This window comes from Poecilia reticulata, linkage group LG8, assembly GCF_000633615.1.
Source record: "Poecilia reticulata strain Guanapo linkage group LG8, Guppy_female_1.0+MT, whole genome shotgun sequence".
Taxonomy (NCBI): domain Eukaryota; kingdom Metazoa; phylum Chordata; class Actinopteri; order Cyprinodontiformes; family Poeciliidae; genus Poecilia; species Poecilia reticulata.
The window spans coordinates 15,412,479-15,528,369 of NC_024338.1; the positions used below are offsets into that span (position 1 = coordinate 15,412,479).

The window sequence follows — 115,891 nt, forward strand, 5'->3', positions numbered from 1 at the left end:
GTGTGTGTGTGTGTGCGTGCGTGCGTGCGTGCATGTGTGTGTGTGTGTGTGTGAAAAGGACAGAGAGAGAGAGCAAGAGAGAGAGGATTTGTGTGTAAGGTTTCTCCATAACAATGTTCAATAGTAGGTGTGGAGACCCACAGACCCAACTTCCCAGGACCTGAGGATGGAGGAAGACAAGAACCACAGACATCCATTGGGCCACTGAGCATGTTGTCCCCGGAAGCACTCTTGTAGGGACAACATTGCAACCCAACATATTTTTAGCTAAATATTTTTGCCATAATGAGAAATTATAGTGATTTAGCATGATTCATGTGGAGACCCCCGACAATATGGTGCCCTACGTCCAGTGCAATATGCACATGGACGTGCATAATTCGACGCTGAGCCAATTATGCTGGTCGCTCTGCTGGATGAGGACAAGTGACTGTCATCTCATCACACAAGTTCCATAGGAAATGAATGGAGAGGGACATTTCTATTACAGTTTAAAACAAAATGATTTCATTTAAATGTCGGTAATGTCGTGGATTTAAAAATTCCCACTGTCCAAGCCAAGGGACAGTGGGATCTCTTTCTTCTCCTTATTTTTCTGTTTTAACCATCACCTGAATGTGAGGGGATTGATGAAGACGACACCTGCAGTAAGTGAACACACGGCAACTCAAAACTCAAACATCTATCTCTTTCCCTTCAGCATAACTCTTCATTTCCATCCGAAATTTATTCAAGCACTGCCCTGGTTTGTGAAGTAGAAATAATTTTCCATGCATTTCAGAGTTGAAACTGATGTTGACACAAGAACTGAAGCAACTGTATTAGTCATCACAAAGCCAAAAAATCAAGGGGCTGAAATCATTTTAGAAGCAACTTTCTATTGCACATAGTTCCAGTGGCCTCAGATCAAGAGTTCCTGCCATTTCCACAGATCAGAGTCTTTACTAGAAGTAATCATTTTCATCTAATGCTTCTTCCGGAGTCAGGAACTTCCCCTTTAACCACCTCAGGAGAGGAAAAGCATCCTCTCATAAATCTTGACTCGGTTCTTTCCTCTCCTCTGTGATGGGCAATTTTTCTGTCCCGGCTGCCTGACTGCATTCTCTAGTTGCGACTTTTTTTACACAAAGTATTATTTACAATAGTTTTACTGTCACCTTTGGTGAAGGGGAAGATGAGGATGAGCGACGACGAGGCATATTTAAGATTTATTTAAACTTAAAGACTAAACCTGATTTGACATGGAAATCAGTGTTCACCAAATTACAGACATACAAACACACATGAAATCCACACAAGACAAAGGAATGACTAGAACTTAAATTTAATGTGGGACAAAAAACCAAACATCCAGACATCATGACATTTACAGAGACTCCGATGGATTGTACTTCTAAAGAAGGAAAACCGAGACTTTGGGACTATTTCCCTTATGTATTGGTATCAATAATTTGGTGTTTAGGAATGATCAAAACATTTATTTTTCACACTCATTTTGCAAGAATACAGATGGACCCACCAACAAATTAAAATGCAAAAAAATTCCAGTACACTACAACTAGTATTTTGCATTGTGAAGCTGTGCTGCCAATAACTTAATCACTTGTTGGTTTGAATTTATGTTATTTGTGTTCAAATTCAGGTTCAGTGGATGCACTGGAAGAAATTTAAAGACCCTATTTAAGCAAAGATGGCTTAAAGAGCAAAAAAGATAAATGCATGACGCAGTCCGTATCAGTGCTCACAGTTATCATCTAATAACCAATTAAACGGTAATCAGCAAAAGATAAACATGTTGATAACACAGACCAATAAATTGGGCGTATATAATTAATTTGTGTTTAATGACTGACAGAAAATGGCATTGGCTTTCTAAAATATGCAATGCGGCTTAATCTGGTTGCAACTAAATGCCATTGATCCTGTGTTGTTCCAACAGTTTTATTTTATTAATTCTTATAATACCAGCTACAGTTCCCTTGTTAACCCACTAATGCACACAAAATAATTTGACCTTGTTGCTTCATTATTATTTGTAGTGTTGTGTGTTAATGTAAATAAACACATCATAATCTATGAAGTACTTATGATCTAATTAATAAATGCATCTTCTTTTATTTTTTTCAGAGTACTCAGAATGTCTTTGAACATGCTCATAGCAACAACCAGCCAATGTATATCTCTACTTATATAAAAATAATGATCTGTTCAGTTCTTGCCACAGGCCACACACAGCTGCCTGGAGTCCCAAGTGCTGATGGAGGCGACGCAATGACAGCTAACAAAGAAGACGAACAAACACTGAATGAAAAAATAGTAACCATCTGCCTGTTGCTGTTTTCTGATGCTCTGTTTAAAACCAAAAAAATCAATAAATAAAAGCAATAATCTTACTTTCTATACCTTGTTGTTAAACAGTCTGGTGGACCTCGATCAGCTTTCTGATCAAATGCTAAATAGGAAAATTGAGCATGCCTACCATTGCGCCATAATCAACTGTTCCAACTGGAAAAGGTAAAAAACAAAATGCTTATATGAATTTGTAGTGTCTCAGAATGACTGCTAACCTTTTTAACATGTTCTAGCTCAGCTAAATAACGTTAGCAGGAGAGTTTTTTTATTGTTGTCATGAGCTAAAGTTAGCATATGACTTATATCTTCCTCAAGACCTGTTTTGTTAACGTAATAGTGGAATCGGAAGGAACAAATCAGAAGCTAGTTCAGCGTCACGTTTTCCACCTGAAATCTGATGACGGATATTAGAAGAACTTTCTTTATAGGCTGAATGGTTGTTTGACAGTGTTTCCGCTAGCGAATAAGCCAAGGAGATGTCATATCAGATCAAAAAACAAACAAAAAAAACCAATTGATTATTTTTAAATAAATCTTACAAATATGCTTTACTCTGTAAGCACGTTATGCTTGTACTGTTAGGAAACAGGTCATTGAGAGCTCTCCAGAACACTCACACTGATGAGATTTTTTCCACCTTGCCTTTACAGGAACTAATTAGTACTTATGGGGACAGCATGTTGTTAATAGGTAACTTAAACATGGGCTGGGTTAAAAACCTTTTAAAAAAGTGTTTATTTTTCTATTAGTTTTAGTTAAAAATGATGTTAAAAGTTGTGTATTTATTCTTTTTACACTACTTGACTGAACAAAGGCATGCAAAGAGCAAGAATAAATCTGATATTTCACTATCACAATGGGGAGAAACATTTTCACAGTTACAGGCACTCAGTTCCTGTCCATCGGGAGCTAGTGTCCTGCAGGTGTTTGATCCTCCCTGACAGTTAACAAGCCACACCTGGTCTGTATCTGCTTGGCACAAGTCGTGGCACATTAACCATCAAGGAGGATCAGAGGGAGGATCAAAAACTTTGAGGACACCAGCCCTCCGGGGGAAGTTTGCAAGCTCTGGGCCAAAACAAGCGAAAGGCTAGACTCCTAACATTTCACTGGTGTGAAACTCTTTCTGTAACATCCTCCTCTGTTACTCAGATTGAGATGTATAAAGAGAAAAACAAGTATGAGCACGTATGAGCACTAGGTTTTCATAAAATGTAATATGTCCTTGAACTAGCTTTTAATATATTGCTTCTTAATTATTTCTTTAATTTAAAAAAAGCACATTTATGCCTGTTAATTTCATTATTTTGAAGTCTTTTTAAAAGCAAACTGATGGATTAAGATTTTTCTCAAATTAGCAAAATTCCTATCCAAAGTAAATGTCATTTTAGCTTATGAAAGAAATGTTGCTTCACTCTGGTTGGGAGGATTACTATGCCTTAATGTTTATATAATTTAGAACAAATGTTACATATAACATATGTCATATAATATAGCTTATGTTATGTTAAATAAGTGAGAGTAAAAGAAATATCTGCACTGAGACATGATTTTCAGTATATTTTAATTAGAAAATATTCTATTAAAAGCACTTTTTATGAAATGTGCCTTGCAAACTATTATGCTTGCAGCTGCTGTCTTGAAAACAATGTTGACTGGTAGTCAGCTAGAAGACAAAATCAGCATCAAATAACCATTTCCTGAGGGAAAATGGAGTTCCAACAGCTGAGAGACCAATTACAGAAGCAGTGGAGGTACATTCTGGATAGTTAGGAAACAGTATTTTTCTGGTAACAGTGTGCATGTAAGCATGGCAGGATAATGGTAAAAACAAGCACTTCTATCTAAACGCAGAGAAGTGCCACTTGGAATAATTGCGGCTGGTTCCACGGTTCCACCGTTCTTGCTCAAAACTGAAGTGTCTCCAAGCATTTCTGTCCATTATATAAATTCACAACTTACAAAACTTGGTGGAAAAATAAGGTAAATATCACCAGAATCTTATTTAAATATTGTCAATGACTCTAACAACACATTTTAGGTGTAACATAAATTAAATTACAACGTTTTGCTTATTTATAGACTGAAGGATTATAGAAGCAACTCTATCAACATATTCATGGATAAAATGCAATGGCTCAAAAATGGGGGTCAGAAACATGAAATAAACAATGGACAACTCAAAGCATCTAGAAAAATTATTTCTCATTTAAATTTAATTTAAATTATTTCTCATAAGCAAATTATAATTGGTAGATCAGTTGTCATTTGCATTATTTATTCAGAGACAAATTAATTTCACCATGATCAGTGTTTTTGGGTTGTAAAAGAAACTTAAATATGAAACATGGTGTTACATACATAAGCTAAAAAGTGCAAACATGGTATAGAAGTAAACTAAATGTAAATTTCAAACTAGGAAATCTATAAGATAATTTAATGCAGTTTTTCCAACACAAAGCTGAAAAATATGCACATAAAAAAATGTATAGTGTTGGATTTAAAACTGAAACTGAACGACAATTACTTCTTCCTGAGATACGTCTTTGTCTGTTCTCCCATTCATAACAGCCAATGCAGCTCGTTGGAACTGTTCATTATGAATACAAAGCAGCTTTTGGAAAAAAAAACTAAAGCCATGGGAAGCAACTGAAGTATAATTCTTCCATTACAAACACCGAAAATGCACCCCAGAAATGATATGTACTCATAATTCATAGGAATAATTTGCAAGAAAGTTGACCCTGATTGGGTAATAGCAAGGTGATCATCTGCTTGGTAGTAATGATCTTAGATCTGTTACTCTAAGAGAGCAACAGGTACAGCTGGACCAACACAAAGCTGAAAAATATGCACATAAAAAATTTAGCTTTTAAAGAATTTAGCTTTGAAATCCAATTAGAATAAAAACACTGTCTTTTGAAATCTGTTTCATGTAAACCCAACTTTCTTGTACCACAACAAAAAAAAACACAATGCTTCATTCCAGTCCAAGCAGATCCTTCATTGGCTTTAACCTCCATTACCATGACTTGCTCGGTGCAGGCCATCTGGTCAAGGGCTCTACCAACAGATGCATTATTTTTCTAATCAATACATTCACATCCCAGACAGTCCTGCTTTGAAACACAACTAATTTTGTTATCAATCCATGCAGGTAATGATCTCATTAATTCACTGTTGATTCATTTTCAGCTGAGTGGATATTAACCTTTAGCCAGTAATCATTAATTCTCTGTGGGAGAGGTGTGGTGCGCCGTGATTGGAGCTGCATAAACAAAACAGTTATTAGAATCCCGACAGTAGAGGTCCTTCTTGATGTCCAGCTGACTTCTAACACTCAGATGATTGATTTATTGATCGCAGTACGCTTCAACCACCCGAGTTGCTCATCACTCATTTCACACGGCCAAGTTCTGGCCCAGAAGTGATGAGGGGAATCATTTGTGCTGCTTTGTTCAGCCATGCGTGTGTTTTCAGGACAATTATTATGCTCTGAATATTCATAGCTCTGTAGTTGGGGATTTATCTGGCACCACCTGGTCAACGTATTCCACTTAGTCTAATCACGCAACCTAATTTTTCAAAAACGTGGGGCTCTTTATAAAAAGCCAATAAAAGCTTAACCACGATAACTTTGCTTTCAAACACTGATGTTTTTTTCCTTCAATAAAAACAGCAGAAAAATAAAAATAAATAAATATGGAGAATGCCCTGCAAGTAAAAAACAAAAAAAAGTTACAAGAAAATCATGAAATTAACTTTTCTATCTAAAATCTTGTGAGGAAAGGGAAGCATTTTGTTTTCTTGAAAACAGCAACTATTCACACAGGTGATTAAATGCCTCAACCTTGATGAAATAGGACTGTGTTGCTATCATCAGAATCACTAGAACAAGTATTAGCGATTCTTCTGGGGAAAAAAAAGCAGTTTCTCTGCTCTGCTTCATTTCATGAGGAGTCTAATTTAGCATTTTAGTCTTGGGCTTCTGATATTTTGTGAAATCCTCATGAGTCAGCTACAAACACATCCACATATTTATTTCTGTAAATACATGTAAGTATTATCTTCATTTTCATCAGTTACACCTATCTATACCTTTATAACATGTCAGTGTAGAACAAAATCTCTGAAATCAAAAGTTCTACCAGTGAGTTTGGTTGTAAACATTACCTTTGCCACACTTGGATGCTTTGCAGTCATGCATAAATGCTTAAAACAGCAGCTGCACTTGTTATGAGGAAAACAAAGCGAGTCGCTAATTAAGTATATACAGAGGCTCATTTTGAAGGCAACTATTTTACACATTTACCTGACTTCTTTCTTTGTACACGGGAGAAAACATGCTTCTAATCAATGTTTGGTTAACCAGACCGTGGGCCGTAAACAGCCTTGTACTGAAGCCTGGGCCACAAACTGTAAAGCAGCGAAACATCCACCTAAAATCTGAGCATCAACTTAGATTTGACTTGACACTTTTGATTAATAAGGCCGGTGGTGATAATGTGGTATTCTACATCTGACTCAAGATGAGTTCTGCTCCACTGATTGGCTGATTAATCAGCTATCAACTTTGTAATGCTTCAAATTTATTTTTATTTAAGGAGGCTTTAGATTTTTGATTGACCTGCATCCATGTAGCATATTGGCATACACATTAAATTGGTGCAAATGAGATAAAATAATCGGTGTACTTTTTGTCTAATTTTGAATTATGATTCGGTGGCAGCCACACTATTTGGAAACCTTGGTATATATGAGTAGCATGCAGAACAGGCACAAAACTGTCTGTCCTTGCAATCGTATAATCCCACAAAGAAATTCTTTCAAATTTAGCCATTAATTTGAATCCCGTCATTCAGAGGTGAGAAAAATCCCATTTTAAGAAATGATAGCACTCACACAACTTACTCTTCTTTTATAACACTTTTCAAGTTTGCAGCAGACAGACAGATCTTTGGGCAGTTACCTTTGCACGGTCTCTTATTTTGTCCTAGAGTCGTGGGTCATCTGCACTCCTTTCTTCAGAATACAACTGTTTTTCTACAGTCTGGAGACTGATAGCCATTAAATATGGTTGTGTCTGGTGAACCATTCCTGAGTTAGGTATTTGTTGTGAAACATCATCCCATTGAAAAAGCCAATTATAACATATTTTCAGCTTTTTAACAGAGGTGAAGTTTCTATTTCATAAATCCTAGAATGTGCACTCCATTGGAAGAGAAGCAGGCCCTCAGTGACACTCCACCATGTAGTGGACATGAGATTATTTTATGTAATCTGTCTTGTTGTTGAGGCAAGATGACCAACTTGGATTGTTTAATTTAAAAAAAGACAATCTTAGTCTTATTTGACCAAAGTGCACAGTTCAAGTCAACGTCCAAGTGCAGTTTAACAAACTCACAATGTTTACATTTACTGCATGATGTTGTGAGACAAAAAGCATTTTGATGGCATCCATTAAACATTATTTTAGGTATAAGCATGTATGTTTTTTTTTTTTTTAAATCTCCCTTACCATTTTATTCTGAATGCGTCTGATGAATGTGTAAATACTAAATTTACTCATTAACATTCTTAAGTTGTTTTACGGTAAATGAATTAAATGACTCTACTAAAAGTAGTCATCAACTTCTAAATCCTCCTTTAGGTTTATGTTTTGTTTGGGTTTTTTTCAAATGCTATTCTGAGAAGTAAAGGTAAAATATAACATCAAACAAAGCATGTGGCACGTGGAGCTGCAGTCATTGGATTGGAAAACAGCGCAGAAAAGTAAGACAGTCACAGTGGGCTGGTCTATGAAATATAAATGAAAGACGTGTCAATATGGTTTACCTCGCTCATCTTAAATAAAACCTTGGTCTGAGCTGTATTGGGGAAAAGACTCCTCTTTCATTCCAATATGTTTGATTGCCTGTTGTTACTTTTGGCCATGGCAGCAGTTTGCATTCTCCATCATCGTGGTTTCCCTGCTAATTGCCTCACAATGACACACCTCTGCACCAGCGGTACCTGTCTCAGTCAGGAGATAAAGTTTGAAAGAGTACACTTGACCCCGTAAGTGGCAGCCATAAATCTTACGGTGGAGGAAAGCATCCCAGTTTTGAATGCAAATAAGACCAGAATCGTGATTTGAGGTACAGAGTGGAGCAGAGTCAGACATGCAGCACTTCTCAGAGCAGATGGTTACAGTCTTGATCTAAGATTCAATTTATTCCTCCACCTCAGGGCTTGTTACATCTTCTATAATTTAACGTTTTACTGATGTTGTTTAATGCACTCTATGTGTTCTGGTCCTTTGCCTTGAAAAACCAAGTTGTACAGGCCTTTAATGGTCTTTGCACACGTTCCTAATACATTTAATTGCAAGGAGGAGGCTGAAATCTTGGAATGTAGTCCAATTTTTTTGACAAAACTTTCATTTTGTTTCCCCCAAAAAAACACAAATCAAACAATTGGTTGCGTTTAATCTTTTAGTGTGTAAAGCATCATGTCAATAGGTTTGTTCACTGCTACCCAGTCTGTTGCAAGCACTGCATGCCAATGCTGACAATGCATAAATGATGCAGGAGTCAAAGTCATGTCAGGTTTTAGCCTCGAGCAATCCAACTCCAGAGCAAAATACTGCAGACCAGTGCTAAAGTGAAGAAAAACATGGTTAGACCCAAAAAACATAAAATACGCTTTTTCCCCCCCCTCAAGAAGACTGCATTATGTGTATGTTTCTTGAACCAGTTGGGAATACGGTTTCAGGAAATTTATTATAATGAGCATCCTTGGAATCGTACAACAGCGACCAGGTATTCTTGGCCTGGAGTCCATGGGGTCAAGCAATATGAATGTTAATATATTCAACAAACAAGTGTTTCCTGTTTGCAGGAAGAGCCAATTTGTGGATTTCACACGAGAGAGTATGCATGCAAAGACTGTTTATAATCAAGGAAAAAGAAGTGGATTCCCAGAGATGCAGAGAGATCCTGCAAACTATTGATTAGTCTCTTCTAACTGAGAGGAGCAAACCAGCACAAACCTTCACATAGGTAAAGGCACTGACAAAAGTTTAAAGAGAAATATTTTTGAAAGGAAGATGTAAATTAAAGCATCCCCCCACCCCCTTTTTCTGAAAACTGGTAGGGAAAACACTAATTTGAATATAAAAAAAATCTTATCATTTAATTGAAAACAGTCAGCAGCAGAAATCACAGACAGTAAGATCTGGATGACTTTAATGCAGATTAAAAGGACAAGGCTCACATACGGGACTAATTTAGCAGAAGCTACCCATAGACAAAACCGACAAACATAAAACAAAGCAATAAGTTGTTGAAATATGTTATAACACCTGAGCTAAATTAAATGCTCTGGTTAAGCAAAAATATTTCCGATGGCTTCAAGGCTAAAAATATGTCCCTATTTGATCTCAAATTATTTTGTAAGGATTTAAAAAATAACCCTTCCTCAACAAAGAGAACATTTATTTGCAGAAAGTCAGTCTGCAGAAAACTGAATGCATCTCGCCACTATGACTGAGTGTCCAAAGGCATTTACTGTGTTGTGACTTGAGTCAAGTGGAAGCCCGAGGCCATGCAGACGCTAAAACATTTTGAAAGCCATTACAGCTCCTTAAAACTCCTCACCAACCCACCTTTAAATGCGGTTTGTTTCCTGACCCATTTTCGGAAAAAACAAAACAACTTGACATCGGCGGTTCCCCACGGTTTAGGGAAATATCCACGGAGAAAAGCTTACAAATACGATGTCTAAAATACATCTTTCAGCGTTTGAGACTGATTTTGTAGCAACCAGAAGGTTCCAGCGGATAGGAAAGCACACCTCCTAAAACAACACGCAGCACTTTACCTTTCTATTTTAACACCGGCTCCCAGGCTGGAGCTTCTAATTGTAAAGTGTTTGATTTGGCTTAGAGTCAAACCCCATGAATTCTGCACACAAGCACAGTATGGTCCTGTATATTTTTGTCATCACAGTTTATACTAAGCAAGAGCAACTGCTCAAACACTGTAGAGAGGATCTCATGCCAACATCTCTGCATGTATTAACTCCTCGCACCACTTCCTGATTTAAAAAAAAAAAAAATCCAGAGACTTCCCCATCTCAGCAGAAATGATTGAACTTCAATATGTTTAAAAGAAAAAAGAATTACAAGGACGACAAAGCACTATATGGTTAGTGTATTAAGAATGTATTCATTTAAGTGGATGTTTGCACTATTAAAAATGACATATTGCTTGTAGGTATTCCAGCTTCCCAAGCTGCATTTGCTTTAGAATATTTCAGACATACTCTACAAAAAAAATATCCATGAATAGGTTAATCCACAAAGACTGAACTGAAAATAGGCCGGGGTTCAATGTACCAGAAAAAAAAAAAATCTGGAATTTTTTAAAGATATATCTAGTGTCCTGAATCAAATCTGAAAGAAGAAGATATGGAGGGCCCAATAATGATTGTGTAAACACGATGTGCCTCATAAATCTGGGATATTTGCAGAGCTTTTTGTAGTGTAGAGAGATTAAATATTGTCAAGTAAAAATGTGGCAGACTTTTATAAAGAACACTGAAAGCTGAAACTGAATCAAAAGGTGATTTGACAAAGAATCACCTGGAGTGATAAAATGAACACAACCATGTTTATTGCAACTTCTTATCATGAATTGTGCAAGATATACACAGAACACTAAAGAAGGAGGAAAATAAATATCTTAATATTTTCTGTGGTCTTATTTTTACATTTCAAAAAACCTTCACTCTACTTTGTGGCTCTAATAAACACACACTGATGCTCTAAAGCAATTTTGTTCTGGAGCCAAAAGCAAATGTTTGTGCAGCATGCCCAGACAGTCCCTCTGTTGTTTACAAAGCTTAGAAATAAACTTGAAAGGAACACATTCCATGCAAACCAGAATATCAAGATTCATATTACAAAATATTTTTTTTGTTTCAAGTCAGAACTCTCAATTTTTATATATAGCTATAACAAATTGAGGTTACCCTGTGCCAGTATAAAACATTGTTTAGTTTTTGTGAAAGTACTGTTGCCTGTTTTTGAGGAAGAAGAAGAAGAAGAAGAAAAAAACTTTCCCAGTAGCTGCAGTTGGTGCAGTGAGCCATAGATGACAAGGTCAGAAGGAGATGGCAAAGAAGTCTTAATTAAAAGTCGCTGGTGATGCGACCCAAATTCAGCGTGACCAGTCATTTCTTTACTGACAAAGAATCATTACATTAGATGTCAGAGGCGGATCAATATTCTGACAGGGTGAGGTACCCTCATTCCCATCCCACTCTCAGAACCTATGCATTGACTGCGAACCCAAAGCAACAAGAAGGACGAGGTCAAAGATTTGTTCAAATCAGCACCTCCATCCCCGCAGCTAAGACAGGGGGAATCACTCTTCGTTTGTCGAGGCAGACTGTACCAGCGAGGCATCATTAAATTCCTTCTCACTGCTTATTGTGCATAATTCATATTCAGCCGCTGAAATATAAATGTTGCTGTGTTGCAGAAACTCTGCCAGACCCAGGCACAAGATCAGGGCCAGAACCAGACCCCAAGTGGGAATTCTGGTTCAAGGAAAAAATGTACAGGTGAGCACTACTTTGGCCAGCTCTGAATCGCCTGCAGCAGAATCAATTTTGAATGTTATCATGAGACATGCAGAGAGAAGACAAACTAGGAAAACCATTTAATTGGATGTTATATGATTTATTTTTTTCAATTTTCCATTATGCTTTGCAAAAGATCTCTGTCACAGCCAACTAAGATATTAAATTCTCAGCAGTACCTTATAAAAATGCATTGAAAAGATAGATGTGCGGTGCTCAATTTTCTGTTGAATAGATCAACTACTAAATATTTTGTTCAGGCTTTTAGACCATCTTTCTGTTTCAGACCAAGTAAATAATTCTGTTAATTTTTAAAGCCTAAGTAGGACAGAAAATATATTTTATATTTATTTACAGACATTTAAAAAGAAATGTGATAATTTTATAAAGAAGAGAAAAACATTACATTTCCAAATTTTATTTTATTCCCCCCCAAGACAAAGAAATGGCTCTCCATAGGAACATGCCGTTTGCTGCAGTTCTAACATACAGGTCTATTAGGGAGTGGTTGAAGTTAGCTCAACCAACCAACCAAAAAAAAATAAAATAGATGATCACAAGAGACAAAAGGAAAAATGTGTGGGGGAAAAAAGAAAAATGATGGATGAGAAGCAAAGACAATAGCTGCAGTGGACAAAGTTGCACTTTGATGTATAGTGGCTCCTTCTGCAGGGGAAAGCTATAGGAACAAAAATGTCTTTCTGCAGGTGCAAGGTTAAGAAATAAGAGTGATTTTACCAGCTCAACATATTTTTGTATAAACACCAAAAGCAATAAAAAAGTGGAAATACAGAATTTATAGCTTTTTTATTGTTTACCGTCTACTGGGTATATGCAAAACATTTCTCTATATGCAGTGTCAGAGCAAATGTTGCAATGCATGACTAATACACTTTCAACACAATTCCTTGCCTGAACACCCTGCATTGAGGGACTGTGTTTATACATTTTGCATATAGTATTTTGTTTTAAAAAATAAAAAAAAACATTTTTGTAGTAAATATAAACACTTGATCTCACCTTTGACTCACAAGTACTGTGTTCCTCTAAGTACCTCCAAACAAACAACTTCTTAAGAATATTGTTGCTGTCCTGAATCTGTTATAAACTCATTTATTATGCCCGAAAAGCCTTGGCTCAATATTGGTTGATATGACAAAATGCATCTTGTGGACAGAATCTTTAATGGTTAATTTTAAAATTAGTTTTATATTCTTTTTAATTTTTCTTTTCTAAAAGTGAACATGATTTTTCATTCAGCGGAATAACTGTATGCTGGAAAATTTAAATGTGAAACGGTGTCAGACGTGAGATAGTGTTTTGTCTACAACGACAGCTTGCTTAGTAGAAAAACAGACGACACCAATGTACTTTTTGACTGCTTAGTCAGTAGTCGTCCTCACGACTACCTGATCACGATAGTCGTGATCGGATGTCTTTACCTGTCAGCTGATTTCTGGTACACGAAAAGGAAGATGCATGAGCCAGCAGGAAGCTAGGAAGTTGACTCAGAACCAAGTTTGATCTTTTGCAAGCTTGTCTGTGATAAATGTTTTCTTGGTATTGTACACTTGAGTGTAGACTCACTTTTTTATTGTCCCCAGAGAAAACAATTGATTACTTTTGACCTATTTTTGTGTAAAGTGCCTGAAGGATTTGTTTCCTTTTTCCTCCACAGCTCCTTCATGCTCAATGTCACACAGTGGCTATGTTCGACAGATTCTTTTCCCCTTTGTGTCAATTTCGGGTTCAGAGGGATACAAAGTGGGAAATCACCGACATATACAATGAACTAAACCAGAAAAAAAGGTCGTTCCAGACTGAGTGACCTTTTCAGGTGAAATATCCGGTGTTGTGCTGAGATTTCACCAAAAGCTGAGTTGAGAACAAGGATTGTGAGCGCTGGATGAACTGAAGTCCAAGTTGTTTCTGTGAGTGAGCCATCAGCCTGATTCTGAACTTACTAATTCTGTTTTGTCATTGCAGTTCTGATGCAGTTCACATATTTTGGGTGATTAAGGGACATGAGGCTAACCAAACAATCATGTTTTTGAACTGTGAGAGAACCGGAGCACCCAAACCACCACCCCCCCCCCCCCCCCCCCAAAAAAAAGAAGACCAAGAACATCCAAACTATGTGCAGAAAGACCCCAGGCTGGAATTCAAATCCAGAACTGTCTTGTCTTGCTGAAAGGCATCAGTTCTAACCACTGTCAATGTGATGAAACACTGATTACAGTGAAATTACAGTCATATTCGATAGATTTGAGTATGTCATCTGATGAGCCGTGTTTAATACATAATTTCTTTGGCTTTGTCAATTTTATACATTTTTCTTTTTTTACATTGATTTTGAGATGTATCACTCGTCTTGTCCCAGAACTAGTGAGCAGAGTGATTTTAAAAGCCAGCAGTACTGGGTTTGTAACTAGAGGTGCAGTTAATGGAGACTGCAAACCTGTAAGGTACAAAAACCTTATTTGGACAAGCTTCCTCCTCATTTAGAGGCCCTTATATCTGAAACAGTTTACCAGCTTTCCATTTCCCAGGTGAAACAAAAACACATATGTGAACATTGATATAACAACCTACTTTATCATGGAGAATTTGTCATTTCTAATATGCGGTTTTATGTTGTTTTTTTATTTATAAGCGCAGAAATTCGGCACAGGTGTCTGCGCGTGTGCGTGTATGTGTGACAGGAGCCTTTCATTTTAATTTAGCTGTCATTTAAAACAGGTCCCAGTTAAGGACTAACTTGCATAGAGCAGTATGTCTCATTAAAATGTTCCTCCTATTTTCCAGCAGATACTTCTGTCTCCATGCAGAGACAGAAGGTTGCTGAAGTGCTGCATCTTATGCTCCCTGCAGGACTCTCCAGTGGATCAGCTGGCGTTGAAGTCCCAGCTTTGCTTGCCTTCAGGTGAGCTTCTCCTCTGGTGCTCTGATCCCTTACAGAGTGATTCACTGTGCTGTCAATTGCCTACATCCAACCAAATCCCTCTGAGTTGGCCCACTTTCAAGCCCCTGCTGAAACATTATCAGTCGACAAGTGTCTCGTTCACCATCAAGCCACGAAGCGCCATTTACGGAAACATAACACGTTCCAGCTGTTGCTGCTTTCCTGTACCAAAATGAAAAACTTCCAAGAATGAAGTGCCACCTGTGCCCATGCTGACGGACTGGAATCTAATCTTTTCAGCATATTGTGAACAATAGATTTTAGAAATAAGGTTTTACTTTGGACAAGCTTCCATTTGCTTTTAGCATTAAGCTGCCAAGGCTTAACGTCGACTTTAGAGCGGTCACTGAGCAGTGGCCTTGTGAGAAGGTTATACTCTGGCAACGGCACAGTATTAATGATGAGCGCATCGAGTTTGTGTAGTTGATCCTATCTATGGTGCTTGTTCATTTACCTTTCCTGTCACAACCGTGTGTGGAGAAAGCATGTAATGAATAACATAGCAGAAGATGAACAGCAGGGTAATTACAGGATAATGAATTCACCTGCATTTCACTGTCAATGCGGGAGGGAGGAAAAAAAAATACACACAATTTGTAGTGTGCTGGAAATTGCTGCCTCTCAACCCAATAAACTAATTTATGCCATGTGAAAAACCTACAGGGTTCTTTACTAAATAAATTTACAAGCTTGCATTTTAATAAATGCATTTGGGGAGCGGTCTGTTAAGACAGACTTGTTTTTAGTATTTTGTGATTCAGATTTTTTTATTGCTGTTTTGGTGAATATTCCAACTGAAAAACTTACTCAAAAGTAAAAATTATTCAGAGTCTTGCTGAAAGATACCCAGATATTAGTGTTGAACTGTGTTGTAAATAACTTACAACCTTTTACGAGGGAAATTTAAGTAAAGCATTTTTCACTTTTTTTGCTGGTGTGGTTTTTCACAGGATCTCCTACAATCCCTCCAAAAACTTGGTTACTCTATATGTCTCTTTCCAAAAGATCTCACCAAGAATGGAATCCACCTTCTTCCCAACGACTGGAGAATATAACCATCAGTTCCCGCTGCCAGGATTAGCGATAATAGACAACAGACGGAAGAATGGCTTACCCTGGAATTTGGCAAAGCAAAAAAAAAGAAAAAAAAAACGTTTAGTCTTTTAAAATGTCAGACAGTGATCAGAAAAATATTATGTGTCTTTTTGTACACTGGATGTGAATATTTGAACTCTCAACGTTAATGGTGTTTGAGATTCAATTTTCGCCCTATAAGCTTTAGAAATTCCCCACATCTGTCTATTTTTGAAAACGGGCATTCAGCCGCTGTGTGATGGGGTGTTGTGGGCATTTTGATGCCAGCTGAGAACATCTTGCAGTATAATTTGCAGAAAACATATAGATCTTGAAGGAGAAAATCTCTGCATGCAACCAGTGCTTCATGGATTTCTCTAATAGAGTAAAAGGCATCATCATTACCCACTAGTACAGTTACTGCTGCAGACCAGCCGCATAAAGCTACTGCTGAGAACTTGAGTGTTTTGCTTTGTACTGGAGGCGTAGTGTGCTATTCATGTTTGAAACTCGCATTGATTCAATTCCTGTCAATGAAAAATGTTCTTTTCAGTCTGAGCAGATCATGGTTAGCATTTACTTACTCTCCAAAAATACTGTAGGTAATTGATGTTTGTTCATATCAGAGCAGACTGACAGGACTGTTTTGTGTTTCGCTGTTGGAGTTTTCAAAAAAATCCCACCGATAATGGATTCATAATTGCTCATATTCTTGCCATTCTTTCATGCTCTACCCTTGTATGTCTGTTCTACTTTGCTTCAATGATCTTTCAACATGCAAATTATTTGAATTAATGCGGGGTGGGGGAGAGGAGAGCGAATGTGAGAAAGCAGATCCAAACCAGTGTTAATCAAGCTTTAGAATAAATGTTTGTGACTTAGAAGCAGCGTGTTTTTTCAGAAAATTTTATTTGATAGCGAGTTTATATATAGGGGAATTTAAAACATGACATTTAATGCTTAGTTGGTTGCATTTGTTGACTCTGCCAATTTTATCCTAATCACTGGAGATTCCAGAAAATAAGCAACCCTCATATAGATGTGGTTAAATATTAAATTTATCATATAAATTACAAAGAGCAATTTGGCACATCAGAACTCAAGGTTCTTGATTATTTCTAACATGCTGATTTTTCACCATATATTCATCCTGAAATCTGTTACCATGGTAGCCCAGAAAAAAAGAACCATGCTGCAGAAAGGAGAGATGTGGTTTCAAACAGGTTGTAAAAAAAAAAAACGGCAGTTAAATCTAGCTCTCCCAATCCTCCTAATGTGGAATCAAATCATTAACTGGGGATTTGCCTTTCTCCCTCCCCTTTACCTTATTTTTTAATTATAAATGCAGCTGCATGATGTCTAAGGTTCTGCTGTTAAACGCAGAAAATCATCCGGCTCTCCAATAAAATGTGAATTCTGAGCCAGCACAAGCTCTCATATCACTGTATATCATGTCAGTAGCCAATCATGAGGTGTCTTTCCATTGCAGTAAGTTTTTCCAAGCAACAAGGTTAGTTTTCTGGGCCATTCTTCTACCTCTCTTATTTCCACTGCAGTAGAAGTTCTGCGTCACATTTTTAGAGTGGTCTACACGAGAAACCAACTCCGGTGTAGACCTTGGAGCGTAGTTGACGTTTAGTGGTGGGAGGCAGCTAAATGTTTGTCCCTGGTTATTCCCAGCATTTTGCTTCCTTCAGTCGTCTCCTTCACATTTTTAAATAAATTTTACAACAAGAGTAATTGGTATGTCACTTGTAATGCAAACCATCCACACCCAGTCATTCATCTTTATTATCACAGTGTGATGCACTGCTACAGTACATGCATAAAATAGTTAACCCTAGGGGAAGTTTTAATTAAAAGAAATAAATACAAATCTGGGCTTTCACTCGTCGTCTTCTGCAGAGTGATAGACAGCAAACACTATTGGCAAAGTCAAGATTTGTTACAGACTTGCCTTAAGTCGGAATGAAACAGACATGCTGCAGCTGCATGGATGATTAACCGGGGCTTTGCTTTGGGCCATGCTGTATTAGTGGACTACAATCTTCCTCTAAGTTAGGACACAATTTGGATTCAGTCCTAGAGTGCAAATGGTGTGAATTAATCACAGGTTGTGTCTTGAGATCACAAATTCTGATGTTGCTTTTTCCATCCAATATTGGCTTCTCAATCTAAGGAAGAATAGACACAGAATTCTGCCTGGGTGAATCTCATTCAGGGTGCATTCATGTCAACCCTGTTAATCCGCTTTAGTTGAACTCTAGTTTGTTTGCCTAAAAAGTCGTATTTGTTTGGGGAGGTGTGAATGCGTAACTGAACTCTGATGCTGCCCAAAAAGGCGAACCTTGGTCTGGCTAGAAACCTAGGACTCAGTTGGGACGAAGTGACCTCTGCTGCAGGACGATTACATAGTTGAAGGCCAGGTGAACTGGAGTTTGGTTCAAAAGCAGAAAGTGGATAATAGCAGAGGGAATTCTGGGTAAATACGAGCAACACAAACTCTCAGTCTCTAGCGGGTAGCTTGAGAGATGGCTCGCGGTCTTTTTTGTCAAAACCAACAGAGAAATTCAACAACTGCTAAAATTTGATGCTACTCCATTTTTGTCTACATTTTGTGAGCGCCACCACATACGAGAGGGTAAACATGCTGCTCGAAGTGTTTGGTTCGTTTGACACAGCGCAGTGTCAAAGCAAACCGCATGATGCAAGATTTTAACAAATGTTACAATTTTTGTCTTGAAATCCAACCGATTCTACTGGACTATCAAGTCTTAAAAATGCTCTTTAAGTTTGGAATTAAAGTTTCCTCTAGGTTTAAAGTGACTCTATTCCACCTGTGCACATAGGCACAGTGAGGTCCTCTTTAAAAAGCATGTCACTGGGCCAAAATATTGGTCTTATTTTTGTCATTTCTCTGTAAAAAATTATCATAAGGTGCCGTCCGGCCAGCTGCACAAACAAGAAATGATACAAACCAAAACTTGTCGTTTTATTGTATAGCCTTTGATGAGTAAAGGAGACTGGAATCTTAAGTACTGGCTGCCCTTAGAATTTGCGGATTTAAACTTTTTTGCAAGGTAAGAAGATTAACATTGATATATTTCATAGGTATGCCTAGCTATCAAATATTCCATTATGGAGAAAAAAACAGAACTCAAAGTTTTATCTAATGAGCTACCTGAGGGAGGTAGCGAAGGCTGTTGATTATAATGCACCCGCAAGCATTGGCAGCCAACTGCTAACACTGAGAAGGTGTGCAGACAAATAGAGAACTTTTGTCTGGCTTATCTAGCTAGAAATATATATTTTGAAAAGTTTTCAGCTTTTGTCCCTTTTTTTTGGTACGGTTACAAGCTTCTGCCTTTTAAGCCTTTGTCATGGAGTTCTCTGTTAACCCAGAATCGCAGTGGAATCAAACCATGCGTAAATACCCGCTGGAGGGACTTAGTTTTGTGGCTGGCCTGGGAAGACCGTGGGATACCCCCAGAGGAGCTGGCCTACGTTGCTCTGGGGAGAGGAATCTGGGCCTCCCCACTTAGGCTGCTGCCCTCTGTGATCCAACCCCGATAAGCAAAAGGTAATAATTTAAAAAAAAAAAAAACATATTACAGGTCTTGGTGAGGGTTCATTTCCCAATAGCCCATTACTGGCATGAATCTGGATTATGGAAAATGCTGTATTGTGTTGGTAATGTAAAGTAGCCATGTGTTTCTTTCAAATATTTATCTCATTGGACGTAGCCAATAATATAAGCATTGTATTGTGATGCATGTATATGAGATTAGGAGTTACTCACAAAACGTCTGAGGCTTCAACATAAGATTTAATGACGCCTATATGTTTAGCTAAAGAGGATTTGCTGAACAATTTGTTTATTGTTTATAATAAATAATTTTTAATGATAGCTTGCTTTTCATCTATTGAGATTATTGCATTAAAAGCAGTTTCAGTTGAACAGATCCTCAATTTTTCCTACTTGTTTTGTCTGTTTTTGCAATGTTGCTGCTGTTGCAGACATTTCTATATTGTTACATGATAAATCAACGAGTGAACATCACCCTCAGTAGAATAAATTGGGTCTATAATAGATGGCTGGATGGTTGGATGGAGTGAATGATCACATAGCAGGTAATATTATGTAGAAAACGATTAAAATTGTCAGATTTGATGGGAAGCTGGTGACTCGATGCAACACTGACAATTTAGTTTCTACATTGAATCCCATTAAGGAATAAATTCTCGCATCTCCAAATTTTGTTTTCTGTCAGGAAACATTCTCTTGACACGGCAGCATATATGCAGATAGGTTGCAGACAACAGCTCGGGCTGAGACGTTTAAGGTTTCACTTACTCTTTAGCCTTGCTGCACTATGAGACTTAACAGCAGTGAATAGTCAGGCTTAAGTTGGTGTTTGCTAATGAATCACTTTTTTTTTTTTTGCTTACGATTTCATTGTATCCCCTTTTTTTTTTATTTCCAGAGCTGAGTGTATACAATAACAGACTGAAGCATGAACAACAAATAAATAACTGAGCCCTGTGTTTGTCTGAGCAGAATCTCGTGCCATTTTAGGAGCTCTGCAAACAATTTCCTGTCAGGTCAAACAAACAAAGCTTGGTTTATAGGGCGAGGAGAAAGGAACTGTATCTCAACAATATTATCAGAGTTTCATACTGCTGTCATTTTTACTTGTGGGTATCTCATTAAATAAAGTTAAAAGGGGGTCTTTGTCTACATCTTCCCGAGGACTGTTTGTTCAAATCAAGCTGCCTTGCTGTGACACATAAAAAACATCTTCCTTTAGTGTTTTCCAGCTGCCTGTGGCTTCCCTATGATCACCCGGAAACTACTGGGACACAGTGACTGAGGACTGACCTTGTCCAGGACAATCGTTCAAAGTTATTGAGCTGGGAGGGCAATGACAATTGAGGAATGCTCGGCAACACCAGCGAGAATACATCACTAGCTAAAATTGTCTGGATATTGACCCACACGAAATGAATTGACTCATTTTTGCAGCTGCCACTGCCGAGATCCAAGGGAGGCATACAAGAGAACACATAAGCAGCCATTCTGTGCAGGTTATGCAAAATCCCACTTATTCTATTCCCATTCCTTTGTGACGGAAAGGAATGGGAACATTTGTATATAAACCATAGTCTCTGCAATCATAGTGGGTTTCCTTTATAGCAGTTTTAGGGGGGTTGTGCTGACGGAATGAGCCCTACAGCATTTCTTTCTTTTTTAAGGGACCCTCTATAGCTGGCATGCTGTTGGATGCTTTTTGTTTATAAATTTGCATTTTTCTGACTTGATTACCTGGCCTTTGTAGGTAGATGGTAAGAGCAAACATTTTCCTGAGGAGACTGTTGTTGGACCACAAGTTCACAACAGACAAACTATTAACATAGATAGTTTTAAAGGGCGGTTTTATGTACTTTCCAGGCGCTTAGTAACTGTATTACTGTCAGTTTGTTATAAAAATGCTGTATATGTCAAGCACAACTTATAAGAAAGTTGACTTGGGAATTTGACGCCTTGAAATTGGCCTTTGTCTCTTTAAGAAGCTCCTTCTCTTTGCGACACTCCAGGTATGTTTTTGATGAGGTAATATCATTATAACATGATCTAAGGCTCAAAAAATTCAATTTTACAAAATGTCCCAAAGCCCCCTTGAAGATGGAGATTAGAAGAAAATTTTTTAATTTCTGCACGACTGAAAAAAAAAAAGACAATTCTGAAAATGTTATGCCATCTAGACGCACCACGAATGGGATGAGCATCGACTCAAAGCAAGAAAATAAGATAAGACAGGTTCTCCCTGGAATCTGTCGGCACAGATACACACAACAGGAATGGTCGTAAAATTCATGTTGGATTTACAACGGTAATTGTAAATTACACACAAACATTTATCACTTGCATGTAAATTAACAGTTAATGTAGCAGTAGTTAACTGTAATTTATCAGCACAAACAGCTCTTTCAGTTGAGCAGTAACAAAACACTCACTCACTCTCGTGCAGACACGCACACACACGCACACGCATGCGCGCACGCACCCTACCCCCCCCCCACACACACATCTAAACCCACTCAGCTCAAAGGAAAGGAGGATAACCCATCAACAAAATGTTACCTGTTTGTTTACTGTAGCTTGCAAATGTGGGTGTGAAGCTGTAATAGTAATTTTTAGCAGCAGAGTTTCATAAGAGCAAGGCTCACAAATTCTGAATAAAACATTATAAATGTTGGTTTTGTTCTCTTATATTTCAGTATATTTGGTAATACAACGCTAAATAAAGAAAACAATTTTAGAAAATATACGGTAACACTTTATTTGAAGGGGTGTGCATAAGACTGACATGACACTGTCATAAAGATGACATAACGCCTGTCATGAACATAAATAAGCCTTTATGAATGTTTGACTGTTGTCATGAAGTGTCATTCGGTAAATAATGACACTTTTAATGCAAAGTTGCTCTAAATCTTGCATTGAAAGTCCATTAAAAGTGCCAACTTTGCATTAAATTACCATAATTTACAAAATAATGCAAAGTTGGCACTTTTAATGGACTTTTAATGCAACTTTTAAAGCAACTGCATTAAAAGTGTCATTATTTACCGAATGACACTTCATGACAACTGTCATAAACATTCATAAAGACTTCTTTATGTTCATGACAGGCGTTATGTCATGTTTATAACAGTGTCATGTCAGTCTTATGCACACACCTTCAAAGAAAGTGTTACCGTATATTTTCTAAAATTGTTTTCTTTATTTAGCTTTGTGTGAGATTAGAAGGGACTGCAGTTTGTAGTTGTGTTTCAGTTCTGTTAGTACAGGTGGCTCAGTGCTGAACGCTTTGCCAATCCAAAACTCAAAAACGGACTGAGTAAACAAGCTGGTGCTCCTGAATGCTGCAAATTATTGGGCTCAGCTTCACTGATATTGCCATTGTAGCATTGCAAGAACTAAGATGGTAATTGGAAAATATAAGCTTTAAGAGTAAAAATTAAAGCATACAGTATGTTTGTTGTAAGTTCTGTGGATCATTGTCATCATATTTATTTGATGCAATCAAAAAATAACCCCAAAACAATTTGTTTGAACATTGTTGCCAAGCTCTTACAGAAGCGACTCAATTCATGAACATTTTTTAAAACACATTTTGATCACTCATAGTTGAAATATTTACCTTTCACCTGTGGTCCACTGCTGCGTTGAAATTATGCAATGATAAAATTGCTCCCCAAAATTCCAGTAAACTCAATTTCAATCTCCAATCTTTTTTGTTCGACAGTCTAATCTTTCACGCTCCATGAGTGCTCCTGTTTAGCTGATTGTAAACCTTGTTTTCATCTTTTCCGATGCTGGAAATGTTCAATGCTTTTTGTGTTCTCTGCGCTGGTTGCGCTGGTGCATTGGTTTGCATTGTTGCACATCAAGAAGCTCTCTAAATTCAATTTTTGTCAGGGTTTTTCTGTGATAAGAGTTTGCATGTTTCCCTGCGCAGACATGATTTTCATTCAGGTACACACGCATGCACAGAATGTTTCCAAATGTTTTAAAAACTTGTAAAGGAAACCATTGCAGTGTGTGTTTCCATTAGTGGTGGCTTGTCTCACTTGTTCCTTTACTGTTGCAGTACTCTGACATCATGTTTTATTATTTTTTCTGTGTTGAATATTTTCAAAGCATTATCTAATTCTAATGATAAAATTTCCCCTTTTAACTCTCTAAAATTTAGTGCAAATTTTAGATCAAGCTGTCTGTAGTTAAATGACTTAATTGTCTTCCAGTCTTTCTGCATTATTATATTGGTAATTATTTGTATTTTTTTACACATATTATTAACTAATTAATAAATTATATAAAATTAAATAATTACGTTATTATATTACTATGCAAAAGAGCGTTTTTTTGTTTAGGAATACACTCTGTAAAGTGACCTTTCATGAATTGTTTTAAAATGCTTGGATGAAGTTTAACTCATGAGTTCCTTCTGCATCTATTTACCTTTTTTTCCCTACATTTAAGTCTAAGAGCATTACAGAACCAAATCGAAGTACAAAACTGTCCAGAAAGAATTTTGCATAATCAATCCCCTTTAAATTTAAATTAAAAAAAACAAAACAAAAAAAAAACATAGTTCATGTTTTGTGTTGCCAGATAGCTTAAATTCTGCTCTGTAGTTTGCGTTTTTCCATCCTGATCCTCCAGGCCCATGAACTTCCATGGTTTACATGTTTTACTAATCCAGCTCAGCTGATTTAAATTGGTGGCTGATTAATAGGCCATTTTCTGAATCATCTGAATCAGGTGCGTTAAAGCAGAGAAACCTCTAAAACATGCAGGGCAGTGTGCCTTGAGGATCAGTGTTGAAAAGCACTGCTATAGAGGCTGGAACACCAAATCTACTTTGAGTCCATGGCTACAATTAAGATGCACTGCTTGTCAGGATTTGTTTGTGATAAGGCAAGGGAATCAAGTAAAACTGATGTGAATCCTAATCTAAAGATGAAACCCAAGCTGTTGGATGTGATTGCATTTCAATGTGTCAAATGAAAATGGTGGGAAGGGGTTAATATACTTATCTGAAAAGCAAAAGTAAAAAGAAATAATCTAGTCAAAAGTGGCCGGTTGGATTGAAATTTTCTCAAAACCCTGTTATCTGTCAAAATAAAAACAGGAACAGTTATTTTGAGGCTGAAAAACTTATATAGCACAGGCCATATAAATTGCACTCGGAAACCTTGAATACATTTTGAAGCATTGTCACCTTGCTGCTCACCTTGTCACTGTCTTAGTTACAGAGGTCATAACTGTAAATAGGAAATCATAATAGGCTCTATACAGTATGCTAAATGAAGTGCAACAGAATCCATTAGAGGCTCTAAACTGTTGTCATGAAATTTGGTTTAAAATGAGAACAAACTTTTCTGAGGGGAATTTCTTATTAAACCAGGCTTCCTTTGCACACACACGCACGCACACACACACACACACACACAAATTTGACCTCTACATTTATCCTCTTGGTAAATAGTGAACATCAAACTAAGAGCTATGAGCACTTTCAGCTCAGATACCAAAGGGAGTATAAGCGCATACAGTTTTGCTTCCAACAAAAGAGGTACCCTACAGTTTTTTCGTGGCACAAAATCTGAACCAAAAATATGTCACTTTTTCTGTCATTTAATTTTGGTAAAGGAGATAAATGATAATTACTTTTCAAACTCCAATTGCTAATGATAAAATTTAAAAAAATTAGTTTCATGACACTGCTGTTGCTCGGCAGCTATTTTTAACAACAATAATATGTGCGGTGAATTTCCACCAGAACTTTAATGTAGTCATTGTTAGCACATTCACTTCATATTAAGAGAGAGTAACGGTAAAAATACAGGGCAGCGGCTCCAAGTCCACAGGATGAGGATGGGATACAAAAAATGTATGACATGATGCTTCCAATTTAACCATAAAGATCATTTTTGTTGTGTTAATCAATATAAAATGAATCATTCCCAATGTCAGAAAGTGAGCTAAATGATACTGGCTGGTTCATACAATAATGAGTTACTCTTTTCAGCAAGTGAAGTTGCTGAATGTTGAAGAAACTATGCAAAATGAAATTAATTGCCACACAGCATCAACGTGTTTGATTGCGCCTTATTTACATCCTCATCATTATTATAATTTGTCACGGCTTCTCACTATGCTGGTCATTTTACTACGTCATATATTTCATAATAATTATAAATGTGGATCATCATAGCAGTCAATAGCAGTTCACTGTAATTGCCTGCTTGTAGGAACTTGTTTTTATCTGGTGAAACAGCCAACGTAAAATGGGGAAGTATGCAAAATATGCTCTATAACCATATTACAGAGAACATCTTTCCTTACTATTGTTTTTTTAAAGCCGTCTTTCCCTTCTTAACCATCCCACACACGCTCTGTTTTTTAAAATAATTATTATAAAAACTTTTCTTTTGCTTTGTGGTTTTGGGAACTGGCAAGCTAACAGGACGCCCTCATCACATCACTGACATCTGTCTCGCTCTCCCCAAGCGTCGAGCTACAGGAGGTTTAAGACACTCTTAAGATCATTAACTGTGCTCCTCACTATTCCTAACATTTTGTCACAATAGAAGCTCTCTTAAGACCTAAGATACTTTGTACTTTGTGTACATTGCATTGTATTTACTGTGTGAAATTCAAGCCCATCTATAGCTCATATCTGTAGCATAGTGTTCACTAAAACAAATAAAACCAAATTAAAGGCAAACATGTTAAGTCCTGCACGAAGTCAAAACACACAGCGAATATGAGAAACTGCAAAGTAACTAAAGTGATGGGCTGCAAAATATTGATGCTCAACGTTGTCAAGGGAGTAGCTGTTGTGGAGGTTTAGAGCACAGATGGCAAACATGCGTTCCTTTCTAAATCATAACCTTGTCCTCAGGACAACCAGGCCCTGGAGAGAGGATCAAAGAGCTTTAACATTTTATAGCAGGGCAGAAACAGAAGCATTTGACACTTTACCATTTAGACTCTTGAATTTAGTTACATTCAGCATACCGTGTTTTAATTGTCTGCGCGTCATTGTTTTCTATCTTTTGCAGCTGTTTTTTTTTGCTGTTTATGTCAGAGGGTTTTGAGTTTCAGTTATCATATTGTTTTTTATTGCACCTCTCTTTATTTGGGTCTTCCAGCATCCCATCGTATAAGATTAAGATCAATAGTCTTTATTTTTTATTTCAAAAATGTAAAACCCCTTTTACTTTGCAAAATTATGTTGATTTTTAAGACAGAAATGTAAAAATCTAAATGTGTTAAATCTAAATATGTTTTGAAAGTAAAGTTTCAAAACTGAAAATATGTTGTTTCAACTACATTTTCAGATTTTACCCACAAACCCAAATGGGCATTTAAATAGTTTTTTTCTCTGAAATCCAGGTTGTCAAACTCAACCACCAATGGGCCCAAAAGCTTATATAGGTTGAAAGCAAAATAAGTTTTTTTTTTTTTTGCTTTCTGAGCATTAGTGAAAGTGTTGAGCTCAAATGAGAAAAAAACCCTTATATTCACCGGTTACGTTTCCTTTTCTTGTTTTTTTACACATTGTGTCTGACCACGGAAGAGGCATCTTTTAAATCTCCGGTCTCATTAGGTGTCAGGTCGTTCTGGGTAGCAGGGGAGGCTTGATCAGAACAGTGTAAATCTGATTTGTTGCTTTGATCAGTGGAGCGGGCGAGTGTGTTCAATTTAATTTTTCACTTTGGGATGTATCAATAAAATATGGTGGAGCTGCAGGCCATCAATGTTCTGTCCAAGAAAAACTCTTATAATGAGAAGACAGACATAATGTTTTTTTGTTTTTTTTTGTCACAGCACTGAAGATACTGTCTTATTTCTGCACTGCATTGCCCTGTCAGATACTAAATGCTATTTGCCATGCTTGGTGATGGAAAGCCTTCGAATCTGCCTGTGATAACTCACACATTGTTCAAATAAAGAACTTAACAAATCAATGTTAGATGTCAGGTTTTTTTGGAACTAGGGTGCACTTTCATGACTGTAATTCAAAAACACAAATTTAAGCACATTAGTCATAGGATCAAAGAATCCAGCAGTTAGGTACCTCTGCTTTTTGGGCAACGCAATATTTCGATACAATGCCATCAAACCAATAGATCAAGAGCATCAAACACCATTTCGACATGTTCGTTTCACCTTTTAATAATAATGTACTCCAGTGTAACATTCAGATTCAAGAATATCAATCCAGAATTCTGTGATAGGATAAAAATTAATTAGGAATTATAGAATGATGATTTGTGTCAGTGAGACCTGGATCTCAAGAAATTATTCAGTGACTCTCAGTGCAATATAAAACAATTTGCAATGCAATAGATGTGCTTCTCAACCTTTTAGTGAGTGAGCAGAGAGCAGAAAAAAGACTTTTGTATTTTATAAATATGAAGTCGGCGATTAATTTTTAACAAATGGGTCTTTATAACTGCTTACTAATGGAGCTTTGTAAACTTAGTGTCAGCAACATGATGCAGTCTATAAAAACTGTTGCAGTAATAATAAAGCAGTTTAGCTGAAGTGACAATTGTGCTCAACTAAAGTGTCAGAGCAATTTATGGCATTTCAGAATTGTGCGCATAAAATTACACCATAGTTACCACTGTAGTTACCCCACACCTGCACCTTAAGGATAGACAAAACGATGGGACCATATCAATGTTGTGTAAGTTACAAGTCTTTTCATTGAAGTATCAAGCCTATGATGTACAAGTCCTGAGTAGAATGGTAAGTACTAAACACAAATTTGAGTTTTACACAGAAAACAAGGCCAATAATGTAATTGAATAAAGGAGGAATAGGCAATAAATAAATTCATAATTTTGAGAGTTTCTAGTGATTTAAAAGGCTATTCATTTAGAGGGGACTCATACCACACTTCTGTAGGGTCTGCAGTTGTGGGATGGTGAGCGTTGCACCATGCAGTGCCTCATACCACAGCCTTGGTGCCCGCACCCTCCTCCCTAACTTATGTAAACCATCACACTTCTGTAGGGTCTGCAATCGTGGGAATGATGGGCGTTGCACCATGCAGTGCCAACCCCCCTGCTACTTTGATCCCATCCTGAACTTGAATTTTATTGCACTACAGACAATTCTGCTGTCAGAATCTCTCTTATTCCTTACCTGCACACACCTCAGCCACAACCCCAATTTCAATGCACCTTGAAAAAAAACAAACTTAAGACAGGGAACTGGCAAGCTAACAGGACGCCCTCATCACATCACAATATGAATCCGTATTCATATTGTGATGAATACGGATTCATAATATTACATTTTGCCACACACGCAGATGTAAATAAAGTGGACCGGATGGGCTGGGTTTGATGGGTGGGGTCTTGTTTGTGTGAGCTGGGTTTGATGGGTGGGGTGTTGTTTGTGTGGAAGCTCGGGCTACAGTTGGAGTGATGGGCTCCCGTTGGCGGGATCCAATAATTAGACTTCTGGGGCACAATGAACTCCAAAAGATATTGTTAAAAAGAGGAAAATAAGAGAGTGAGGATTGCATGTGTAGAGGTGGAAAAACAAGCTTTCATAAAGGCCTGGGATTGGCTTGGGAGTAGCTAGGCATGATAGTTTATCCAAATTTTAATTCCACAATTTCTTTGGAAACACTTTCATTTTTAATCCGAACAGATTAGTTTTACTGACACAATTAAAATTCAAAAATACTTTATTGATCACAAAGGGAGATTAAATAAACATTTTTTTATCATAATCCTAATACTATGATTGCGTTCTGGTATTGGCATACAGTAACATAGTGTTCTGTATTTTGTTCACTCTTGTGCGTAAGCCATGAAAATTACTTCTGTTCTGTTCTTTTTGTCTTAGTATTTTCTTAATATTTTTCATTAAGTGGATTCTTTTGTTCTTTTTTAGTTCCCCTTTGTATTCATTCATTGTTCATCATTTACTTCCTCTCAGCTCTATAGTTTATATCCCCACTCATCTGCAATGCAGTTTATTGAACTTACCTGGTTCCCAGGTCAATTGATTACAACATTCCTCTGCATTTTTAAACAGGTATGTTTCTTTCACTCATCATTGGATCTTAAGTTGTGCTCTCATGCTTCGTCTTTCTCCCAAGGTTTTCCTTCTTCTGGTTTTCGTTATTGTTTGTACTTGTACGGTCTGGACTTTCTTCGATGTTTGATGCTTTCACCAAAAGCATCAAACTTCACCATATTTTACACATGTCTCTTATGATACACCTACTTAACCCCTACTTTGGTTTTAAATAATTGCTTCTATGCTTGTTTGGTAACTTAAAAAACACAAGCATTTCTAGCTGACTAAACTGACTCCATGAATGCAGCTTTTGTTGCTTACTAGTTACACAACATTTAATGATACTGCTGGTTCGTTCACCAACATTTAACCCTTGAACACTCACACCTACAGGAACATAAGTGAAATAAAAAGGCTTTGATGGGTTAAGGATGCTAACAACTATCTGTAAACACATTCGCCACCTGAGCCACAGACCTTCATGGGTAAATCTCACTGTGTTAAGAGACCCTTTGCCCTGTATTCAGGGACAATTATGGCACTGAGTCATTTTAGACTTTAGGTCTGTTCTGATGAACCTGCCTGCTAGTTCCGTTAGTGATTCAACATGAACAAAGCAAAAACTATTGTATCATCTTATTAAATGTAAACAATTGCGGCAGACAAAGCGTTTCAAATGCAGCATATTATACATTTTGTAATTAATTTACATTAATGATGTTTTAGATGTACAAAATCTGCATGGCTGAAACATGGGTCATTTTTCATTAGTGTTAAATGTTTAAACCACAGGGAAAGAATTTTTGATATACATTTTAAGCCATGGTTGTATTTATGTGGTCATGCATAGTTACTGTCACTGCATGTCGTACTCGATGCTGCCCCTGGAGGTTGTTAAAATGGTGCATTGAACAGATTCATATTATTTGCTCTTTGTCAGCTCAGACTTAATTTAAAAGTATGATTATAAACTACTCAGAATTACATTGTCATTGCATTTGATAAATATCACTCTCACATTTCTGTGTTATCATTTCATGACAGTTGTAACATGATGTTTCTGTGATGCACATACCAGATAAAGGTGACACATTTCTTGTTAAAATTGCAAAATATTGTAATACAAAACACATATTTAGAAATATTTGTAAAACCAAGAACTCATGGTGCATAGAGTGCAGTTGTGTTCCTGCATTGCAATTTCCTATGTTTTCAAATTGGTTCTTGCAACTTTATTTCTTTTTAGAATAGTCAAATTAGCCATTGTAATCATTTTAAGAACCCTGTGACAATGACAGTTATTTGCTTTCCACAACAACTAAGGCAAACTAGTGATGACAGTACACTCAGGACCTCAGTGTCGCAACCAAACTTCAACTGGTTCAGTGCGTGGGTTTACTGAGGGTTGTAAACTAATCCAAGAAGGTAGTAGAATTTTTCCAGAAGTCAATCTGTGCAACACCCTGTCCACTGCAAGTGAAGCCTGGTGTAAGAAGACACTTAGTGGCTGGCTGTATCTGCTAATTTACCCTTTTGTACTAAAAGTGTGTCGGCCGGTAATGTGATGAAATCAGCCAAGTGCAGAGCACTGTATCATACTGGCAGCGTGCCAGAGATGACAAACTGTGGCCAGCTGAGACACTTACCCCTTTGTAGAATCTCACAAGAAAAAAATGAAACACGCCAAATTTTGCAACACACCCTGTCATGCTGATGACATTTGAGACTTAAATACTGTTGCCTATATGAAAGCACAATTGTAGAATGAAGCAGACAAGACATGTGGAGAATGGGGATGTAAGGGTAAGGTCCCCCTGCTGTCTACTGACAGTCAAATAGCGTTGCTTTGAGGTCTACTGATGCCATTTCCCTTCTCTCCCAGTTTGATGCTGGGTTGAACTTTAATAAGTCGTCTCTGCTATGGCTACATGTCTAAATTAAGCTGCTCCAATTTGATGTGGCTAGACATCACTTTTATCCAGCAGTTGAACAGGTACCTCATGCACTTTTTTCTAAACGCCTTACTTTATGGAACTTATGTATTTGGTGAAAAATACATTATTCAATGTCACACTAAACAGAGGGACACTAAATTAAAAGTGTATCTTTTAATTTAGTGTAAAAGGCACACTAAATTACTACATAAATATCCACCTCCTTTAGTGCAACTGGATGCTCTTTTTGCTTCAATCACAGCACTGAGTTTGTGTGAGTATGTCTCAATTATTGTTTTTCCTCCCTACAAAACAGGTGTACCTCTGTCAGGTTGCTTGGGGAGCAAGTATGAACAATTCTTTTTAAGTCCAGACTCAAATTCTCCATAGCATTGAGAATCAGGCCTTTGATTTGACCACTCCAGAACATCTGTCTTGCTTTCTTTTAACCATTTCTGTGTAGTTTCTGTGTAGAAAATAAATCTCCCATATTTTAGTCTTATGAAAAACTGGATCAAATTATCAGTCAGGATTTAGCAATATCTTTTTTTTATTGAGAAGACCTTTTGCAATTCTTTCATAGCCTGCTACTGAAAAGCATTCTTAGAGTATAATGCTGTCACCACCATGGTTCAAAGTGGAGATAGTATGTTTCTGATGACATGAAGTGTTTGGTGCTTACCAAACATTGCATGTACTAGTGTGACTAAATAGCTAAATTGCTTCCTTTTATTCATTTCCCAATTCACCTTTAGGATCAATAAAGTAGTTTTGAATTTCGTTTCAATTGAACTGAAATGTTTATGTTATCAGATCTTTTGTCTTTGTAGACCTGTCTAAAATATTAATTTCAGATAAATGAGGCTAAAATATAAATACACTACTATTAAAAGTAGTAATTGATGTTATACTAAAAGTGAATTAAAATGCTGTTACTTGTGTTAAATGCACCATAAAATCTAGTTAACTTAATACTTACTAATTTTTCATAGTTTTAAAAATGATTTAAGCCATGAACGGTTTTGTCTTTTATTTTGGGTAAAATACAGTTTATTTGCAGCAAGTTATTTTTAAACTTAAATCTTAAAAAAAGTGTTCTGTTTACAACCTAACTTGTTATGCTGTCAATGTTGTATTTTCTTCTATTTCGTTGGTTGATGTAAATCGAATATCCAATCATATGTTAGAGGGCGGGACCTAAGTCGGGCAAGCGAAAGGTCATTTGAGCCTGCTAGATTCGACTGCCATGCTAAATAAGCGGGAAATGGTCATAAAATACCTGTGGATGCAGAGTCTACAGTCTTGTTTTGGAGTGTTTAACCTTCGGATGTGTGAGTACTTGATGTAAATGATTTCTGTGCATAAATGAAATGCTAGAAGTGCATAACGCTAATCGCGAGTTAGCATTAGCATTTTTTACGCGAGCTATTGTAGACTTTGCAAAGTGTTTACTAACCTTAGCCAGACATATGAAGTTAAATGAAGACCTTTATCACACAGACCGAGAATAATTCTCTGGACACTTCTGCTGTGGGTTGAATGGACGAATTTTCCCAGTGAACTTCATGTGGCCAGTGATGTGAAGTGAATTGCAACTCAGCTGTGGAGTGGGACCTGCATGGTCACGGATAAGGCCTCATCCATCCCTGACATCTAAGCAAACTCCAAAGGATTTGTGAGTAAACTAAAACATGTGCATTTATTTTCTGCTTGGTTTCAAGTGACCTGACCATTTGTGTTTTTGGTCATGACAAACACAAGGTGCATGTCAGGCCTGCAACTGGTTTTTCTTTATTTCAGTAAAATACTATTATTTAAATGGTCGAGTTCTGAACTGAATTTAAAAGGGGAATTATCTTGTCGGAATGTGATATAATGTCTTTCTTTTTTTTATTTTGTATGAATAATTCCTTCATCTTTCCCCTTTGTTGAAACACATTGTAAATTGTATCTAATTTTTATTGTACGTCCTAATGTACTTTATTTACAAATGTTCTTTTTTTACATTAAACATTTTAGTTGTCTTAAGTGTAGTGTACATAAGGTTAAAAGCTGAAATTCATCATTCATCTCACTATGTTTATTTCTTAGAGGCACTGCCATAATTAAAAAATCACAAATGAATACAAAAGATCAAAACTGTTCTCCTGTTAACCAGTAATTGCTTAGTAGTGATGGTACTAACATTCACAGGTCCCCCCCCCCAGAGGACCTTCACTATAACAGGGGGTTAATATCTAGCTACTTGTACTGGGTGCTACATTTGTTGCTTGGAGTATTCCTTTTTTTCTTTTAACTTTTTTTGGACTATAGTTTAATCATAAAAAAACAAATTTTTATAGATGTTAAATCAACAGTTTCAAACTCTCACTAGAAAAAAATACACACTTTCTTTTCAGTTAAAACTTTTACTAATAATTCATTCATGCATGTTTTGGTACTATGCTGAACGTAGTCGAGGAGACAGCGGTAAACATACTGAGAACTCAATTATCCCCTTCTCTTTTGGGAAGACTCCAAAGCATTCCCAAATGTCCCAAAAGGTAACATTTCTCTAGGGATGCCTCAGTCTCACTAGTAGGTCTACTGTGTGCAAAACATCCCGTCCTGACGATGTACTTATCAAATGTTCGAACCACCACAAAACTGGAGGAGCAGCACCTCAGTTCTGTTTTATTTGGAAATTAGCAAGCTCTTCACCCTAATTTATTTCACAAAAATTGTTTCACAAATCAAGAGAAGTTGTTTTTCCCCCTTCCCCCACCTCAAAATAACTTAGTCATTCTTTTTCCACAGGTTTATGCTACACCCTGTGGGCTTGCATAATGCTTTGTAAAATTAATGTGACATTCTTAATGCTGAATATTTTCATTAATTTTGGTTTTGACAATTATTCTGCTTCCCAATGTGACACAGTGGGAAACCAAGAAGGTAAGATTTATTTGGCTATTAAACACATACCAATGCAATGACAATGAATTTATTTCCAGACATAATTAATTTAAACACAACAACAAACCCTGTTAGCATAATTATTGAACTTCATCAGCATGCTTCACATGATAAGATATTGTTTAATGAATGTAAACAAAACACTGCCATCACTGTGTATAACTTTCAACACAGTAATATTTATTACCACAATTAAATTTAGAAAGAGTGAAATATATTCAGACTGGATTGAGAGCGTTGGGCTGTTAATTTGACATCTATGTAAGCCTGTAAAACAAATCAACTCCATACTGAAAGTTTCGATACACTATCTGCAGTTCCTAATTTTTGAGGGGAAAAATAATAAAATATAGCTTTCGGATCCACTGTAGTGTGGAAAATCATTTCAGTTCATTTTAAAATAATTGATATTAACTTTCAGAGATAAACATTTGGATTTTCTTTCAGTGTCTCCCTCATTGGTAGCATTGCCTTTTGTACAAAATGCAATTGCAATGTTGAATGAGATTATCCTCTTTTGCTCAATAACTCTTTAAAGAGCTTAAGTTCTTTACCAAAGTATTCACTCCCTTTGAACTTTTTCTAATATTGTCACACTACAAGCACAATCTTGAATGTATGTATTTATGGATATGGTGTGATAGGTCCATTTGATGGACTTGGGAAATGATCATTATTGCCTAATGATACCTTGAGATAGACACCGATGCCTTCACCCACCCTGCACATACAATGGATTAATGACGTGAATTCACTACAGATAGTCATGGATAACTCTGAGGTGAAAGAAAACGAATAAAAAAACTGCAAACTTTGATACAAATAAATGATTGAAAAGAGCGGCATGCATTTGTGTTCAGCCATTTAGGCATACTACAAGGCAATGTAACTCAAATTCAGTCACAATGGATGGTAAACGTCAATCGACACAGATTTTCCAGAACTGTCATGAGTTCTCATGTGCATTTAGGTCTGCCCTCTTAATGGCCAATAATATGAATCCATTTTAAGTCCTTCCTTTGCTGTTAGGGTTGTTGTTTTAAGATTAACCTCAGTTCTAGTTTCAAGTCTTTGTAATTTTTGCAGTATGTCCCTGTATTAGTTTCATTTGTTTTCCCATCAGCTCTGACAATATTGCTTTGATATCATTCTGAAGTTACTATTTGAAATTAACATATACCGTATTTTCCACACTATAAGGCGCACCGAATTATAAGGCGCATAGAATAGACGCTTCAGTTCGGGTTGCCAATTTGCTCCGTACTCTTATTACACATCCACATCTGTAAAGAAGTGGTCCCCAAGTACTTTATGTAGTAGTCTGCCCCAGTCGTTGTGTCACTCACGGTGTTGGTGCTGCAATATTGTGCCCCACTGCTTTCTGGGTAACACAGACCAACCAACACGCTGCCGCCGCAGTCTTTGTCTCTCTTCCACCACCCCTCCGCCCCCCTGGCTTTAAATGTATTATCAAACTTTATTAACAAACCAGCGTTCTGACAACTATCCCAGCATGCACCGCGCACTTCTTCTACGGGGGAAAATGAAGTCGGCGGCTGCTTACCGTAGTTGCTAGACCTGTTGTGGCTCAATATTGGTCCATATATAAGGTGCACTGTCGGCTTTTGAGGAAATTGAAGGTTTTTAGGTGCGCCTTATAGTGCGGAAAATACGGTAATTAATTACTGCAAAAATKTATTCTTAGTAGGCCACATTAAGTCTGAGTACCAGAGTGTGAGAACCACGTCTTTACTACAGAATTGGTAGTGCTTGATGTAGAACACGCATCAGTCTCTGAGACACTGAAGATGTTCCAACAGTTATAAATAACAAAATGACCAAGCTAGACACTAACTAGGTCGATATGAGTAATTGTATCTCCTGTCAGCCAGGTTCCACTCTGCTAAAACCTTTGAGAAATTTGTCCATTCATGACCCACAAAGATTTCTCATATGTATATTATGCACAGAACTGCCTTGGCAAAAGAAAATTGTTTATCAATTCAGTATGCACCTACTGGCCAATTTATTACACATATTTATTCAATTGCTTGTAAGCACAAATGGCAAATCACCCAATTAGATAGCAGAAACTCCATGCATTTAAGAATGTAGATGAAGTAAAGATCACTTACTGAAATTCAAACGAAGCATCAGAAATTGCTGAACCACTAAGATAGTCAAGTTTATGAAGAATTGTTCAAGAGACTGTCAGTTTAGCTTATGTCGGCGGTCAAACAAAAACTTGCTACAGACGGTTTGTGGCATACCACCTTGGAATATGAAGCATGACATACCCTAACACAGATGTAGAAGACCACACAGGTTGCCATTCCAGTGAGGAACAGAACACTACAGTTCCCACGGGCTCTATAAAATTGGGCAACAGCGGATTGGGAAACATTACCTTGTCCAGTGAGGCTCAGTTTAAAGTGATACATTAATATGTAGGACCAGAATGTGGTTTAGACAACATGAAAGCATTGATATACGAGGGGGTACCCAAAAGTTTCCAGAATGACGCTGGTACTACGAAAACTGCATACGCAGTTTCAGTACGATTCTGCCGCTAGTTATTTGTTCAACCATGCCTTCTCAATCAGTGTGCCAAGCTGCGTTGATGTGGAAGGTTCGTCTACCCGCAGTGAATTTTCTTGTAAGAGCTGTTCTGTCCAGCCGTCGTTTTTCTTCATGGAAAAGTTCTATGAGCAGCGTGCGGCTGAAGCTTTGCTTCCTGCTCGGGGAAAAAGCATCGGAAACCGTTCAAATGTTGAAGACCGCTTACAAGGATGACGCTATGTGTCAAGCTCAAGTTTACTCGTGGTTCACCCGCTTTAAAAATGTTGAAATGTCAATTGATGATCAACCGCTTTTTTCCGGCTTCACAGCGCGGCTGTGAAGTTTTGCTTCCTGCTCAGAATCGTGTACTACGAAAACTGAGCGTGCAGCAGCGTCATTCTGTAAACTTTTGGGTACCCCCTCGTATCCACCCTTACATCAGCAGTTTAGACTGCTAGTGGACATGTTGTGGTGTGGGGGGAAATTCTCTTGACGTACTTTGACCCCTGTATCAGCAGAGTATTGTTTAAAGACCACAAGCAACTTGAGTGGTGTTACTGACCATATCTATCCTTTATCTGACTGCAGTGTAACCATTTTTGGATGCCTGGTAGAAACCAGGTCCTTGTTCTACGCTTTGCTTCAGAACGTTTGGAACTTCAGCTATTTTTCGCGATTCTGCTGGCATCTTTGACTCTGTTGCTCCTTCCATAATTGAAACAATGCAACAGGATTTAATCCTTCCTTCATAAATTAGATCAAAGTCCTAACTCCACAGTTTTAATTTAAATGTTCATTACCTATCATCCATCTCTCATCTGTAACTGATACACCTGTGCAGTGCTTTATTAAACATTTTCATTTTAATTAATGACTTGCTATTTTTCTACCCAAAAGCATGATTATGCAAGTGTGGTTTCAATCACTGTGTTCCCCCTTTGCTTCGCTGATACTTAATTTGTATGCAGCCACTTTCATTGCCTGCCCCTAGGAGAGCAGAGGTCCATATAATGGTTATTTCAAGAGCCTGGCTTTAGATGATTCAAAGGGATGCAACAAAACTCAGAGAAAATTCAGATCAGTACTACGCATTAATCAATGCTTTGGTATTTCATAAAAAAACCAACATTAAGTTCAAAGACAGGGACAATTTTTAGCCAAAGACACAATGAGGTGCAGTATTATCTCCACGTTTACATGTCGTTTTTATAGATCTTTCTTCAGTGATGTGCATAAAATGTGTTTAATTAAAGAAAGGGAATATGATAAAAAATAGAAATGTCACGCCTTGGTTTTCCTCTTTGTCATTAATATCCTAGGACAACAGCTATAAAGCGGAGCGCTAAGTGCTAAAACCCTGTATAGAATATGACATGAGTCTTTTTTTGGATCATCCTCAGAGATTCACCTCTCGGCTCTTAACTGAGATCTTATGCTTAATTATGCATGTAATGTGTTGTCGGAGGAATTTTCTCTAAAGTGTATGATCTGGTTTTTCTCTGTTTGATGATAAGATCCATTAATTCATCTGATGCACACTAATATTTTAACATTCTGTATGTGAAAGAGAACATGGCTGCTGGCTATATTGATCTGATGAATACAACCAACTGAGCTCAAGCACAGTTGCGTATTTTTTGAGAAGGGGGAAAAAGAGAAGGATATATATATTTTATGAGGAATATATGAAGTTAGGTTGAAAACAAATTAACAAAAAACTGTTTGATTTTGATTTTGAATGATGGACAATTATTCCTTCCAGGTTTTTGTGAATTACTGTGGACAGGCTCACCAAGTGATTGGTGATTGTCTCATGACCTCACTGAATTGCATGTTTCTTCTGATATTTGTGCCTCAGATCCAGGACTCAGAATGAATGTTTGTGCTATTCTATGACTGTATCATGGCTGCAGCTATTTTAACTGGCTAGTGTTGGATTAGTTTAGAACACACAAAGTTTAGGAACTAGGTATGTGGCTCTTGTCAGCAAATGCAGGAAATACATTTTTTGTAATAATTTTACATCCAAGGAACTTTGTTATACTTTTGGCACTTCAATACAAACAACTGTGTCCAGCCTGTAAGAGACTTTCATATGTCTCTTATGGATGGCCTGCTAGTAATCTACACAGCTCTCACACCAATCACAGTGCATATCCCATAATTCACAACTACTTGCAGCTAGAGAAAGAAGTGCACAAGCTGCTCTTGGGAGTCGGGCCTGCTGTGTTCCCAAGTTCACATTTCTCCGATAGACTGATCAAGCTACATAATGAGTTCACAAAGGATTTAGCTGACTTTGAAGCCCAATAAAATAATTTAGAGGTGTCATGTAATCTATTCACGTTTGATGTGGAGAGAGCTCCAGCACTTACCCAGATGGAGTTTGTAGGACTGCAGATTAAAACCCCTCACCGTAGGTCCCACACAGTTGTTGCCCTTCTTCCTTAGGATATTGGACCAATTCCACCTTCAAGATGCTCGAATGCTCCAAGTGTTTGGAAGTACAGACAGACGTACTCTGTGATGAAGATGATAAAGTCAGCGCACAGAACCTGTCTTACAGCTGCTCACCTGCAAAGTTTTCTAATGATTTCTGCAGCCCAGAGCTTGACACCCAACAAGAGAGGAACTTGTTGACAAATTACGCCAGGCATGCTTTCTACGTCAAGAATATTTGAGATGAACATCTTGAAAGTTTTTTATATGAGAGAGAGAGAGACAGCCCTGCTGACAGTTCAGTGCCTTACTAGCCAATGAGGATAAAATCAACAAGATATTCATGAATCACTTCGACATAGTGAAAATCAATATTTCATATATGCAGAATGGCATTTTACCATCCACAATGAAAATGTCAGCTATCTCAAACATTATTCTTCCTCAGACAAATGACTTTGCTTTTTTATTTATTTGTATTGGGTTTGCGGCTGTATCTACCCACAAAGGCATTCTTACTATCTAGCGAGAAGGCAAGTTCTTAGTAGGAGAATATCTATTTTAAGTTATCTGTGATTTAAATATGAATACGCAATTGTTGGCACAACATCAAAATAGCTTGCCATGCCCGTAAGCTGATCATACTTGGCAACTTCTTGTGATAACACAGCAAACTAGTAGTGGTTGGATATGCATGATACTGTCCAGGAAGCTTGATTCAATTTCAATTGTGCAGAGGGAAGGTGAACCAAATTAAATTGGTGAAGTAGTGAATATTTTGACATCCTCACCCAATCAAACAGTTTTAGCCAGGCCGACCTGGTGTGAAAGCATCCTTATTTAAAGTAATACAGTTTCCAAAAGAAATGTTGAAAATTGTTCTGATTAATTTGACCTTTCTTCTAGTCACAATCACGGAGAAACTGTATTTTTCTCACCATTTTGTAAATCGTAGGTGAGACTTCTTTGCAATCAGTTCCAATCAATAAACCCCTCATTTGAAGAAAGAAGGGATTTGTTATTAAATGAAGTGCAAATTATGTGTATTCATGACAAGTCAAAGGATCTAACAGCTTTAGAAGTCGTGCATGACGCTCAAAAACACAATCGTGGTGTACCTATGGCGCAGGATCAGCTTTAGTACTCCAAACACGTCATACTGGAGCACAACAAGGATGCTGAGGCTGAATGCTTAATTTGCGGCCAGTGGGATGCTTTATCCAGAGATATAAACAAGTGCAGGCCCTATTGCATGCGTTGTCACGTGGGGCGAGCATGGACTGAATTGTTAAACAGTGCGGGACCTCCTTGTTAACCCCCAGAGTGCAGATTCCAAGCATTCATTCAAGAGAAAGTCCCGACTTTGAAAATCCAGTTGTGCATAGCAATTGGAATTTTAACTCCAACCATCTAGCAGAGGTACGCATCAAAAGCGCTTCATTACATCCAACTCTTCAGAACCACAACAAGTCCTTCTGAATTCAAATAACAAACAACAAAAAAACTGGAGTTTTTGTCCTGCGAGCATCAGATAAAAAAAAAAAAAATCCTGCAAGTAGATTTTTTTATTGTGTTACATGGGGTTGAGGAGAAAGCATCAGCTGAATTCTTGGGGTGAAATGCTGTGCAATTCTTTCAAATTTCATCCTTTTCACAGAACTATTCTGAATTAAAACTGTATTAAAAGATAAATATAACAACTGTAAAAGTTGTTTTATCTTAAATGTCAAAATGAGCTTTTGCGTCCTGTAATTTATTTATTTATTTTTTTAGGATCCATGCATCAGATCCCATGCTGTTATGTGACGACTTGCATGAAAAATTCTTCACAATTGAATCAGTATACTTTTGAACTAACCAGTTGTTTTGAACGCATTTTTACTCGTTTTTCTTTTCCCCATTTTCAATGTTCAAACATCTTTCTAAATACTAAAACAAAATGTAAATCATTATCATATTAATTTATTTATCATTTATTCAGTTGCTGAATAAACCAAGTTATACAGGTGTAAACCTCATGGTTGTCCTATGAAGTTAGAACGTTGTCTAAAGAGAGGTCAAATAAACCTCGTCGGCACCCATGGACACACACATCAGGACATCCTGTGGCATGTTTCAATGACCTTCAAAACATAAGTTGCTTCAGCACCAATTCTCCCGTGGCCCTAAAAAGATTAAGCGGAAATGAAAAGAAAAGTGCTATGGATAATAAAAATTCTCACAATATGACTTATTTGGAGAGCTGTTGCAAGATGCAAAATCTGTCAAGTCATTATGTGAGATGCAGTGAGACTCCCACCAAAGAACACGGTGCTAAAATAGAATCAAATAGTGCTAGCTTAATGTGGAAGGAAGAAACCTCCTGCAGAACATGGCTGAGCCCGAGCATTTAGCAGTAAAATTCTAAGATTTACTAAATGCATCATTTTCTGCAATCAACTCCTTACTGACTGTTTCTCATCATTGCTCATGTTGAGTTAGGTGTGCTCATTGTCTGCCTGAGAATATTGCCAGTCATATTTGTGTGTAAGCGCCTTGTTTTGATGATACACGGGGTATCGGCTGTGATTTGTGACTTTTCAGGATATGATTCCTGGTTATTTTCCCTGCCACTGGTTGAATGAGGTGGTTTGCAATACAATCAAGCCTCACCCTTTAATTTTACCAATCAGCATGCCTTCAACAGGACAATGAGAAGCAATTCATCTGGAGCATGATTTAGTTAAAATCAAAACTTGCTCCTTCAAAGCAAACCATGGATATCGATGACTTGTATGACATCAACTAGTGTGATACAAACTGTACTTTTTACAATTGCACAGGAAATTAAACTTTGTTCTATTACTAAAATTTGGAAACTTTGACGACACTGCATAGTGTTTTAAAATGTAATTTCTATTTCCACAGGGTAGTGAAAGGTAGTAATTTAAATTTGCTCAAATTAAGGCTATTGAAAGGTAGTGAAATGTAACAACTAGAATTTGACTTGGTGGTATCTTGTCTGTATTTTTTCTTTTTCTTTTCAGAAACCCAAGTGTTTTATTATTTAGCACACCGTGTTCCAGTCGGGTCATTATTTGTGTTGTGCAGCGCACTCACTTCCGCCTATGAGTTGTTGACGAAAGCTAAGTGCTCGCAATTCAATTTTCAAGTTCGGTCTGGGAGGATTTTATTGATTCATGATAATGTCTGAGTTTTTGTTGTTTTTCGGGGGACCAATAGGCATCCTTAAATTGACTGGTGCGATGCCTGGAGTACGACAGCCTTTCTCCTCCCGGAACTGCTGCCTGGTGGTGGCGAAGAGCGCTGCAGGTGTATTAATATAGGTAAGTGGATAGATTGAATACTGCGGGCGGCTGTTCTGCAGCTGTTGCATGCTAATTAATGTAAGGGTAGCTTTACAGATGAACTGGAAAATAAATTTCATATCATCCCGGTCTCAACAAAAGTAATTGTTAGGGATGCTCAAATATGAAAAATTGGACTGATGTTGATATCCAATCACACTGCTGTTATGATAGATTTACCAATATTTAATTCTTTCAATTTTTTTTATCCGATTACTCGATTAACCGTAGAATAATCGATAGAATACTCAATTACTAAAATATTTGTTTACTGCAGCCCCACCACAAACTGTGAAACCTCTACTTCCAACTATGCTGGACCCATGATCTGTTTACACCAAAGGCTTCTCCTTCCATCTGGCTAATAAAACTGACATGAAATCTTAAAGGACCAGACAATGTCTTTACAAGTTTTTGGAAAGCTTGTGCTAAATGGAGCCTCAGTTTCCTTAACTGACAGGACACTGTGTGTTCATTTGCACTACAGCCCTTTTATTTCAAGGTTTGACATATTGTTAATTCAGAAATTGATGCAATGATAGCTTAGATAAGCCAGTATGGGTTTTCAATTATCTCAACTACTGTCTCTTTCTCCTCTAACCTCAATGAGGCATTTTCTTATTAATAGAAACTGCTCTCTGGATATTTTCTTATATTTAAACCATTATATGACTAAGAAAATCAACAGTTTCTGAAATACTCAAATCAGTTCTTCTGGCACCAACAACTATACAAAGATCAAAGTCACTTAGGACTCCTTTCATCAACCATTCTGATACTCAAATTGAATTTCAAATGCTATATTTATATGCTTACTAAAGTCAGTTCGTAATCAAAGGTCCTTTGTTGCATAAACTGTGGATCAAGTGTCCATGTGAGAATAAACTATTGCTGTTGAACAAAAAGCAACAAAACTTGTTTGTTGGCATCATATGTCATCACTGACAAAAACGCAATATTTTGCACATTATTTCAACTGGATGCTTCAATAGTAAGACTCAAGAAACAAAGTTAAATTGCCTGATATGTGAGAAGATGCAACTCTTGAGTGAACAAACTCTAATCCCAGTCTTTTGATAAGTGCTGCTGCTGTTGAGCACAAAAAGAAAAACATAGCTCTCAACAATTATCAGTTTCAAGATGTAAACCTTTTGCTTGTCGGTTATCTTAACTGCTTTAAACACTGTTTCAAAAACATGGCTTCTGGTATCTCAAAGTATTCTGTTGCCACCATAATGTATCATGCTGCTCTGATTAGTCTTATAAAGTGTTCTGAGTGCATTACCAAAAAACACATGCAACTAATAATTATCTTGAGCTCCACTTATGGAAGTCTTAGTCAGAAGCAGAGGCCTTTGTTAATCAGGAGACTGTTGATGCCACCGTGATGTGAAAATGCATGGGAATCTTGATAATTTGCAGGGAACGCGTTGCTTTTGTGGGTGCCCCGCTGCCCATAAAGAGCAAGGAATTCATTAAAGTCAACTTACATTTTCTTGATTGTTACTGTGAGGACACAATTACCATGCGAGAACTCTGAGGCTGCCTCAAAGCTAAACAATTATGGAGAGTTGTGCTTGTAATTTATGACTCTGCATCTTTTCACAATTAAACAATGGGAGCCCTGTGAATAAGAGTTCTATTGCGTAAAACTTGTGTTATTTTGTTGAGTGTCTATATGATCCAAAAGGGTCTTGCAGGTCTGCTGTATTGCAGTCTTATGACATCTGACAGGCATAAAAAAAAATCTGTTTACATTATCGCTTGATAACAGCATGCTGACATCTTCATTTCCTGTGTGACCCCATAAAATAACCTTGTCAAAGAAATATTACATCCCATACATAATGACATTTTGTTTGCTTCAGTCACGCAAGGTCATCAGTGTAAGGCTGTCAACACAGTCTGGCCTAAAGTCTTCGGTGCAACTTTAATGACATGAACAATCATTGATGGCGAGACGGTGTCCACTGATTTCTTGAGTTGTATCCGACGTGAGCAGAACAGAATATAGAAATATTTTATTTTCTCCCACTTTCACCTGGAGTCTGAGTATGCATCTCTTGTTGAGCTCGTGCACAAAAAGAAGAAAAAGAAATTTCACCTAACATTTAACATTTTCAGACTCTGTGAGCTTTCAGTCAGTGTGTATTAGATTTATCACTTTCTTGTTCCTACACCTTGTTGATGCCTCCAGAGTACGACTACATTGGTATGGGAGTGGAGGCTTAAGCTACGACTATGACATCCTTCTTGGTGCATTATCTTCACACTCAATCTCCTTGGGGTAGTTGGAGTGCACAGAGGAAGTGCTTCCACCAGTTAAGTCTTAACATGTAACTAGACATTGCTTTTAGGGGTCGGCTGTTAACAGGGTTGACAATGCTCTTTTCTAGCCTTCAGACTGAATATTCCCCATGTCTTCTGCTCTCCTTGATGGTTCCTTTTTTTTGGAAAGAGCTTTCAGGGTAAGCCATCATTGTTAATATATTCAGTGCATATAAGTTCACAAGGTATATTTCTTTAATATTTCGTCAAGAGCTTTTATGGTTCTCTGTGGTTGATTTATTGTTCAAAACCATAAATATCAGTAGTATTATTTGTTTCAGTCTTTTCTGTTGAGATGAAATACCTGTTTGTACATGAAAGTTTTCAAATTTTATATTTAAGCTTCTATAGCTATTATTCCTGGTGAGCTGGTAGGTTTGGTGGCAGTGGGGTAGGCAGGCCCACTTTGTTAAAGCTGTGGCTCCAAACTAAAAAGACACTCATGTTTGAATTAAATTAAATTAAATTATGATGCCAAATTATTATTTTTCATAAGAATTAATTTCATGTACTTTTATATTGGACTAGTTTTCATCTTATTTGTCTGATATTTTATTCATCAGGATAGACCTGTTGTCATTTGATTCTGCCTCTCTAAACTGTGGTAAAGGGTCCATTCTGGTTTTTTTGCATTTTTCCATCAACATCTTGAATCGTTTCTGATTGACCTACCACCTCTAAGCAGATGAAATTGAATAAGTTTAATAAGCTGAATATGCTGTCCATCATATTTCAGTGACCAACAAGGATCAGGGATGGGATCAAGGACTCTCCTGCATTGGTCTAGCTTAAACGATGTAAAAAATAATAACCCAGATTATATCTTGTAACTAATTGCATTCAAATATCAGCCAGGAAGTTGTAAGATAGGTAGGTGTTATACTGTCTGGATATACAAAACTTAAAAAAGTAAGGTTACTTTTTAAAGTTTTGTATATCCAGACTATAGCAGTTTTTTATATGGGCGACAAGGGCGTGAGCCCATAGACATTAATACGTAGACCCCTCATGGAGCGCTGAGTTGTATGTAAAAGCGTCCGCCATCTTCTATGTGGCAGCAGGGCGATCGGAACTCCTTAAGTCCTGTGCTGTGTTTCAACTGTTTTACGAAACAATCCGGATTCATTAGGATTACCTTCCCCAGGTAAGGATGAAAGATCAGAATTACTTGACTTTGCAGCCAGAAATTTGCTTCTCAACAACCAGAAAATATTTCCCATGTAGCTAAATTGGCCCAAAATAACCGCTGATTGTTAGCGTAGCAGCTAACGTTTTCATACTGTTTTCTAATGAGAGAGAGCTGATGAAAAACCGCTGTTAGAGGAGAAGTTAATTAAAAACCAGAGGATTTTGTGAGGAAAGATCAGTCAGGATCAGAGCTGGAACTGCTGTTCTTCAGTCTGTTTCCAGCTCAGCTTCACCATGTCGGTATTTAGCTATGAAGATGCTACGAGCCCAACATCCTGAAAATGTCTTTTTCTGAATGTGAAAGAAACATGTACGAAACATATATTGTATGTATTTTCTATTACACTTTTGGATAATTTCTCTTTTATCCTTGGCTTTAGCCTGTGAACCAGGACGTCTCAGAAGTCATTGAGTTCTCCCAGTGTGACCAGCAGACTGAAGCCCTGCCTGTGATCAGTGTTCCCAGTATAATAAATAAATGTTTTATTCTTTCACTTTTTGTGTATTTTTAAATATCTCAATCTGAAGTAGAGTATGTCCAAGAGTACGTGGTTTTCTTTTGTACCAAAAATTCTTTTTTTTTTTTTTTTAATCTTTGAAAAGCTGTCAACCATCTTCCCAATCTGAGAACGTCCTCTTTATTTCCTTTGTACATCTCAAGGTTGCACGTCCTCTTTTCTGCTCCTTCTCATATTATGTATTATCCAGGCACGTAGTGCCATTTCATAGCACAATCAAGTAACTGTTACATTCAGTTGTCATAAAAGTTCTGTATATGTCTAACATAGTTTAAAAGAGGGCCGGGGGGAACCCATACCTCTACTTCCTGGTTTGCGTTGAAGTTTTAATTGTTACCCAATCGCTAATGTTTGGCCGTGACATGTGTTATGGATCAGTTCGATGATATGAAACTCATCAGAAGTTGTCTGCTCTGTAAACAACCATCCTCCACTGCGAAGACGGAAGTACTGAGCTGAACAAGATGGCTGTTAATGTTAACCCATGGAGGCATGGCCACCATGGACCTAAAGGTCATGTCCTCCGGCATTGCTAAAAAGTGCAAGCAGACTACAACTCTAAAACAGCACAGAAAATATACATTGTTGTTCAAAACTTCTTGTGTTCACTGATTAACCTGGTACAAATTCTACTGGAGAAATCAAAGTAAATAGGAGTAAGCCCAGACTGTCTGAAATGAGATTTTAATCGAGCGGAATTGTATATATATATCATATATGTGTTAGGCACAGTTAGTGAGTTGTGTGTTTTGTGTGAAGTATGGAGACCACACCAAAACCAATGTATTTCTTCAAACATGCAAATTAAAATAATGTTAGAGGTTGAACGCAGACCTTTAGTTTTTATATTCTTCTGTTTTGAGATCTTGACCTACTTGGAAAACATTTAGCACCCCACTCCAAAAATATTCTGGCCTGAGGATGAATACAACTCACAGAAACTGAAGTTTTGAAGATACACAAAATAACAGCAACAACTTGCTTCATAATGATCTCAGTTTTAGACTGTATGCTGAATGTAAAAGTTAGGACTTTTGTAGTTTTGCGCTACATGAGGGCCTTATTTAAGGTACAGAACCTAAATAACTGAGGTACATGATGGAGTAGAGGACTAGATGGCTCACATGGGGTTGAATTGGCCTGATATGCCCCTATTGCCTCTTTTCTCCTGTTTTATTCCTTTTTCTCTCCGTTTTAAATGTATAACCGTAGGAGGAGCGAGACAGCTTCAGGATGTATTCCTGATTATCAACACTCTGCTGGGTTTCTCTCCAACCATCTAATCTGGTAATTTAGCACAGGAGGAATAATTTAAAGAAAAAAGTACTCTGTGCCTCCAGGTTGGAAAAACATACTACATCTCATCAATCAAACCAAAATTACATATTAACTCATTAAATGGCTTAAGGGTACTTTTAAGGCATTTTTGCATGTCAGAAAGAGTATGCACCAATTTGCAAATTAAATAAACCCAATGCTTCAAACTTAAGGTAACATAGTCAAAGGGGTTTGATCAAAATGTTTTGGTGTTTGACTTTAAACTAACTTAAAGTCAGTAGTTATTGCCAATCTCCGACTTGTGGACAGCTGTGATCTTGGATATAAGTGACATTCATAACCTATGACAAAATTGGCTATTAAAGACTCACCTGTCAATATTATCTGCAAACTTTCTTGTTTAACAGCTTTTAGTGTTATGTTGTTTCAACTTTAATAAATAGCAAAATGTACCAAAAACCACAACTCAAATTTTTTTTTCAGCCATATCAATAATTGCATTGTTCTCAGCAAATTTCACAATTCTCTCAAGATCTAAATATATCTCAGCTGGGGTAAAATCCCTGTGTTTCAAGATCCTAACAACTCCTCTAGCTCAGAAATACACCTGAGTTCAGACTCAAAGAATCTCATTTCTCTTTTATGCTTTGTACTAATGTTATTCAGTGATAGAGTAGCTTCTGAATTGTTAACGCAACCATCAAAAAATTATCACTAGCAATAAACCAGCACACTTTAACAGCAAAGCTGAACATATTCTGCAAGTGCATTTGATTTCTATGAACCTATTTTTTTGTCTACATATTTCACATCACTGCATTCACAAAAAAAAAAAAAAACTGTGAATATGCAAAATTAATGAGGTCCAGGGCTTTGCCAAGGAGACTAAAGTTAGAAAAGTCTCTGACAGTTCAATATGTAGAGTAATTTTCTATTTTAGTAGAGAAACTACTATTAAAGAACTGGGGAAGTTTCACATGAAAGCAGATGCAAATCTCCTCCATGGAGTGTGTGCAGCAGTAGTTGAAGACTTGTCTCCTGCACCCAGGAGGGGTGCGCAAGGAGCAGATCTGAGTGGAAGACTGTGGGTAATAAGACAATTAAGGGGCAACTCACGTGATCTGCAGCTGCACCAATTCATGAAAACTTTGTCAAATCACGCTCCCTGCATGTTAATGTTTTGATATGCATTAGGCTCAGACTATGCAAACATTCGTTTATTTGTTCCAAAATGTGATTTTCTAAATAACTCAATTATTCTACATGGTACAGCCATAAATGTAATCTTTCCAAAGGTATCCTTGCTTAGATGGATTTTTTTATTTTATTTTTTTGGCTTATAAATACTACATTCAACATCAATTTCTATCTCAATTAAGGACTTTAGTTACATTCACACTTGTTTTGCTCAATTGCAGCTCTCTCAATTTTTAAAAGCATTAATATAGGGTTTTTTCCGTATTAGTCATATTTTAAAACGATCAATATCTAAGCGTAATTACATCTATAAAGATGTGAGAGCTAGAATTCAGCAACAAAGAACATAAAATAAAAGGAACAAAAACTTTGCCATGAAAATTATATTATAAACAAGCAGGGTATTTTTTTTGTTTTTTTACCAAGAACTAAGATCGAATGGCTGCATTTCATTGAAAAGCATTATGTGTTGTGCACTTTCTAAGAGGTGAAAGGGCATGGTCCTCTTTTCATACATGCAAATTGCTCTCAGTGAAATTGAAAGCACTTTTGATGAAATGAGGGAAAGCGTGCTGGATGCTACAGATGCTAAATTATTTATTTTTTTCACACTTTAATTCTTTCATTTCTGAAGGTCTTGCATATTTATGTAAAATTAAAATTATTTATTTAGCAGTTGGATCTAACAATCCTCCGTCACATGGTCTAAATCATACATCTACTCTGATTGAAGTATTTTTGAGTTCTTGTGGATGTTTGATAACCTGCATCCCGTGCTGTACACTTTGATGCACACAGTTGGTATGTAGCTGATTTATTCTTGAAATTTGGTTAATAAATTTGTGAGAACATCATTAACAACAAAAATTAGTTCAGGTTTAACCGAAGTCGAGGCATAAATCTTGCTCCATTCTTTCCACTGTTTCACATACAGTTGGTTTCTTGCTCAAAACTTTGTTAGATCATCACTATGTATGTTCACAGGCATGTTTGTACTTGTATGCACGAAGCAGCTATTGACCAACATGTAACCCTAGACACAGTTAACAGATTTACCGTTCTTGAGCATGGACGTTTAGAGTTGCAAAGTCTCTGCCATGCCCAAAATGTCTGTAAATGCTCAGCAGAGACTGGAAAGACTGTGCACACCAACAATGTGTGTGGAAAAAAAACAAAGCTTCCATTCACGAGGTGACACTAAAAACAAAAGAAAGACGACTGCAAACAAAAGCTGAAAAAGCACCATGAATGTTTTGGAAAAAAATGATCTCTTCAGAACTGCAAGGACTCACAAATTACATTAGAATACTGATGAGACTTTACTCAAAATAACTTTCTTTTTAATGGAAAACTGTCAAAACCAGTGTCTCCTTGATGTCCCAATTAAACCATAAAATAGGCTTTCATTTAGTAGATAAACTAACTTAAAATGGTAAATTGCTAAGACAGAATCTCACAGCTTTATGGAAAATGAAAAAATATGAAAACTTACAAAAAAATATATTTCTAACTAGATAAGCCAGACAAATGCTCAATTTTGTCATCACGTCTTCCCTGTAATACCTGTTGACAGTCAGTGAGGGGAGTAGGGATTATTACAAAGTTATGTAAATGAACAGCCTTTAACACCTGATCAGGGTTGGGGAACATTCTTTTGAAACTTTGATGGCTATTTTCTCCCTGATCTTATTTGCAGAGTGCCAACATTCAAATGATCATATTCTTTTCAATTTTTTGTGGGGTTTTTATGTGTTTGAAAGCATTAAAAAGCTTAGTATGCGCATTTGAATCTGTAAATAACTCAACATGCCGAGGGGGAAACTTGTTCCTTTTTTTTGCCATTGCAAGTCACAAAGGCCTACCACATTTTTTCAAAATTTAAATTTTAAATGATTTTAAAATGCCCTCTGCTTTCATTTTACTGTTCTGCACTACTGCATATCAAACAAGAATCCCCATTTTAAAACACTGAAGGCTGTGGTTGTAAACTAACAAAACGTGGAACAGTTGAAATAGCATTAATACTTTTTTCATGGCACTGTATGCATAGACATCAATGAAAGATAATACCCATCTAATGACCTAACTTCACAGTGTTGCTATCTTGCAAGCAGGAGAAAAAAATGACTGCAAAGATGCCATCAGATTTACAAAGTAGTTTATTTCCTCAAGCTGTGAGACTAATTAATTCATCTTTTACACTCTAACGCAAGATCTTAGCTTTTGAATCATGATAATTTATTCACTTGTGAATAAATTTTAAATTTTTGTCAGTTGTGCAATGGGAATAGATATGCAATTTTCTTATTTCTCTAAAGTCATCATTTCATCACAAAATGTTCCTCTCATTTAGGGCAAGTATCAAAGACCTAAAGGGAAATTTACCATTCTCTAGAGTGCTGGGGTTCCAATTTATTCAGCAATAACCAGATTGAGAAGGATAAACATTGGATATGTTCACTACTTACAGAACTTTAAAATTTTTCTAATTAACACCCAACAGCACTAATGTATTTTGAAAATAACGCATTTTCCCTTCAGATTCACTATAAAACATAGCTCTGAGTTCTACTACTGTTTTTCTCCAATTTGATGTCACCAAACACTTAAGTTATCGATGATCAGTGTCTTTCTGAGTTTTATTCCAACCACATTTCTTCCTCAAAGAAGAAGGTTACCAACTGTCCTTCCAATTTCTAATAGATGGTTCTCAAAACATATATTATGTTAGTCTGTTTAAGATGGGTCAAATCATTGGCATCAAGCAGAGAAAACAAATAAGTATATTGCAGAAACTTCTAACATTTATGCAAATGTTAGAAGTTTGCAGAAATGTGATGTGTCTTTCCACATGGCTTTTGAAGAAATGAGACTCATTGTGTCAGTTGAATAACTTATTGCCAGCTGGAAGACGGTTGTCTAAGCAGTAACTATACAATAGGAGATTCATATCCATTTGCTCAGTTAAAGCTGCAGTATGTCTTTTTTTTTTTTTAAATATTTGTTAAAACTGTCTGTCATGACAGTATTGAATGAGACAGATTATATGTGGAAAAAATGGATCTCCTCTTTTCCCAGTGATGGTGCTAATTTGAAACAATCGATCAGAGCCAGGAGGAAGGATTTGTGCTGTCAATCATGCTTGTATGTACGCTGCTCACAACCCTCTCGTCTCCCTCTTTGCCCTCTGCTACACTACAGCTTCTTCTCGATCGCAGAGTCTGTCAGGAATGCTCAAGCTAGTTAGCATGGCCAATAATGACGGTGGATAAACTTTTTCGGAAGCTGCAAGTTGTTTCTCCGCCATTAGCACATTGAGTGGTTCATACATGAGTGATTGACAGCGGTACACCTGGAAGGGGTGGAGGATTCTGATGTTTTCACAGAGTATCTGTCTCTTATTATACTTTCATGACAGTGACTTTTAGTAAATGTGTAATAAAAAAACATACTTTTTTTATCAAAGTTACATACTGCAGCTTTAAATTCAGGTGGCAACGTTTCTCTTGGCTAGAGAGTGTATAATGAAGGGTACACTCCATTGCCACGAGCATAGTTAAGTAAAATATTTGCATGAAAAAAAAAGTCTATATAAAACAAGCAAATCTCCTTAAGCTTAGAATGTTAAAGAAATTTCTTACTGAGGTTTATTTAGAGCAGGTGCACCAACACCTTTGCAAGCAATTCTAACAGCCATATTTTTCTTTTCATTCTCCATGTGTTTGCTAGGCTTCTTTTGTTTTAAATGTAATTGCTGCTGGCAAACACTTTGCACAGACACATAATGGGTTACTTTTCCATCAGAGCTTTTGGCCTCTGTTGTCAGATAAGCTGTGATAATTTGCTCAGCTGCTCTATCTTAAGCACCGTCAAAGCTTTCTACTCTACAAACATTGTTTGGTGGAGTGAACTTTATTTTCATTGCCAGAAAAGTTGAACTTTCTGTGGAGAGGACGGTGCTTTCTGAAAAGGCTGCAAGATTCACCATCATAATTATCCTCTAGCAAAAACTGGGTAATTTAAATTAACATAAATCAAATATATAATTTTTACAGACTGTTTTCAGAGAGAATATTTTATGGCATAAATGGCATAGCACATACCATGATGCTCAAAAGTGTACGCCTGTTAAAATAACAGCTTTTAATGATGTCAAAGAATGAGGTCATTGCAGATCATTAAAAAAAAAAAAAACTTTGTTCCTTAATGCAACAGATGTCCTGTTCAAGTTAACTTATACATTAATAAATCTGCCCAGGCAAGCAAAGTGACAGAAATGCAAAAGTTGCAATAATCTCTTGTTCAAATAATGACATTTATTTTCAGTAAATTCAATTTATTTTTAGCAACTTTCACAAAAAAAGATCTCAGAGTGTCTAACAAAGACAAAACATGAAAATTAAGATTTAAAAAAAAAAAAGAAGCAAAAACATCAAATTATATAAATATAAAGTATAACAATATTTTATCATCACACATCCATTACATGAAGTACAAACAAACAACATTGAACATTACCAAAAAACACTATCTACATGGTGATGCCACTGTCATTTTTGCTGCTGTTGATCTTTGGTTGTTTTTTTGTTTTTGGTTTTTGTCATTATAGATGACAAAAACCATCTATAGCTTCAATTTAGTCTCTGCGAGTGAGAAGACGTTTTTCATAATCATAGTGAGTCCAAGCTTACATCCAATTTTGAAAGCCCGTGTACACGGTACTGACTTAAATGCGAGTGCCTAGTGTTTACTACAATGACAAAGCATTTGAACTAGTGTGCTTCATGGCTGGACTTTCCAAGACAGACTATAATGGAACAGTGTAATACAACAGACTTTAAATCATTGTCACTATTTGTTAGAATGCTTAATTAATCTGTCCTACATTTGCTGTCACAGAAATGAAAGAATAACATTGCTAACCCTGAAGCACAGACTCTTTAATACGAGGGAGGCTGACCAAAAACCCAGTTTCCTGGAAATTTTCGTTTGAATCATCCCTGTTTGTGGCTGCATCTCATCTAAATCGTGTGTCACTTCTGCAGGTGGCTCCTGGCGAAATGCCCACTTTTGACCAATATGCTGATGTCAGATATGCCAGGGGTTTTTTTGTGTGTTATTTAAAGGCAAGCCAAGAGGGAAGTATGTGTCATCAGTGCTGAATCCAGAATCGTTTGCTTCACACCAAACAACAAACCTGCCGCTCCCTGTGGTGTACGTCGACCTGTTACAAAGCCACTTCTTCCCTGCTGAAGCACAGAGGACTTCAAGCGCTGTTTTATGCCGACAGCCATCAGACTTCAGTGTGTACAGAGCTTCCTGCCCCACTGGCCCCAGCCTCAGCCCCAGAGTGTGCTGAAGCAGAATAATGGTAAATGCTATTTCTGCTCTGAGCGATTCTGTAACTTTGCTTGCCTAAGTAATATATGTTTAATGTGTGTAGGTCAATGAATGTTAAATATCCTGCTACGTTAGAATATGATTACATCATTCCTTCGGTACATGTCATTGTCAGAAATGTGTCCAATTAACACTACTGCTTATTTGTATGATTCCTTCAGAGGTAATGAGAATAATGAAAATGTGAACACCTGTGTGATATTTGCCCACAAATGGGCAAAACTGTTTTGACAGTGTTTGTAATGCATTTTACACTTCAGTCCATTAAATACTTCTAAGACATTTTGTTGTCTACTAGATTATTTTATCCACCCACCAGTTAACTATACAATGTTATAGACCATACCCCATGCTTGCAATGTCATGCAGTGGTGCGGTACATTTCTGCACTGGCTGAGTGACGAGCAAACCCTGGTGCCTGTCCATCACCAGGCAGCATTATTTTATGTGGCAGATATTAAAGTTTCCTTATTCAATTTGTCTGTCAAGGTTAGGGGGAAAAAAAAATAACCTCACCCTTCAGTTCTCAAGATAAGCTAAATTTAATGACAAGGAAAATTGATATCTCCACCAAAAGCAACCATCTGCTAACAATAGGAAGTAAGCAATGAGGAGCACGATGAAAAATGTATCAACCTTTTGTGCTATCAGTCATATTTGCGGTCCTATTCCCCAAGCGGATGCAATTCGGTCCTCTTGCAGACAGAATCTGTATGCTTCATGCAAAACTCATCCTGAGAATTCCCCTTTGTTTACTTATAGCTCAATTCTTACAGAGCCACTATTTACAATCAGTTAATAACTGCAGGCTGTAAGTGATGTGCATCTTTTAACACTCCTCATTTGATGCTTCCACGGTTCATTGCATGCATAAGATGAGTGCGATGTAAAATGTCAATGGCACTTGCAAATGCACTAAGACCATCACACTGACAGATTTACTACATCTTTAACATTATCTCTTGTGCTTAGAATGGTTGTGTGTGTGTGTGTGTGTGTGTGTGGGGGTGTGTGTGCGTGTGTGTGTGTGTGTGTGTGTGTGCGCGTGCGTGCGTGTATATATAATATACATACAGAGAAATATCCTGTATTCTACAGTGAGGAGATTCGGGTGTAACAGCAGCAAAGTGACAGGCAGTCAAAGATGTAGGTTGGCATAAGAAATACCTTTTCCTACACACCTATTTAAACTGAATTTAAACTTGCAATTGTGCATGCAGTTGGTGGTCACACACAACATCAACAACATGCATGAACTTTGAGCAGGCCATTCTGACTCTGCATCTTCATATATTGTGCTTTCGCATGGGAAGTGTTCAGGAACGATATTAGGTTGCACGTCCCCTGTGTTTTGGAAGCAGTCTGACCACAGCACTCAATCACCGCAGCCCTGCTTTAAAATGCGGTAAAAAAGAACCGTGAGGCATTAATAAAAGCTCTACAGGTTATGTTTCCTTGTGTAAAGCATGGTTAAAATGTGTGCTGCCATGGCGCCTGCAGACAGCTGGATTGATTAAAAGGGGAGCATATCTTCGACGCATGTGAGACGGATGAGTGGAAAACATGATCAAAATGCTCTCAAATGTTGACACTTTTTTTTTTAAATGGTCTGCACTTATAAATTAGTTAGTTGATTTAAGTTGAAAAGAAATTGCTTACGCACTCAGGGCCACAACATAAGCATTGCATTTAAAGGATTTCAGCCTCATTAAATGTGCAGTCTCCACTCGAGACTGTCTCTAAAGTATGCATGCAGCTTTTGGTGGGATTTAGCAGTGCATTAATTATGCAGTTCTCTACATTATCCAATCTGCACATTCATTTATACATGAGGGTTCCTTATCATTGCCTCACATGAGGATAAATTTATGTTGACGTTTATATTAGACACCATAAAGTTCTGGCAAACAACATAACTCCCTTGTGATGTCATTGTAAATTTAAAAAAATGTAACGCCTTTTATACCCACACTGAGTCTGCAACATGAGCAAAAATATATCTAATTTAGTTGAGCTTTATTAAGTTCCATGTGTGTTCGACTACAGTTAATTTAATCTTAAATGTAAATACTATAAATTTTAAGTCAATCTAACATGAAGCATTTTGAAATACTGCAAGTTTACAAATAGAAATGATGGAACAAAAACGGGGCTGCACAGTGGCACAGTTGGTAGAGCTGTTGCCTTGCAGCAAGAAGGCTCTGGGTTCGATTCCCGGCCCAGCGTCCCCCTGCATGGAGCCTGCATGCTCTCCCCGTGCATGCATGCGTGCATGCGTACCGCGCCTCTCGCCCGGAACGTCAGCTGGAGATGGGCACCAGCAACCCTCCCAACCTCACCAAGGGACAAGGGTGTCAAGAAAATGGATGGATGGAACAAAAACAGAAAATCACATGCTTAGGGAAGCTTATTTTTTATTTTTATTTGAAAATGTTTTGATAAAGGGTTAGAGAGAAGGGTGAACCTTGAGTATGACAACATTATAGAAGAAGTCATCATCATCCGTGGGGAGAAGAAAAATAGTGTTGGCTCCAGTGCATTTATAGCAGCAGGCGCCCAGATATCAAAGCTCTGTCTTAGGAAAAGCAGGGTTGATTGGTGATGACATCAAAGAAACATATAGGGGTTTCAGTTTCTATTACTATTTTTTTTTTTACCTTGTTTTTGAAACAAAAACTTAGGGAAAAAAAAATCAGTTTTTTGTTAATGATTGATGCTCAATAGTAAAAAATAACATACAATGGCAACTACGGGGTGTTGAGCAGTTATTTTATTCAGTAAAAAGGATGATTTCTCTTGTAAAACTGAATCACTTAATGTCCTCATTTAGCAAACAAGTAAAATGGTCCATCAAAATTAGTTTTCATTCATTTATCGTTGCTAGCATCAAATCTGCTCCTTTGAACTTAATTATAAATCAAGCGTTTTGCACATTTTCCACCAAAAAAAAAAAGTTTTTCTGTTACGAGGATTATGATTGCAACCCATTGTCTTAAGACATAATGGAAACACATTTATTTGGTTTTTATTGGAGCCTACGCAAAATACAGGCTTCAATAAAACACTTTATTACAAGTTTATGCTGGTCTTTGAACGGTCAGCAATTTGAAAAATCCATAAAACCCCTTTAAATGCCGAGAAATTGGGTATGAGCTCATTAAGGTTATGCATGTGGTATATTAAAAAAAAAAATCAGTTTTTGGCAAAGGTTCGATGTGTAGTTATCTTAGCCACAGCAGTCTCTATGTCAGTTTTAAACGACACGGCTGTTCTCCTCTGACTTTACATCAGTAAAGTGTTTCAATCTGCAGAGCTGTCACTCACTGGACGTTATTTGTGTACCATTCGCTCGAAACTGCAGACACTGGTAGTGAGAACTCCAGTTGATGTGCTTCAAGCAACTGGTCAGGCACCCAAATCAGCAATCACAGTGAAAGTCAAATCAATTTTGTTCTTCCTCTGTCTGGGGTTTGATGTGAACTTTAACAGAAACTCCCGTCTGGTACGCCTGCAAGATATTTGCACGCTGGCTGATTGGGAAAACTGCAATAATCCAGGCTTGCAAGTTTTTTTTATGCAGTGTTTTGATACCTGTGTGTTTATGATATGGATCAAGACTAGAGATGTAAACAAAAGCAAATATTAACACATTTTTTGTTGTTGCCGTTAGGGCCTCTTAAGGTTAATTAACTGATAAAAATTTTAAACGTTCTACTTGCTGTATATAAAGAAACATTAAGTCACAAAGGAATTTGTATCAAATCTTTGTTGGTGTCCAGCCTGCATGCAGTAGACGGGAATTTATCATCTAAAACCAGTTTCCTAGAGACCATATCTATAAAGATTTTCCTTTTATTATTTATTCATAATCTCTGTGATTCAAGGTTGTATCTGTAATATTACCCAGTGCACAAGCTGTAAATTCAAGTTGGTCCTAGAGAAAATGAGGTGATGTGAGATGCCCTGCACATTGACTGCACATTATTAAATACGAATCTATAACTCTTAAAAAAATGTTGAAATTTTACATTTTGTTATAATCTTATAAACTGTTTCATAGCTGCACCATAGCTAAAGAAATATTTATTCTGTGTCCAACTTTGTCATGCAATTGAGATTCTACTCGAGAGTCATGCCATGTTGAATAAATCTAAAGAGTTGCATGAATTATGAACTGTTAGAATACCACTGTACTATTCCTCTTTTCTATAGTTATTTTTATAGAATGTGAAAAGTTATTAATTTTGGTTTACTGATAATCTGTCTTGTATACAAGCTTGAAATTATCCCTGTTATTTTGTCTATCAGCTCACATGAGCAGCTTTGCTACTACTGAGCTACTACATCAAGTAGATTTTCTACAAACTTTTTCTTTTTTCTTTTTTTTCCAAACTTTAGTAAATATTTTTACAACACAGTTTTGGAAAGAACAGGAAAAGTAGTTTTATAAAATCTTATTAATTAAAATCTGTAGTGTGACATGTATTTTGTGACCTGTATAATTTGATCTATATAAATAAACTCCAGTGCATTTGAATGTCTTCAGAAGTTAACTAATTAGTAAATGTAATCCAATGCAGTCAGCATACGTTGGTATCGTCAAAAATATTTTTTGTCAAAACAGGTCTGCTGGTAGAGAAATGCCTGATATTTAATTTACATTAAATATATATTTTTTTATTTCAAATCGTCCTTACAGTTGTGACGAATTACCCCAACACACCCATCCAACATACAGTAACTAACCTGCCCCAGTAAAGTTTAAAGTGCTGCTGCAGACAGAGGAAAATATGGAGCTTCATTCTATCCCTCTGCTCTGGGTCGGACAGCCTCCCTCAATGTGACTTAAAGAAATGGTACTGCAACTGTCACCTAAGGAAGACGCGTCAACCTGCAGGTACCTGGGGCAGTCGCCTCTATCAAACTGCCCCAGGGTAGCTGCAGGTTGACGGAATGTAGTGTGAAGCGCTTTCTGGACTTGATAAAGTGCTATATAAGTGCAGGCCATTTAACATTTTACCATTTACCTATAATTACAGCTGGACCTTGCTCATGTCTGTGTTCTCCGATCTAAAGGCACTAACAAACTAAGCAGTTTATGTCAAAGATGTGTTGTGTATCTCTAGTGGTGTAAGTAATTACTATTACAGGTCAGATAAGTAATGTTTGGAGACTGATAAATGATAATGCAATGCGTTGTTTAGTAACTTGCGTTAGATTGATTACTACCAGGCACGTCCTCCCTGCTCCCAGGATCTGTGGCTAGAGGCGAGCGGTCATGGATGAAATGAAAATACCGCTGTAGAACCTCAACTGATAAAGGGAGGTTGGGCTCAGGGCATTTGAAGTGCAAATCTAAGCATGTCGCACACTAAGAACCACAACATTTTTGTGCCATAGCAGGTATGGAAAACCACAAGTGCCACAATTCAGTAATTTAAAATGTCTAACAATTGATAATTATAAATGTAAATTTTGTTATGAAACTTGAGGTGCATTCAACAAATTAACTACATTTGTATAAATATTTACATTTATATATATGTACATTTAGTAAATATTTCACGTGTATATTTTGCCTCATGGTTATGTGATACTTTATCAATTTATTTTATCGTCACATTTCAGGAAACTTCAGTTTCTGTACATGTTAACTAGAAACAAAAAAATAAATAAATATATATATATATATATATATATTAAAATGATGTATGATATATACATTTGAAAACCAAAGTATAGAGCAGAAATGAAGGGGAGAATGGAAAAGAAGAAGAATGGAGAAGATTAATCAAGTTTTTAAATGTTAAATATTAATTAATTTTCGACCATGGGCTTAGATGAGCCCTTTTGTACAGGGGGCCGGAGCTAAGCTTGTTCTGTCTTGTGTCTAATCAAAGCAGCCTGGCTTTAGCATACACTTTTAAAATGTAAATATCATTGGGCTGAAAGTATTCATTGGCTCTACATTCCATAAAAATATATTTCTTTCTTTGCGTCATCATTGTTCTATTATTTACACTGACACTACAGTGGGGCTAAATAACATGAGCATGCTTTAATGACTTATTTTGCTGAACTGCATAGTTCTGCATTGTAACTATACAGTTATCAGTAAAAAAAAAAAACGACTCAAAATTGTTTGAATAATGACAAGTTTAAGTGCTTCGTGCAAATCAATGTAGCCCTGCTTTATTTTTCTCAGAGCTCTGATCATCTTCAACTGTCTATAAGATTTTTTTTTATTGTCAATTTTTCATGTTTTTTTTTTTTTAATACCCAACCAACTAAGATTTTTTAAATTCAACTTACAGAAATGTCATTGGGAATTACTGGTTTTCTTAAAAAAAACATTTGTTCCTGGATCATGGTTTTATGTAAACATCTAAATGTGGAGATTAATGTGCTATTTGAACAAAAAGCTCATCAAGACCCTTATGAAGTTGCATGTTCTTACTCCTACAATCTACTATTGTAGGAAAAATGAGAGAGAAAGTAAGAGGTGTGAGGCATTGCATGCCCAACATGAGGCAGCAATAGGTTTTGACAATAACACCTTCTTGTTTATTGCTTTATTATAGAGAACATGAAATTTCATGTTGAGGTTTTTCATTTCGTATATCATACTTATTTGTTGACGGTCAACATCTTCTTCTCTCTTTTTTGTTGAAAACATAATTAAAATGTATCCTTGGTTTATTATTTCATTTATTTGATCCACACGCAAGATGATCCTTTTTTTTCATCCACTGCAATAGTCCACTGATGACAGAGTGAGGCCCAGGCTGGCTCAGAGACCAACTTCCCATTAGGAATATAGAAACTGTTGTCGGTTGAATATTTTTGGGAGAGTTATTTAAGGATAGCAAAAAATTTATTTTCTTTTACATTTAAACATTAAATTAGGGGTCAGCCTATGCTTGACGATGATGAGTTCAAGTGTCTTGTTTATGAGTAATAGTATGGAAGCAGAGAAAAATGGATGGAAAGACTGGAGYCTCTTCTTTTGTACTGCAGATGCCCCTCTGCCCTGCTTGGTCAGTGAAAAAAAATGTTGAGTCAAAAAAAAGTTGTTGACTTACATTTCGGTCCATRTTCATACCCAAACTTAAGGTCATGAGATGTTGTTGACGACGGTATATTTATTTTATTCTAGAAATATATTTATCCCAAGGTCCTTAAAATTAGGTAACATTTTTTCTTTCAATTTTGCTGGACTAATGACACTTATTGGTTTCTGAATATTATTTGATATAGCTTTAAGTGGAAAATTTGTATGTCACTGCATTTAAAGCTATAGTTCCATCTTCTGAATAATTTACTCATTCAGTTGTCAGTGAAGGGTTGCATTCAAAAACTGCTCAGTATGGGGGGAGTCTCATATTGTGAGAGTTGTTAAGAGCACTTGACAACTACCTCACTGGTACTGTGCTGCTTTGCTGTTGACAGGTACAAGGCTAAATTCAAGTTACAGCTGGAGACTTATAGAAAGCTCTGTAAGAGGATTTTGCTATACAATGTTTAGAATAAAATTTGAGAAGTGGCTTGACAGTCTAACAGCCTTAAAATTGAATGGCTTGGTGGTTTTACTGGAAGAAATATTAACCTTTTTGGAATGGACCAGGAGGGAGTCCTGACTTGAATCTAATAATCTTTGGAGGGAGCAAAAGAATAAAGTGATGGCAACCAGGCCTTCCAACCTCAAACCTGGAGCTCATTACCAACAATAATTTGCAAAAATATCAGTGGAAACATTCAAAAGCTAGTCATTTATAGGAATCATTTGATTGGTGGTATGCCAATAAATACTTTTTTTCACCCATTATTTAAAAACAAAAATCAAATGAAATTTATTCAATGAAATGCAAATGGCTAAAGGGGGCCCACAAAACGTTTTGAGTGCTGTCAAACTGTTGTGAGGAAAACAATAGGTAACCATCTATTTTTTGTTTTTGTTTAATGAATTGTACTTGAAGCTAGTGCCTTAGCAATTCATATTTTATTTTTATCCATACTTGTTTTATTAGTATTCAGAGACTTAAAGTTCAGTTAGAATTCATTAGTTCAAAGACTAAAGAGCTTAAGTATAAAAAAACCCACTTTAGAAGCAAAATTAACATTAAACTCTATTCAGTCAGATGCTGTTTTCACACCATCCTATATGTTCCACCCAAGACAGGCCTCTGCTACATCCCATGCAATTATCTTGTCAGTTGTCTTGTTGCCTTTTTCGTTCAACTGTCAGGAATCTATATTACTGCCACACAGCAGATTTTAAATTTGACAGCAGCTCAGTATTAGTTTCACCTCAGTCGGTGCTGTCTCCTGCAGGTTTGCTCTGCTGAGCTCACAGCAAACATGTTGACCAAGGCTGGAGAATCGTAGCATGTCAGTCTAACACAATAACTCGGCCTCGTCGGTTAAAAAGACAGATAAATTAAAGAACAAACTCAAACCATTAATTTTGGATTGCATCCGATCAGCAACAACTAACTAAGGTTTTCCGATTGGTARATCTAACAAAATTAACRCGTTTTCTTTCTCTGAGTGCAAGGAGTAATTTATCTTAAATGTGATGCCGATAACATAGTAAGTCTCTCGGGGAGAGGCAGCGCAGGCCTGAGGCTGTTCTCTGACTAGAACATCAGGATACAAGAGGAACACTTTGTGAACTAACAAGGACAGCAATACCAGAGTGCTAAGGTGGTTTTCATTWCTGAATGGTATTGACAGTAGTTATTCTCTGAATCAAAGGCTTTCASCACAGAGTTTTACAATGCACCATTATGAATAGATAACATAGTGACAAAGGCTTCAATATCTCACCAGAGATGAAATCTGCTTTCAGATGAACACCGTATTTTCCTATAGCCACTTTTTGGGTCCATGCAGTTCTCGCTCTCTGGATAAGAGTGTTGTGTTTTTGCTGAAGAGACACGAACCTCCCAAATTATAGATAAACTAGATCAGAAGGAAGTTAGTTGCCACTGTTTTCAAAAGGAGTCCATTACTCTTCTTTWTTTTTKACCATATCACATATGCTATTTTAGTTGCTGATGCAAATCACCAATAATTTTTGCATTAAAAGTTATATGCAGCTGCAATGATCCCTGTATTCAGTAGAACCTCCCCATAGTTGGAAAGTGCAAAACAGCAGATTGCCAAAGACTCAGAGAACTAATATATTGATTCTGGAGGCTTGGAACTTATATTTTCTCGCTTTTTGGCAACATSAGCATAAAAAAAATACATGAAGACCTGTCTAGTTTTAGGAAGTGTTCAAAAAGTGCAGAGTAGGAGGAAAAAAGGCAGAGTTCCAAAAATGTGAAACTTGACAGAATACTTTTCTTTTCAAGACCAATCCTTTTATTTTTTCATTTTACATAGAACSTTTGTTTTCCCATGCTGTTTCCTTTCACTTGCAACTTATTTTGCTATAGGCAATGTAAGGCTAGCAGAGATATACCATAGCTGCTCTGATATAAGCCTGTCTAAAAAGTCAGTCTAAGACTTGAAATCTTACCATTTTTCTTTACTTGGATGACACCGTCTCCACTGATGTTCCAACTCTCACATTTTAAATCTATTATGTCTACAGTATTCCATAAATGCAGGGGCGGTTGGTTGGTTGGATGGATGGATGGATGCTTTAAGGTGTTTTTCGCTTTGCTGTTTTATTGATTCCAAATCTACTTACCTACTTTTGAGTGCATAGATTCTAAATGGCCAGGTACTTAAGAACCGGGGAGGSTTTTATCACCCAATTTGATATAACATTTTGTTTAACGTCAAAGTGAACTTGAAAAGTGTAATAAGCATTTCACTTCTGAGTTATGTCAAATGTCAGCACCATCTCAAACAGTAAATGGGACTAAGTTGCAATTGCACTGCAGGGTTTTGAAATCATGTTTTCATTTGACATCATATTTCTGTGAAGGCCCAGTATGCTGAGCTTACATAAGACACAAGAGCCAGCGTCTATTCACAAGTACTTCCAGCAAGTATTGAGTGTTTTAGATTTTCTAAGGGAAGAAAAGGAAGGCTGAGGTGTTTTGTACAGATCAAAAATATGCAGTTATGAAGAATAACTCTGAATAATAAAAATGTTTCACTTTTTTTCCACTTAAGGGATAAGTGTACAAACAGCCGTAAGTGACAGATATATTCTGTATATAATGACTCGCAACCTATTTTTCTTTTGTGTTAGGCTCTTTTTGTTTATCTTGAGCTCTTTCACTGACGATTGGTGTGATACTGACGCCAACAAAGAACAACTATCCTTGGTGTCGGAGGCAGGCAGAGCTGAATTGGAAACCATGGAAACACAGCGCTTGCCTCTCTAATCCCTCGGCCCTGCCARACAGTAGACAAATACCTGCGCATGCCCCGTCCTATTCAACACCTGCATGAAAGAAAAGCCTTCCTCGGCTAAACAATATGAAAATACACCAGAGAGGAAGTGTTTTTCGATAAGAGCATATCTACGTATCGCAGATAACAGCTCTAGCTGTTGTTTCTGGTCTTTATGCAAAAAAGTGAAATAAAAAAAAAAATGCATCCACAGTTTAGGAACATATTAATTTTTAAAACAAATGTAATAAAAAAAACATCTATCTTCTTCTTTTTAAAAGTTTAAAAAGATGATCGTGGACTATGTATTATAATTAATTAGATGTTAATTCAATAGTATGATCACCAGAAATCAAATTAAAGAGAAAGAGAGACGTCTTTTCCCCCCCTTCCAGTACGCTACCTACCACAGGGTGAATGCTTTGACTGCTGTTTTTCTGTTGTCAATTTTACATTTCAGCCACATTAAATCTAGCTTTTTAAAATTATCTCAGTTTACACATTAAGGTCCTAATCCTTTATTACTGAAATTTGAGTAAAGGAGGTAAAAAGTCACAAATTAAGCAAATGAATGTGGAAATGTACTTTTTTTTCAGTATATCATGGAGTTTTGCAGCTATGTGTATTGCACTTAAGCTCATTCCTCTCAGCTTCCTTTTGTTTTAGTAGAGTTTGCATTTGTGAAGCTGGTCCACTCTCCTTACAGAAACATAAAATTGATGAAAGATTGTCTCATTAGTTTGTATAAGTAAACGCCTGTTTTCAAACGAAGCAACGTTTTTTTGTTAGCATGTTCTACGCATCATCAGTGTGCACAGGGGAGGCAGTGCAGCAATAAACCAAACCAGAGTTATTTAAGTATCATATAAAACTAAAACGGCTAATAACTGACAAGACTGGGTAAAACACTAATACATGTTTTATCCAGTCTGGTCACAATTGACTTTGATATTGTTCTGTGATCAGTGGACCTGAGACTCATTTTAACATCAAAGAAACTACAGATGTCTGCATGAGTTGATGCCCTTCAACTTTTTTTAAATTTTATTATTCAGAATGGATAGTGGATAATGTGATGGACTGTATAATTATACCTGTTCATAATTACAGCAAAAATAGTGCTGTTAAGAATCTAATTAAAATTCAAATGGGGAAAAGGTGAGATGCATTACATTACTTTACATTGTCTTTGTGACCCTCTGTTTCCCTAAACCAACCATTCACAGAAAATGATTATCACAACAACATAACTAAAAAAGTAGAGTCTTATTATAATTGCAAAACTACTTAAAAGGGAGTGAGAAAAAAAAACTATTTCAACCACTGTTTTAATGAGTTTGTATCTCACCGAATTGTCTCTTTCTCTGGCAAACATTCACAAATTCTACATAATGTCATATAGCACCTAACATTTGAAAAATATGGTACAGAAGACGTATATCAGACATTTGAAATCACATGTGGCTAACAGTGTCAGCACTGTACGTGGCACATATTCTCTTACAATCTGAGACAAACTCAGAGAACAGTGTGAGCCCTCTGCTGTCAGACCTAGTATGCTACTTGTAGCATCTGCTGCCAAAAACCTCTTCATGGATGACCTGAAGCTTAACCTCTGCTTGGCCATGACCCCTCCACTGCCACGCAGGACCAAACTGCAAGCACCTACATGTACACACGGTCAGCTCAGTGCATATTTCTCAAATTGGTTTCAGTTTATCTCTCTGGCAACAGTGGCTTGTGTGAGTTAGTTTATTTACTTGTTTTTTTTTTTATTTTTATTATTATTGAAAATAACATCTGAGCAATACAGTGGTGTAGATTCTCAATCAACCAGGACACAGCAATCCTATGTGCTTAAATTAAATGCAACTGGGCTCTGTGTTGTAGCCTTATGTATTCTGGATGAGAGAAGAGGGAACCTCAAAGCAACTCTGACTTGAACCAGCCTTTAATTTTCCGCTTTCATTTTTGACATCAAAAACAAATGCAGCAGCTGATCAATTGCATTTTTCTTTTCAGCTAAACAAAACAAAACAAAAATCATCCATATGTGACTGGACTACATATTCAGCTGCTACTTACTACTATGCACAACTTTCTTTTAGAATAATGCTCAATGTCTACTATTTCTTGCACTTCAAACAAGTCAAATTTTCAAAACAAGCAATATAAAATCTTAAAGTTGGACACAATAAACCACAATATCTGTCACTTTACAGCTAGTCCTGTAGAGGGAGAGTGACAAAACTTGTAGTAAAAAAAATCTGATAGACATAATGCAATTCTTAGGATTTTTTTTTTTTTTTAATATGGCGACAGAAAATAAAAACTTATTTAGCTTTCATTTTAACAAAGATTTATAGCTGTTGCGAGTTGAACAGACATTATTTACAGCATTTTGTCTGAAATGCTGACTCCGTCACAAGAGAAGCAATAGAAGATGCTCCAAACATCCAGTATGCGCCAGAGGCTTCAGATGCCAGGAAATTCCTGAAAATCAAAAATGTGAAACAGTTGAAATTTTCAAGAACGGAAGTCTGCGCACTCGGGTTTTGATCCTGGCGCGCCAAAAGGAGACGGTGGAGGTGCAGAAGCTTTTTATTTGCCAGTATGGACACAAGATGGTTTACAAGGGAAGCACATTCTCCCCTAATGGAATGAATAAAATGATTTATTTAGTGTGTTCTTCCAGGATATTTGATATGCTTGGCTACGTTTAGCCCATAGCCTCATCATAATGAAACAGCAAGCAGTCAGAGTTGCAGAGAGGCATCTTACTGGAAGACGAGAGAAAAACTGTGCCTGAGGCTCTGTTAAATGATGCTCCTCGTCCACAGTCACACCCTCATTTCTCTTCTTGTCAATACAATGCTCGGTGGCAGAGAAGGGTGAAATATATCAAAATATATCTCTGTACAAATGACTGTCCTTAAAACAAATGTATCTAAAAGTGCTGAATATGCATCATATCAGAGCAAATCTACACAATACAAATTCATTTCAGAATTTGTGTTATACACTATTTCAGCAGATTAGTTATTTGTTTTCATCATTAGTTATTCCAAAATTATTTAAGAAAAAAAAATATACGAGTAAAAATCTTGGAAAAGTAACTTATTTTTCATGTCAGCCATGGCAATACCATGTAATTCTTGTTTGCTCAATGTAACACTTTTACCTTTTATGAATAAATAAAGCTGCTCTAGGATTCTTCAAAAGGTTAGTTTTTTTTTAAATTTTGTTTATAGGTGGACAGAATTATATCTGAAGATGACTCCTTTTCCTCGACTCTTCTCTATTAGACATATATTATACAGACAAGTGAAGGAATGATTTTCATACCACTCAGAAGAAATAGAAAGGCTATAAGAGACTTCTTTAGTTTTTTTATGTTCGTATCCATACCAGCTTGGAAAAGTATACAGCTTTCCATAAGTGCCTCTTTGACACACTCATTTTAACTTCAAATATAATCCTTATAGACCATATTTATAGGTGTTTATCACAAAATACAATCCAGCTGTAACTTTAATTAAAGCTGCAGGCATCCAGGAAAACCCTCACACCTCAGCCATTCAATCCAATTCAGATCAATTCTGCATGTCACCACTAGGCAGTACAATCAATGAGCATTGGCATTACGTTCAGCCAGCTCTGGTGAGAAACATTCAACATTTTGGAGGAAGTTCTAACCACCTTCTGTTTGCTGATGGAGGTTTAATGAACACTTCTTTTAGTATTTAGAAAAGTTCACTTAAATGATCTATGTTTGTTAAAAAGTTTAAAGTTTGAAAGTTCTACAGTGCTGCAGAGTGTCATGTGCCACAGAAACCTGTAACTTTGTTCCCAGTGAGCGGCGCTAATTAGATGTCATCAATATGCCATAGAAATCATGTTGATTGGATTAGGTCAAGAGAGCCAAATATGAACTTTCCAAAGTAAAAGATTAAACTTCCTGTTTACAGGGTGTGGAGCTTAGGTCACATCAGCCAATGACAATGCAAATGTCTTGGAACGGTGACATTCACAAGGTTACACCATTGCGTGTCTCATAGGAAATGACTAGTTTTTGAGGCTTGGTGACTCAAGCAATGCATCAGAAAGCTTTGAACAACTTTTGATCCCAACATTAATTTAAGTGGCTTATTTTGAAAATGTTCTAAGAGGAGTTCGTTCAGGACCAAAATGGCAGACTTTCTTAGTAGAGGAGATGTGGTTCACCCTAATTGCTAAGTGTGACGCTGTCAACTAGGGACTATGATTGGTTCATCTTCTTCTTTTTCTGTTTAATGGCAAAGCAAAACAAATGCCAAATTACTCCCCCAGTAATCAGATGACAGAAATTTACTGATCGTTGGATCTAGACTACATAAAGAAGTGTGTCATGATAATGACACTGATGAGATGAAGTTAATTGCCACACAGCATCAACACATTTGATCACACCTTATTTACATCCTCATCATCATTGTGATTTGTCACCAGTTTTCACTATGCCAGTCATCTTAATATGTCATCTATTATTAATAATAATTATGACCCGGTGTGCACTTTTACAAGTTTTTTTTCTTTTTTTTATGGTTTTGGAAACAAACAGGCTGACATGACATCACCATCGCATCCCTCGTTAGATCAACACACTCCTTAAGCCTTAAGGCACTATCAGCAGCTGGAGGATAGCGCTCCTCCAGCTGCAACATTACACCGACAGGGGAAAACATGCACTACATTTGCTGTAATATTAAATGCTTGATTAATATGGGTGATTCCTATTTTGTTGTACGGCGTTTTAAAATCTTGTTCAATGTGCCCCTTTTTAACTTTAAGCCCCGGCCCTCCAGAGGTCTCTCCACGGCCCTGTTACAGGGAGTCTGGGCTCTCAGCTGGTGAGAAGCCATTGCTTCTTGGAGGCGTGAACTTTTAAATTCTAAACTAACATTTATTTTTCTGTTGTGGTACAAATATCAATGTGTCATCAATTGCTCTGGATGTATTTTTTTTAATCATAATTAAAAAAGTGGGAAACATTACAAGATGCATAAATATCGGACCTAGCTTTCTAGTTAAAAGCAGAAGACTGCAGCATCTACAAATTTTAATTGCCCTTCTATTTCGATCTAATCTAATGCTACTGAACATATGACGGCAAGCTTTAAAACTGGTTGAGGTAGCAGATGGCCTTTTCCAAACTAAGCTGGATMTTTTGCAAAATGGAGATTTTTCTTTTTTTTTTTTACCCCTTTGTTTTAATCTCCAGTCCACACAGAGACCGTTTGTTGGGCGGTGTTCACAAAGGCATTTTTAAAGAATATGTTGTTTGTGGTGGCGTTTAGACTGGATTACCAGGGGTTATTAAAGATAATGACTAAGACCCTTTTGCACATGCTCACTTTTTCTGTGCTAAAACCTACCAAAATAGTAAAGCCATTGAGCCTTTACTATCACTCTCACTCTGTTATATWTTTTTTTCCAACTTCTTATGTAAGATGAAAACATGAATGGCTGTTATGTTTTCCCATAGCAAACATTGTTTAACTTTCTTTAAGCATGTTTGACCACTTAGAATTGTTCATTGACTGAAAAAAAGGGCTGAATTGTGTGACTTGCAATCCCAGCTCACTTGATCAGCTAAATAGGGAAAGATTGCAGTTGGTGCTGTTGCTTACAGAAACTGTAAGATGTCACTCCTGTACATGTAAAAGAAAAAGTCTGAATGTTGAAACCATTCATGAAGATTATGGTAATTTATATCTTTTCTAGCAAATAATGTACGATCTGCAAAGTACAGTGTATTTTCATGATTAGCTGAAAAACATCCCTGAGAGTAAGTCAAAAAAAAAAAAATCCAATTTCCAGCAGTATGATAGGAAAATCTTTCTCGCATTAATTCTCTTATGCTGCAGAGCCTGACCAGCCTGAGTAGAAATGGTGCCTCAAGGTTCATAACAAAAAATGTGAAAAAAGAAATGCTTTTTCCGACCTCTAAATCCCTCTTGTGTTTAGCCCTGGCCAACATCACTGACCTTGTCTTGACACCAGCACCACAGGAAAAAGCACTCATTCGGTTCAAGGTCAAAGCCAAGAAATATTGGCAGCACTTGCAATGTCGACACACTGGGTTTTTAGATGATCAACCGGTAACCTCAGGCTGTCGCATGTTTCAGTTTCCCTGTTTAGTTACATTTCTTACTCAGTATTTTTTTCCACACACTAAAAAATTGTTTTCTTGAAGTGAACTGAGATAATCTACATTTAACTTATTTAAAAAACAATAGTTTTAAAGATGTCCCTTGGTGTCTTATATACATGTCTGAACATGTGATGGTCTGATTATTACACTGTGCTGCTCTAGAACAATGTTGTTGTTTTTTTCTTTATGGTGAAAATTTGTATTTAAGACAAATTATATAAGGCAAATTAAACTGAAGTTCAAGTTGTATGTTAAGATAAAGACATTGCATATACACTGCTCAAAAAAGTAAAGGGAACACTTAAACAACACAATATAACTCCAAGTAAATCAAACTTCTGTGAAATCAAACTGTCCACTTAGGAAGCAACACTGATTGGCCCGACGAGGGTCCCCGTTGTCAATCAGTGTTGCTTCCTAAGTGGACAGTTTGATTTCACAGAAGTTTGATTTACTTGGAGTTATATTGTGTTGTTTAAATGTTCCCTTTATTTTTTTGAGCAGTGTATATTCTAACATTGGCTTCTTTAGCCTAAGATGACCACGGAATGTTCTTTCTTTATACGTTTCATTTCTCTGAAACACATTTATTTTAATGATGAAAAAATTTGAATATTTTTAATATCTGAAATCTTATACTAAAGCATATATTAGAACAGTCTCTGGAGCAGTTTGTTTTCCTCTTATTGTGTATTCCTCACAATGGATAGAGAAATTCTATTGGTTTCGTGTTTCAGAGTGCTCACCTTTATCCACTTATTAAATATTAACCAGCACAAACAACATTTCTACTTGCATTTCCTGTGAGTTTCCTCCAGTTTCATCTGAATCTTTTTTTTTTTTTTGCAATCTGAGTTGCATAAATATAATGTTGGACTTCCAGATCTGCTGCTTGTTATCTGCTTGGTCCATTTTTTATGTCACATAAGTAATTAAGGCAAAAATAGTATGTGAAGCATTCTGCCTTTTAGTGTAAGTGCTTTACAGAAAACATTTAAAAGCTTCTGTGTTTTTGGTTTGATTGAAAAATTGACAGAGCAATGTTAAACGCATGAAACATTTTTCTGTCCACTTGTTAGTTTTCTCTTCCTTCCCTTGTATTTGCATACTGCCTTGTTCTCCTAATAAAACCGGGATGAGCTCTACCTGTTTGTCCTCAGGGATCCTTCTGGCAATGCCTCATCAATAACTTGGCTTACTGGCAGTCTCTGCCTGCTGACTTAAATTCTTAATGAGCACAGCACATCACTAATGATGGTGTAAAGTCAATGTGGTGTTGCATATCACCTGTATCAGCAGATTTAACTAACTATACTTCAATATACTGTGTAGCAATTAAAAAGTATATAAAAGAAGTAAATTATTCATGGAAAGAAAGACACTAATCAAGTGCAATGTGCAATATAGCCTAACGTTAACTAAATGTTTGCTTGTTTTTTTTTCCTGCATCATCAGTGTTGTCACTATGATCATGGCCGTTCTGCGGTCAATGTCCACATGAATTGGCAAGAGGCAGTATTATACTGAAATATTTAAGAGGCTATATTGCAGTTCTTACAGTAATGCATAATGAACTGCTTATTTTTCCAAGGTGATTACTTTGGATGCTAAAATAGACTGTAATTAAGTTTACATCTCAAATCATAAGGAGTTGAGATGATCATCACCTCAAAATGTCTTTAAAAAAAAAAAAAAGAATTTAAGTGCTTCAAGTGTGAAGCAAAAAGATTTTATGTTTTCTTTCCATGTTGATGTATAATTTTATACATAATGAACAAATAAATATGTGAAAAATATATTTAAGTAGGTAATGCAATGTTAATACAATTACAGTTTTCACCACAATGGTAAAACGCTGGTTTGGAGAATAAAATCTCCTCTGCCTAATATAGAAAATGATACTATGAGATGACAAAGCCACCTTTGCTAGCAGGGTTAGACTTATGGCGGGGTTGCAATTTTTTATTACTATCAACAAAAAATATTGACTGAATATGAAACAGACCAATCAGTGTCTTCCAATGCTAATGCTCTTAGATAAATTCATTCTAATGCAGCATTTTACAAGGATATAAAGGGTTTTCCCCTTTTTTTAAAAAAATGTCATAAACCATGATAGAGTAGAGGAAATGTAATATTTATTTACTATTTATCATATCCATTATCACTAATATTTGTTATCACATGTTTTTAAGCAAGTCACATAACTACAAAACCAGTCAGACCCCTCCTCAAAAATGAGTCTTTAAATGTACTTGTCCAGAAATCGTTACAGTTATTGCATTAAATACACTCTGCTTTTGATAATAAGCTTTTGTAATTCTTGTATAGGACTTATTTTCAAAATACTGCACAACATGGCACTGACCCCTCTAAAAACAATTGTAAAGCTGTGTTGCGAAAAGACAACACGATCCTCCAGGTCGACCGCTCAGGGAGGCCGTAGAGTTACATGGAAAAACTCTACAAGGAGGAACTGGCATTTTCATTCAGGGCCATTAAGGAAGAAAGCTTGCTTTCAAATAGTTTGGAAACCGTAAAGGAGTTTTGTATTTTGCACCATGAAGCCAAAAAAAAAGGAAAAAAAAAAAAGATCCCCAGTAGAAAGCAGTGCTGTTAACATGAATAAATTGATTTTAGTTAACGTTAGACTTCATTTAATGCTCTGCATTTTAAAGAATTTAATGACTAATGAGCATATGAGTAATTGTATATTTTCTATATGTTTTAGCCGCTTCTGGGTTTATTTAATATTTTAAAAATGTGCTTAATCTTTAATGGATTCATATTGCAATTATGGTGTTTGTCTTTTGTTTTATCTGTTCTAAAACCTACAAATGCAAATTAGCCAGTGACTGAACATGGTGCTGTGAAGGAATCTTAAATATACCTCAGCTGTTGGTGCAAGTAAAAATGTTCACAGCAGTTGTTGCTTATTTTTCAGTAATTGCAACAGTAATACAGAAATATATTATCATCTGTCTATATATTTTGGAAACTGGGATTGTTTCATAAAGTTGAATTCCTCCACTGTTTTTAGTTTACAAATGTAATCTGTCTTTCCAAGACTGGACAGACTTTTGGGGAATCAAATACACTGTACAAAAAACTGATGCCAACCTTTAAATGAGGCGTAATTACAGTTGTTGATGCAAGACTGGTGCTTGCCGTTTTTCTGTTCATTAGAATAAAAAACAGAATATACATCAATTTGACACAAACAGAAGTCCTGCAGTCTGGCATAATTAATCACACTGTGACACAATCTTCATCTAATGAGTTTCCCCCCATTGTAATAGTTTAGAATAAAATACTTTAGAGTTCCAAACTCTTAGGAGGAAACTGACTTTTCTGTACAAATAATCACAAGACAATTACATCCAAACAGACCACCTGGAGTTCCCCTAATTTTGAAAAATGTCTCAGAGGCACACTGTTATCACTGCAGAGCAGACCAAGATAAAAAAATGATGAAGAACTAAACCCATCTGATGTGCCTTGGGATTACGAATTCAGTTGAACGAGAATGAAAATAAAATCGCTTTATGCGCACCTGAAACCGAACAAAGTTCATTTGGACGAATCTGTTAATAATCCCATCAATATCTTGGAGGAAGACATTGATGGATCACCATTGTATCAAGATGACCTCATATGTCTGTTTTTTATGGAGTTTTATTTAAGCACTTCAGAGGTTTAAAACCTTTTTTAAGTTCCATGTGGCTTTCTTGGTCCACAGATTTCTTCCTGTAGCTGAAACTCCAGTGCTGAACTGTAAGCCAAGCTTATCCTTTCCAGCTTACATCCTGGAAATGGCTAGGAAATGGCTAAGAACTCAAAAACACCATGTATTGTGCAAGTTTTTTTTTTTTTTTTTTTTTTTTTTTTTTAGAAATGTGTAAAATTATACTGATATTATTAAACTTTTATGACCAGCTACAGCTCCATCTCCTTTTGTTAACCATAGGCTGGCGAGAATACAGTGGGCCGGTGAAAAGAAATGCCCACTCACTGTCCATGAATCCAAACATCAATCATAATTTAGGCTGCCTTTCAGCTTATTGCTTTAAGTATTCAGATGAGAAAGCAGGATACCTCTAAGTAGAGAAAATCTGCCTGATGATCCCACACATGAATTTATCACTGGCTTAAATTTCACCTCAAACATAATCATGGTCAGACAAAGACAGTCTTACAGAAAACTTTGAAGCTGCTTTTACATTGTCATTATACAAGTTTTTTGTTTTAAATATTAAGTGATATAAAAGTATTATGTATTCATTTATTTTATCTATTCATTTATTCCTGATGTGAATTTTATTTTTGGGACCACTTAGGACCTTCTCTGAATACCGCAAAGGCCCTGACGGCTCCCCACTGACACAATCCGCCTCCTTGAAAGGAAAAACAAATCCTCATGTGATCATGTGGAGTTAGAATACTGACTCCACATCGACTATTTTTTCAACTGTTCCATCTACTTTTGGAAGATCAAGTATTTAACAGTTTGCTGGACAGAAGAGCGGACACAATGGACACGTTTACGTACATACCGACGGCGGTTGTACCAGTGTTATTGCAGGATGGTGTCCCAGCATGCTGCATTCTTCAGGGGACACAAATCAAGCTTCCATTGTAAGCTCGTTATTCATCACTGTGTGTTGGCAAAGCGCTCCTCTCTCACAGTGGGCAGCTGGCAGTACCAGCACTGCTGTGTCAAAATGATGATGAGACAATGCAAGATTTTCTGTGCCATTACGAATTCTTTTTGTAGTCTTYCAAGAATTCAGTGTAGCAAAGCACAAAWACCCATAAGAAAAGTCTTTTGAGGTGTTATTTATAATCTTTCCTTCGTATGTATTTTTCTGTTCGTCAAATTCCTGTTTTTAGGGCATATGGAAAATTATTTTAAAAAATTGCACTGCAGTAGAATAATAACTTTTTCCCTATACAGCAGAACAATGACAAAACTATCTGTAGTGCATTTTTCACAAATGATTGAATGTCCTCAAAATGAAGTTTGGATTTGTAGTGATGTGTAGGATAACTAACCTATATCAACGGACAATGCTATCAAACAGCTATCTTGTAAAGTAAAAAAATCTTTTTAAAAAATTGACCTGAAGAAATTGGAGATGTGCTCTAGCGTAAAAGGTCTTGAAGTTAGAAGATGGATGAGATGCTCATCCTCTGAAACACCTGTACAAATAAAACTTTTTCCAAAATTGTGCAGCCACAGTGGTGGAAAACGTGTATTCTGTTGGTGTTTATGATTGCACAAGTTATTCCAAGTCTGTTTGAAAGTGGACAGAAATGTCAATAAAACATCAAGAAATTTAAACAATTGAACAGCTGAGAGAAAATTATTGCAATTAGGGCTTATTTTAATTAAGCCGTTACACCTGTTAATTACCCCGTGGATTTTCCACAAAAGTTAGAAAAGGAATGACTGCACACATTAAAAGCAATTTTCTGTTTACAGTATATTCGTAAGCCCCCTTTGCTTTTYGCCGGGGGTTGAAGGCCAGATAATTATAATGGAATATACAGTTTTCTTCTTTTTTCTAACTCACATGGGTATACGCAAAAACAAAAGACTGCACAAGTTACTTCCTGATTCATGAAAAAAATAAAGTAGCTTGATTACAATACACTGAAGGAACTGGGATCAATACAAAACGGGACGTTCTTGATGAAAACTCTGATAGTTACCAGGACAATCTAGAAGTCTGTGAGGTCTAGGAAGCCTAGTTTAATCCATGCAAGCAAAGGTTTACACAGTTGAGACTTTCTCATGACAGGGTGATGGACAAAGTAAGACTGTGTACACAAGTGAGTTCCTGACTGATTTCAATCTGTCTGTGTCTTGTTTTGTTTTTGGGGGGTGGAGGTTGTTTTATTTATTTTTTTTACTTGAAATAAGATTCATGGATGGCTGGATCTATGAATCAGTCTGTCATCTCTGTCAAACTTGAATTACTGCTAAGTGGCAGCTGTCACCAAGTCGCACTCTAAAACGTTACCAGATCCTACACTTAATGTTCTGCGCTGGTCCTAGAGAGATAAACTTGCTATTCTTCACTGCTTTCAAAGCTTTTTGTGAAGGCAAGCAGCTGAGCAAGACATGACTCATCTTAGTTCCTATTTAAATATTTGTGTTCTCCAAATTTAAAAAGGAAAAATAAAGAAAAAAATAACACTAATAATTTGAGCCTGACTAAGGTGTGCCTTAAAAGTCACTAGTGTGGGGGGAAAAAGAGCAGCTAATTAGGCTGCAGCAGTTGACACAAGTTGCAGAGCAGCATTGATTCCTCCTGTGAAGGTGGGAGGTTCTCAGCAAGAGTCAATTTCACTGTCTTTATATATATTTGAAAACTCTACAGCTGGGGGTCCACCGGCACCAGCCCCAGGCAGGTGATTCAATTTCTGTGCTTGGAAATAGATACGTGATTTTCCAAGAGGCCAACTGATACATGTATCTGAAACCCAGGGAGGCTCCGTGCCCATAAATCACTGGATGCATATAATTATGCACTAAGGGCTGAAAGCAGCGATCCCCTTTGGGATATTGGACATTTTACCTCTCTGCACAGCTTAGTGCACCACAACTCCTTTTTAAAAGGTGGCTCTTTCTTCGGCTATTAATGCCATTTTTCCCCCACAAACAGCTAAAAGCACTGCTGTTGCTTCTCACAGGAAGTCCTATATTGGCACAGATGATCATATAAATTGAAACTTCACTGTGACTAACTTAAGAACTCCTGTCGTCCAGGACAAAATAAGACTCACACTCTTACTCCACCTTCAGAAGCAAAATTCAGTAGGCATGCACGATTTGACGTCACTTTCTCTTTTTCTTGGATAAATTCTAACAATTATATCTCTCAGCGGGGCTCCAGGATTACGCATTTCCTAAGTGTTGACTGAATGCAATCAACAGCATGTGTTAAATTCCCACACCCACATTCTTAGAAACAACAAAAACTTGGCAAATACATCCACACGTACACAATTATATAGATATTTTTGCTGATTCCCCATTGTAGCYACTCTTCACAGCTCTCTCCACTCAAGAGTCKGTGAGTGGGAATAGGTGTTCCTTGGATGAGCCCCACACTGACAAAAYATAACAAATATAGACATGGCGTTTAAAGAAGGCTGAGCCAACAGTGAAACAATTAGTACAGCTTGAAAATGGGAAAAAAATAACTGATTACTGCTAAAAATAATTTCAAGTATATAGAGTCACCTGAACATATTGTAGTCTCTTGAAGCTGTGCACGCACAATCTCTGGAATTTTCTAAAGTGACCTCRRTACCTTTAATATATTTTCACTAATATGCCATTTGTTTTTTGTTTTTGTTATGTAAACCTAAAGAACATGCAGCTATGTCATCACAGAATGAGGAAAGAGGCCGTGCCGGATCCCTCCTCTCCATCCCGTGCTGCTTTCACTTTTCTTAAAGATGGCATTCTACTGTAAATCAATAAGTCTCTTTACTATTGGCATGAGTGTGAGCTGACTCAGCCTAATTACCCCTCTGGTGCGACCTTTAAATCACACAAATGAGCACAAATAAATATCGATCATTTAAACTCATGCTTTCACTCGTTAGAAGCTGGATTGTGCAAATAAAGAACAAATCTTTGGGACGGCAACAAACACATGGGGGCAGAGCCTGCATTTCGGGTGACAAACTGGAAGCAGCATGATGTCTGAGGCAGTACATCTCTGTACTGTCCTGGGCCGCYTAATTTCTAATAAAATGTGGCACCCGGCTGGCGTGCTTCTTTTTTTCTTACTGCCTGTGTGTTGCTGTATTCTCATCGTTTTTTATTTGGTGTGTGTTGACACTAGGAACTCTGATGGAAATGAAGACAATGGACATTTAATATCTAATTTTTTGGCAAGTTTTCAGACTATTAGGATAATACTAAACAGGTTGGATTAAGAGAGAGAGGAGGAGAGCCAATATCACCTATTAAGACACAAATACCTTGGTTGTTTTCAATACGTCTTCTCAGTAAGATCTCCCGTTTCATATTATGTCAGATCAGTTGTTTCAACTTTATATTAAGTTCATGCAGGATTGCCTTCAACTTGTGTAAGATCAGACTSAGGTGGTAGCAGATTATGGAAAGAAACTCAGGCATCCCAACACGGTCCATAATATTTTATGGGAACTAAGAGACGTTTCCAGGCTACCAGACACATTTTTCCCTCTGTCAAGTTCTGGGTCTGCCTTGAGGTCTCCTCCCAGTAGGACATGCTTGAAAAACCTTCATTGGGTGGTTCAATTGTCAGCCTGTTGATACTCAAATCACCTCAGATTTTGAAGAAGAGCAGAGGCTTCACCTCAACCACCTCTGTATCACTAAGTTCCCCTATGGCAGAAGTTAATTTCAGTCCYTTATATACACCTTCTATATGAACAAATTCAGCTTTTCTGTGTTTCTTTTTTTAAAACACAATGAAACATAAAAATGTGACAGCACTAATTTCATTAGCTGAGGCTGAGCTACTTTAAGAGGATCTCAGTTTCAAAGCATCGCTTTAACAAATCTGAACTCTGACAGTTTTATTAAGAGTTTCTGTGATTTTTCTTTTGTACTTGTTTCCACAAAAGAAGTAGGTTGCGGCTGTGGTGCACATTGATCGTGCTGAATTTAAGCGCTAACAAAGGCCAATCAAAGGCTGTTGCTTTCTCAAGAAAAACTGAAAGGCTATTAGATTCATGGTTTGTGTGTAAAATTAAGGACTATAAAAACTCACAGAGAATAACCATCCAGTGGACCCATTCATTAAACGCTTCGAGCTTAATGTCCCCCTCCCCCCGATTGTTCTTGAGCCATGAGCAAAAAAGTGCCAGTGAGATCTTTGTTTGTGTCGGTCTGGAAGTTTGCAATTAAAAATTCCCCCAGAATTTAATCACTGAACCTCAAATTTGAAGAGTTCACACCACATGTTAAGAACATTGACTTGTTTGTAGTTCACAGTAATGAGTACTGTAGTCTCCACATGCCCATGCACCCAATTAGTGTTCTAATTTTCTCTTAATGTTTAAGCAGGTATAAAAACATAGACATTCAGAGAATAGKGGCCATTTATTTTTAAAGGCATATTGGTTCATAATTTGATACAGCAAAATCAGAGAATCTTGGAGTGAAAGTGCGAGAAGTTAAACTGAATTCTCATTTAGTTGCTGATTTATTGCCAATCAATGAAGATGTCTCATAATTCAAAACACTTAATCTTTCTATTGCCTACTTTCCAGATCTCTAATGAGAAGCTTGTATTTATGATCAAAACAGAACCATCAAGCTGTGAGATCTCTGTGTCCGACATTGCATCTATCTGGGTAATGGTTGAGATTGTGGTAGGAGTTTGTCCTGTAATCGATGGGTTGCTGGTTTGAGTCCCTGCTCTGTCCGTTTCCGTCATTGTGTCACTTCACCCACCTTGCTTGCTGAGGGCCCGGTGGAGTTGGTGCATGGCAGCCTTGCCTCGTTCGGTAGCTGTTGCTACTATCCAGTAGCTTTCCACCATCAGCATGTGAATGACTGGATGTAGTGTGMAGCACTTTGGGCTTCTCCGGACTTGATAAACAAAGTCGAGCTTCCTTTCCATGTCATGTTTTATTATGAAACTACTGACGTACTTCACCATTGTTGCTATGTATGACCTATATGATGTGTATGATAGGTTGGGGTTGTACATCAACTTAGCGGTTGGGCTAATAAGTCAGTGTTTTCACTAAGGAGTCACTAAGGAGGCGTTTTTGCTGTCCACATGACTAGAGAGAGTGAACCGTTCCCTCTGGAACTTCTTTCCAAAAAAAAAATAAATACACGTGGGGTTCTCTGAAGTTGTGTTTCTGTGTGATTACAGGGCAGAACTTTTATAAAACAACTTTTTCATGTTTAGGCGGCCTAAGAGAACTGAAAGGAATTTGACTTTTGGGGGTCTGATCTGAGCATCTCTTTGGTGCCTCTCCTTTAGAGGTTTTCTGAGCTAATCATACCGAAAGACAGAGATGTCTGGGTTTTTCTCAAAGGACGGAACATTTTCTAGACTTTGTCATTCTGTTTTTTGTTTTTTTGTTTTGTTTTTTTCAAAATTATTTGTTGGTTCTTTCCGAAACAGTTGCCTTTATTTGCTGGGTATTACTCAGTGGTGGCAAAGTGAGCGTGGCATGGTACCAGAAGCCCTTATTTGCAATCTGGGTCATTCTTAGCACCCTTACAAATGTTCCTCCAAAGTTCTCACTTGTCTCTTAATCCTATTTAATTAATTCTTATTCATTTACCTTCAGTGGAATAAATCAATAGCACAGGTTTTACTTAATTTGCCAAATTTTCTCTTGAATCTCTGTGGACGGTATTAACCTGAGACAAGCTTAAGTGAGATTGGGACTAGACTAAATAGATTCATTTGCTATATAAAAAAAGAGTCAGATTTGCTCTTTATTTTAAGGGACTCTAAGTGTTGATCAAGCTAGAATATAAACCTGATTGTGGTCACTAAGTTCTAGAAGCACAAGGCTCACATTGTTAGTCAGTGTGGTAGTGGATATGTCTGACACATTTTTTCCTCTCATATTGTTTTTCACCACTGAGGCTCCTGATCCTTTGAGCCCTTTGTCTGTTCTCCAACATTTATATGCTTTTGCTGAAGCTCAAAAGGCAGTCCCAGAGGTTTCAATTAGAAAAGTGTGGTATATCTGAGTGTACTCCCTTTAATAGTAGAGTGATCTCCTGAGTGTTGCTGAAGGGTTTGGGGGAAAGAGTTGCACTGTCTCTAACTTGGGTTAATTGGGTTTCTTTTAGCTTCTCACTGCAACAGTACAAAAGGGTGGAACAGGGAGAATAATTTTTTATCTCCTGAAAATTTTGTCTTTCTGGCTGACATTCAGGGAAAAAAATAAATAAAAAACTTGCGGTAGTGTTTGTATGATTTGCAATAGGTGGTGTGTGTAAGATTTTCACTGCATGCTGCTAATATCCACTTTATTCTTCACACAAATTAGTACATGTAAAGATAACTGAAGTTGTGAAAGTATTTGTGGTGTTTCATACAATGCATTCAATTTAAACGCACAGTATAGTTTCATTTCATTATTTAATTGTAACTGGTTGCTTCATTACATGTCATTTTTAATGTACATGTGCAGCTGGGTAAAAAATATTGTGTGATGGCTGTCATTTAATTCATGTGTATTTGACATAAAACTCAATGTAGGATTTAATGTATCAATACTTGCGGATGAAAAATCGATACTTTCTGAGGGAAAAAAAAGAGATAAATATCGTAGAATTTATAAAATTACACAGCCCTACTAAAGATGTATTTATTTTTACATTGAAAAGGCAGTGGTATGTCAATACAAGCGGAAAAGTAGAATGTCTCTCTTTTGACGATACAAATACAGAAAGATTTCACAATCTACTTTAAAGAACAAATAGTATGTGTAGAAAAATATCCAGTTCAGCTTTGACTCTTCCACATATTAAGATTTTTAGCAAAGCACAAGATTTGCATCCCCATAACCATTGTGGTACAGAGAGAGACATGGGAAACCAAATTCCCCTATCCTGCTACCATGTGTCCCAGTGAAGGCCAAGCCAGAAACCCAGTAACCGCAGAACCTGTGGATGCTCAGAAGCACAGAGAGGAAGGAAACCTCCAGACACTGTAACCCTTTGGGCAGGCATCAGCATTTCCAGCACTCAAAGGAATAGAAAGAAAAAGGGCACCATGGCATCCTGCTTGATGAGACAGCCCAGGAAGGTCAAAGGAGCGCGCCCCACAGCAATGCCCCACTCACAACTCGCAGCCTAAAGCTGACACATAATATCTCTGAGAGCCGTAGGCCATCAGCCAGGAACCTGCCATGTTGCAACATAGTCCAAGACCAATGGTGGCCCATTCATATTTATCTTAAAGTTATGTTGGAATGAGTAATGGTAAGCGATTTGCTAACACATCTAATATTTTCAGCACCTAATTACAATGCACTTATAAAACTTTGTATTTTATTCAAAAATCACAAAATTTACATTTTCATGTTCTCAAAATTTGTTCTTCTTATTTCTCCTCTTTTACAAATTGAATTAACTTTTTTATTTACTTCTGTGTAAAAAATTAAGTGACAAGACATTCATATTTTCAAATCCAGTGTAAAAATTTAGAATTTAGACTTGTCAATACTAAAATTTTGATTTTTTCTTTAACGAATGAAAATTGTGTAACCTTTTATATTCAGGCATTTTCTTTTCAACACAAATCCCGTGAATGCTTGTGCATAGACAAATATGAATCTAATATGGTCGAGCAAATTTATCAATAGCAATTACTATAATTAAATGGCAAATAATCTTCTATGTTAGGGAGGTTATGATGCAGAAAAGATGACATAGTCATAAATATACACAAGGTTATTAGGAATGCATTTCTAATGAGAATGGAGAGTCTAATGTAATTTTTCCATGTCTAAAAGATTAAGTATTCAGTGACAAATACAATACTTAGCCATTTGCTCTGGTTAAAGTCTGATTTGAATTTTCCAATCATCATGCCTAATTGAATTTAATCAATTAAAATGTGTAAATATTAAATACTTTTCTTTCCTCTATTTAAAATTTTGATTAACTTCTGCTATGATGGTAGTGAAAAAGGAAAAAAAAAATCTTCCTCTTAATTAAAAGTAGAAAAAGGGGCACTGCAATGGCATAAGGGTAAAGCTCACAACCCATATACGGGGGCTTTAGTCCTTGACATGGGTGTCACAGGTCTGTTGACCTTTGGCTTTGGTTACAAAGCAGATCTTAGAGTCTGAGCTGTGGACTTTTTTGATCATCCTCTCACTCAGCAGTCCACATTTTATTCACACCTTGAGAGCAGGTGAAAGGTTCTGTCATAAAATTGTAGTTTTACATCAGCAGCAGTTTGTCTGGAAATTAAGATGGACCTAAGGACAAAAAAAAAAAAGCACTAAATAAGCATATTTGTGGGGGGTTTTTTCACTACCGTGTTTCCCCGATAGTAAGACACCCCCGATTGTAAGACGTATCGGTGGTTTCAGGGGGGTCGGCTAATATACGAAAGTAAGACATATGTCTTACTTTCGGGGAAATTGCCGCCTCCCTCTCATCTAGCTGCGCGCCGCCTCCCTCTCCATACGTCACCGCGCCGTCCCCTGCACTTGTCACTGCCGCCTTCTGCTTAAAATACGGTAATACAATATTGTTCAGGTTGTTAATAAATGTTAATTTTATGGTTAAAACAAAAAATTCGACAATTTCTTTCCAATATAAGACATACCCCGAAAGTAAGACATAGTGGGGCTTTTGGGGATAAAAAGAAAGTAAGACACTGTCTTACTTTCGGGGAAACACGGTAATAGACTAGTATTTAATAAAACTAAATTTACAGTTCAAAGAATCTGAGTGTAGAATTTGAATGTTTTGGTCTTTACAGTCTGTTTTATAATATTAACAAGAAGACAGATAACTTAAAATAACGAAATAGTGCTTTAAGTTTTTGTTGAACTGAGATTTACAACTCAGATACCAATACATTTCGACACAGCTGAAAGCTGGAAATAGCTTCTGTTTTTCAGTTTTGTGCTACTCCTGGACGATAAGGCACCCTGGAAAGTGAGCCATATCGCTTATATTATTAACTGCCCCGTAGAGACACCAGATGATCATCCAGTGACTGTGTGAGAAATATGTTTATCATCACAGGCTGATCCAAATAACATGTTGATGATTATTTAAAATAGTGAACGCATTTGGACAGCCTGCATCAGATCCCCAACGCAAAGCTCAGCCAGATACGGGCAAAATTCCCAACACATATATTGGCTTTATTACTCAGGTAAATTCTGCTGAGCCAAAAATCTTTAGATCCACAATCTCAACTACATGTTCAAGACAGAAAAATAATCTATGAAATCAGTTATGGGTGGGGGCTCATGGATGTGTGTTTATTGTGGAAGACTTTTGAGTTTAGTGATTCACTTAAACCAGTCACCCTTTTTTATTCTCTAAATACAGTTTCGGTCAATTTAAGGTTTGAGATCCATATTTCTTAAAGAAAAAATTCTTCAATGTCAATAGAGAGTTAAAAAAAATACCATAACAATTACATTTATTTATTTATTTATTTATTTATTTATTTATTTATTTATTTATTTATTTATTTATTTATTATCATCTTCTAACAGTTTTCATGTAAGATCGTGTACAAAATATTCATCCAAGAAAGTAATTGCAATTCAGTCTAGTTCTGTTTACCATAGAGATGAGACTGAAGCAAATAAATAGTGAAGAGCTTGTTAAGCCTTCAGATTTAGCTGCATATTGCATAATATTTCAGCTGTCCTATTACATAATGTTGTCATAAATTCAAATTTCAGCCCAGGTAACAGTTGCGCAGATCTGATGGTTCAGTCAAAATTTTTGCAGCTGCCAAACTGGAATCCTGCAGTAAGACAGGAGTCACTGTGGAGGAACCTGCAGCTTCCCACACAGAACAGAAATTGAGAAACAATAGACGACAGAGCTGAGCCACAGACTTCCTGTGGTGCAGTTAAACCACATGAGCCAAACTGAACTCTGACAATAACAGATAAAATCGATGGGAGAGCTTCACATCTCCTACCTCATTGACAGTTTATTTCATGGATCGCAGCAAATAAAAACTGTGTCTGATTCAAAATGAGGGAGCGCCCCAGCTCTCATGCTCACGCGCGTTCCCTCGGTTACTTTAGTCCTAAGGCTGTTTAAGCTCAGGAGCAGAGTAAGACAGACAGCACAGGTCATGGGAATGTAGCAGCCTGACTTACGGCAGAAGCCAAAAATGAGACAAAGTCTCTGAGATTCACACAATCCGACTAATTATCAGACATAAATGAACAGGAAGCGCAACCATCTCAAACGAACAAAGTGATTTCACAGATCACTGGCGCCCTTTTCTGGAGATGGCAAATTAATGGCTGCGCTATATATTTTCTTTCCTGTGCTGCAAGTCCTCCAGAGTGCAATAACATTGAGTGTAAAGGGCTTGCCATCAAAGAGGTGAGATCGTTTTCTGCCCTGGACGTAGAGTGAAGTAAATGGGGAAACTGATAATGAGATTCGCTTAATTGTAAATTAACAGAATCCTGTTAATAAGATTCTGTTAATTTAAGATTTATTTCCTTATTGATTCATTTACTCCTTCTGCGGCAAGTGTAAAATGATGTGAGAGGATAGTTACCAGCAGCCCTAAATGACTAAGAATTGAATTTACAGCATGTCATTAATCACGCTGGAGATCATGAATTAGGATGCAGATTTACTTTGTGCCTGTAGTTACTGTGAGCAGCAGCCTGCAACAACCAGTGTATTCTAATTGTTGCTGGTGTGGTGGTGTGAAAGTTATACAACTGCCCTGATGCAATTTACRTTTTGGCATTCTTATATGTACATGTGGGTGGCAAGTATATTAGGTATGTACGTATTTCTAAAAGAAAATAAAAAAATGACGCAGTTGTGAAGGAGACGTTGAGAGATCAAGTATTGTACTGAGTTTAGATCAGTTTGCATATTTCATATGGCAACAATTAATTTTGGAAACATGCTGACAGGACCTTATTGAACAAGTAATTTGAGTCTACAGATATCCCTGCAGGGAACATGCAATCTATTATCCAATAGACGGTGCATTTGTGAATCTGCATCTGTCTCAGGTTTGTCAGATAATTTACACTTTGTAAAAATGATATATTGTCTGTCTAAACAACCTTGATGTGACTTATACCTTTAAAAATTCTCCATAAAGAATCCCTTTTTTGTTATAATTTGTTCAATCTGTCAAGAATCCACAAATGGTGAATAATCAACCCTGAAAAAAATAGCAAAATCCACATTTCCAAAATGATGTAGTCTATTTTTATTTACCAGTTTATGATGTGAAAGAGCCAAATAGAAATTGGTAAATATTGGTAAATAACATTAGTCATCATTTAGAATAACAACTACCTCGCTATGTAGGATTTGTATTTCAGTCTGTTGTACCTTATTTGCATGTTTAATTCTCTCCTGTTTGATGTGGTCACAGTTTAAAGCTATTATTTATTGATATGTATGAAATCCTTATAATAGCAGTATTAGTGAGATGTTTTGTGTATGATTATTATCAAAAGAAAAGTTGGATGAATACATTACAAAAGGAAATACCAGATGGCAGCAAGTTTCCCCCAGAGATATTTAGGGTGGCTTAAATATTTACAGCCATTCAGAAGGTCACAAAGACTGCATGAAGAAGATACTTTTGGATAAAAGGGGTATTTTAGGACAATGCGATGTCTCATCAGAAAATCTGGCAATGARCTAAYGAGCTTCAGCAAGCGATTTCTGAGTGGTATTTCAACAATAAAACACTTGACTTTTCAAACAGTCAATATACAGTTGACCAAACATGCTTTTTAGCTCCGTTTGGGTTGCCAGGCGAGGGGCCGKACTCAGCTGGGGTTGCTAGGTAAAGAACTTTAACTGTAACTTTTTWWAAAAATGGTTTTTAAAATGGCTTGTTTTGCACCCACCAAAAAAACATGAACTTATTGCCAGAAAACATGTGGTTGGTGGGTTTATTTAGGCACTTGGACTGATTTTTGCAATAGTAAAGACCCAAATGGAAGTACAACAACATGCAAAACAGGTGTAGTCAAATTATTTAAAAAAATTATTAATCTAATGAGAGTAAATGTGAAAAGGAGAATAATGTCCGTAAGGAATAGCGAAAGGGGTTGTGTTTCGCTGTAAAAAGACCAAAATATAAATAGAAGATTGGCACTTTAACAAGCAGGTTTGTAGGTTGATTCAAAAGGTAGAATTTTTGATAATAAGCTGAAGATCTGCAATACAAAATGYAGGCATTAGCACAGAAGGGAACCATTTGAATAACAGGAGTGWGASAACAGGGATGAATTATCACAGAGTGAAATACCAAGGAGTGTTTGTATGTGCTGAGGCGGTTATTATGGGGAACAGGAGACCTAATGGATCAAAGCTGTGAGGGCAAGAGACTTAGACAAATAAAACCTAAAAAGATGGAATAATAAAACTATGAACATCATAAAGAAAAATATGTTACTGGAGTTAATATGCTTAATTATCTGACAAGTCAAGAAAATCTCRTATATCATAAATGTGATATGATATATCAGAGACCCCTTACAGGCAAATAATTTACATTATTTCAAGAGTTTTTTTCCCCCACTTAGAGATGCATCAATAAGTCAGCAAGAAAATGATAGGCAAGTCACCCCTTAACCAAGATAATTTGAGCTTTTGATCAAACATCAGGTAAAGGTTAGGTACAAATTCTTTAGCCCATAAATTTGGAAAATGTTATTTTTTCATTGTCGGCTCACTGTAAAACTACTCTATCAARGAACCTGCAACTCTTTCRTTCCTTTTATTAGTTACTTGATAACACAAACCAGAAATCAGTATTGCCCATTAAAGTCTGATCAATCTGCCTCTATCTTAACCATTACTAGAAAACACAGGAGCCCATTGCTTTTCTTCTCAATCATCTGTAATGAGAAGAGTTGTGGYGTTCRCAARCAAACAAGCAAACAAGAAAAATCCATTGAGAGGCTCTTTAACAATGGGAGTCGAGTCACAGTTGCAAACCGTTCTTTATTTCTGAGCCACATCAGATGTTCCTGCTGCCTTCAGTGAGTGACCAGATTGCAGTGGCCTATGAGGCCTTGAAGTACGTGGAACGTTTGTGATTTATTTATTTTCCTCCTTATAATAAATGAAGATCAGACGTCAAAAACCCGGACCATAAGTGTCAAAAGAAAGCTTTACTCAATATTTCAATAGCTCAGATATCCCATTCAGGGTGCTTGTACTYGAATCGAGGTCCTGCATGTTTTAAACATTCCCCTTGTTCCGCTCACCTGAATCAAATAAACRCTTCATCATCAGCACTTAATGGTATTTCAGACATTAATTATGTAGTACTGGGGCAGGGATACATCTAACACCTGCAGGAGACCAGGTCTCACATGAAAGAAACCGTATATTAAAAAGCGGGATGTCTAAGTTTAAGTGATTTTAAACTTAGAATAGCAAGAGCTTTTAAAAATTTGAAACAGTCTGGACTTAGCCAAGGTCAGAAGGTATCCATTKATCCATCTATTTTTTTCATTCCCTTGCATTACTTTTACATTTTATGTGTGTGCTCAGCCACTTTAAGAAGTGGGTGAAAAACTTGGCAAAGTGTTCAGTTAAAAACAMTGCAAGAAAGTCCAACTCCTCAGAGGAAGATAACAAAAGACGTTCAAGGTGTTTAAAACWGTACACATTCTCTTTATTTYTTTTTCTTTGTCATTGTTTTATGTTTTAAAACTTTTTCACTAAATAAATTGTCTCCGTTTTCTTCAATAAATGACWTCACAACAATCCGAATTCTTATTTACMGAGAGAAGTTGAATGGATAAAATYCCTCCAGCTTGATTCTGGGGAGGAATCAGCTCAGCTCTCCTATCACTGCAGCAGCAGGAGCAGGCTTACGTTTTTCCTCCACCAGACTCTGTGGCACTTCTTTGGAAAGAAAAAAAATGGTGTATTATCTGTGTCACAATCTTTGGACATCTGTGCGCGCAGTTCGGTCACATTCTTCATCTTATTCTTGTAAAGCGGGCAGTGATGCACTTGTTTAAAGCAAACATGTAATTTTAATGCCATTTTTGCTGCCTGATGGATCTTCTTAATAGACATATATCTGTATTTCTGTAATTTCCCAATGGTTTCAGTTGACGTTTACATTATACACCATAATCCACATTTTTTGTGAAGGTATTTTCTATAATATGAATTAACCTTTCACGATAAATGCAACTGTGACGCCCAGCTCAAAGACGATGACACATTAATCTGTGATTCACCCCATTTTTCCACTCAGTTGACGTAGTAATAAGGACKGCTGTTTTTCGTAAAATACTGCATTTTTGCCAATTGTTCTGCTCTGTCTTGGCAAAGCATTGCTTAATTCTTACAACCTTGCTTAAGATTTTTTCCACAGGGCCCTAGAAATKACTTTAATCCTCATCCTTTAGTCTCTTTGAACGGCAAAAACAAAGAGTCTAATTTGCAGCCTTTGAGATTTGAGCCTCGTAATCACTAGCAAAATTTTGTAAATATTTTGGCCTTTTGATAGCATCCACACTCGTCTTTCCTCAGCCCAAATCAATATTGTTTGATGTAAATGACTGGTCAGAGCACATGTACATTATTTATTATTATCCAAGGTCAGAAACAAAAGGTGGAGAGGGATTTTTGCCAACCGTTTCACTTTAAACGCTCTTTGTACGTCACATTTGTTTTACTGTCTAAGAACCATAATTTCCGCAAAGTTCTGGAGACGATCGGATTAACCACACACACTTCTTATCTTTGGCCTGCTCAAATTTCTGTGTAATTATTCACACTCATGAAGCAAACCACAAAATAAAACCTTCACGTCGGCTCCATCAAAGCCCGCCTTATCAACCTTTCTGGCTCGAGCCGGAGAACCGGGACTTCTGCTGAGCGTCACCAGAAATGAAAGAGGAAAAGGCTTCAGCCGCCGTCACTATTTGAAGGAGACACTGAGCTGAGTTTGGCTCGATTGCCCGAAGTTATTAGCTCACGGTAATTAAGTTTGCATTATTCTCTCCTAACAGTGGAATGATTTCATTCAGCTCTCCATCATTGTAGCCCAGGCGTTTGCTCGTCTGACACGTGGAGATACCCATGAGCCGACCCAGCGAGGGTATGAAGAGGGAGAAGAGAGTGAGACGGAAAGGAAGAGAAACTGTCCTTAGCAACATGAAAACCCAGCAAACCACTTTGGCCGGCCAATGTCTCAAAAGGATTTTGATTGCAAGAACGTGGAATTCAGGCCCGGTTATTAAAAAAGGCTAAATACGTATAAAAGTTGTTCAAAATGTTGCATTCTTTTTAATATGAAGGCACACAAGTCAAACGGCTATACACATACACACAGACCTAAAGGCAACTTATAGAGGCCAATTAACGCAACATCTAAACTGCATTTTGGAAGCCGAAGGAGAATGTGCAAACTCAAACGAACACAGGGGAGTCTAAATGTCAAAAAACACTGCTAACAAATGTTTCATACTTCCTCTTTCAAGCTTTACAGTAACTGAAATGTACAGATTGAGAGGCTAAGATCATAGTGTCATACTTTAGCTTTGAAAAAGGACTATAATTAAGGACTATAATTAATAAGTGTTCCAGTTTCTAAGTCCAAGTTTTAAATAATAAAAATCTGAGACATCAGATGGAATGGTCATAAAGTCTGATTTCTGCGGTTCCTCACCAGTCCTGAGTTTAAAATAAAATAGGACTGTCACATGTACAGCATGTAAAGAGTTTTATTAGTAAAAAGCATGTTACCATACGCTGTTGCAGGCTTGAAACACACTGTGCTACCTTCTACTGCTGTCTCCTTTCTCTCATTTTTCTATCTTGTCCCTGTATAGCTGTAATAAGTTCATTAACGTCCAGAACTTGCTGTGCATTTGACTGACCTATCTGTCGGTCGGTTCTGTCTGATGTGATTTTGGTCCAACAAGTTGTGCAGTCTGACATCTTTTATGGTGCAGCGTGACGGGAGTTACTGCCATATCAGGCTTACACAATGTGACCTGTTCAAGCACAGTGTGTGCTGGACTTAGATTGGGTGGGACATTACGCTGATATCCAGGTAAATGAAATGCAGCTTTGTCTGTTCAGGCCTTGGATCCAGGTCTCACTTCTGGGGCATCATAAAGTTTTTTCTTATCGGCATAATTCTTTTTGTTAGATTAAGACAAAAACACTATAAAAATCAATGTAATCTTGGTGGTGGGTAGATTGGAGTAAGTAGATTGAGAGAATCCTATTTGCCCATTATCCCGTACTATGTGGCTCTAAATTACATGACTATGTAGTACAGATGATTTGCCACTGCTTTTGCAGATGTTTTTTTTTTTTTTTTACATTTTTATAAATTCAGCTTATAGTGAATTTTTGTGGAAGATATAATCCAATGGGAAAGAAAATAAAGGTGCCCAAGTCCAGTCTACCATCCCGCAACCCTTAGTTGCATCTCTGCTCCAACACACCTAAATGAAACGGCTCATCCTCATGTCTTTCAGCTGCACAGATGCTTGGTAGCTGTCCCTTTATTTGATTAAGTTTGGTGAACAGTTTGGTAAAAAATAAATAATTTTGTAAAATGCTAAAGGAAGAGAGAATGACAAATACTAATTTAAACCTATATAAAGAAAAGTACTCTTTGTGCTAACTTCTGTTTCTGTGGGGGGAAAAAAAGTTCATTTTAAAGAACAATGGAACCTCTTTTCCACGAGGAATGCTGTGAAGGAAATTACCAAATCAAATTGACTATTATCCAACAAGATTCTTCACATTGTAAACTAAAAAAAGGACAATTAKTGGTGTAGACAAATGTTATTGCAATTAAAGCAGTAACCTTTTTTTTTTCCTAAAAGAGCACTATCTCAGCTGGGCTCTGGCGGTTGCACACCACATCCTGTACAGGAGCCAAACGCATCTCTTCCCCAAACGTTAGCAACGTTACACCTCCAGTTCTCCGTACGCTAAAAGYTAACTTTGTTATTCCCACGTTTTTCATGTGTTGACTTGAGCTCAAAACTCTGCCTAAACATTACGAGTGAACTGGGAGCAAGACGAACTAAAATTAATTTTTTATCACTGTCTTTATAGCTCGAAAGGTTTCCGTATAACGTACCGCTCTGCAACTACAAAAAACACAAAGTATTTCTGACAGTGACAGTGGCAAAATACACACTTCTCACAAAAACAAACAAGCATAGTGCAGGAGCATGTGTACAGTAAACTGCACTGGTGCTGCCGTGGAATTGCAAAGGCCTGACTTGTTCTGCACGAGCTGCAGAAAGCTAGCTTAGAAGGCAACAAAAATAAACATAGCCTTCTCTTCTCACAAGTCTGATAAAAGCTTATACTGTTTATTAATTCAGTGGCCTTTACCGTGTTTTTGGATGACTCTCGGTTTGCCTGTCAGTGTGTCTCAGTGTATAAATAAATGAAAGCAAGTTGCAGCTGAAGCTGTGGACACTGAAGGCCGTAGCAAGGATGAAAATCCTTTTTCAGTCTGTCTATGTCATATCGGCCATGTTTTCTGTTTTGTTCCACGTCTTATAACACTGCATGAGATGCCTATTACAGCTGCGGTTTATTGTCAAGTATTTGCATACCTTACAAACTATGTGTTGTTTGTCTACTTAGCTCAGCATGAGCTTGTAAAATGCAACCTAATGAGCAGAGAGACTTGCTGCAGCCCAAAGGTCAAAGCAGCAGGCATCTGGGAAGCTAATGAAAATTCTCAGTCATTAACCATCCCACCTCTGAATTGCCCTTGAATAAGGAACTTAATCCAGCTGAGTGGCCCAAACTAGAAGTGGGACTGCAGCTGCCCCAGTAAAGTTTTTTTTGCGACAGTTTTGAGAGAAATTTTCAAAACCTTGGATTTCTGCTGCTCAGTGGATTTATTTTGTCACATTTATATATGTTGGACTTGATAAAGGTTTATGTACGAGGGGGTACCCAAAGGTTTCCAGAATGACGCTGCTGCATGCGCAGTTTTCGTAGTACACTATTCTGCCGCTAGTTATTTGTTCAACCACGCCTTATCAATCAGTGTGCCAAGCGGCGTTGATGTGGAAGGTTTCGTTTACCCGCAGTGAATTTTCTTGTAAGAGCTGTTTTGTCCAGCCGTCGTTTTTCTTCATGGAGAAGTTTTAAAAATGGTGAAATGTCAATTGATGATCAACCGCTTTTTTCCCGAGCAGGAAGCAAAACTTCACAGCCACGCGCTGCTCATAAATTGTCGTATATATATGTATGTATATATGTATATATATATATWTTTTTTTTTTTTTAAGTCTGGTTTTTGCTTCTTTAAAAATTATATTAGTGTATACTTGATGAAAATTCACTGGGAAAGCAATGGAGCAAAAAAAATTATTCTGCTGTAAATTTTGTATGATGAACTACATCTGTTCCGTTGCGTTTCAGTCTTTCACTAAAATCATGAAATAATATCCAATGAATGTGTTTTCAATCAATTCAAAAGTCAGTGTTAATGGGTTACAAGATAAATGAATGATTAAGGGTCATTTTCCTCCATTAAATAAGGATGACATCTGTTAGAGAGGTAAATAATTATTTGAAACATGCATTAGTCCCCTTATTTATAGGCATGCATGTGTTGACGAGGTCAAAACTCCGCCTAAACATTACGAGTGAACTGGGAGCAAGACGGACCAAAATTAATTTTTTATCACTGTCTTTATAGCTCATGGTAAAAATACATTGGTTTTTTTTATTTGCATTAGCAAAACTTTTTGTATTTTGAGCACATTTTATTGAGTGGTTAAAAATTGGAATGTTTGAAAATAATTGTGGTTTTTGGGATCATCAGTGGCACACATTTTTGCATCCCCAACATTTCCAATAAAATGAATCTGACTGATCAATATCTTATGAAGTTGTTTTATTATTATTATTTAGTGTAAACAAACCTTTTGTTATGAGCAACTGCAACTCTAACAAACAATGCTGAACAAGGAGCAAAGTTTATCTTGCAACCACACTCAGTGAGGGGGATCATAGGAAATATAAATAAAATATTCAGAACGCAGTATTGAAGAACTACAGCAAATTTTTCAAGGAGGCTTTTTACAAATCTTTACCAGCCGTACTAATAAATGTGAAGGGCACTATAATCACGATCGGATTTAATTTTTAAAAGAGCAAGTTTAATTTTAAATCACGGCAACATGTTTCATTATTTAGGAGATATTAGTGGTTTCTGGGTTGGATTTTTATTTTTCCAGACTCCTGAATTTGAGCAACCGACCACAAACTACCTGTCTTATGTGGGAGGCATCAGCAGCGAGCCTCCTAACAGATTTGTGCAGGGGATGTTTTGTTTCCAGCTCTGCTTAAATTCTTTTTGTCATTCACCTCAGCCTCTGCCTCGGTCAAACGTTTCCTTTCCACAATGAGAGTGACTTGCCTAAATTAGTGGAAAAACAGAGACAGGACACTAAATCCGAGCTGGCTGTTGTTTGGATAGTAAACAGAAGTCCAGAGGATGGGTAAAATTTAAAGCCATGATCTTCTGTCTTCGTGGGGATCCTTCAAAAAATAGATGTGTGTAGTGACGTTGGTGGGGTAACATGTTAATTCTGACAAACTTTGTGCTTTCATTTCATATAAACATGTCCCCCCCCTCCCCCTCCTCCCACGCCACCCCATTCTTGCTAATTAATTGCTATTCAATCAATATATAATACTAACATTATAGCTTTTAGTGTGTTGAAGTAATTCTAGCTGCAGAGTAAAATAACTCTGTTTATTCTGGTATGCCTGAAAATCCCCTCCAGCTTCCAGGGCTGTCAAAGTCAAATCTTTACATTTCACAGTCAAAGTAAGGAACCAGGCCAAAGATCTGGTTGTGTACACCGGCTGAGTACAGCTTTCTGTGTGAAGCCCCCACAGATGTGTGTTCATCCCCCAGTAAGAAATTCCTGGAAAAGATTCGGACCAAGGTCGTATCGAGCAAAAAAGTTTTTCTCAGCACCTACATTGGTTTTGTAAATAATATATCATCTGAAAGTAACTTTATCTTGCTCACGCGAGCAAAATGCAGCACTGAGATGCACGAATGAGTTAAGTTGTTTAGCTGCCAGCTTTGATCTGGGAAACTTTAGGTTCTCTCTTGTTTTAAAAAATAATAATAATAACATAGATGTACACTCTGCATAGCTCTGAGCCCCCAGTTACATTTGAAGAGATGTGATTCAGCCAAACATAAGTACTCAGGAAGATCAAAAAGACATTTCTGTATTACTTCTAGAAAGTTTTCATTCTGGACTGGCAATTTATTGGAATGTCTCCAGAGCAGATGTAGAAACAATAAAAAAAATTAAATACTCCCCCAAATCTACCGCCACTGCAGCAGGCTGTGTTGCTGAATTTTTGCTCATAAGTAAAGCCCCGGGAGATGTGCGCAAATGATCCTGAAACAGATTAGGGAGTCAGTGCCCTGCACCTCCTTCTCGCTGGTAGGATTCCTGCCTGTCTGCTCGGTTAATCTAGCCCTGCCAGGAAACCGCAATACCGGCATGAAATACATCTCCGTGTTTTTTTTTTTCTTTCTGATAAACACACACTGCGTACATCCCTGAAAGCTGTGCCACCGAGCTCTGATCCTTTGTCATCTTCTCATCATTGGGTTTCCATTGGCCGGAACAAAGGCAGCTCCACTTTAAGTGCCTGCGCTGACATTTTAGAAGGTGGCATATTGTTTGGATTAGGCGCACTCGCAGTGTTGTGASCTTGAGCTGAAAAATACTCGCGCACATTAACACGGCTGTTTGTAGCTGCTCATTTGAGCCTCTCGGCTGTGACTTCTTCCCTGCTTTGATGAAAGTGGAGCCACGGCATGCTTGTTGAAGTATCGCCTTCAGCACCTGGCTGTCACATCAGTGATGGCTCTCTCCTCCCAGCGCTTAGAGCGTGAGATGTCTTAAACTCTCTGCTTTGAGCCACGCAGGGCAATAATAATCGCTCAGCGGAGGAAGTTGGAAAAGTTGAAGACAACACTGCTAACTGAGTGACTGAAATATGAATTTGACACATTGAGGCCTGTGTTATCACTCTTTATCCTTTTTTATTGCTTATATTGTGATACATCCTGCTGCTTACCTTGGAAAACTACTTCGTACTATACCCTATTGCCATAAAATGTGTAATAATTATAATTTTCACAACAAACTAAAGGATGTGATGCTTGGCACTCCTACCACAACAGGAATCTGTAACAATTCCTATAAAATATAACGGATTATGCAGTCATTTACTTTTCAGAATTAATCAGCATCCAGGAACTTTTCAATTAGTATCAAATACCTCCTGTTTCCCTGGGGTATAAATATAATGTGACACAGAGGCACAGATTTTTTTTAAACAGGACTGAATGAGGGTTTAGGTTTATCTCGCAACCACACAGTGAGTAGGACGGTAAAAGAAGTGACTCAGAAAACAAATCTGTAGCTAACTGTGTGAACTATAGGAAGAGGTGTCATATATCAATCTAAACAATATGTGTGAAGGTGTTGAGTTTGTTAAAAGCATGCCAGATTTTAATTAAAATCAAGTTCTTTGGTTTTGTTGAATTGAATTAGAATGAGTCCACGGAAAATACCTCATGCAAACTGTTAAGTGTGGTGGAAGAGCTGTGATGTTGCAGGCCTGTTTCTCTTCCCGAAGTCCTGGGAATCTTGCCCAAGAGCACAGCTTCATGGGTTTTTAAAAAATATCATGATATTCTAAATAGAAATCTGGAAGCTCTTCCCTGAAAACTGCAAATGGGTTCTCTTTGGATTTTCACTGGAATAAAATTCCAAAACGTGTGACCAAATGAAGTCAACAAGGGTTCACCAGACACAAAATCAGATTCTAAGACCAAACCTGTTAAAAATTAAAACTTTTCTTGGAAGTTGATAAATGTTGCTGTTACTATATAATTACATTGATGCAAATTGTGTTAGAAAACGTGTATGTGCTGCATTTCACCTGTTCTTGCTAGGAGGAAGAATCACTGACTTGAATATAAAAAGTCATCTTTCTTCATTGAGAAAGCAAAAGAGAGAGAGAAAAAAATCACACTCATAAATAAAACATTTGTTAGAGTTGTTGCAGAGCACTCGACACGAGGAGGAAAAAAAAACAAACAAATCCGACATATTAGAAAGATAGCAGTTTGCTCTTGTTCCTGCTCGCCTCGTGCAACATAGKGACGATTTTCACACATCTGCCGCAGCACAAGAGGCTTCTGTTAAGAGTCAAGACGGCAAGCAAGTTCAAAGAAAACTGTTCGGAGATACAGTGGGATAAATTATGTCTGGCTGTAGTTTCATGAGCAGCATTTCTCCCTGCCTGTCACAACATTTAGATGAATCAACACATTATCAAAGACCGTGTGGGAACATAACTTATGACGAGAAAACAAAATCTCTCTGTATCTGTCTTGCATTAATAGTTGGTACATATTTGCAGTATTTGCCTAATCCCTATTATTCAGGTACATTTTGTGTCGCCTTGTGGATTTTCTTAAGTTATTTTAAAATTGTTATGGGTTTATACGGACGTAGGTTTTGCTTAGCAGACCTGCAGRCCTAATCTTTTCAAAATGAATAATTTAATTGTCATTAAGACTTGAGGTTTTCTACAGTGCCTTTAAATAGTTATTATTATTAAATTATCATAAAATAAACTACATATTTCAGAGAATAACAATGTGAGTCCTGATTTGAAACGATTCCTTCCATATTCATTTGGCTAGGAGTCATTTGTAGTTTGATCATTCAATCATGAAACCTTTAAAGGCCTAATATTGATATGGTGAGTTTACCCCAATCAATTTAATGACATTCTTTTGAGCGAGTTTAATTTAAGTCGGGGATAATTATACAAATCAGATCTGTATTTGATCTAAAGATATATTTATTTATTACAGTATTCTTAAGTTTATTTACGAATGCCCCCTATAAAATGTTAATAACTCTACATCAAAGTTGTGAATGTTCTGTAGCAAAAATCCTAGATGCACATTGTCAAATAATGTTTTGGTCCAGTCAGAAATCCCCGTGCYGTKAGCAGAACTCCTTTTTTTTTAATGTTTTTTTATGCATTTCTTGTCAAAAGAGTTTAAGATCAGCGCTGCCATAGCCACATTTATAATACAGTCTCATCCACATGCTGTAAAGCTGATGTTCACTCACTGGTTTATTGCAGCATTTGGTGCTTTTTCAAAGGGCGCATCAAAGGATGGAAAACACAGTGTGAGGTAGATTTGCTCAGTGACCCTCCTCATGATGCTAACGTTCATTACTAGCTAATGTGAAACTTTGAAGTTTCCCAGATGGCGTTGTTTGTTATCATTCACGCTTGCTGTTCAAGCTTCACGACCTGTAAATAAKACTCCTCCTAACTGCCTTGTTTTCAGAGCTGAAAGTACATATGGGAGCCTAACTTCTTGAAATTTCCAAGTGTCAGCCTCAGTGGCTCATTTAAATGCACGGTCATGCTGCCGTTTCTGCCGCCATGCAGATTGTGTTTACTATTTCACAGTTTCATTAACAGTATTTTAAAGCCAGTGACAGCACATTGAATGACTTTAATTATACCATGCAGGATCGTGGTGGAAAATGTACAGACACAAAATAACAGCACGCAAACACTACAGCATTTATGCATAGATTAACTAATATAGRCCAGCGTGAGGGCATAAAGAAAATATTGTATTAGATTTGGTTGTAGCCGAAGAAGGATTGTAAGTTGTATCGGTTTGTTGCCTCCCTAAAATAATGGCCTAGTTTATTTTTCAGGCAAAAAWAAAAAAATCACTTTTAACAAAAAGATGTCTTAAGCAGGTATATAAGATGTCCTGCAGGATGCCCTGTTGAGCTTGCTTCTATCATGAAATTTGGATGACTTAATGGTGTGCTTTTTTTATTATTGTAGTACTGGATAACCCAACTGAAGGTGGGACATCATCAATCAGGATTTTGAGACGGACGGCAGATGGCATCATCAATTATGTCAAGTTGTGCAGATCCTGAAGCAGCAAATAACCATTTTGAACAGTTGGTATGATGCTTTTGTTCTGACATGCTGTTAGAATACCAAGACACAACTTGCAAAAAAAAAAAATATTGTGTTTCCTCAGTTGGTAGAATATTGTCCCAAAAATCCTGAGAAGTTTATTCATTTTTAGTCGCTTGTGTTCTTGTTGCTCAGCAAGTTTTGACCTCAGTCTTGTGCATAAATGCTATTTTTGCCTATTCTCATTCTTGCTGACCTTTACTAAGGGAAATGAGACCTGCAGGTGCTTAGGTGTTCTGGGTGCTTTTGTAACCTTCTTAATGAATTGTTGATCTGCTCTTGGAGTCACTTTGCTGCTGCTGAGGTCTCTTGCTGGAGTCTCGATAGCTAAGAATTTATTTATTTAATTATTTTTTTTGCAGAATGATGGATGTCAGTTAATTTACTTCTCATGTTCTTTATTTTGTTTTGCATAATGAATTGATTGTATTTTGATAGCTTTTTTCCACTTATTTAATTATCATTTTCAAAATACTTTTCAAGCAAGGAAAGAAAAATCTGTAAGGAAGCAAATATTTTTTATACTACACTGTAAAATTTGTGAAAATTAATGAAAGTTTAAGGAAAACAAATATAAACATATTTGCTAAATTAACTTTATGTGAACATGTTAAAATAAAATGTTAAATTTAATTTAATTTTATTTTTTACTTTCTCTGCTTTTTAGTTAAATGTGAAAACCTAACTGCAAAAAGACGCCATATTTGAATTTCTATGAAGCAGAAAAAGCTAGAGAGTCTGCCCTCATTTCCTGCAGGGTCTTGTTGGTCATGCTATCCCTACCACCTTGGATCTTGTCTTGCCTGTTAAATGGATTTCTTAAAAAATCAGTTATGTTCAGTTTATTACTGGCAGCACATATGAGCTGCTGAGTGTCACTGAACTGTGATTTGGGTGAATAAAAGAGCCTCTTTAGCATTCAGGTGTAGTTAAGGCAGCTATTAGAGCAGCTTTACACCTCCAGAATCAGAAAGAGGTGCCGCTGATCCTAACTGATCCTGTGCTCGGGGCACTCCTCCTCTGCCCGCATAATGACTCATCCTTTCACGAGATGCATTTATGCAAAGGATAATATTTGAAGATATAAATCCATTTTCAGTGTCCTTAAATGTACAATATTTCCTACAAGCCCCATTTTCTGTGTGATACCTGACATCAGTTATAACCACATTTTACATGCTAATTAGTTCACTTTATTTAATCTGTCAGGTTTTTAATTTAAGATAAATTTTTAAAAAATTTAATTATTGTGATTTACAGTGGCCTGAACCAGTGCATAACCAGTAAAAATGAATCAATTGGCATTTTTGTCTATTTGTTTTCTCTTAATTAAAAGAGAAGGGTTGCAGCAGCAGGTTTCACATGTTATTAAGGATTCTGAGATAAGACGAGCTGTTAGAAAATCTTCTTTAAAGTCTGCACAAGTTACAAAGCTAAAAGTCCAAAAGCGGATAAGATTCTCTGAAGGACTGCAGAGGAATATAAAAAAATGAAGATGGACAGCGGTGAAAATACATTAGTGTATCATTTGAAAACTTTTTTTTTTTTTTTTTAATGTTTTGAGGTTTAACGTTTGAAGGGGAAGCAGCACTTTATTTGCACATGGCAAATTGGACTTGAAACAAATACTTTTCCCATTAAGAACTGAAATGACAAAATCCAGGTGGATGCTGCTGCATAGTGGCAAGCTGATGCAGCTGTATCACACATCCAATTAATTGACTGTCGTTATTAAATGATGACTTCAAAAKGTGATAAATGCCTGGTTTCTCACCTCATCGCTCGTTGTGACTGTTCTCACTTCATCTGCTCACATCTTTGTTACCGAGGACGAGGATTTGAAAAGAGGAGCCGGGAGGATGAAGTGAGCAAAATGGAAGAACAAACAGTGAGCTTGAGCTCTTTTTATGTTTGACCTGCTGACCAATGAGAGCAGACCGAGTCTTTAGAGGAAATGAGTGAAAGTGACACTGGCTCAAAAAGAACATTTTAGTCAAATGGTTCAGCAAAAATACCATCTGGGAAAGTATTACGTTTCTGCTGTCAAAGTCCAAAAATCCTTTTTTTTTTGTGAGAAAACGCAAAACTGAAAATCGGCTAAACAGAAATAAGTGGAATCGGTTAACCATGGCCATGAAATTATTAATAATTAAAAATATCTAAAATATCTGTCTTTTGTCCCAATGTAAAAAATATCACAACTGCTAAATTCCTGTGGATTTTTTTTTCCTTCAGCTTCTTAGCTCAAACATTCAAATATAAAAACTACCAAACATTCAAAGTACAAGCTACCCTCTGTCTAATGAATTAAAATGAAAGAATTACACTCTTTCTAAATACCTTAAAAATGCTGCAGTTAAACTGAGAAATGTTGTGGCTGCATGTTTATTATGGATTTGCCAGTTTCAGTTGGCAACAGGTTGGCGTTTTGTTTTGGTTCTAAAGCAGCAGCATCCCAGACAGGCTTTCGAAAGGGAAGATGGAGAAGGCTTCCCCACCAACTGTGTCTGCACATAATTCAACAGTTTAGACACAACACTTGCCAAGCACGCTTATTTAAAATGAGCACTGCCCCGTGGTCCATTGAATTAAACAATTTTATCGTGTTTTTTTTTTTTGTTTTTTTGGGCACAACATTTACTGATTGTACCCGATCAATGTGTGTCGAGCAGAGCTTTAAACAACCAGAATCAGTAATGAAATTATAAGGTTGCTGGGTGTAGCATTACAAGCAAGCAGTGAGTGTGGTGTCCGTTTGTGTGAAGGAAGTCTTAATATTGAGCTGTTTACGCAGGGATTTAGCTCTCGTCTGAGTTTAAATGTTTATATTAATGTCAGCAATGCAATATTAAACTGCACAGTTTATATGAAATCACAACTTATCTCTGAATTTTTAATCGACTGAAAAATCTGTTCGGAGCCAGCTTTAGAAAAATTATTCAGCCACTTAATGGACATTTATGTAGAAAATACTTAGAGACTCTTTTTTTTTTTTTTTTTACCTCATGTTGATTCTGAAAAGAGCTTTCATCATGAGTTTCTCAATCAATCTGACAACTTCTTTCTTTCCAAATACAGAGAAACACATTAATGTTAACATGAGTTTAGCGTCTTTTTCAAGGACATTTAGATAAGTGGTAAGGCAGTAGGACCAACTTCAGGGCATTCTGGGTAATAAAAATCACTACTACATGAAAGAGTGGATCATTTTAAAAGCAAATACCCCAATGAATACAGTTCTCCCTGAATCATTCACCTGTCTGATTACTAAGACTAAGACACACATTTGTGATTACTTTTCAGATAATGGCCACTTTTAGAAATAAAGGTGGATTTCAGTGCACTGACTCCACCCTCAGTCCACACCTTGCGATCAACACCCAAATTCTGGAACAATCTTTTCTTCACCTTCCTTAAAAGGCTGCTGCTATTCTTGTTACTTGTGCGCTATTTTCAGCAACAGTTTTTCCTTCCATTAAACATTCCACTTGTATGCTTGGAAACCATAGTTTGAACAAGCAGCTTCATTAGCAGAATTTTGTTTAGATGTTGTTTTTTTCACTCTCCCTGTGAAGGGTGTCGATAACTGTCTGGAGGACAGCCGTCGAGTCCCTTTGATTGTGGAGGTCATAACTTAGCATTTCTCTAATCATTTGACGTAATACTCAAAAATGTTGCTATGCGATTTTGAGCAGTGATCCTCAAGATTAGCAAAAACATTTACGCTCAAATTGAATCATTCTTTGTCTATATGACATTAAGTTTTGAAACTGTGTAACTTGAATAAAGTTGGATTTCAGCGTAGTGGGGTTTTTGAGCTGTGCCTCTATACCTGATTAAAGGTCTGACTGACATGTGGTGAAATAAACAGCAATGAATTGTCTTTGTTCAAACCATAACGACTGCTGTGGTTTGTGTGCTGAACCAACCCAGTGAGTTCATGAGTTGAATTTGCTCAGTCATTTTAAACCAAATTAATCTGTTTGCTTTCCAGCTCACAGATTCTCTGTTTAATATGCCTGACCATCTGCTCCGAACAACATGACTGATTTCTATCTCTTCAACAGAGGAGGGACGTTATCGCTTGGTGTCGTGGCCCCGATTCGTCTGTTCATTGTCTGTACCTGTAGTTCTCTGTTAGGCTAGACCAGAACACAAGGAAACCCCCCGAACAGGTCAGCAGTCTATCACAGACTAACACAATTTCACAGCCGCATTCACACATCCAAGAAAAGTCAACCTGACCTGTGTGTTTTTGGACTGCAACAGAAAACTGCTGCACCCAGAGGAAAAAGCCTTGTGATGTCAAGTCAAGTTTATTTGTGCAGCCCGATATCACATAAGATATCTCTGTGGGCATCGCGGGCTCACAACAGCACTAGTTCCTGACCCAGCTCGATCTCTCTCAGAAGATGAGGAAAGGGCCGGTAAAAAGAAACTGTTACAAGAAAGGAGAAGAAACCTCGGGAGACAGCTTCAGTGAAACAATTCCCCGTCCTCTGACAGATGGGGGAGAAAGGAGGAAAAGAACAAAGGTTTAAAGGAGACTTGGAGTTAGGGCTGAAAAACATCTCAACACTGAACATATTTTCTTTTTCCTTGTTCATAAAACAACACTTTCAGGTTACCGTTTCTATAATTAAAATGTATTTCAAAAGTCATCTCAAGTTTAACATGTGAATTGTTGTGGGGAAAGGAAAAATGAAGTGAGGAATAGATTCTTTTTTCCTCATGGACTCCAATAAGATTTAACAAATCTATTGAACCGTTTGGCTAAACTCTTTATTCCCATTCTTTGTTGAGGAGGCTTATCTGAAAAGTAGTGTAAACCCAATAAATACCAGCAAAGAATAGAAATAGACTTTTATTGTCCTTTTTTCAGACTTCCTTAGCTGTTTTGTTGTCCATGTTGGGTGTTTTTGGCAGCTATAGCTGATTTGGAGATGCTAGCCTCTGGATATTTTGAACCAACCACGGGTCAATTAGGAGCTGCTGTGGGGAATGCTCATAGGTGGGTCCAAAGAGGGATTAGAGCTACAACCAGTTGAAAAAGGGTGTAATAAAAAAGCTGATATATAATAATAATAATACTATATTAAATCATGCATTAGACTTAAACAACATTGTGATTTTTGCACTTAGTGTATTGAAATTGAAAGGAGAAGTCAAGCAGAGGTTCTTTGATTACCCAGAGACTGATGTTTGGCAGAGTCTTTGCCATTGTAGTTATCCTTCAATATAGTTTTTTTTTCTTTCTACCTCATCTTTTTGACTTTTTTCCAATTTAAACCACTTGAAAGATGAACGCATCTGGTTTTCAGACAGGAATACATTTTTACTGGTATTTGCCGCATTTGTCGACTTTGACCTTAAATCACGGTCTCCAGCTTGAGTGCCATTTTTTTTTTGTCACAGATTAAATAACTCAGACTGAGCTCCCCAATCTAATTATTTTTGAACTTCCCATTTTAATTAAACAGAAATCAGCACCAGAATGCATAACTGTTGTGTCTGCTGGTTTTCTATTACTCCAGTACATCTACAAGGAAACAGACTATGAAGAAATGCAATTTCAACCGAAAGCAAAGCCTGATACGTTTAGTTATTTCAAACTGCTATTGAGTTACTTTTTATGTTGTCCACGGATATTTTTTGCCACGTACAAACCATCATTCTTACATGCAAACAAAAAGGTCTCCTGTAGAGCAAACACAGATTTAAAAAATCCAGGAATATCTAAGTTAACCCTTATAAAAGGGGTATTATAATTACAGATGCAGACTTCATCTTTCAAAGATGGATGGCCTGATGAAAGGGCATCTGATTACTTATTAGTGTATTTAGCTTCTTTGCTTTTGCCATTTTTATGGGCAAAAAAAATAAAAGCCAAGAAATTTTATTTAATTGCTACTTGTCTGGCGTTTTCTAGGCTGTTAACTCACTGAGAGCTCTTTAATTGTGTATTTGACTGGGACTTTTCTCTTGTAAGTTGAGAATACTGTGGCGTGCTGAAAGACCAAGATGTCAGTCTTAATGAACTCCAATCACAAAATGGAACAAAGCAACTTGCTACTTCTTCAACCCAAAATCATATCTGACCTGTTCTCCGCTGTATTTTTCAAAAGCTGTTGCGAAATAAGCAAAAGCATATATGTTTACTGGCTGCTTTTAAATTAGATGACAGATTCATCTTGATTCCTCATATGCTGACAATGGAAAATAATCTTTTTTTAATTTTGAGTGTGCTTAATACTCACTTACTGAAGCCACAAACATTTAGCTGATTACAGTTTCAGCAACACGCAGCACAACTAGAGGTAATTTTAGGAGATGAGCTTCAAAAGAACATATTTGTGAGAGCGCGGTCACCAAAAAAAGAATACAGTTGGCAAAACTGCCACCTATTTTCTTCAAAAATACAATTCAAAAAACAACCGCTCGACTGTAAGACTGGCTGATTCATCGTCCTTCTAAATCTTTCATGGGGAGCTTTCTGTGCTTTCTGCAACCCACAAAATGTTTCAGAGTTTGAAATTGTTAGCTCTGTTGCTTCATGATGTGATTCAAAGTGCCTGACGGTCATAACAGACCAAAATTACTCGATTCCCGATCATTTTACATAATGTTGTTTTCAATGTTCCTACAGCCTGCCTAGAAATTCTGAAATTATCTGATACAATTGAGTTCAGAATGGTGTGTTTGTACATGTGTGCTGCCAGTAAACACATCGATACTGCAGTGAACCCGAAAAGTTTTTCCTACTGTTGACAGAATTTAGACGAGCATCTGTTACTAAGCATCAACAAGCTGATGTCCCCGCGTTGAATCATCCACATCATCATGAAGAGAGTAGAATGTAATACTAAAACCAAAAGCCCACTGGTCTGCAGACAGCTTGTTATGACCCACAGTTACAATTTATTGTGACAGAGCCCTCCATTGAGCAAAGTAATTATGTTGAGAGCAAAGGAGGAAGTTGCCATAGAGACGCAACCCCAGAAAACATGAACTTTTACCACCAGAGAAAACTGTTCATGATCTGCTCGCAACCACTGGTCAATATTGATTTTACTCATGACCTTTTCATCTTCACAGTGTATGAGTAACCGTTAAAAACATTCGCTGCAAGACATTCGCTAATTAAGTTCATCTGTGTGTAAATGCCTGAACTAAAGTCTTCCGTTTGTGATTTCCAATGAATGTTGGGGGCGATATGGGCTTGTGGTATACTTGTCCTTGTTAACACATGCAGTCTGACCTTACATCATTGTGATCCACATTATGTTGTAGATACTGTCTTGTAGGTTATAGTTTCACAGAGCAAATTGGAAAAACAAAGAGCTTAATGGAATGGCTCCCGTCTATGTGAATGATCTTGCAAAATCTAATGTCATGATTCACTCTATCTGGCCATCAGACAGTAGTACCTACATCCAGCTCAAAAAGATCCAGAGTTTATGTTTATGTGAAGCTTACCAGAAATGGCATGCTCTGTAAACGACTTTACACCGACTGTGACGAGAAAAGTGCCAACTGGAAAAAGATGGTTGTTACACCTTCAAATTCAATATTTGGACGTGTGTCCGACATGAACTGAATGGCTTCTTTCACATCCTCCGCTGCTATTTCCAAACTACAACCATAGACGGACTGCAATTCTAAACGGCGCATAAAATTAAGGTCTTTGTTCAAACGGAGAAATCAAGCTCGGTGAGAAAACTGTTTCATGCCAAACAAAAATAACTTCTTGTTTAAAGTCTATGTAGCCCTCTAATCAGCCTTTTGTCAAAACTAATCTTCAAATGATTACTGTGTGCTTAGAGCATCAGGAAACTTTAAGGTAAAGCATTGCTCATGTACAGGTATTATATCTAAAATTAAATAGATTAAACTATGTGGAATATATATGCATTATTCCCTTAAATAATAAAAGGTGAAAGCATATTTCCAGGGTGACTTATATCTCATCTGTCAGAACCCTCAGCAGCCTGCAATCATGCTGTCTATCAGCCACATCTCAGGCCACAAGGTGATATGCATTCAAAGAGACTGAGGTAGACTCACACGGAGGTCATTTACTCAAGACATAAAACAGTTGAAGAAGGTGGGAGCATTGGCACAAAGTGAACAATGTGGAGGTTTAAAAGCAATGCATTTATTTTCCAATTAATAGTTGAACTGCATTGTTCAGCTGCCAAACGAAACGTCTCAACTGAGAGGGGCTTTGGTGAGACGCAGAAGACAAATGTTTTGGGATGGGATTAGTCCTCCTTTTTTATTCACAACGGCAGACTGGGTTGCCAGAACTGGCCATTAGCTCAAATGACTTTCAGGTCTTTTCAAAGACACACAAACGCTTAATACAAAGGCATATGTATCACAATATAGGCAGAATTGTTTTAGCAGTCATTTATAGAAAAGAGCTACAGCCCTCATCCAAGGAAAGACACTTTTCCAACAAAGCATGTCTAATTCGAAAAAGAATGGAGGAGAGAAAAAGCAATTTCAATGAGCCAGGAAATGTAATGCATCTGGCCCAGCAGCTTTGATGGGAGTGTATCAACTCTAATATGTATGCGCGGATTTGCGTGGCCATCCATGTGTCATGCTGTCCAGATGAGAAAGAACACGGTTGTTCTATTACATGGGTTAGCACTTCTATGTAGATCACTTGAGACCTGCTGGACATTCTTTCCCTACATATCCTCCCTCACATTGTCACTGCTGTGCTGAGTGGAGTGAAGTCAAACAACTAACACCCTTAAAATGAAACTGGAAATGGAAATTTGTTATTTGATTCACTTAGGAGCTTTCATCGTGTCATCAAGAGGCAAATTATAGGAGCTCTTTCATGGCCAGTGAATGGGAGGCAGATTTGTAGACATGGTAACCGCAGCCAGGTTGATTTTGCAGAAAATATGGGGATGTTTTTCTGGTTCAAAACAGACAACAGCAAGTGAAGCTCATTTTCATGTGAAATAAAATAACTCGTCCTTATACAGGTGGAGCTGTATTTTGGATTTCAGCTTTCATTTGATTTGTGGTTGGAAAAGAAGAAACAGATTTTTTTTTTTATGTTCACAGAAAGAGCTTACAATGATCTCATTTAGAGATATAAGCATAATTTTTTTCAAAATGAATTATTATTTTTTGCTCCACTGTAATAAGTTAGTCTGCAATATTCCAGTTTAGGTTTTGATTCTTTAAAATATGGGCGTACCTCATATACATACGATCCCTAACACCAACAGATTTGGTGGAAGTGATTGCCGGTTCTGCACAAGGAGGGAAACTAAAAAGAAAAGCATCTGCCAGTGTGTTTTCCATTTAGGAATAAATACTGGCAGTCGTCAGATATACTCAGTAATGGCGCGGCTTGAAAATGATCCACAGCCACAATTAAATGCTGTATGGCTGGGGGGATTTAGCCAGTTGCAATTTGCAGTTTTTGCTGTTGCACATTACAATGCCGTTACATCCAAAACCTCGGCTTTTTTTGTATTTATAGCTACATTTTTGGAAATGTGCTCCTTGACAATGTGTGGGGGATTATTGCCATACTGTTCTGAAGCTTGGGTTAGGAGAGATTTAACTTTTCTGTATGTGCAGTATCTATCCGTAAGTTGAGTAAAAGGGGGAAAGTAAATACTCCAAAAATAATGTTTTTTTTTTTTTTTTTATGAATATTTTAATACTTATTTCAAAGAGAGCAGACTGTGGATTGTTTTTTTTATATTTTTTTTAAACAATACGTAATTTTGCTCTCAGATAAAATGTCTGCAGGGAGAACAGTTTTGGGACAAACTTGCAGTAACTAGTGGATATGAAATAGGAGTACAAATTTGCAAAGGAGTGAATTGACCTGGAGCCACCAATGATGCATCATTGCAGAATCCCAGCCTGTTCTAAGCTATATAATTATGATCATGGTTATTCAGGTTAAATTGTTTTGCTTGATTTGTCATTTTGTCAGGGATTCTTGGTGGCAGACGGAGACAAAGTGCTAGAAATGCAGTTGGTCCTGACAGTCTGAAGGACTCTTAAATGCTGCCACTCCCACAAAAACAGCATGAATGGTTTCTTAAAGAATGTTTAAAACCCATCATTTGTCTTGATTTTACACCTAGTGGTAAATGCTAAATTTATTTTTTCAACTATTTTGGGTATTTTTGTTAAGATGTGATTCAGATCAGACATAACCTAAAAACAGAAATGTTTTAGGATCCCGGAAACATATCTTTTTGTGCTATAAAAAGTATTGCATACATTGGAAAATTGAAAGGATACACAGGTTTTTTGTTGTTTGTTTCAAATAAAATCTGAAGATTGTGGTTAGCATTATTCTTCAGCCCTTTGACTCGTTTACCTCTAAATAAAAAGAAAACCAAGTTCATTTTTCTCTGCAGTCCGGTTCTCTCCTTTGCAGCCACAAACCAAAAGAGGTTAACAGCAGATGTGGAGGAAAGTTTTCTGGTCAACTAAATTTTTTATGTATATGCAAAACACTATGTGTGGCAGAAAATTAACACTCTAAACACAGCATATCCTTAGTGAAAAATTGTAGCAGTAGTTTCATGCTCTTGGGATTTTTTTTTTATCAACAAGACAAGGAAGCTGGTCAGTATGGATGAGAGCATAGAGTCAAATATAAAGTAATCATGGGAGAAACCATGTTAGACCCTAAAATCTTTGCAGGGGTACTTGCAACAGAAAGGGATTAAACAAACACAAACCTTTTAGATTTTTATTTAGAATGGTTTCGAAAAACTTGTATCATTTTTATCCTCCTCCATAAGTTCTGTGGATTTTCTGTGACAATATGTGAAAATCTTCAGGGGGTATTTTTACTGTTTCCAACATATTTTCCACTTCCTTGAGGATGCCATGTACGTACTGGAGGAAGTGGTGACTACAGATGCTTGCATTCATCATTTATGAGCAAAGCAGAATACCAGTAAAGAGGAAAACTGCATATGAATTCATTTATTATTTTGAATATTTACATTTGCCTTTCTTGTGTACTACTTTGATACCTGCCTCAAGACTACAAATGCAAATGAGCAGTTTTAGAGTTGAAACCTTTTATTTTTACTGGTCCTCATTAACATACACTGTCCTTGTTAAACAAGCCAGTAATATAGCACAACTAACTAAGGCCAAGCATTTGCTGTCTAAACACAAAGCCCTTTTTAATCCTCTAATCAAATTTAATGATGCTGCCTTTAAGTGCATTCCTCCAAATTGTGCTTTTTAGTGGTAATTTATTCATGGCAGATAGTCGTAAGATCTTTGCTCAAGCAATAAAAAGAATACTCACAGTGCAATCCGGTGGGCTCTGTTGTTTCTACTGTGCTTTCTTAAAATTATCTTTCTAATTCACAGACAGGAAGGGGAATTGGAAGGAGCCGCACATTCAAACATGACGCGGCCATCTGACGATCCGGGAGAGCAAAGGCCGTTTAGGTGCAGCGGAGAACATGGAGAGGCTGGAGCTTCTCAAACAAGCAGCACACCAGCTCACCAGTGGTGGGAAATAGAGGACATCTTGCCAGGTTATGACTTCAAACATGTAACAGCCTCAGCAACTCCAGGCCAATAGAACAGATTGCTCCAATTACAGCAAGCCTCACGCACTAGAGTCCCCATGATACATGCGACGGTCTGTTTGAGTGGACTTTAGGCAGTGGCATGCTGCTCTGGAGCTCTGAGGCCCACATGTCCCACTGCCAATCTGTATTCTGTCTGAACCCGCAGACATCTCCTTTTAGCCCTGCTTTCGTTTCAGCTTCTGTTCAAACTGGCTGTTTTTGGCTGCCAGGGCAGGTGATAGGCACCCTCTTTCTAAATTTATAACAAAATCAATTCTTTAACAGCATCCCTGAGCACGTCAGTCTGAGTGAGAGGCTTTTCTGCCCCCTTATTTTCAGCTTCTCAGCCTCAGAGTGGTTGCGGACGAATCCCCCTGCACACCGTGGCGTATATACCCACGTCGGCTCTTAGATTTCGCTTGAATTTGCGGCGTATAGTAATGCAGAAGATGCTAGGCGGCAGCATCAACGGGAATCACCTCTTTAATTGAGGGCTGCTTTGAGAAATTGATCAAGGCCTTTGCAAAGGTTGAAACACCGTTGAGGGAGGAGCCTTGTCAGCGAAGATTCATGTGTCTCTTGGAGTAGACTCTCCGCGGTCTCTTTTGTTCGGCAGGCCCAGCATGAGGACGACCGCATGATGAGCACCACCGCCTCGTTTCTCCCCCTAAATCTGAATTAAAAAGGTGAGGCTGGTGCTGAAAGGCTGCCATAAATGATACAGTGTTGTATGTCTGCATGCCTCCCCAGATGGCTGCTGCACTCCCTTCGCACCATCAAGACACAGGGAAGATGTACGGTTGTGTTGTAATGAAAGCATGAAGGGGTCTTAAGTCGCAAAAGGAAAATCTCCATCACACTGGTAGAGAGGTAATAATGCCCATGTGTACTGTATTCTGGGGAAAAAATGAATTGTGGGGCGGCGATATAAAGCTTATGAATTAAAGGAGAAGCAGAATAACCTCTAGTGGAGACTGTGAACCAGTTGTGCTTTAAATACTGCCTGCAACTTTTTTTTTTTTTTTCCTGTCATAAGCTGTGGATTTTGTACAAACATGAGGGTGAGCAGGACAGTTTGTAACAACTCATCTTTAAAATAAGTGTCAATAATTTGAGTCTTATAATATATTTTAATGCTTGTTTTAAATGGTGGAATGATTGTGTAACATACACATGCTAAGGAGTTAAAGATGTCACAAACTGGATGCACAAGAGTTTAATTTTCTAGTTCAGACATTAGCATAAATTATGCATGCAGAGTCAAATACACTCACCAGATACTTTATTTGATACTTTCTTGTACTGAGTTGGACAAAACCTTTGCCTTCAGAACAGCCTTATTTCTGTGTGTTGTTAAATTAATGAGGCGCCAGAAGACATTTTGGTCCATATTGTCGTGGCATCATCATGATCTGAATCTCCCGCTCCACCACATCTCAAATTAGCTCTGTTGGATTGAGGTCTGGTGACTGTGGAGGCCAGTTGCATACGGTGAAAGTCATGTTTAAGAAACCAGTTTTAGATGATGTGAGCTTTGTGACGTGATGGGTGCAGGTATGGATACGATCAGCAACATTTCTCAGGTAGAATGTGGCATTCAAATAATGTTTAGTTGCAACTAAGAGGCCCCAAGTTTAAACACAAAATGGGGGGGTTGCAGTTGGTTGGAGGAACAAAGGATCATTGATTCATGAGGATGGAAATAATTCTTTAATGTTTTTAAGCCAAGTTCTGACGCTACCATGTGATGGCTACAGCAGAAATTAAGACTTATTGGACCAGACGGCGTTTTCCCATCTGTTGATGTCTAATTTCGTTAAGCCTCTGTGAACCTGTAGCCTCTGTTTTCTGTTCTTAGCTGACAGGAGTGGCATTCGGTGTGGTCCTCTCCTGCAGTAACCCGTTTGCTTCAGGGTTCGACAAGTTGTGCATTCAGAAACGGTGCAGTGCATGCCTGGGTTGTAATGAGTGGTTATTGCAGCTACTGCTGCCTGCCTACCAACTCAAATCAGGCTATCCATTCTTCTCAGACATCAACAAGGCATTCTTATTCATAAAACTGACATTCAAAGTTTTAATTATGAAGAATGAATATGTAGTTCTACTTCTTTGTGATTCCAGGCACTTTGCCCAAGCCACTAGAAAATAAAAAAAGAGATCCTATGCAATACTACCACCATGCTTAACTGTCTACAAACCTTACTCTGAATTGAAAAAAATATGTGACCAAACTACTGAATTTTTGTCTCGTTTGATGGACTATGAACATTATCTCCAGATGGCATGTGGCTTTTCCTTGTGGGCTGCTGCAGGGGCTTGTTTTTTGGTCTGTACCTTCTTAATTAATGGGTATGTAAAACTAATTTTCCTGCAGACAGAGACACTGGTGTTCCAGCAGCTTCAGTTTCATTATATACTCTGACCAGTCTGGTTTCTAAACATCTTAGCTATTTTCCTTTTGTCTGACACAGAAAAATTTGATTCTGAAGGTCAAAACACAATTTTACGTTGTGACTGAACAAACAGCAAACCAAGCTGAACTTGCCTCTCCAAAGTCCTGATCTTAATTGTGTTGAATATTTGTGGTACTGTGTGTGCTAAAGCAGTGGTCCCCAACCTTTTTATTACCGCGGACCGGTCAAGACTTGGAAAATTTTGCTGCGGCCCGGGGCGGTGGGGGTGGGGGCTGTTTGTGTTCCCGCTACCTGTGGGGGTTTTCCTGTCTGGGAACGAGAATACGACCTGCTGAATGTGRCAGGTAGCCAATCAAAAAGTGCGGTGACGTAAGAACAGAGGGGAATCCCAAACAGCTGACATATCGCGCAACTGAGTCCGATGGATATCGGAGATGATATGTGGAAATGATTATTATTAAATCTAAAGGTCTTTATTATGTTTATCCATTTAAAAATGTTAACTATGAAAAAACATAGTCACCTCCAAATCATAGTGCAGCAAATAGAGCGGCTGCTCCCGTTGTCTTTTATCCGCCGCCTTTTCTTTTTGTTACGTCTTTTATCTTTTAAAATGACTCCACAAACTATCACTGCTGCTTCTACATCGTCATCCGTGTTTGGTTATTCTGAATTCCCGCTATGTTGGGGGTTTTACTGGATTATCCTCTGGAATCGGGATGTTCGTGACTGGAAKCGGTTCGTGTTGCTCCTGCCTTGGAGACACGAACCGATCGAACCTGTTGGGCTTTTATTAGCTCTGTGGTCACAGAGGTTTGGAGAATCGGCCGACATTCTTAAATCTTTCCGTCTAAACCAGACTTAAGACTCACGACCGCAGCCCAAACGCTCAGACTCTGGTCGCTATGGTAACGTTTATATATCCCTTCAAAATAAGATACAGAAGCGCCACAAAAATGAACATTTTACTTTCGTGAAAATTTTAACTCACGATACTGACTAACGGGAGCCCTGAGCTTGTTTCTCATATACAAATCTATTAATCTCTCCATGTTAAATAAATAAAAAGTATAACATTTTATTTAAGTATTTATGTCAGCTTGAGTCATGCAGAGCTGATCTAATAATTTCCATAGCAACGATCAGAAGCAAGATGTTGCGCCAGAGGTCCAGTGAGCTAACTGATGAGGTCATAGATGACATTATGTACATCACAGTAGATCAAAGAAGTTCTAATGCATGAATGCTGGAATCTCTGAGCATCAGTCAGGATCCAGACACTTCTTGGAGTTTCAGATTTGTGTAGAGCAACAATGTTCAGTTTTGCGACAGCGCTTGTTCCCCTGATATTTCCAGTTGGTTGGGGCATCGGATATGCCGTGACCACCGGGATGAAGAAAGTGTGCGATCGTTTTTTTCCAGGGAAGGATTCCAATGAAGAAAACGATCAGAATGAAGAGGACGATCTGTTTTGGAAAGGATTTCCAACCACTTCCAAAAAACAAACCAACCCGGCTGGGGAGGTTTGTTCTCAAAAGGCGATGGATGTTGGGACCTCGGACTCCATCTTGTCCTCTGTACAAGACAGTRCAGAGGATGACAGTACTGTCTCTGGACAAACCGACCCGGCTGGGGAGGTTTGTTYGGAGACGATGGTACACSGTGAGGRTGAGAGTTCAGTCGCAGAAAAATCTAACCCGGCTGGGGAAGATTTGTCTGCGGCTGATCTCGCAGCCAAAGCTGTGGTTGAAGTGACAGCCAAAGCTTTGGTTTCGCTGGTCCCATCGCTTTCC

General features: G+C 37.2%; 1 long non-coding RNA gene across 2 annotated transcripts; it reads left to right on the forward strand.

Annotated features, from left to right (window-relative positions):
- Positions 1-32,774: 32,774 nt before the first annotated feature.
- Positions 32,775-104,947, forward strand: LOC103468687 (uncharacterized). 2 transcript variants are annotated; one of them, XR_534240.1, is made up of 5 exons: positions 32,775-32,895; positions 33,065-33,239; positions 99,956-100,081; positions 104,164-104,271; positions 104,366-104,947. It is a non-coding gene; the product is annotated as an uncharacterized LOC103468687 (long non-coding RNA). The 2 variants fall into 2 exon arrangements; XR_534241.1 differs by lacking the exon at positions 99,956-100,081.
- The last annotated feature ends 10,944 nt before the right edge of the window (positions 104,948-115,891 follow it).